At 44.1% G+C, this 144179-nt stretch overlaps 3 protein-coding genes, 1 long non-coding RNA gene, 2 other non-coding genes and 1 pseudogene across 10 annotated transcripts; 3 read left to right on the top strand and 4 right to left on the bottom strand.

Annotated features, from left to right (window-relative positions):
- Positions 1-14477: 14477 nt before the first annotated feature.
- Positions 14478-19582, bottom strand: LOC133908413 (uncharacterized). Of its 4 annotated transcripts, none has more exons than XR_009908206.1 (4): positions 19330-19582; positions 16731-16824; positions 15818-16110; positions 14478-14919 (listed from the first exon to the last, which is right to left on the bottom strand). It is a non-coding gene; the product is annotated as an uncharacterized LOC133908413 (long non-coding RNA). The 4 variants fall into 4 exon arrangements; XR_009908205.1 differs by having other exon boundaries at positions 14483-14919; positions 15818-15897; XR_009908203.1 differs by lacking the exon at positions 14478-14919 and having other exon boundaries at positions 15518-16110.
- Positions 19583-57059: 37477 nt separating this feature from the next.
- Positions 57060-57198, top strand: LOC133910364 (small nucleolar RNA Z247). The gene has a single exon (XR_009908532.1). It is a non-coding gene; the product is annotated as a small nucleolar RNA Z247 (small nucleolar RNA).
- Positions 57199-62531: 5333 nt separating this feature from the next.
- LOC133910018 (GATA transcription factor 15-like) lies at positions 62532-64218 on the bottom strand. The gene is made up of 2 exons (XM_062352541.1): positions 63479-64218; positions 62532-63077 (listed from the first exon to the last, which is right to left on the bottom strand). The coding sequence occupies exons 1-2, from the start codon at positions 63875-63877 to the stop codon at positions 62766-62768; spliced, it is 711 nt and encodes a 236-aa protein (XP_062208525.1). The 5' UTR covers positions 63878-64218; the 3' UTR covers positions 62532-62765.
- Positions 64219-68284: 4066 nt separating this feature from the next.
- Positions 68285-104255, top strand: LOC133905496 (1,4-dihydroxy-2-naphthoyl-CoA synthase, peroxisomal-like; annotated as a pseudogene).
- On the bottom strand, positions 78096-78234 carry LOC133910346 (small nucleolar RNA Z247). Its single transcript, XR_009908516.1, has one exon. It is a non-coding gene; the product is annotated as a small nucleolar RNA Z247 (small nucleolar RNA).
- A 2059-nt stretch (positions 104256-106314) lies between the features above and the next one.
- LOC133908412 (iron-sulfur cluster assembly protein 1-like) lies at positions 106315-109496 on the top strand. The gene is made up of 3 exons (XM_062350429.1): positions 106315-106737; positions 108183-108237; positions 109045-109496. Exons 1-3 carry the CDS (start codon positions 106407-106409, stop codon positions 109199-109201), a joined length of 543 nt encoding a protein of 180 aa, XP_062206413.1. The 5' UTR covers positions 106315-106406; the 3' UTR covers positions 109202-109496.
- Positions 109497-113004: 3508 nt separating this feature from the next.
- Positions 113005-115772, bottom strand: LOC133908411 (large ribosomal subunit protein bL12c-like). Of its 2 annotated transcripts, none has more exons than XM_062350427.1 (2): positions 115125-115772; positions 113005-113270 (listed from the first exon to the last, which is right to left on the bottom strand). In XM_062350427.1, exon 1 carries the CDS (start codon positions 115674-115676, stop codon positions 115131-115133), a length of 546 nt encoding a protein of 181 aa, XP_062206411.1. In that variant the 5' UTR covers positions 115677-115772; the 3' UTR covers positions 113005-113270; positions 115125-115130. The 2 variants fall into 2 exon arrangements, with proteins under 2 accessions (XP_062206411.1, XP_062206412.1); XM_062350428.1 differs by lacking the exon at positions 113005-113270 and adding an exon at positions 114673-114929.
- Positions 115773-144179: the final 28407 nt, after the last annotated feature.

Here is a 144179-nt window from a genome sequence, read left to right as displayed (position 1 = left end):
GGATAACAGAAGTTATAAGTGATAGTAATTTTGTTACCCGTCTCTTATGTTACATGTTACTTATACGAAATATAAGTGATTGGTAAAAAAGTTACACGTCACTTATGTGTATTTTACTCTGTATGATTGTATTGCTTTCTGGCTACATTCTAGAGTATAGTCAGGATTTGTCAGTTCTCTTTTCCCTATAAACAACAATAACACATCCAAATTCATATTGACAAACACACTTATATAAGAACTCACTTCATCACAGAATCATAAAGGTTACAAAGATTTCATCAACACATTACTGAATCACAAATGTTACAAAGTTCCAATCAACTCATATTTGATGTGTAACCAATGTCACATTATCAGGGAATTAAACTAATTACTAAAATTAGTATTGAATAATCTTATATTGAACTTATATCGGGGGATTTCATATCCTTTGATTAGAGCGTGAAGAGCGTGTTCCACGCAACATAGAATCCACAGGCGTTACCCAGTGGTTGTTGGTGGCACTGCGAAAAAGAATTTTTATGTTTAGATTGAAAGAAAAAAAGCTCGAAGGTACATCTGTTTGATAGCACTTACTGCGAACCCGGTCTTATGTGTCAGTCTGCGGCCGTCTGTTGTGTTGGAGTCAGGATCAGCTCGAAGTTACTTGTCAAAAGCCCTGCATAAAGAGGGATCGATTAGGGAACATTTGAATGTTAAAAAAGTTAAATATGTAAATTAAGCCAGACATAACTTACGTGTCGAGGATTCCTTTTATAGCAATATAATCACACTCTGTAGGTTTTTTTTTGATCCTACTAGTCTTGATGAGTCAAAGTACCACGCCAAGTTCCACTTGAGACAAATGATTAGTAAGATCTAATGACTACCAGTGTTGTGGGCGTCCAACAGATAGTCTATTTTGGAATAATGTTGCATTACCTTAGCCACATAGTCCACAGTGTAGTCAAGATGAAGTTGGATAACCGAGATTGTAATGGTCTCAGGGTCAAGAGATCCGAGGGGCTCCTTGTTCTTCCTTGTTTCTTTGATCAAGTGCCTATAAATAAGAATATAGTTAGATTCTAGAATTAAATGTACTAATTAATGAATGTACAGTTTCAAGGGACTTAAAATGTAAAGATCCGTAATAATGACACGTCAATGGTACCAAGGTTGAAGATGTCGTATAAGTCGTTGAAACCCACAAAGAAGTAGTCATCATTTTTTAAGAAGTGTCGTTGTTTGTACTGTACGATTATGGCTTGAGCATTAGTGTCTCTAGAAGTATGCATGTAGTCATTATGCAGGTCGACACATGCTTGTCCCGCTTTTGTTAGATCATCTATCGTTAGCAAGGGCTTCCCATATTTGAATTTCGTTTGGGCACTAGTCCATGCTGCTCCAATGTCCATGGACTTCTTCATCGGTACGATGATCTTAGACCTCTTCGGCATGTGCTTCTTAGAGCCTTTCTTCTCGGTCTCATTTTCCTTTTTCTTTGGGCTCTTTGGGGGAGACAACATTAGAGCTGGAAGCGAGGTTGCGAGATGTGCAGGAGAAGATAGTAAAGTCAGCCTCTTTGGAGGAGGAGAAGGTAGTAAAGCTATCTTCTCCGGAAGTGAGGCGCACGACGGCAGTGCACTTGAAGCTCGTCCATACTAGGATGCACTGGAGACCATGATATCGTCCCTCTTCCACTCGATCATTTACCGAAGAGCTTCACCCAGAGTTGTGACTTTATCATTGGGAGGGGGGAGCTCCAACACGTGATTGGTGACATTGCTATGTACCATGTCCATCGTAACCATGACATAGCCAGCACGTATCAGGACCGTATGTAAGACACAGACGTCTGGAAGCACCTAACCCTTTGCAACCTCGATGAGATACATGTCAGGCCTGATTACAAGGTTGCAGAGTGTGGGCCCTTCTAGCAGGTCAATAATATCCGGTTCAGTCACTATAGCAGCTACTTATTGATCAACCTCCTTGGAGGCGTAACTACTCTTTCCTACAGTTCTAGGGCTTGCTTTCGCTGGGATGGTAATCTCTATTATTCTCTGTGCTGCAAGTGTTTGCATGATCTTTGCGTAAACTTTCTAGGTGATGTCATGTGTCAATGCATCCATATCCACTACATCCGAGCTCTTTCTCTTCTTATAAATTCCGAGGTCTTCAAGAAAGCCGTATTTCTAACCCTGGGAACTTGATACACCTCACACTCGACCTGGGTGTTCCTGGTTTCCCAATGTCATTGAGAGAACATCATATTCCCTGACCCCGGTGAAAGAACCTTGGCTAGCTTCGGCAGACTTTTCTTTTACTTTTTCTGTGACTGACTAGTTACTATTTATAAATGTGATTTTTCCGCTTTCAGATAGTTCACCCCCTACACACCGTCATTGAAATTACAACCAAGGATTCTCGCTGCCTTCTTTGGCTAACTTTTCATCCTCTGCCTATTGTTTTGCCCTTTTACCCATGTAACCAATTGCGCCGGTCCTGTGGTTGTGCTTGTTCCTAGCCCGAAGCTGCTACTTCTCCTCAATCTCCTTTTTGAACTACTCTGAGTTCTTCATCTGCATAAAAGCATCACAATCTTCCTCTTTCAAGTGCTTGTAACTCTCGAAGGGTGCCACCCCTTTAGCCAAGAACCGATTAACAAGCTTGCTCTTAAAGCTTCGGTCAAGTTTTATGATCACTTTCGTTGCTGTATTGACTGTAGCGATCATTTGACACTCACTCATGTTTCCAGGGTACTCAGATACTCTTTAACGATATTATCGAACAAGTCCCTCTTAGTTTCATCACTGAGGTCATCAAATTTAGTCATTATTGGCACCCTCTCCCAAGCAATGAGCCCTGCAACCCATCATAATCTATTCAAGGCCTTTTCATCCATAGGCAGCCCATCAACATTGATTCCCGTGACGATAACCTTGTCTGTCGGCCACTGTGTTTGTGATCTTAGCTTTCAAGCTTGTGCACCACTACCAGTTGTCTGTCTTGAAGAGTGCGCTTCCTCTATCTAGAGAGAAAACAAGGGGAGTTGACATAAACAAAAAATATTTCTGCATTTAAGAAGTATAAAATACATTGACTCATATCAATACCTCTTCGGTGGGATTGTATTCTACACTACTTGTCCGACATCGGCTCTCCCGCTCGCACTGAACAGGGTTCATATTGTGATACTGGCTTTCACTGCTGTTGGAGGAGGACGATGGGTGCGGGCTTGGGCTCCTATCCGCTCCATCTTGTGCCGAGGTGGCCTCTAGTGTTAGCATCCTCTATGCTTGTGGTTTTTGAGGGATGATAGTCCTCTTCTACCCTATGAAAATTAAGTGTAGTATATGATGTTCTTAATAGAGGAAAGAAAAGGAATCAAGGTTAAGAACAGGGTAGCATCAGTCCAACTACAAGAGGTGTAGAACCATGTCCCATGCGAAACTAAGTGTGGTTTCCACCTCATGACATGGCTACGTGGGTGCTGGAAGGTAGCCCTTGTAATGCTAATTAAATAGACTTAAACTATGCTCATAATTTCATTAACTTCAATATAAAAAATGCATATAAAAAATCACACAGTAGCTATATATATATTACCTATATGAACAATAGCTATATGAAAAAACAAAATTAAAAAACATAGATATGAACTAGATCATCTAATATAAACATTCAATTGGATCTAAAATTTGGTCTACACATTTTACATGAATGTATAAAGAGTAGATTGCAATCTTTTTCTTAAATTAGAGTTTAAAATTGGACATCTAGCTCTAGAAATATGCAGCTCCATAAATATTAAAACTTTCAAAATCTAGAGTATATTAACAAGTGAAACAAACAATCAAATCGATAGTAGAACAAATTACTAGACTTGGACCACCTAAGGGAAATGGATGGACAAGATCACTCCTAAATTTGAAGCCCCAAGCACGAAATGGCCTGCCTAATATTTCCATGTTGCCACTAACTGACACACACGATTCATTGCAGCCTCTATATTAAGACAGTTGTGATTACCACAAAAATATTTTCAAGTTTGCACATTTTAGTAGAGCAGGAAGCTTGATTACTTTCCATGTTTGATAAGAACTACATTAGTACATGACATTTTCAGCTTAGACATTAGCACTTTGGTTTTGAGCTAAAAGAAGTGTTTTATGAGAGATGAGGAGACATTTACCAAACAGGCGGTTTTGTTCCCCGAGAAATATTATTACAAAACAACGCAATTTTGTTTTCTCTCTCCTTCTGTTGGTTATATATGTTGTCTACTGTTATGCTTGGCTCTAGATAGGTTTTCAAGTAAAAAGAATGCAGAATCCCTAGACAGGACTGGAGAGTGGCTCGCATCAGCCCAAGTTAGACACCGAAATTGCAAACACAACAAAATGATGTCACTAGAGCAAAGCTAATATCTGGATGCAGTTTACAAGTAATAATTAGATTGCCTGCCACTGCACTTGTCTGTGAAATTTGTCCTAATCATGGAGGGTAGGCAATGGCAGGAAGACAAACTAAAACATAGTAGCAATAGAGTAGCTTTTTTTTTTTTGTGTGTGTCTCTAGACTATTTTGATGATGGCTAATACTAAATAGGTTAGGTAATACTCCTATAGTACTAAGCAAGAAGGCGTAGAAAGAATCAATAATGTATTGTGTTGTATTGTACTAAGCAAGAAGGCGTAGGGACGAGGAGGCCGGGGCGATGCGTCGGGGAAGAGCAGGCCGGGTGGCGTGTGAGGAGGCCGGGCGGCATCGGGGACGAGGATGCTGGGCCACGTCGGGGACAGGGAGGTCGGGCAACGTGTGGGGAGGCCAAGCGGCGCGTCGAGGACGAGGAGGCCAAGCGGCGTGTGGGGAGGCCGGGAGGCGCGTTGGAGACGAGCGTCGGTGAACCCTAGTGTGCAGTGAAATACGGGAAATGACTTAGGCAAGATGAGACAGAGGGCACGCGGGGACTTCCTATATATACATATAAGTAAAAGGTGACGGGTTAAGAATTTCACCTTATAACTCGTCACCTATAACTTATAATAGATGACGGATGAATATTATAGGTGACGAGTGAAATTCTTAACTCGTCACCTTTTACTTATGTCCTATCACTTTGACAGATATCTTCCAAGTTCAAATTCATAAATTATTTTGTGGAAGCAAACACTTTAATATATATATATATAAATTCAAATTTGACATTAATATTACAAATTAAAATAACTTGAAACCTAAAATTCATATTTGACATAATAATATTACATATTTGATATTAATATTACAAATTTAATATATATAAATTCAAATTTGACATTAATATGACAAATTTGACACTAAAATTTAAATTCGTCATTTTTGTGTTTTCTTGACATGGATCCCTTTGTTATGGTCGGAGCGCAGGTATGGAGTTTTCTCGGTCGGCGAAAGTTGTAGCACAATTGCAGTAGCAAAAGGAGGGATTTCATCGAATTGATTGAACTCCTTCTCATCAACGACGTTTTCAACTCCGACGATGTATCTTTTCCCAGCGAGAACCACATGGCATTTATTCTTTATTGTGCCAGTCACATAAAAGACTTGGTGAACATCTTTAGCGAGTACGAAGGGTTCAGACTTGTAGCCGACATATTTGAGATCAACTCTAATGAATCTATACTTGTCATTAGCGATGCCCTTTGCCCCATGTACCCAACAACACCGAAACAGGGCTACCTTGAATCCTAAATAGTTTAGCTCCTAGATTTCCTCTATTTTACCATAGTATGTTCCCCTCTGCATGTCGTTGTCATAAGAATCTATACGGATACCATTGTTTTGGTATATGTTCTTCTCATCTTGGGCAACCATGTAAAATGTGTATCCATTTATATCGTACCATTGATATATCATAATTGTGTATATATGGCCCAATACCAGTTTTTTATCAGAGCACTTGTAGGAGTACTTGATTGTCTGATTCGATCTCAGAACCAAATCGTGAACCTTTGCACATATTGCCTCGCAACCCAAGCTTTGATTTACCCTGGATTCTCTTCAAGTAGCATCTGCTTGTGCTCATCGATATATGGGCACACTTTGCTCATTTGTTGCAGCACGAGGAATTGAGCTTGGTCATATGCCTTCAGATCAGGAGTTATTTTCCTCTTTCCCAAAACCCCTACACCTGCGAGCCTTCCCTCATGGCGAGACTTAGGCACACCAATTGAGTTATTTGGGTCAATATAATTAACAGACCACTCCAATGCCTTCTCCGTCGCGTAACCCTGCACGATGCAATCCTCAGGAAAGGCTCAATTCCTTATGTATGACTGGAGAACGCTCATATACCTCTCTTATGAAAACATGTGATGCAGGAACATGGGGCCAAGGTAGTGTATTTCCTTCACAAGGTGAGCAGTGAGATGTACCATGATATCAAAAAAGGATGGTGGAAAATACACCTTAAGAATACGGAGAGTCTCAAAGTGTCATTTTTCTGGCTCCTTTAGCATGTTTGGATCAAGCTTCTTTTGTTCAATTGCATTAAAAAAAGCACAGGCTCAGGATAGTCTCACGAATCTTAATTGGGAGGATGTTCTTAATAGCTACCGCAAGCAGTGATGTCATCATCATATGACAATCATGGGACTTCATCATGTCGAAATTCATTTTTAGCTCTTTCACTGAAACAAGTCTTGCGATGTTGGACGAGTAACCGGAAGGAACTTTCACACTATGCAAGAACTTGTAGAATTCGTTTTTCTTCTTCTTGGAGAGAGTGATAGCTATTGGAGGTAGGTGTTTTCCTTTGTTCGTATCATGTGCATGGAGCTCTGGCCTTAAGCCCATTTCTTCAATGTCAGCTTGTGCATTCTCATGATCCTTTTCTTTTCCCTTCGTTTGGAGCAATGTACCGATTAGACTCTCATAGATATTCTTCTTTACATGCATGTTGTCGATAGAGTGGCGAACATCTATTTTTTCATAATACTCTAGATCGAATAGTATTGATTTCTTGTTCCATATTCCCTTCTGTTCATCGTCCTTGGAGGATCGTTTTTGCTTGCTAAGAATAACATCGATATTCTTAACCTAACTGTGGACATCTTTCCCGCTGAAATGCCTCGAAGGTAACCCTTTTTCCCTTGTGCCATTGAACTGCTTGTCCATGTTTTGGTACAAGTGCTTCCTGGGAAGGAAACGTCGATGCCGCATGTACACTATTTTTTTTTATTTGTTCAACCTCAAACAGCATGTGTTATCTAAGCAATAGAGGCAAGCTTCACCTTTTCTTTTGCTCTGACCTAACAAGTTACGAAGTATTGACATATCATTGATAGTGACGAACAACATGGCGTGCATGGTAAAGTATTTTTGCTTGTACTGATCCCAAAGCTCGACGTCTTCCGACCAGAGTTTCTGAAGATCATTGACTAAATGATCGAGGTACACATTAATATCGTTGCCAGGTTGTTTTGTTCCTGATATCAAAATCGACAATATAATGTATTTTCGCTTGTTACAAAGCTAGGGTGGAAGGTTGTAGATCGATAATACAACATGTCAGGTGCTATGTGAGGTACTCATGTTACCGAATGGATTCATGTCATCTGTGCTGATAGCAAACCTAATACTTCTTAATTTTTCAGCAAACCAACTAAATATAGAATCAACGATTCACCACTAAGCAGAATCCATCGAGTGTCATATCATTGCGTAGTTCTTACGGTTCTCCTTATGCCAACACATAAATTGGGCCTCCTTTTTGTTGAGAAACAAACGCTTCAGATGAGAAATTACAGAAAAATACTACACCACATTCCTAGGAGGCCATTTACTTTTCTTGCCTCTACCCCCATCACTAACATCATTTCTACGCTTATATGGATGGGTTCCACACACAGGGTATTGATCCAGCTCTACATACTCTCCACAAAATAAGATAAAATCCTGCTTACAAGCATGCATTTTTTCTATTTCCAGTCCTAAAGGAAAAATTATCTTCTTCGCGTCATAGACGCCCTCGGGTACCAAGTTTCCCTCCGGTAACATGTCCCTTAACAGATCTAACAATGCTTCCCCCAACTATAGGTTGCCTTCAGCTGTAGAAGCTTTAGGTTCCCAAATATCCGTATGTACTTCTTCTTATAGTTGGGATAAAGTGGCGTCTTGGAATCCTGCATAAATTCCTAGAATTTAGCAAACTCATCATTATTATACTCGTCGTGCCGCTCGACATCCCGCACCATCTGGTCCACATTCTCCACAAAATCCTCAAAATCATTATCATTGAAACCTAATATGTCCTCGTCCCTGAGATCATGATCCATATCACAGGGTGTAAGTCCTTGAGCCACATTATTAGCATTTAGGGCTCGATCCATCTCTCCCTCGTTAAGGTCTTCCTCGCTATATTTGTTTCAACATGTATAATTATCTTTAAATCCACATATGACCAAATGTGCATGGATATTGTCTGGTTTTAGGAACTTCTTATCATTCCTGCAATCGCGACATAGACAACACAATGTCATTTTACCATGATCTTTCATATCTTCCAAAGCAGCACTCATGAAATACACCCCGCTCAGGTACTCCGACAAGTCTGGGTCTCAAAGTACATCCAACTTCTGTCAATCATCTACAATGTAAAAATATTCATCCTTCATTAACAATTACCTTACTTGGGTGATTAAGCATGTGATTAAAAATTCTATACAATTACACTAGATCTGTGGCATAAAGCGGTAGACCAGGCAAACCTAGTATCAAATCTAACATAAATACAACTCACTTGTACTAAGATTTTGGATAAAGATGCAAAATGATCGATTATAACTCAAAGCAAAAAATCAAGATTAAATAGGGGTTGGAGGAGGAGAAAAGGGGGAGATGAAAACCTTCAAAAACCTAGCAACAATTCAAACTTTAAATTAACAAGATATTGGAGAGTCTCTGGTGAAACCAAACAAAATCGCCAGATTTACTATGTGCGCAATATTATTGAGTCTGTTCTGCGCGTACAGTAGCTGGTCAGCTCTTATAACAAAGCTAAGTCATCAGTGACGAGTCGGAATATAATACGTCACCTATACCAGTCATAAGTAACGGGTCGCAACATGACCCGTCACCGATGACTCCTGCATGCATGACCCGTCACTTATGACTAGTGCATGGAGATTCATCACTTATGACCAGATCATAAGAGACGGGTCATAACATGACCCATCACTTATGACTAGTGCAGGGAGACTCATCACTTATGACCAGGTCATAAGTGACGAGTGTAGTTATGACCTGTCACTAATGTAATAAGTGACGGGTAATATTATGATCCATCATTGATGACCTGTTATCAATAACGGGTCAAGGTCTGATCTCAACCTAAAGCTACATAAGTGATGGACCCATCACTAAATTGTGTCTCCTTTGTCTGTTTTCACGTAATGAATGATGACTAGAGGAAGTGAATATATGTCTCATCAATTTCTTTCGAAATAGATGATTTTTTTCTATTTTCTCACCTAACGCATCTCAAAACAGCAAGCAGAAGCAAAAACCAAAGAGGAACAAGTTGCCATCAAAATCAAAAAAGAAGCATAACTCTCATGGATGTAAGTGAACCCTAGGTTCCATTGAAACTTATTCCAGGAGTTATTGCCATAAAAAATTAGCAACTTGAAGAAAGAAACCTTGGGACCAAAGAAAAAAGCTCGGGTGAAGAACCTCTCCAACTTGATGATCTAGAGGCAATGAGAATTCAAGACCAACTCTGTATGTGAATTTTATACCTTTAGCAACAAGAACAACTTCACAAGGTGAAATAATTTTAGCTCAACATTCAGAACGAAAATCTCAATAAAAACTGAAAAACTCACAAGCAAAACAAGAGAGCCAATAGAGAAAAACTAGAAGGAGATGAACACAAATATAGGAGAAACATAACTTCATTTCTTGCAAATATTAGCCCTATTTTTGGTAGATTACAAAAAAATTTGCTTACAAAAAGCTCTCAGCTAATACATAGGCTCAGCTATCATCTCTCTCTAATCTAAAAACCTAGTACTAAAAGTCAAATGGTTGGATCAACACTCTCATACAATTCTACCCTCTATTTATAGGCCTACAGATGTTGCTTACTCCTTAAACTTTTTGTTCTAAAAATACCTCTCTCTTCCAATGCATTTCTACCTAACAACGGGTTATTTTGGTCAATCCTTTGTTCCATCCATCGAACGGTCACGACGCTTTTATGACTTATATTCATCTCGACGCAAGCTTCGCGATGATACCACATGTCCTTCATCCATCTACAGTTTTGAGGACAAACCGTGAAACCGACTTACACGCTTCTGAAAGTGTGACTCACCGTCACTTGCTTACACCTTAAGCAAGCACTCTGATGTCGACACATGTACTTCATCTTATGATCTTGACCGTCGGTAATTTTCTCTTGCTCTCGATCCCTCAAGTTGCCTTGTCACTTGCACCGACATCCCCATCGCTTGACTTTTTCAACATATCGTCTCCATCTACCCTTCTATGTTTTGCTTGCTCTCCATGTGAACAGCTAGAACCACCTTTGACTCTGTTTGGCTTCCTTGATCATCCGGCACCAAGCATCCCGCTTAGCCCCGATCATCCCACTGTCCACCACCAAGTTGTATCCATCACCTGTACATGATAAGATAAGCAAACATGCATCTCCAACATCATTATAAATTAGTCAAAATCAAAATTCTCTGATGAAGAAATCATCTCAGACTGATCATGAATGTCGGATGTTCTGGCATTGCCAACTCTTCATCGTTGGACCATCCGGCGTGTTTATCCTCACCAATGACCTGCAGTTTTCCAACCTTTCTAGAAAAATTAGTCCAGCGTGCATAATGCCTCATCGTCGGACCATCCGGCAAGTACAACTCCACCAGAAATCATTTTGCAACCTCTCTGGAATAAATGCTCTGGTAAAGCCTTCGGTGTACACACCGGACCATCCGACTTGTACAAAAGCTCTTCTCTGAAACAAATGTTTGGCGTTCACTGCAGATCATCATCGGACCATCCAGCGCATAGAATCACATCAGACACACCTTGCAACATTCTATGAAAAAAATAGTTCAGCGTGCACTGCTGACCATCGTCAGACCATCTGGCATTGCACTGAATTTTCTCTTCTAAGTCAAAATCCTCCGACATGAAATATTCTAAACACTGGACTATCCGGTGTACACTTCATTTTTTACTTTTTCATTGAAATGCTCTGACGTGTACTAAGGCCCATCGCCGACCATCTGGTATATACATTTTTCTTGGACTCATGGATAGAAACACCAACTTTATTTTTATCTATAACTTACATTAGTTAGGATCATAATTACAATACATAAATATACTTATACAATTCTAACTCATCAAACCAAATCAATAAATTTATCGATCACTCCTCGCGTATAAATCAACTCCCATTTATACTTAGTTTCTCACCGTGTCACTCGTCCCAAAGGTTTGGCCTGTTGCTGTACCGGTCTAACAGGGGCTCGTCTTAGCCATTCCATTCTACGATACAGTATTGTTCAAGTAGCAAGTAGCTCGCTCGAGAAGGTCAAGATCACCAAATTCCATGTTTGCTGGAACTACGTACGTTACCTCAACATAGTACCGGAAATGTAACTCAATATGGACTTGTGACGGATGGCTCATCTCAGTCATCAACAAGTCTATATAGTATAATTCTATTGGTTGATTCTCTTTTATCTATTTTATATTTTTTTATTTACCTTCTTAGTATAAATTTTAATATAAATGAATAGTACTAATAAACCCCACGTACAAAGGCTAATGGAAATTTCGCTTCGGACAGGTACAGCCGAAGCTCCTTCGATGTCCCGGGAACACAGGCCGGCATACACGTAACGAGTTGTGACGGAGGACTGCTCTCTTCTAGGTTGGGAGAAGAGCAAGTGTGCCGCCAAAGCTAGAAATATTTTGTGCGCATTTGAGGTGATACGCCTGAAATAATGCGAAGCTAACGATCGATTCCTTCTGCTGCAGAATCAGGTATCTAGCCTGCAGCCTCTAGGGGTCCTGCGTTCTTGATGCGATTCAAAAGCGATCCGCAGTAGCTCCTCCCCGGCCGGCGTGGCACCTTTCAGGCATATAGAGCCAGCATCCAAGGTGACCAGGACTGCGGATGCTCCTGCCTCGTGGAGATGCAGCAGCGACTGCGTGCAATGCAGCTGACGAGGCACAAGACTAGCCTTGATCTCCCCAAGCTAATAAGTGACGTACGACACAAGATATCCACACGCCGTAATTCGCTTTTGTTGCCAGTGCCCGCCTTCATCACTCATCATCAAAGCGACTTTTGGTAGATTTACAGACGACGACACGGCTGCGATCCAAGGCCGGAATCTGGTAACTGCGGTCATGGAACAATGTTCTCCAAGCTTGTACAAATTACCAGTCAGTCCGGTGCCGATCGCCTTTCGGTATCAGTCGTTATTTAGTACCCAGGCCGTGTCGATCTATCAGATAAGGTCTACACCCTAGCTGCCTGCTTGGACGAGGTAGAAAGATCAGCCGAGGGAATCTGGACATCAGGATTGGGATGCCTTTTTTCTTTTTCTTTTTTCTCACGACGAGAGCGCAAATATTCTGAATCCTTGATGTAGAGACCACCTGGATTCCAATCGTCCTGCAGGCTGCAAGTTGGCGCCTGGAATCCAGGCGGCTCCTTTCGCAGATTTTGGGATCCCGTTGATACAGACCGTAAGCAACTAGTGGACTGAAAATCCAAGCAGTTACACAGCGTATTCGAACCGAAACACAGGTTAGTTAAGCTCGTGAGCCCAAAGGCATTATCGCGGTACGTGCTGATTTTCACGATCGATTTATTTTAGTCGGTTCGAAAAAGGACTGAAATAGGGTTATGAACCGACTGGGATTATGTTTTTTTTTTAAGTAGTGATGCATTCCTTTAGCACAAAAACAAAATGTTAGAGGCTTCAAAATATCACAGGGAATCGTTTATCTTTCTGAGCAAGCGCCGCGCTGTATGCAGATTATATTCCACACAGATCTACCTCTCCTCCAGAGGCTCGACCGGTCCATGCACGCTTGCGCCAAGATGCCAACGGGTCAATTTCTTTGGTCCAACTCTCAACCATCTCGTATGGACTCGAACACCTCCACGTTGGCCTCTCCAGTAAAGATCATGCAAACATCACGAGGAGATCGCGCGAGTTGCTTAGAAATCTTCTCGGCGTTGGAAAATCCTGCGTAATTCCATGGCCCCCGTGGCCAACCTAGGAGAAGGACCTGCCACAGGACCATGGATTGCTCATAAAGCAACACGTCATAGAAAAAAAGTTAAATTCCTTCTCCAAGGACTTTGGAGATGTAGAGATCCATACGTGATTTGGTCCCACGGGTGCTTACCCTGTTACCCACTTAGCTGTCATTCGGAATCAATGTTGTGTGCCGAAAAGATTTTCTTTACTTAGGGCATGTTTGGAAGAGAGGGATTTCCCATTTCTCTAGTGGTTTTTAGGGTTTAGTTCAAATTTATACCTAAATTATAAGAATTTGTATCCTGAGGACATTACCACTGCCCGAGAACCATAACTTTGATCACTGATATCTATCTCAATGTATTTACAAAACCAAATCAAATCATAGCGTAATGAAGATATCCCGACACCATTTCAAAGAGGAAAATTAAACCTAAATATTTGTAAACAGTTGGCCAATAGTAATGCAATGTTTGAATATATGTATCATAGAACAACTCTTATGTTATAATTGACAGACTAATTTCTTATGTCAACCAAATTTGGCTGGCTGACTCAAGTGATAAAGAATTAGCTCCACATTCTTTGGCCAAATTTAAGGGAGACAACATACATTGAGCATTTTGGTGTACCACTCCATCCACTCCTGATTTTGTTTTGGTTGCCAAAGCAAGTCTATCGTCTGGAACCCCACGTTTTTTTTAGAAACACCAATATAACTTGTAGGCGCGTGCACACACTCACACCATCATATACACACTCACACAACGTCTACTAAAAACCGAAGATGTAGAGGAGCAAATCTAATGTTTGATCCATAATAGGTAGAAGATACAACCACCTTCACTAGCCATCGAAATCGAAGCTTGGTTCTTATCTAGTATCGCATGTTGTGGGGCTTTCTTAACACTGGTGCTGATTGTCCTGCAAGTGATAATGTGCAGGTCGGGCAATCCATGGGCACTCTTATTTGATAGTACCTTCGGACACAAAACTTATTTGATCTGCTTTCTGGATTTTTTTTTTTAGAAAAATGCACCGAATTATGCATGGTCCCGTCATGCTAGATGCTTTTAGGTATTTTCACTCTTTAAAGGGCATTCCCTTTGGGAGATTTCAAAATTCAGTAAGTTTGCACAGCAGTGTAAGACCTAAAATTCAGAGGTTCCCACCATCGAGGGTCAGAACTCGGAACTCCTTGTGCAGTCAAACTATTTTACTTCTGACCAACGGTATCTCCATGAATATTTCGATCATCTAATGGAAAATGATAAGATTTCAAAAAAAAAAGGTATAATAATACTCTAGTTTTATTATATGCTGCAAATATATTAAAATAGAAAGTGGTGGCTAAAATTGTGTTTACACCGTGTCAGTGTCCAAGGCACACTCATCATATGTGGCTAAAGGGGACATGCTTCAAAATAAACATTGAACCACCTACAAAATGTAAAGTAATAACTAACAAGAGGGTCGACCTATAGAACAAACATTGATTGGCCTACATAATTTCTGGAGATTCAAAGACCAAAGGTTGAGGACCAGAGAACAAATGCAGTTCTCTCTTCCAAGGTCCTTGCTGCCGACAGGAAAGATACCTATTCTATGGTCCGGCTTCAGCCCATACTTTGGCACATATTCCCCCAAATCTCATGTGCTGCAGTACAATCATCAAGAAATCATGAGTACAAAAAGATTTGCTAAATTTTGGGTTCTGGTTCTTGAATCAGAATTATTCTATGCCTTCATGTAGGGTGCTTTCAATATTAAGCTTCATTTGACTCAGTTCATAAATGTTATAATCAAGAATCACAGTGCCTGTACAATTTATAGTCAGGTTCTGTATCCAAAGAGTTTATTTTAACAATCAAGTAACTACGCCAAACCAAACGGCCAGCAACATCATACCGTGCCCGTATGCACAGGGGAACAAGCCTTCGACGAATGCACATAAGTACATATGACTAGTAGCAGTGTAGCACACATTGATGCAGGTCCACGGAATATATCCCCTTCCTTTACAAGCGATGCAAGCAACGCCTCCATGGCCACCATAGGCATCACATCTTTCTCCCCAGTGGAGCAAAGCCATTTGGCTTTACCATTCCATCGCTAGATCTTTTGCAACACTTCAGGGCTATCAGGCAGATGCCATTGCCTTGGCCTCTATATACTAGTGTTACTTGGACACCTGTGTTCAAATTTATTTGCCAAATCGGTCACCCCGAATCCGAGTCGGATTCCAACACCCGTGTCGGATTCCAACACCCGTGTCGGATTCCGAGTTGTATTTCGCGTATCCAAATTTTCTTTGCCGAATCGGACACCCGAGTCCGAGTCGGATTCCGACACCCGTGTCCGTGTCCAGGTAACACTGATATACCAGGGGCCCTCAGTCTATAGAACTGCACAGGCTAAGCTATATATATTTGGAAATTAAGCGCGTGCGTCAAGCTATCACCCACTCATGCGAACCCAAGATAATGACCACCGCCATATGTACCATGTGATCTGAAGAGTAAAAGGTTTCTGGATTGTGATGGTAGATCTGGTACCTTACTCTGATGATGCTTTCAGTTTTGTCAATCTGCCTTTGTGGTCTCAATGTTTCTCCTCTTTCTGAAAATAATGGAAGCTGGAAATTTGATTAAAAAATCAAGATCGGTCTTTTTTCCCATTATCTTTCAAGATAAGAGTGTGGAAGTGCCAAAACAAAAGATGTTTCAGCTGTCATGTATAAGTTATGTGCAGCCTTTTCTTGTATGTACAGAAAGCTAGTTACTCCAACTTACAACGTAAAACAAGGGACGAAGGAAGCCACTTCTATGTGCCGCAAGGAGGGGGCATTCTGTCCGTAGATGTATACAATGGGTAAACCTTTATGGTATAATGCTTGTACAACGCACCCTTAAACTTTAAAGAATTGAACAAAATCACATGTTGTACATTTTAGACATGTTCTACTTGTAAATCCACCAAAAACTGTAATCAACATTTTTATAGACTGTGAGAAGGAAAATAATATTATCATTTAGCTTGATAATTCAAGTGCATTCCCATCTGAAATTATTTCTTTTACTTCCTATCTATAAAGATATAGATAATGGAATTTAATTATATTAGAGAGTACGTCAAACTTTTATATTTGATTCAAATATTCGACTTTGTTACAACACTTTGCACCGTTTTACATGGGAAAGGCACTTCATAGTTTGGGCTAGATACTTACCCTACACATATCAGCTAGTTCTAACTTGATCCAATCCTAGCTTTCCTCCGTCTGAAGAGAAAAATCTCTCTTCTTAAATGCATTTGGTTAAATATGCACCAGAGTCATGCGTGCAGTTCAAATATAAAACTATAGCAAACTAAAGATCAAATCTAACTATTGAGCATTGAAATGCAATGCAACGCTAGCATGCTTGGAGGTTTAAGGAGGCATGAAAGCAAAAGGGGGCATTCATTTACCTATAGACGCAGCACCATGCACTGTGATGTTAACATCGTTTGACTTAGCAGTGTATGATCCATTTTTCAGCCAGACCCATCACAGCTTGCGAACCTGCATTTGAAAAGGATGCATTTTTGTCATAGAACAGGAAGATATATGGATCCCCCTTTCCCTCACACGCACTTTTCTTCTAGTGGGTCATGAGTTCAAAACATGAGAATCTCATTCACCTTTCAAGCTTCAAGCCTATTGCAAGCATGATGGCATATGAGCTACAGTTCACACGTACACACAGAGACATGAAGATGATGGCACACCAAGTGCCTATAAATAGAGGCCACCCCAGCAGCGAAGAGATCAAACCATCAGAGCTTCTGAAGGGCAGACACTTCAGTCCAGCTATTTAACCAGAGGCTACACATAAAACATCAGCACTAGCTCAGTTTCTAACAAAGATCAAATCCAAATATGTCTTCTGGGTCAAGGAGCTCTTCCCACAACGTTAACGCAGCCTCAGCGTGGAGCACCAAAGAGAACAAGCTGTTCGAGCAGGCCCTTGCCTACTACGGCGAGGGCACACCCGACCGCTGGCACAAGGTGTCCCGCTTCATGGGCAGCAGCAAGACAGCTGACGAGGTGCGCCACCAGTACGAGATCCTCGTCGAGGACGTCAAGCTCATCGAGTCCGGCAGCGTTCCGTTCCCGAAGTACAACACACAGGGAGCTTGGAACTGAGGTAATAAAAACCAACCTCTCTTCACGGTAATAACCAATGAGTAATTTTTCTTAGCTAGTGATCACTTTTCCTAATAAGGTTAATCTTGACACTAAGCAAGCGTAATCTGCAGCCTCAGATCTTGTTGGGCTGCTAGCTATTGTCTCAAGCACATATGCACGGATGAAACATCAGCCATACAAACCATGCCCATGCCCTAGATGGCTGGACAGTGGACACTAATAGCTAGGGGATGTCACTGAACACTGATCATTTCCTTTACTGTTCTACTAAATGCAACATCAGAGTGCTTGCACTGTTACAGAAACTAAGGAATTTGTCCATACCAACAGCAAATATTTGAGTTTCTGTCAGGCGTCATGCATGCACGACTTGCATGCAGTAAGATGCAGTGCGTGACCAGTTGGTCTGCATACAGCCACAAGAACTGGATCTGTAGCTCGTACTAACTGTTTGCCCCTTAGTGTCACTTAATCACGTGGGATTCCAACTCTAGAAGAAAAATCTCCTTACCGAAAGAAAAGGTTAAGATCTTGCACTCTAACCCCTCTAGCTTCAGTTTCAGGCTTGTAGCCTGACATGCACTTTAGTATCTCCTTTTCATGTAGTTCTTATTGCAAAAAAGCTCTTGCTTCCCTTTTTAAGAGGTGCATGTGCTCTTGAAATGGGGCAAAACCATTCGTACCCTTTGTGGAGATAGCTGTGAAAATCCCATGATTTGCAAATTATAGATAGGAGGCAACTGACAGAGCCCATTTTAACAAACTAGCATACATACATATTAAGCTATTACAAAATAAAAAAGGAGAGCATAGTTTGATCAATATTCCGAGTTTGATGCTATTCAAATGCAACATGGAATGTTTACCCCATTAACAGATCCAAGTTTGACCACAGTTCAGATAAACTTACATGGTACATCTTCGACTCTAATTTTTCAGAAGTGAAGTATGTGAAGAACCACCAGACAGGAACTGCTACTGCATAAACTAGATATTCTAGCTGGGCTAAGATATTGAAGGAAACCTACAGATATATTGTTGTTGTATTACTGTGTTTATGGATGCTTGGTTAGAAATAAAAGAAGCTAGAAAGCACATGTGTCTGTGTTTTGTGTATATAGTTATAGGTCTTGTAAGCAAGTCAACCGTTGTCCTGCAGAACTTAGGGTACAATTGGCCATAGTGTCTAGTTATGGTCCCTTGCGAGCACTTGTGCAGTAAACAGTGATGTAAAACGCTTGTAGCAGTTTGCAAATTATAAAGTTGTGTGCTTGGTAGAAATTAATCCTGCCTCCTCCATGTACTGTCATAAGGTGCAAGATGTCCCCAATGGCACTTTACATGCATCCTTTCCTTTATACGAATAGGCATGTAATGTAGATCTCTGCCGTAAACTCAAGCAGTTCAGCAGCAGTGCAAAACTGCAATTCACAAGCTGTGCTAATGCCTGAACCATCTACAGTTCTACGCCCCAAAGATCCCCAAAAGCACATTCAAGATTCGAGCAGAACCAGGAACTGTACCCCGAATGAAATCAGATACTGAATTCTGACCGGAGATTCCAAGAGTTCCCCCGAAGTGAAGCAAATAGTCCAATGCCAATTCCACCCACATCCCTGAGACCCCACGAATTACTCGATATGCAAAGACCTTTCATGCCCGACAGAATAAAAAAAGATGGATATAAAGGATATGTAACAGTACTAGTAATTCAACAGGCACAAGGTTCATTACTCTAGGCATTTCGTAGAACACTATCCAAGCAGCAATTTCTACAGCTCCACCTATCAATATGCAAGAGCTTAGAACAGCAGATAGAAACAAGCATCGCAAGTATGATTGGGCTGCTTACGCTATATACAAGCCGCGAGCACTGACCTAGATAACTTGGCCGCGTTGGTAATTCGGCGCTGCGCTTGATCGCTGTCCCCATGAGGCAAAGGCGCCACGCGCCGACCAGTTGGCTCGGGCCGGGTAGCCTCCCGCCAGAGTTCCCGCCGGTAGTCCTCCGCCTCACGGCTCTGGATGGCGGGCGACTCCCGCGCGTACGGCAACGGCCAAGTCGCCGGCGTTCGGCGTGGCGCGGCGCCCCTTCGCCTTCACTTACTGAACTCGGAATTTTTTTATTTTTATTTTTCAGTATTTATAAAAATACATGATTATTTTAAAATATTACAGTCTACACTCACCCATCCTACGGGCCCGTCACAATCCGTGTGGCCTTCGGCCTCGGGAGGCTTCTGGCAGAGGCGCAAGGCGACCAAAAAGATCAGAGCAGCGCGGCCCAGCAGTCCAACGACCAAAATAGACCAATTTGGTCCACGGAGCAGAAGAGCTTAGCCCATCACCGTTCAACATTTTTTTTAAAGGGCTAGAAGCCCTAGAATATATTATATTATGATGAAACAGTATACATGCCCTGCGAACTTACAGAAAAGACCTTGGCGATCAGAAAAAATACAACAAAGGACAACCAGGTCTCCAAACTCGATCCATCCACTGGCTTGTCGGACGGCTGTGCTAGCATTCAGCGACGGACAGCGCATGGACTGGACCGAAGACATTCACCGAGGCTTCTGAAGGACCCAAAGCATTAGAAACACCGCAAGAGATAGCTCCCCGAACCAACCGTAGGGACGCATGAAAAGCTTTTGAATGAATATTGGCAAATCCCGTTGTGAACCTCGCTGGCTCCGAATTCGGCGCTGTCGTTGAACTGAACCGAAGCGGAACCCCGAAAGAAACGATCTAGCATCGCCGATTTGAGGATCCGCAACCCAGAGAAGCAAAATCCCAATATAGGGGACTGCAAACCTGACGCTCGAACACTGTGGAACATCCATCAACAGGCCCGGTCCTGAGATTTTTTGGCCCGGTGCGAAATTAAATATAGGGCCCTAAATACATTTAAGTTGTTACCGATAAAAACTTAAATTACATCAAAAACAATATTTATATGAAATACTTCAAACATATTACTTAAAATTTTCTTCGGATATTTTTAAATGCAAAGTCATTGATGATTGTATCAATATCAATCTCATCCAATAATTTCTTCTTAATGCATAAAGTTGCCAGACCGTTTAATCTTTCCTGTGACATTGTAGACCTCAAATGGTTCTTCAATAATTTCAACTTTGAAAAGCTTCTTTCGGCAGATGCCACAGTCACTGATACAGTAAATAAGATCCGATAAGCAACAGAAATATTAGGATAACAATCTGCATTTCTGACAAACTCAAAAATCTCCATAGCAGACATTGGTCTATCTGGTAAAGTCAACTGCATAACACTTAACTCAGAAATTAGATCATTTAACTCAACATCAGATGAACCCTTTAGAGAGAAAGTTTCTGCAAATTTAGTGCAACGGTCTTTTAGTTCAATACCATCCAATGACTTCAAGATTGTTGAACTTATTAAAAACCCAAATATACTTTTGAATTTTTGGAGTTCTTCAAATCTAGTTTTCAATGAAGTGATTGCCATATCAACCATAACAAAAAAATAATCAACTTCAAAAGCCCTCTCAGCTTGCAAATTTGCTTCATTATAATCAGTTTCATCAAACTGTTTCTTCCTAATAGAACGACGCTTTACTGAAAATTATGCCTCTACACTCATTTCAGATGCAATATCTTTGGCTATGATCAAACTAGAAGCAAATCCTTCATTTCTATAGCTGTGAAAGTAATTCATTATGCCTTCAATTTGCTATAAGGTAGACTCAATGCACATGGATGATGATTGCAACTTCTTACTCATAGTGTTAACAGCAAATAAAATGTCATGCCAAATTCTAAAGGAAATACAATATTTTCTTCTCTTATAGGCCCCTTCTCCACTAATATGTCCCTAGCTTTGTTATCAAGATTATCCCAATTTCTTGGATCATAAATATCTGTAGTAAAAACCAGCTGCTCATCAACACTAGCAGATTCTGTAGCAGATGAATTAAATATGTTATCATGACCACTTACATTGTTATCATCCTCGTTGATGTCAACATTGTCTTCCGTAGGGGTAGAGCCCTGGTCGTCATCGTTCACATTAGTTTGTTCCTCCACAGCAACTATCGCCCACTCATCTGGGTTTCGTGAACTGCCCGTATTACTCCTTAAGAATTTGTCCATTGCCCCCTTCTGTGATTCTATTAACTCATCCACCTGTTTTCTCTTTTTCCTTTTTTCGCTACCCGATGCATACTTTCTCAATGACATGATACCTAGGACGAACTGATAATTGAAAAGATTAACATGTTAGTGGTTGAACTCATATAAAGTACAAAGTTACAAAACTAAAAAAAAAAAGAATAGTTGAAATTAACCTTAAAACTGATTTCTGAAATCTGTTGCCTGTTGGCTGCTGCTCTGTTTCTTAATCAACTGCCGTCGGCCCGTCGCCTACGGCCTACTCAGTACTCAGTACTCGCCTAGTCTGTGGGCTGTGGCACCGGGGCCTGGGCGGACGGCGGACGCGGACGGCGGACCAGCCGACCAGGGGCCAGGGCGGACGACGGGCACCGGCCACCAGGCGGACGGCGGACCAGGGCGGGCTGCGGCCTGCGGGCACCGGCCACCGGGCGGATGGCGGACGGGGCCCGGGCGGATGGCGGACCAGGGCGGGCACCGGGCCACCGACCGACGGCGGACCGGCCAGGCGCGCCGATGCCGCGATTCCGTGACGGCAGTCGGCAGACGGCAGGTTCGATTCGATTCTTTGGCGGCGCTATGCAATCCTGATTCCTGCAGACGTCAGTTCGGTTCGAGTGTTTGGCGCAGGCCTGCTTTGGCGGCGCGGGGTGGGCCCTCGGCGGCTCGGCGGCGTCTCGCGGCCTACGGCCTACCCACTGCGAGCCTGCGAGTTGGGGGCCCAGAGCGGCCGCACTGCTCGCCCCCCCCCCCCAAGGGCCGGCCCTGTCCATCAACCTCGAACATCTTCTCAAGTCCTCGCAACTCTCCCCATGAACATAAGTGGAGAAGGCATCGTCCACCGAATAAAGCGTGCCGTAAAAAAAGCCCACATGGTGACGTCGCCAAACGCACCACCGGGAAAACTACCTAATCTCCTATATCTACACCTAAACTAACTACCACCTACCCTAAAAACTACTCCTGGCGTCAATCCCTGCCAGAATCCCACAGCTCTGAAGCCGGAGAGGCAGCCGGAGATAAGGGTTCGGCGAGATCGAAGCCAGACTTGTGAGTCGCCTGGGAGAGAGTAATGTTTGGTGGAAGAGACAAAATGATGATGGCCCTATGGTGGTAATATATTACCGTTCAACATTTCAAAAGATTTGGTTCAACATTTTGGGAAATACCATTCAACATTTTGCCAAAAAAAAACCATTCAACATATTTTTTACCCAAAATGTTGAACTAGCATACACAAAATATTGGGTTTTAAAATATAAAAAATATTCATATTAAATCTCATTTTATCGCATTAATTGCAAATAATATGGTGGTTTAAACGGATTAAAAAATGGTAGCTCACGAGAAATTTGTGTTTTAAGATGAAAAATCCGTTCACGTCTCTTGCCACACCCACCTGTCCCAATCAGAGCGTGCCGCCTTTCTAGTGGGCTAGATGGGCTTCGTCGAACAAAGCCCGAACAAGTTTGAACTGATGATAAGGTGCCGTGGAGAGGCTAGACCGGTGAGAAGCCTAGATCTTTTCGGGCTGGGAACCGTTTTGCTCCGGCCTGGCCTGGTCTTTTCTTATTGTTATGCTGGCCTGGTATTATTGGCTCCTAAGAATTTCTTGTTCCCTCTAAAAAAGATTGGCTGCACCAAACAAGCTGTAGCGAAAATAGTCCTATTAGGCTATGATTGTAATTTTAGTGATTAATGACAACATGGTCATTGGGACTAATATTTTTGTCAAGAATATATGATTAGTAGATCTCATAGATTCAATACATGAAGAAGCTACCAAAACCGGGATAAAATTTGATTGAATTGAAGAAATCTCAGGGAAACTGACTACATCGGATAGTCCGATGATACCACAAGTGTACACAATATAGTATTTTTTAGAAGGACATAAAACTAAGCTAAAGTGATATTATACTCACCGAAAGATCCGGTGATCAGAATTAGTGTACACCAGAGTATTTAACAAAAGCTCTACAACTGCCGAAGACTGAAGATCAATATACTGGAAGGTCTGGTGATGAAAATACAGTGCACACCTGAGTATTTTGCAAAACTTAGAGAAGATGAAACTATAAACACCGGAATGTCCGATGATCAGAAGATCAATACACCGACAGTTGAACAGTGAAGAAGTTGTCTCCATCAGGCTCAAGAATACAAGTATACACCAGACAATCTGGTGTTCATAAGTGGTTCTGAGTGGATTCTAACGGCTAGTTTCTGAGGTTGTACACATCGGATGGTCCAGTGCTTGTACTACTGTTGTCACCGGATCATCCGGTGTTCACAGTAAAGTTGAGCCATTGGAGCAACGGCTAGATGACAAGTTTGAGGCTATAAATACTCACCCACTCGGCCATGTAAAGGTGCTGGAGTCCAGAGAAGTTCATATACACTTGAGAAGACATTCAAGTCATCAAAGTACTTTAAGTGTTTATCCAAGGTAATTAAGCACATTATTAGAGAGTGATTAGTGCTTATAGGCCTAGAGAGAAGTGTTGCTAGGTGCTGCAACCTAGAGAGTAGATCAAGGAGTGATCCAGCTATGTATCGAGAGGTACGTCGACACCTTAGAATCTTGGTCACTTGCTGGTAACATGTTAAACCTCTGACTTGGTGTGGAGCGATGGCAAGAAGATTGTGCGGGGATGCAGAGCCCCTTGTTTTTGTGACTAAAGCTCCAAAGTGAAGATGACGCATAAGTGATCGGAAGAGATATTAGTGGTGAGACCTTATCTTGGTGGCTTAATGGCTCATCGTGCTTAAGGCCTTGTCTTGGTGACTTGGTATCTCAAGAGCCGTGACTAAAAGAGACTTGGCGACAAGGAGCTTATTCTTTTTAGAGCTTCAACGTGAACTAGGGGTGACTTATGTGTCACCGATATCACGGGATAAAAATCGCTTGTACCAATTTTGTCTCTCTACCTTACGTTTTCGCATTTACATACTTTCAATTTACCTTACTAGAGTAGGTTACTCTTAAGCGGTAGAATAGATACACAAGATAAACCTAGAGTACATTGATAGAAATTTAGATAGATTTATCTTGTGAAGTTTTTGGAGCCATTAGTTTTTAAATGTCCTAATTCACCCCCTCTTAGGACGTCACCATTCCTCATAATTGGTATTAGAGCCTTGTGCTATTGATAGGTTTAACCGCCTAGAGTTGTGATGTCCGGGGTTTGGATGGATACCTATAGCGCTCCATATTTCAACGGTATTAATTTTCCCTGATGGAAAATTCTAATAACTTGTTATTTGCAAGCTAAAGGTTTAGATATTTGGAGAGTCACCGCGGAAGGGATGAGACAACGCCTCACAAATAAAGAAGACAATTAGGTGCATTAGAAAACAGTATCATTTTATCATCTTTAAATATTGATGTATTTAATCATGTTTATTCTCTCACCAACGCACATATTATTTGAAATAGTCTCACTGAAATACATGAAGGGACAAAGAATGTGCGCAATGAGAAATATCATGTGCTTGTTACTAAGCTCAATGGCATCAAACAACTACTCCGTGAAAGTGCTAATAACATGTACTCATATTTGAATATTCTTGTCAATGAGATCAATGTGTTAGGTTTGACGCAAATCAAAGATGCTCAAGTGGTGAGAAGAATACTTCAAGCTCTTCTTTCAAAGTACAAAATAATTGTCTCCATCATCTACGACAGACACGACATGAGCAAGATGACTCCAAGCTAAGTTCTCAGCAAGATCACCGCCCATAAGATGACCAGAAACATAGGGGTTGAAGCTTCTACCTCATCCGATGCCAAGAACCTTACCCTCACAAACAAAGAAGTACCGTATTCATACATGAAGGCAAAGATGGGGAGGTAGGAGCAAGAGTCAAGCTCAAGTGAAGATGATGGTGATCAAGACGAAGAGAGTTATGAAGAGAATGATCAAAGCACATTAAGCGATGAATAAATTGATCTCAAAATGGTCAAGGTCATGTCACAGGTGGAAAAGAACATCAAGAGAATCGATGCAAGATTGATCATCCAATCTACTTAAAATACTTGATCAAAATAATTGATCATATTAAGAAAGAGAAGAAAATCAAGAACAAGAGTGAGACAAGAGGAAGATTCAAGCTCAACTGATGAGAGCCTCACCATCCACTCCTCTAAGAGAAGCTCTTCCTCAAAGTCATCATCACACTTGGCAATGAGCAACAAAGAGCTTTAAAGAAATAATCTAAAAAACTAAAGAAATTCAATGCCCTTAATGACATTCATGCTACCTTTGCTTCTAATTATGAATAATTATTGAGCAAATTTAATTTGCTAAATAAGGAGCATGAATAGATTAAGACTAAATTTGAGTGTATTGAATCTCAAACTAATATCTCTTTGAAACAATCTACCTCTCTCTTTAATTTCAAGCCTAAGGCGGATATTTCCACTTCTTGTGATGATTTAATTTATTTTTCTCTTATCCCTTTGCAATGAGACTTGTGTTGAGAATGTTGTTGTAGAATAATTTAATAAAATCATTACACAAAAGAATGATGAGCTCAAGCAAGAAGTGGAGAAGCTCAAGAAGGACTTGACAAGATTAAAGGGTAAAAACCATGTCCAACCTCCTCAAAATAACTGTGATAGCATGGTGAAGAAGCTTGCAGAGAGGTCCACCGTGCATGTTTCAATTGCCATTAAGAAGGCCACAAGTCCTTTCAATGCAAGAAAGTTAAGAAGTAGACCAAAGAGAAGAAGAAAATGACGAACCTCTCCAACAAGACCTCCAACCTCTACACCAAGCCCAACTACAAAGTCAAGACCAAAAGTAACCACTACAAGCTCAAGAAGAAAGAAAATAGTAATGTGATTATGTATATGGTTGGGAGAAAGGACCAGGGGTAGAACCAACTTATTTAGGTGCCAAAGGAAATCATCACCTACATGAAAGGGCCCTAATAGATTTGGATTCCAAAGAAGACTTGAAGCCTAAGTCAGCCACGGGGATTTGGAGACTTAGCTCATAAGATGAAGTGAAAATTCAAACAAAGAAGCTAAATGTACAAGATTGGACGTATTGTTGAAAATCATGATCATCCTATACCCAAATTTCCGCCTAAAGGTAAACAAGGCAAAGGTACTAGATGCTAAATCCTCTAAATTGATAAATTCACTTGCCTTATCTAGGATTACGTACTCTTAATTCAATTGATTGCAATGACTAGTGTAGATTTTTCATATGGTAGGTTACTTGTGTTTCTCTCTTTCTTATGAGCAACTTAAATGGTTTATTAGTTGTAGATTTATTATATGGCACTAGTTCTACAAGTGGTATCATTTATATGCCATGAATCAATCTATAAGGTATCCTTCCCATTGTTATCAATAACAAGTGCGTATTTCTCACAAGTATTCAACACTTGTATACACATATTTAGAGAGAGTATATCATATGAGTTGTGATTTTGAGACTAACATGTGTTTCAAGTAATATCTTTTGTAGTCTCATAGAGTGATCAACAAGTCCCTAGAGGTATGCAATGTTTAAATATTTTGATTGGTATTATTGTCAATTCATTTGTTCATTTAAGTTACATCCATGCATAATATGGCTTAAGCTACCACATTGATATATTGTCTAGTTATGCATATGTCTCTCTCTCATCATATCTATATACATATATAAGGGGAGTTTAAATCATATTATGTGAGTTTAATGACTTGTGATCCTTGTGATCATGATATATGAAGCTCTCTCACATATACTCTAACGCCCTTCTTCGAGTTCAACATGTGTTTGTAGCTTTTTTTTAGATTCTTGACAAAAGGGGAGAAGTTTGATGACCAAAGCAAGAGGCATACCTGGTGGAGAACTAGTAAGATGCCAAGGTTGACAAAGGGGGACTTATCTATATTTGATATCAAAAGCATGCAATGAAGAAGCTCTTGCATGGGTTGATTAAGGGAGATAGTGGTAATGGAGAAAGGAGAAGGCACAACAAAAGAGAAACTAAGTGGTAAGAACATGCATCCAAACAATGTGGTAAGGCTTTGTGCTCTTTACATTTGGTATCGTTTATTATTTGACACTTCTTTTATTTGTGTTGTCATCAACCACCAAAAATAGGGAGATTGTAGCAAAAATGACCCTATCAGACCATGATTGTAATTTTAGTGATTAATGACAATATAGTCATTGGCACTAACATGTTTGTCAAGAATATATGATTAGTAGGTCTCATAGATGTAATACATGAAGAAGCTACTGAAGTCGGGATAAAATTTGATTGAATTGAAGAAATCCCAGGGAAAATGACTACACTGGATAGTCCGGTGATACCAAAAGTGTACACACTGGAGCATTTTTACATAAGGTTGGAAAAGTGAGCTGAAATGAGATTATACTCACCGGAAGGTCCGGTGATCAGAATCAGTATACACCGAAGAATTTAACAGAAGCACTGCAACTATCGAAGACTAAACATCAATACACTAAAAGGTCCACTAATGAAAAGACAGTGCACACCAGAGTATTTTTAATAACTCAGAGAAGATGAAACTATACACATCGGAATGTTCGGTGATTAGAAGATCAATACACCGGACACTTGAACAGTGAACAAGTTAGCTCGGTTAGGCTTAAGTATGCACATTGGATAGTCTGGTGATGAAGATAAAGTATACACCGGATAATACGGTGTTGAGAAGTGGTTCTGAGTGAGTTCTAACGGCTAGTTTCTGAGGTTGTACACACCGGATGGTCCGGTGCTTATACTACTGTTGTCACTAGATCATCCGGTATTCACAGTAAAGTTGAGCCATTGGAGCAACGGCTAGTTGGCGAGTTTGAAGCTATAAATATCCACTCACTCGGTTATTTAAAGGTGCTGGAGTCTAAAGAAGCCTATATACACTTGAGAAGATATCCAAGCCATCAAAGTGTTTAAAGTGTTCATCTAAGGCAAAGCACACCATTACAGAGTGACTGGTGTTTATAGGCCTAAAGAGAAGTGTTGCTAGTTACTACAACATAGAGAGTGGATGAAAGAGTGATCCAACCGTGTACTGATATGTATGTCGGTACCTTAGAGTCTTGGTGACTTGCCGGTAACTTGTTGACCCTCCGATTTGGTGTGGAGCGGCGACAAGAATATTGTGCAGGGACGTGGAGACCCTTATCTTTGTGATAAAGCTTTGAAGTGAAGACGATGCACAAGTGATTAGAAGAGAGGTTAGTGATGAGATCTCGCATTATTGGCTCGGTGGCTAATAATGTTTGAGGTTTTATCTCGGTGACTTGGTATCTCAATAGCTGTGACTGGAAGAGACTTGATGATCAGGAGTATATTCTTTGTGGAGTTCCAACGTAAACTAGGGGTGGCTTATGTGACACCGATAGTATGGGATAAAAATTCTTCTTATCGAATTTGTCTGTCTATCTTATTTACGTTTATGTATTTACGTACTGTCAATTTGTCTTGCTATAATAAGTTGTAATCCTCTTAAACGGTACAATAGACACATTAGAGAAAACTAAAGAATATTTAAATAGAAATTAAGATACATTTATCTTATATATAAAATATTTAAATACATTAATTTCTAAATATCCTACTTCATCTCTTATTAAAATATCACCATTATTCACACATGCAACAAACGGATCAGGGCGAGGTATCGCATAGTGAAGTGCTTGTTCCAATCCTATCTATCCGGATCCTAATACTAACTGTTAATTCCAGAAATGGAAAGGAACAAGCCCAACGTACGGTTTACTAGTTCGAGTACAAGATGGCATCGCAGTTCGATTCCTCTCACTGATAGATCTTCTAGATCTGTATGCATCGAAAGAACTACCACGGATCCCATGGACGACTCACCCGCAGTCGGATCAGTGCCCTCCCCGATGATCTGCTGCACGTCATCCTTGCCTTCCTGCGCAAAGCGCCGGACGTCACGCGCACGGCCGCGCTCTCGCGGCGATGGCGGCGCGCGTGGATTCATGCCCAGGACCTCTCGCTGTTCGACACCCATGTGAAAAAGGGAGGCACCGTGCCAACCCACTTGGCTGGTTTCGTGGATTGGGTGCTCGCTCAACGTGGCGATTCCGACATGGAATCTCTCCAAATCAACCTGTACCGAGCGGGGTGCACCTCGTCTGAGCAGATTTCAACGAGTGGGTCCGCTACGCCACGCAGCGCGTGGTCAAATGTTTCAGTCTTCGCATCCCGCTTGGAACAACGTAACGCACGACGAGATTAATTTGCCGGCCGTCGAGTTCCCCAGCCATGGGAGATCAACGTCCATCTGGCTTTTTTATATCTATCGTACAGTGGGTTCCAACTTCCGACTGCTGCGACGGCGAAGTCAGAGACGTTAAGTGTTAGGGTTTTTTTTTTCCCGGATAATATATCTATAAGGATAACAGAATTGTCTACGTAATTTAAGAATGGAATGGGTGACGATGCACATATGATATATATAAGTTTGAGCTTCTCATTAGAGTAATACCTTACGTTCTATGTGACCGATGATGTATTTATATTCACTCGAGTACAAATAAGGTGTCTAGATCTATTCCAAGTAGTAGATGAGATTTAAATTAGACTAATGAGAAAGTCGTCAAGTATCTCCTATGACCTCTAGTGCTTGCGTCGAGTTGTAGATGAGTTGTCCTTCTTTGAAAAAGAAAGTCTCCCTCGAGGGTCTGTGTCCCCGTAATATATATAGGGGTATTGTACCACCTCCTATTTCGCCGTAGTCAATAAGAAAAATTAGATAAATCCTGTTGGAATACTACTTGTTCTTGAGTTAGATAACCAATCGAGACCTTTCTAGTATACGCTGACTAGATCTCTAGAAGTCTCAGGTACTGCAGATCCGGTTCTGTAATATCTGGAATTGTTAAGCATACACACTGCATACCTTATTCGTATATGGTATACTCTTTATGCGTATATATCCCGTAGTTACATATTCGACAGTAGCCTCTAACCTTGCTCAGGAGGAAGCGTTTCTACAATTTCCCATTCGAGTACCGTCAAGTCTAAGCTTGGTCGAGTAAGGCTTGCAGTCGAGAGAATAGAGTAAGAATGTATGCTATTTCGAGGATCAAGTGGAAACACAATTGGATCGAGCGCCATACTGTTGACCGCACTTGAAGCTCAAGAAAGGACTAAAAGCTCAATTAGTCAACACCCGATTTTGAGTAGAGTTAAAAAACCTTTCAAAATTTGAACTGATAGGTATATGAGCATTTAATGTCTTACAGAAGTTGGACGATCATGTAGAGATTTGCACAATATCACCGCTCTGCATTTCTCACTGATTAAGGGTGGCAATTTCCCCCGTCGGGTCGGGTCCCCGTGGGTTTCAGACCCAACGGGGGCGGGTTCGGGTGCAAAAAAACCCTGCAAAGCTATCGGGTCGAGTCGGATCGGGGCCTTAACTCGGGTCGGGTTTGGGTTCGAGTCTATTTTTTCACCGTGGGTGTCACCCAAAACCTAAAACCCCGCCCACCCAGCGCCCGCCCCGCCCCGCCCGCCAGCCCCACCCCGCTCTGCCCCACCCCGCTTGCCCACTCCGCCGCGCCTGCCCCGCTCGCCCGCCCCGCCCCGACCCGCCGCCGTCACACTGCCGGATTTCGGGTTGCCCCATCGGGTTTCGGGTCCTCGTCGGGGCTGGGGGCGGGGGTGGTTTTGCGCCCGATATTGATTTCGGGTTTGGGTCGGGTTTGGCGAGTTGGGTTTCGGGTTCGGGTCCGTTCCAGCAAAACCCGGCGGGGGCAGACCCGTTGCCATCTCTATCACCGATCGAGGCGTCGTAGAGACGTAGTGGTTGCTGAAATGGAATCGTTTTTTGGATTTTAACTAGAGATAACTCTCGTGGAGAAATCAACTCCATCGCCTCATCTTTTCTGCTTTCGCCAAACTCTCGCTCTTGGATTCTTCTCCAAAGCTTTTCAGCATTGTCTACTTTTGCTCGAAAAACTTTTGTGCCTCCCCCTTTTGGAGGGGAATCCTGATTAGGTGGCTCTATCATTGGGAGTGATGGACCTCATTTCCTATAAACTACCGCACCCAGAACATTTCGCCTTTTTCCGTTGCGTCTGCTCCACCTAGCGTGAAGTGCGCAAGGTGGCCGAGTTCGCACCATGGATCCTGAAAGGGTCATTCGTGCACAACGATGGCTCGGTGAAGGTGCATCGTCTAGGAAGCGAAGCAGTCTTCGACCTTCATTTTTGAGGTTTAGTTGGCGACAACTGGGAGATGATCGGGGCCTTGAGCGGGCTCTTGATCGTCATCGAACGAGGGGATCAGATCAAAGGTAGGGTATTGAATCCGGTGACTGGATGGTTTTCCGATCTTCCGCCGCTCTCCTATGATGCATTCTGGGTGAACCTAGAGGGATGCGTGGTACGAAGGAACGGAAGGCTATTCATAATCGTTGTTCCAAAAATGTCGTTCTTCCATCTCCAGATGACAAAGGGCATGCACATATATCTTATCAACGGGCCGCTGTAGTGGTTTCAGATCTCCAGTAGTAAATTCTGGTAGCACATTGTAGATTTTCTGGATGGAATCACCTCAGGAAATCCATCTGGAGCCATAGCAACACTAGAGCAGTCGATGCCTGAGTTCAAGCTCTGGCAACCTTGTATTGGGGTACCCGGCTCATCCTGGACAAGACCCGCGCCTTTTTCTTGAGATCTTGCGGTGACCAAATTGACGACCCCGTTGAGCACAATGGCTCGGCGCAAATTTCCATCTATATCTTTGGCGATGACATCTAGGAGCTGCTAGATTCGAAAATTGTTCCCTGGATGAAGGAAAGAACAACCATATTGGGCTTGACTTCTGAGGTTCTTCCACTAGTACCCGGGATTACCCATCCTAGCCAAATGTTAGGCTTTCGCCGAACAAGCTTGTCATACGACCGAGATGAGTACTCGGTGCTTGAGATTTCTTACCACGATGCAGTTTCCAGGACGCTCAAGTCCGTTGAAGGGAATTTTAAGTGGCGTTCTTGTAGGTGGCTGTCACTCAAGCTTTCTCCTTAGATATGTAATAGGTCTCCTGGTTTGCTTTTGTCTAGCGATTGTAAGAACATATTACTGATATTTTGCTTAATCCAATATGATATTTCTACTATTTCCTTATAGATGAAATAGAGTTAGCATGAATAGATGCAAGAATTGACTATCACATGCTATCGTCTCCTTCGAGATTATTCTACTATACATCAGTTAATACCTAAAAACTCGATTAAACAAGTCATTAGATGCACGACCCTTGACTAATTACTCGAGGCAGCCAAAAAAGGATAAGGAAAAGACTAGTATAAAACTAGAAACAGAACACATGATGGACTTTTGCAAACTTTTACTAATTTGCGCATTTTATCAATCATACAAATAAGAACTCATCAGAGAGCACACGGGATCGACTAGGACTTTTAGAAATTTTGTTGGTCGTTAGGCGTGAGATATCTAACAATCTCGGTGCCATTATGCCTTATGAGGTGTAATTGTTCATCATCGACCCAACACATGCCTCCATTGGTTCTATCGAACGCGATCAACGTAATGCCAGATAAACTTTTGCAAAAATACTTACAAAAGAATATGATATTATTATGTAGCCCTCGACTCTCTGGTCGAGGAGAAAAATTCTCGAGTAGAGAGTTAGAAAGAACATACATGTACCATTGAAGGAATATAGTGTAGCCCTCGGCTTTTTCCTCAATGACTGAATAGAATGAAGAGTAAAGACTTAGCATCAAAAGTATGCAATGTAGCCCCCCACTCTCTGTTTGATGTGATAATCAAAACAAAGAGTAGAGCACATGCACCATACTTGACTTGGCCCCTGTCTCTTACTTAATGACTAGATTCGAGTAGATAGTAAAGCATAAGCGCTAATATTATACGATTTAACTCCTAGCCTTCTGAATGGCGTGATAACTACAGAAAAAAAGTGAAGCAAAAGCATCAAAAAAGTATGTTGTGGTCACCAAGTATACTTGAGTGGACGGGTAGGCGAGCATTAAAAATCCACTCTCATTCATGCTCGTTTTCACCACAACCTTGAATTTGACGTGTCATAATGACAATCCATCCCATTTTAAAGAGATTAGACGGATCATAACACTCCCACGAGGCCTCGACTTCCGCTGGGCGCGTAGCGTGACCGAGGCATTCTTGAACATGCTATCGTTTCGGACCTTGACAGCTCCATTTACATAGTACGACCCATTTCCATAGATATAAATAGATAGAACCTAAGGTTGTTTATCTTCACTCTATCTCCTCCCTTTCTTCCATTGCCTTGCTAGGTAGAACTTGTAGAGCTTGAAGCCATGGCCTCTACTCCATCGTCGTCTCCTGAGTCGAGCTCAGAAACTATAGGAGAGGGAATTCTCTCACCGAAGCCTCTCACCATGGTTCCACCCGGCGTCATCATCATTTCTTCTGACGAGGAGGAATCGAGTGAGGGGCCCAAATGAAGAGAGCACAAAGACGGATGCAGCACTTCATTGCCACTTATGCCGCATGGCGAGTGATGTGAATGACACGGGAGAGGGATGAAGCCGATGGTGATCCTGATGTGATCATCGACCAAGATGCTAATGAAGTTTTCAGTGATGAAGCTCCCAAGCCCCCAGTGGCAGAGAAAGTGCGGCCGTCTCTTCCATTGACAATCGGCAAATCACCTCCGTAGCCCATGGAGGGTCCGTTGGGCTCGCTAGCGCCAGTCAGCAACTCTAGCAGGGTCTTCACATCGGCCATTTTTCCTAGCCCTTATGTTAGCTGACGTTTGATTCCTAGAGTTATCAGCTACCACCCTAAGGAAGAATACATAAGGTTTCTCGATTCGTCCAAGGGCAAATAGGGGTCCACATGCTTCTGAACTCATCGAGGTGGTGGATCTTCACTATTTGCCACATAGGTCGAGAGGAGAAGTATATAATAGGCTAGTTAATCTGATCAAATGTAATTGACTTACCTGTAACTTACCTTATCAATGAATGGAACTGTCGGAGTTTATCGATGCGCCATGAGTTCTCGAGTATCTCACCATTTGGAGTAGATAACTGTACTGATCTTGGTCGAGTAACTTCAACTACTATATAGGGTTCTTCCCACTTAGGTGATAACTTATGGCATTGGGTCTGCTTCTTCACCTTTCCTAGGACAAGGTCTCTAGTAGCGAGTCTCCTGGGCTGGACTTTCTGACTATGATATCTATGCAATGCTTGCTGATACTTAGCCGCTCGAATGAATGCTCGATCACAGAACTACTCGAATAAATTAATGTCATCTGCTCGAAACTGCTCCTGCCGCTCCACGGAGTAGTTTTCCACTCGAGGTGATCCAAACTACAATTCAGTTGGGAGCATTGCTTCTGCTCCGTATACTAAAAAGAATGGAGTTTCACCGATGGCCCTCTTAGTTGAGGTATGAACAACCAATTGTACCAAGGGAAGCTCTTTCACCCATCGTTTTGAGGAGGCCTTCAGCTTGTCAAAACCCATGTTTTGAGGCCCTGCAAGACTATACTATTGACGCGCTCAACCTAACCATTGCTCTGGGGGTGAGCTACAAAGGCCAAACTTTTAATGCCGAATTCTTCACAGAACACAATAAAGGTTTCACTTTTGAACTGGCTATTGTTATCTATAATTATCCGATGCGGAATCTGAATCAGGTAATTATGATCCACATGAATTTCTTAGCCATTTCTGCGGTTATCTTCCCAACAGGTTCGACCTCAATTCACTTAGTAAATGTGTTGATAGCCACAAATAGGAACTTGTAATCGCCTTGTGCCCTTGGGAACAGTCCTAGAATATCCAAGCCCCAGACGGACAAAGGCCAAGAAAGAGGAATTGTTTACAGAGCTTGGGCCAATCGAGTGGTCTGCCTTCTAAAAAATCGGCAACTCTCGCACTTTTTGACTAGCTCGGAAGCATCCTGGAGGGCAGTCGATCAATAGAATCCCTAGCAGAAAGCTTTTCCGACCAAGGTGCGATAAGACACATGATTACCATACATGCCTCCATGGATATCGACTAATAATTTATTGCCCTCTTCCTGAGTGATGCACTTCATCAAGATTCTGTTACTCCCCTTTCGGTAGAGCTTTTCGTCTACCAAAGTATATAGCTTGGACTTATGAGCAATTTTTTCTATAGACGCATCATCGTCAGGGATGTCTTGAACTTCGAGATAGGCTTGGTATGGAGTCATCCAAGTCGACTCGTGTTCGAGTAGTGCAGCTATCATGTCTGCTATTTCTGCCTTGCTGACCTGGCCAGACTGCTGGTCGGGTTGGGCAGCATCCGTTCGTCGAATTATCAGGATAGATGGTCTGAGGAGTTTCTCAACGAAGACTCCTATGAGCTTTGGTGCTCGAGAAGAAGCGAGTCTAGAAAGTTCATCGCACTAGAGTTATCACTCCTTCTAATGTGCATTACTTCTAGGCCTTTGAACTTTTTTCTCAAGCTTGCGCACCTCATACAAGTTTGAGGAACCATCCAAATAGTATTTTAGTTAATCATTAAGTCAATCAATTATATAATCATGACTATAATGATTAATCAGAATATTGTCCCAGTAGTCCCGGCATGTGTTTTATGCTCAGAATTAGAACACATGCCTTTTCAACATATAACAACACAACAAAGTTTAAGAAAGAGTGAGTAATTAATATTATATTATAGATTCTTAAGCATTCAATCTTTTACAATAATTTACATCAAAAGAGATAAACTACGTAGCAGAAAAATTAAAACCTAACAATAACAAAAAGACTGGTGGAGCCATATGCCCTTAGGCTCCACCCAAAACCTCACCACAAGAGTAGATGACACTACTCTTACCCGCCACCGGCATCGGCGGACATGAAGTAGCCTGTCGGTGTATCGGGAACCAGGGGTCCCTGGGTCCCGAGACCAGGCCGGCCGCCCACCACGTGTCGCCATCCCACGAGGTCCCCCCCTGCAGGATGAGGAAAATCTAAGTTCCGGGAGAAGGTGCTCGGGGCCACAGCCTCTGGTTCCCGAGCACCCCAGTTCCCTGATGACCCACAGAGTCCAAGTACCGGGAAGAAAGTGCTCGGAAGGGTTCCCCCTCGCCCCCAAGTACCATAGTCCCCCGATGGGCCGAACAACCAAGTGCTCGGGAGAGAGTGCTCGGGGCTGCACGTGGCAGTCCCCGAGGACTCGGTTCCCCGAAGGGTCTAAAGGAGTGCTCGGGAGAGAGTGCTCGGGGCTGCACGTGGCAGCCCCCGAGGACTCGGTTCCCCGAGAGGTCCTACAGAAGTGCTCGGGAGAGAGTGCTCGGGGCTGCACGTGGCAGCCCCCGAGGACTCGTTTCCCCAAAGGTCCTACAGAAGTGCTCGGGAGAGAGTGCTCGGGGCTGCACGTGGCAGCCCCCGAGCACTCGGTTCCCCGAAGGATCCTACAGGAGTGCTCGGGAGAGAGTGCTCGGAGTTGCACGTGGCAGCCCCCGAGCACTCAGTTCCCCGAAGGTTCGCGCAAGATCGCCTGACGCCCCGACGACCCGAAGGAACCCATCGGCGGGGTGTCAGCCAGTCAAAGGTCCAATGCCGCATTTAATGGGCACGCGCGGCCTGACATCCTGACATTCTCAGCTGCCCATGCCATGGTGTCAGTCCCTGCCATGCTTTGGCAGGGGGGAGTGGGTCCATTAATTGCACGGGTCCCGTCTCGTATCATCCGGGGTACCTCGGGATAACGTTGTCAGGATCAAAGCGTTCCGCCTGCCACCCTGCCCTGACAGAAGAACAAGACAGGGTGGGCGCATCGGGCGCCTCTGTGGCCGCCCGGTGGGCCCTCTCAACGGCGCCGGAGGACGTCCACAGTGGCGGGTGGTCGGATGCGCGCCGCATTTTTCCACCGCCCCTGTCACTTCGCCAAGACGGAATGATGACGCCTTTCTCCGTGGCGCCTTGGCACTCGCGCCCCCTCTTTCCCATTTAGGGTAAGCCGAGGTCAGCGTGTGTATAAAAGGAAAGGATGGAGAACACATGAAGGCAGCGAAGCCAAGAAACAATTAAGCCAGACAAAACGAGATCAAGAGAAGAGACCACAAGAGACAAAGAACATCACAAGCAAGCTCGAGCAGAGCTAGAGCATGGGAGCCTCAAGCTCTCTGTAGACAATACACCCTTGTAACCAGACACATCCTTGAAGAATTCCCTTCAAAAAAAGATATTGCACTCACATAGGAGTAGGGTATTACGCCCCCGTGCGGCCCGAACCTGTCTAAACCCCGGTGCATTTATCTCTTTTTTGCACTAGGTCGATCATCCCCCACCACCGACCGTTGCATTTCTTTCCGTTTCTATTTATTTCCCCGACGAACTCGTTCAGGATCATCCCCCCGGCCGAATCTTTAAAAAGGGGTCTCTCGGGATCCCTGCGACAGGAGTTCATCCTCCGACATAGCCAGAAGCTAACCTTTCCTCGCCCGCAACCTAAAATAGCAGCATGAGTACGAAGGTACTCGCAAGACTTAATCCATATAGGGTACATATAATAATCCGACTCTAAGAATTATGCATTTGGGTATTTAGCAAGAATAGGACACAAGGTTAAGTAATTTCATATGCGGTAGCAATTTTAAGACCTATGTGTCAACATCAATACTTAACCAAACAACCACTTTCTTTTTTGATAAACACCAACTAAAACATAAATGTAACTAGAAACATATATATATGAAAATAGAACCATCTCAACTGCAACCCAACATACCAAACCATCACACCTCATTTGTGACTCTACAACTGATGCGGATGGATGGAAGCATACTCATAACTGAGAGCATGACAATTCGAAATGATTTTACACCTTGCAGGGGAGTACTTCTGGACCCACATGAAATGAAACCACCGCCCACACAACCCGTTAATTGTGAGTGATGATTCACGTATTAATCGTTCACACACCCACCCTGAACCTTTGTTCCCATGTCGAGTAATGTGGAGGTCACCTAGATCTTGTACGTAACACAACTTACTGGCACAATCTCAGGCACCCCTAACAGCACTCCCGCTCACATCTCGACGCATAAGCCAAATGAACGCAGCGACTTACAGTACTTGTCTTACCCGTCCCATATCCAGGTATGTGGTAATTACAGAAAAGTGCTAAAACCAACGGCACTGATGGTCGGTGCTTAACCGATGCAAGTGGTCTACGGTATCTGGCCTCCTCTCCCGAACTACCACTAGCACCGTCAACATCTCGTCTTGTCCTCGCATCTCATACATCTCAATATTAGCATTGTATTTGTGAACAATAAGTAATTCCTAAGTTCGCGAACAATGGTTGGACCATTGCTCGACTTTTACCCATGACCTATGCATTGCTAAGCATATCGAAGAGACTTGTAATTAGACATCAACAATATTATCAAGGCTACAAGTATATGGATAAACGATAACTCAAGGTAGAGTGATGCAATCAACATAGGTTCTACCCATATAACCTCGACATCGACTCACTAAAGATGCAACTATACAGAAGCAACAATTTATCAATTTAGACTTCATTTGGTTTGAAAAAAGGGTGCAATATTCTTAGATGCTTGCCTTGCTATTTTTCTTCAATTCGAGATCAAACGTCAAACTCCTTCACGAAAACCTGTTACACTCCGATTCGACGATCACTAAAGAAAAGAATGCATCGCAATAAGCATATGATGAAATGCCATAAAATATGCTTTATAATGCATGAAAAAATCATAAGAAGATTAGAAAAATTAGTTTCACCAATTTTGGACTTGTAAATGATGCGGACATCCCAACCAGTCATGTAAACCAAGATGCTTCACCCCTAGTCCAAGGGCCGATTACACTAAGCCGTGCCAAAAAGATACAACAAGAGGTGAACTCGCTTCTTACTGAGTTAAACTTGTATATTTTTTTTCTCAGGTTTACACCTAAAGCGAAGGACATTACTATGGATACAAAGGCCTACGAGCAGCACCACGTAATCCTCGACCAGTTCCGAGTAGCACCGCATGATCCTCAACCAATTCTGAGCAGTGCAGCAAGATACTCGACCACGAAGAAAAAATAGCTACCAAGAAGAGGAAGTGGTTGATCTCGTCGACCGCCTTGTCGACCACAAATAGGGGGCCTCGACCGCTTCCACAACCTTCAACACTCTCAGTCTTATGACAACTGCTTCAACTTCCACAAGTCATGCGAGCAAGCCTGTGATGATTCAGTATGCATAATACACATGGTTGCAAAGATAATCAAGTCTACTTTTACACCCAATAAACGGTTCATCATTTCAACTTCCCAATAAGGAGTAATAGCCAATTTACTAAAGACTGCCAGAAGCTGAACACACCACACGAGACTCTTCGACTTTAGACCTTTCAGCTAGCTTATCTTTAAGGAAACTCCACCAACCTTTCACACCTAGCTAGGAGGGTTGTTTCTAGTATAAATACCCCCTTGTATCACTATTGTAGCCAGACTTTTGATAATCTAAATACAAACTCCTATGTTCAGCTGTGTGCTAACAAATTCAGAGAGTGATCTCTACCCCTTTGCTCTTGTGGTTTCCTCGCGGGATTACGAAAGCGGTCGCTTCATCGGCTCCCAATTGGTGCTCTTGGTCCATGGATTTCAGGTTGTGTTGGTTGGTTCTTTGAGAGTGTAGTTGGGTGAATCCTCGATTCAGATTACCGGTTAAAGACGGTGGTTGGCTTCGAGTTTTATCTGCCAGGTTGCACTGTTATCTGACTTCTTTGAAGCTAGTTATCTTGTTCGTGACCCTACATCATGAAGATTGGGACACAATCTGTATCATCTGGTATTAGAGCCTCCGTTGCCATGATAGGATTGTTTATCCCTATCTATATATATTTTGTGTTCGTCCTATCCACTAAAAAGCTAAAAAAATAATAATAACCTTTTGTTTTTGCATCTGTTATTTTGGTGAGTTTAGTTAAGTTTATATCCATTAGAGTCTTTATTTTAGTTGCTGATCATCCATCCTTCATGTGTCTTTTGTGCTGTTCTATTTTTTTTTGCGTTGTTTCATATCTATAAGTAAAAAGTTAGAGACCAAGTTCATCCTTTGCGAGAACTTTGATCCCATCAAGTCCTAGCTGCTGGTTGTGTTGGGTTTTATCTCCTAATTTGTGCTAGTCATATATCTGGTCTTGTGGTACTAAAGTGTCAAAAAAAGAAAGTTGCTAAAAAAAGGAAAATTAGCAAAAGAAGTGAGAAAGTTCAGTTCGTAAAAGTGCATAAAAACATCGAATTGAGTTGTGCAAACAGTTGTAATCTTTTTTTTCAAAGGTGCAAAGTGAAAACAGTCCCTCAAGTGCTCGACCAGTTTGCTATCTTTTCTTTGATGCAAAATTTTGCTTGGGTTTGATTGCAACACTTGCATCCCGAGCATACTCCTTGTTTGCATCAAATCTGAATTTTCTTTGTGCGTGAGTTGATCCATATATTTTATTCATATCTTGTGATCAGCACTAGGCATTGAATCTCTAGTTTAGATTGTTACTTAGCTTTATAATAACTAGAATTCAGATTGCTCCTTGTGCATCAACTCCCAACCTAGCTCCACAAACAAGCCACCGTAAATGGAAATCTGGTCATGTATTCACTTAAACATCACTTGTACCACCACACATTTACTTCTGTAATCTGTAGGGAAAACATAAGAGTTTGGGTTGGTAAGAGACGGTAAGGTTGTGCGATTCCACATATTGTCCTATTCCACACATTTTTCTACTCGAGTATCACTAACCGTGCAGGAAAGATGGCGATTAATCCGAAGGAATGTGTGTCTCTTGCTCAATTCAATGAGTTGAAGCAAAGCTTGGAGGAGAAACTAGAGAGGAGCTCACAAGACATTCAAGCCCTTATAAATCTTGTTCGTGGTCATCAACGGGCCTTTGATGGTGAGAGTAATCAATCCGAGGAAGTTGATGAAACCGATGCAGAAGCTGCTGCCTGGCGTGCAAGACAACAACAAGAACGTGATGCTTTCCATGGTCATCGACCACGACGTCCAGAACATGGAAACAATGATGTGCATGGAAAAGGAAGAGGTCATGGTCGAGTGAATAATGATCATGAAGAAGAAAAATAAGAGGTCGAGTATGTACCATTACAAAATAATGGTCGTCGACGTCAAGGCAATCGAGCACGTAATCAACCCCAAGAAGAGAGGTTTGGTAAGCTAAAATTTACCATGCCTAAATTTGATGGAGGATCTAATCCTGAAGCTTATCTCACATGGGAGCTGAAAGTTGATAAGATATTTCGCATGCATAACTATTCGAAAGAAAAGAAGTTGGTAATGGCTTCTCTCGAGTTTGATGATTATGCTCTAATCTAGTGGGAGCAAGTTATCCGTGATCGAGAGGATGTGGGGCAGCCTGCTATTGTCTCATGGACTGAAATGAAAAGAGAAATGAGAGGTAGATTTGTGCTTGTAGCTTGCTACAGATCGGATGTAGGTGTAGGGGAAAGGGTCGAAACTCGAGATGACGTCTGCAAGGGTGTTTGCTGGCTTGAGGAGGAAGAAGAGGTGGCCAAGGTGCTTGAGCTCGACAGGGAGGACAACCTTCGGCAGGTTACGGTAGGGGACCTCGCTGGGGACCTCCTTCATGGCCTCCTGCTTCTCCTTCTTCTCTTGGCTCTGTTGGGGAGGGAAAGAGCAAGTGGGAGAGGGAGAGAGTGAGAATGAGAGAGAGAGGGAGTGTGTGGGTGAGTGAGGGAGAGAGAGCACGGGTGGGGGAGGGGGCTCCTGCTCTGGAGAGAGGGAGGTGAGGTAGTGGGGCCGGCCAGCTAGGTGGGCCCCACATGCTAGAGAAAGAAGGTGCAAATTCAATTTTTTTATCTCCTAAATTTTCTTTCTCTTGTTCGATTGACTCAAAATGAGGTGTTCTAGTACTCTAAAATAAAATTGCTCAAAAATTAGACATGATGCTTATGATACATGATTATGCTTAAATACGTGATTGCGGTTTTTGGGCCGTGTCAAACCTCCCTCCCCCCCCCCCCCCCCTAAAAGAATCTTATCCTGAGATTAGGTACAAGTCAGGGAAGAGTATGATGAATACAATACTTACAGGTTGGAGAAGAACTCAGGGTAATCGGCACAAAACCGATCTCCACGTTCCCACGTCGCTTCACCTTTGGAGTGATTACTCTATTTAACCTTGAAGGACTTGATTCATTTGTGTCATGTCTTCCATTCCATTTCAACAAGGATGTAGACTGGAAGCTCATGATAGGAAAGATGCAGCTGTAATTCTTGGTTTGCAACCTCAATGACCTCGGTTGGGACTCAAAGGCACTTCTTCAATTGCGAGACATGGAAGACGTTGTGCACGATGGAGAGGGATGGAGGTAGCTCCAACTAATAAGCCACCTCACCACGCCAGGCAATGACTCATAAAGGGCCCACATAACGAGGTGTCAACTTTCCCTTTATCTGAAAATGTTGCATTCCTTTGAGGGGAGAAACCTTAAGATAGACAATGTCCCCAATGTCAAACACAAGTTCTCATCGGTGGTGATCCGCATAGCTCTCCTATCGGGACTGAGTTGTGCGGAGGTACTTTTGAATAGTCATAACATGCTCTTCTGCCTCTTTGACCAAATCTGGGCCTAGAAAAACCCTTTTGCCGGATTCGGACCAATTCAACAACGTCTGGCATCTTCGGCCATACAGAGATTCAAACGATGACATTTTAAACCTTGATTGATAGCTGTTGTTGTAGGAGAATTCCACAAATGGCAAGCATACCTCCCACTTCTTCCCATATGTGAGAACACATGCTCGAACCATGTCTTCCAGAATTTGATTCACCCTCTCAGTTTGACCATCAGTTTGAGTATGATATGCGGTGCTATAGAAGAGCTTGGTTAACATGGCTTCATGAAGGCTCTTCCAGAAATGAGAGGTGAACTAAGTGCCTCGATAGGAGATGATTCTCTTCAGAATCCCATGGAGACTAATAATTCGAGTGAGATATAACTCTGCATAATCCTTGGCAATGTATCAAGTTTTCATAGGGAGGAAATGTGCGAACTTTGTGAGACGATCCACGATGACCCAAATTGGATCATACCCATGTGAAGTCTTTGGCAAACTGGTAATGAAATCCATACTGATCTCCTCCCACTTTCAGAAGGGAATAGGTAAGGGTTGGAGCATACCGGTTGGCTTGAGGTGTTCGACCTTCACCCTCCGGCAAAAATTGCACTCGGTAACATATCGAGCGACTTTGCGCTTCATGCTGGTTCACCAAAATCTGAGCTTGAGGTCCTAGTACATCTTGGTACTCCTTGGATGAATGGACAATAACAAATCATGAGCTTCATCAAGAATCTTCTTTCTCGGCGACCACTAGTCTCTTCCGAAAGCACAATACCCATTTGTTATCCAGGGTAAAGCATTTGGCTTGCCCTTCCTTGAGCTTTCCACGGTTCCTCTCCATGCCTCTGTCTTTCTTCTGAGCCTCTTTGATTTGGTTAGGGAGGGTTGACCTTATCTCCAAGTTGGAGAGATAACCCTCCGAGACCATCGAGTCTAAGCCTCTGGAAATCATCACAAATGGTGGAGCTCTCAGGCAAGACCATAACACAATTGCACTGAGCTTTCCAGCTCAAGGCATCGGCAACACCTTTCCTAGATGGCAATGGACCTCCAACTCATAGTGTTTGATTAGCTCAATCCATCTCATTTGCCTTATGTTGAGGTCGGCTTTGGTGAAAATATATTTGAGGCTCTTATGGTCGGTGTAAATATTGCACATATTTCCGAGGAGATAGTGACACCAAATCTTTAGGGCGTGTACTACCGCTGCAAGCTCCAAATTATGAGTGGGGTAATTTTCTTCATGTGGCTTCAACTGGCATGAAGAATAGGCAACCACGTGACCCTCTTGCTTGAGAACACAACCGAGCCTGATGCGAGAGGCATCACAAGTAAGCCGTGACAACAAGTAAGCCATCATGTTGTCATCCGAGCACTGGTACTCCTTTTGCACTTGGTTTACGACTAGTTGTGTGTCTCCTTTCATGAGAAGTCATCTGATTCCAAGTGACACAGCTATGTGGAGGCCATTTACGAGTCCCTCGTATTCTGCAACATTGTTGGAAGATTTAAAATATAATTCAACAACATACCTAAGTTCATCGCCCGTTGGAGATTTGAGTACGATGCCAGCCCCCAAGCCTTGAAGTGTGAGTGATCCAACAAAGAATAGTGTCCAGTGGTCCTCGACCACATTTGGCTTAGTTTCATCAGCGCTTATTCATTCGGCAATTAATTTCGCCACTACTCCCAACCTCACGCTTGTGTGTGGTGCATAGTGTACGTCGAACTCATTAAGTTTAAGCGCCCATTGGGTGATTCATCAAGTAGCCTCCCTATTGCGTATGACGTCCTTCAGTGGATACGTCGTCATAATAGTGACCTTATGCACTTGAAAATAGTTTCATAGCTTCTGAGAAGACATCAAGATTGCATAAAGCAATCTCTGCACTTGCGAATATCATATTTTCACATCGTGTAGGACTTCGCTCACATAGTAAACAGGTTTCTGAACCTTGGCCTTTTTCTTGGGGCATTCCCGTTCAACCACCAGAACCGTGCTTACAACTTGTAGGGTACTTGCAATGTAAAAAAAAAGACCTCGGTTTCATTAGGCGGGGTAAGAATTAATGAAGACTATAAATACCTTTTTAAGTCCTTGAAGATGTTCTCCGCTTCTTCCGTCCACTCGAACTGGTTGTGTTTCTTCAGTAGCTTAAAGAATGACATCGCTCATTTGCCCATCCTAAAAATGAATCGATTAAGGGCTGTTATGCATCCTGTGAGTTTCTGAACCTCCTTTAGCGTTTGAGGTGACCGCATTTGGTCGAGAGCCTCAATTTTGCAAGGATTAGCCTCAATACCTCGACTTGACACCAAGAAGTCGAGAAGCTTGCCAGACGGCACGCCGAACGTGCACTTTTCAGGGTTGAGCATCATGCGATACTTCCTAAGGTTATCAAATGTTTCCTTGAGGTCAATAATCAATTCATCTTTGGTCCTAGACTTGACTACAATATCATCGACATAAGCTTCTACATTGCGCCCAATCTAGGGTTATAGACAATTCTGAATATATCTTTGATACGTAGTGTCAGCATTCTTCAAACCAAAAGGCGTCTTTGGAGTAGTAAAAGCAGCTTTCTCATCATCCTCAACTCCCATGCTAATTTGGTGGTACCTCGAATAGGCATCTAGAAAATAAAGCAACGCATAATCTTCCATGGAGTCGACTATTTGGTCGATGCACAGGACAAGAAAAGGATCCTTGGGGTAGGCTTTGTTAAGGTCGGTGAAGTCGACACGCATTCTTCACCTGCTATTAGCCTTCTTGACGAGGATAGGATTTGAGAGCCACATAGGATGACGAACTTCTCAAATAAAGCCCGCCTTTAGGAGTTTGTCAACCTCCTCTTGGATAGCTAGCTTCCTATCCTCACCATATCTTCGCTGGTTCTACACCACAGGTTTGACGTCAGATTTAACAACTAGTTGATGCTCGATTACTTCCCTAGGGACCCTAGACATATCACACAATTTTCATGCAAACACATCTTGGTTCACTCAGAGGAAAGCAACGAGCTAGAGTTCCTATTTGGGGTCGAGACCAGCCCCAACCTTGACCATCTTGGCTGGTTCAGATGGGTTGAGGGGCACTACCTTGACACCACCATCAGTTCTTTTGTCCTTGGCACCATCGTTGGTCTCTTCCTTTACAACATCATCAGACTGGGATGTGCCAGCATTGCTTACGAGCTTCGAGTCACTAGCGGCTTGATGCTTCTAGCGCTTGGATTCCGCACCTTTTAAAGTAACTGACAATCAACTAAAGTGTTCGACCATATCCAGGCTTTATTTGTCTCACTTGACTGGCCCTCGTTGATCTCCTTTGACAGTTATGATCCCTTTAGGGCCTGGGATCTTGAGTGTTTGGTACGTATAGTGCACGATAGCCATGAACTTACCTAGTATTGGGCAGCCTAGGATCACATTGTACACTGTCCTAAAATCCATGACATTGAAGGTAAAAGTCTCTATACGAAAGTTGTCGGGTGTGCCAAATGTGATTGGCAACTCGATTTTGCCAAGGGGCATTGTCAATGAATTGGGAGTTATGCCATGGAAAGGCTCGACTTTCTTCTTGAGCTTCGACCTCTCAATTCCTATCTTATCTAAAGTCTTGGCGAAGATGAGGTTAAGCAAACTACCCCCATCAACTAGTGTTCAAGAAACTTTGATGTTTAGGATAGTCGGTTGTACCACAACTAGATTTGGACCAAGATGTGGGACAGCGGGAGGATTGTCGACTTGGTTGAAGGTAGTTGGAACTTCCGACCACCTGAGGTACCAAGTAGGCTCAGTGAGAGCCAGGTTGATCTCTCGTTCGACCGCCTTGTATTGTCCTTTTGACTTGTACGCGGTGGATCCTTCGAAGATGTGTGCCAAACATTGGTCAGGCTCATGGAATTTGGGCCCATCATCTTTAGCATCTGGCTTAGTCTCTTTACTGTGGTGCTTGATAGTGGCGGCATTGAGTTTTTCTTCTACCTTCTTTTTGAGGATGTAGCATTTATCAAAGTCATGTTGATTGGTCCGATTAATGGGGCACCACTTCTTGCCACATCGACTTAGGCCTTTATTGTCCCCGATGTTGCACAACTTGCTCCTATCAACCACGGCTATGGTCGTGTCTGGACCTTGCGCTTGTTACCATGCTTGCCCTTCTTCCCCTCATTCTTTGAGGACTCGTGATTGTTCTTGCCAGGCTGAGGGTTTTTGGCATGTGTGTGAGCTTCGGTTTTCTTTGCAAATTTGTCGGCCAACTCAAAGAGCTCCTTGACCGACTAGATCTTCTGGGTAGCAAGCTTCTCGACTAGATATGTGTTCTTGATGCCCCTCTTGAAGGTGATGATGACTGATTCATCGAAAATATCCGAGATGGTGTTCCTCCTGTCACTAAATCGTTAGATGAATTCTTGGAGGGACTCGTCCTTTCCTTGGTTCAATTGATGGAGATTGTTCTGTGTTCCTGGGTGCTCAAAAGTACCCTAGAAGTTGGCTATGAACTGAGCCTTCAACTCGACCCATGATCAGATTGAGTTGGGACAACCAAGGCTTCGTCGGTCCATCAAGTGCGGTTAGCAAGTATTTGGCCATTACCTAGTTATTTCCACCCACTACTCAGATAATTGTGGTATAGATCTATAACCACTCATTAGGGTTGATCTTCCCATTGTACTTCTGGATCAGGCCCGTCTTGAACTTCTCGAGCCACCGTATCGAGTGGAGCTCTGGGACGAAGGCTTCACAACCTCTGTTGAATTCCTGAGGACGTCATGGAGAAGGACTGTCATGCATGTCACTTTAAATAGTGGAATCACGTCGACAGTTCTGTCCAGGAGATTTGCGATCGTAGTCGATCATCCTCGGTGCTCCTCATGGTTGTTGTTGATAACATCCTACAAGTCACGTCTGTTCTGAGGGATGAGGTACCTTAGGTCTCCCTGATTCCTGTGCTCGTGGAGGGGCTAGTTGCAGTTTGACCTGCAGGGCTGTACTCGAGGTCGACCTTACGAGATACCTACTTGCGATCCTTCTACTCGAGAGCGTCCACGTCCGTGGCTCCTCGAACCAGCACCTTGCTAGCTGGGGTGGCCTAGAGGCGCTAGGATTGTTTGCTCGAGCAACTTGGATCTGAGCCGCATCAAGTAGGGTCCTGACCAGATTAACCATAGGGGTCCAATGATTCGTTAGATCCAACTTCGGAAGGGATCTAAGGATGAGATGAGCTCCCTGGATATTAGCATATAGAGTTCTAAAAATGCCACTACCGAGGCTCGGGTGCGGTCGAGCAGGTGAAGCCTCATGATAACTGCCCTAAGGGAGTTCGTCCCTCGACCTCGGGACCGGTGCTAGTAGAGGTGTGCCCACTGGAAGCCGTCATTGAAGACCAAGAGGTGTCGGTCCTCATGTGATTTGTTGAACGATCGATGGTATTAGGAGTGTATAAAGCTCCGACTGTAGATGTCCTCGGTGGTATATCTCCAGCATTGCTGGCGTTGGTGGCCGCTGTCGCTGGATCCTCGAGGATTTTCATGCCGTTATTCACCATGGCATTTGGATCTACCACCATCGGATTGGCAGGTGGGACCACAGTTCCTCCAGCCATAAACACGAATCGATTTGTTTGGCTGCTCTGGCTATCGACAGAGCTGTCATCACCACTCGCGTCGCTATCAGTGTCCATGAACTGTAGAATATTAGGCTCCTTGGGATCCCATTCAAGGTGTCCCACCTTGCGGTACACGTCGAATGGGCTAGACTCGAGAATACCAGTGTGGATCAGTCCACCCTAATCGTCCCAGAGAAAAACCATAGTTCTGAACGTGATCTTCGATCCGGCCAGGGGCGATTTGTATGCTATCGCTGGCGACTCGAAGCAGTCGTAGAAGCTGGCGTCGGAGAATCCAGTGCGAATGTGCACTCAAGACATCGTTGATCCTGAAAAGCAGAAGACCCCTACCTGGTGCACCAACTGTCGAGGGTTTTTCCCTGATAATATGTTTGTAAGAATAATGCGGTTATCTTTGTGATTCAGGAATCGGACAGGAGATGAGGCACACACGATGTATACAGGTTTGGACCGCTAATTGAAGTAATACCCTACATCCTATGTGATCAATGATGTATTTGTATTCACTTGAGTACAAGTAAGATGTCTAGATCTATTATAAGGAGTAGATGGGATCTAAACTAGACTAATGAGGAAGTCATCGAGTATCTACTGTGGCCCTAGTGCTTGCGTTCGAGTTGCAGATGAGTTGTCCTCCTTTGGGAAAAGAGAGTCTCCCTCGGGGGTCTGGGTCCCCATATTATATATAAGGGTCTTGTACCACCTCTTATCTCGTCGTAGTCGATAAGGAATCCTCCATCTTGTCCACCAAGAAAGATTAGATAAATCCAGTTGGGATACTAGTTGTTCTCGAGTTAGGTAACCAATCGAGACCTTCTTAGTATACGTCTACTAGATCTTCGAAAGTATCAGGTACTGCAGATCCGATTTCATAATATCCGGAGCTGTTAAGTATCCACACGTCATACCTTATCCATATATGGTATACTCTTTATGCATATAGACCCCATAGTTAGATATTTTACACTAAGAGTGCTCACCCTATTTAGTGCTTGTTAGTATGGGTTTTGTCTATTATATTTGTGTAATTCTAAATAAATCTTAAAAGTCCAATCATATGGAGATGAGAGTGTATCTTTTAGTCCTATCTTACTAGTGGAGATGGAGGGGGACCAACTTAAAAGTGATTATCTCCTTCCTCTACTTAGCATTTGTGGATGAGAGGACTAGGAGAACACGCGAGCGCTCACTCACCTTGCTCAGCCATGGCTGGGGCAGGGTGAAGGCGCGCGGCACCTACATGAATGGTCCGCTAAAATCAAGTCCAGTTGTTTGCGCATGTGCGACTTCCTTTTGTAGTTTTACTCTTTTTGATGCGTGGGCAAGTAGATAAGTATATGGAAATGATGTGAGTTAAGAGTTCGATTATGGCGCATAAAAGAGTCTGATCGTTGTGTGCCTCAAACACGCAGTCCTCCCACTATATATATATCTGACAGTCGCCACTATAATGAATATACGCAATTAGGGTTTTTCCAATTTCTCTCTATTGTGCCACCATACGTAGTCTACTCCATCCCGCTATGCCGATGTGCACCGACAAATGGGAAAGTAGGTCTCTGGAACCCGTCTCTCTTAGGATCCTACACCGGGAGAGGGTAAATAAGGTTTATGGGAAGCGCTTATCACGACTGCTCACGACCTACTTCTTCTACATCATCACGATCTACTTTGACTACATCATCTTCGTCATCTTCTACTACTTCAACATCACAGGGACCTCTACATCTCACATCGCCATCGGGTACATACATTGCAATATGTATTAGATACCTAGTCAAAGTCCTTCTCGAGTATTAGTCAAGCCTCTATGGGGCTAGTTGAAATACTACTCGACTATCTAGTCGAGGCTCCTCGGAGCTAGTTGAGCCCTACTCGAGTGATAGTCGAATCTAGTCGAGGCTCGTCGGAGCTAGTCGAAACCTAGTCGATATTGATTATCTGCATCTATTATATTGTCCATGTTATATCAGGAATTAAATTAAATTAAATCTAAACGTTATATTTTTTTCTAACAATCTAAAAACCTTATTATAGACACTTTGATTTAACGATGACTGATTTTACCAATGCACCGAGGCCGGACACGTTTATTGGTGTGCACTTTAAGAGATGGCAAGTAAAATCTACTCTATAGCTTATGGCTATAAACTGCTACTGGGTTGCGCCTGGCAAGCCTGAAAGAACTCTTTCCTGTGATGAGGAAAAGAAGTTCGAGGAAGCCAACACACTTTTTTGTAGGATGTGTTCTTAGTGTTTTTATCGATCATCTATGTGAGGTGTATATGCACTAAATGCAAAATTTGGTTGTCAGATGCAAGCAGTAAACTGTATGTCATGAAGAAGTATCATAACTACAAGATTGTTTATAATAAATCGGTACTTGAGCAGGCTTATGAGATACAGTGCATTGTAAAAGAACTTGAACTCCTAAAGTATGTCTTACCCGATAAGTTTGTAGCTGGTGGCATCATTGCCAAATTGCCTCCCTCGTGAAGGAATTTATCCACTACTCTAAAACACAAGAGATAAGATATCTCTGTTGAGAGTCTGATTGCATCTCTTGATGTTGAGGAGAAAGCGCAGGCTAAATATGTACATAACAAGGAGGCGATAGACAGTCTAGCGCAAATGTTGTGCAACAATCCTCTAACGGAAAGTTCAAAGGGAAAAATAATAAGGCCAAACAAACCAACAACTTCAAGAAGAAGATGAAGAATAAAGATGATAAATTTTGTTTCGTGTGCGGCGAGGTTGGCCATTGGGCTAAAGATTGCCAACAATGCAAAGGGAAGAAGGTTAATCAAGGAAAGAACGACAAGTCTATCAATATGACCATTGGCAACACTGGAAATGAAGCTAGTGGGCATAGTAATTTACCTATTGTTCTTTCAGTGAATCAATCTACTAGTTGGTGGATTGATACTGGGGCTAATGTACATATTTGTGCTGATATTTTAATGTTCTCTTCTTATGAGTTCGCTCGGGATTCTTCTGTCTTGATGGGGAATGGGTCTTATGCTTCCGTTCATAGTGTTGGCATGGTAGATCTTAAGTTTATTTTGGGAAGAAGCTGAGGAATATGCAAGATATCTCTTCAATAAACAAGAATCTAGTTAGCGATTTCCTTCTCTGTAGAGAAGGATATAAGGTGGTATAAGAGTCCAATAAAGTAGTTTGTGACGAAGCATGGATTTTTTTATTAGTAAAGGCTATTTGTGCAGAGGCTTGTTCCGGTTTTCCCTTTTTTATTTTTGCAATAAATCAGTGAATCATATTTATGGCAATATTAGAGGAGATGAGGCCAGTGTTTGGCACTCCCGGTTATGCCGCATAAATTTTGGTTGTATGACTCGGCTTTTTAGCTTGAACTTAATTCCAAATTTTTTATTATCAAATATTCTAAGTGTCAAAGTTGTGTGTAATCTAAGCAACCTTATAAGCCTCACAAGGCAGACAAGGCGAGAAACTTGGCACCATTATAACTCATACATTCAGACCTATATGAAATGAATAGTATGTTGATAAAGGGTGAAAAAAATATTTCATGATTTTAACTGATGATGCATCTAGATTTTTTTATGTGTATTTGTTGAAATCTAAAGATGAGGCTCTAGACTATTTTAAAATCTATAACGCAGAAGTTGAAAATTAATTGGAAAGAAAAATAAAAAGACTTAGGCCAAATCATGGTGGAGAGTATTTCTCTAGTGATTTTGACTTATTTTGTAAGGAATTTGGAATTGTTTATGAGAAAATGCCTCCCTATTCGCCCCAATCAAACGGGATAGCCAAGAGGAAGAACCGCACCCTGACTGACTTGGTTAATGTCATGTTAGACACTGTAGGTTTATCTAAGGCATGGTGGGAGGAGACCTTGTTAACTCCGTGTCATGTTCTAAATAGATTTTCTGTTGAGAATAAGGAGAAACCCCTATATAAAGAATGAGAAGAGAGAAAACCATCACTTTCTTATTTGCGCACTTATGGATGCTTGGCAAAAGTCAATGTACCAATAACTAAAAAGCGCAAGCTGGGATCTAAAACAGTAGATTGTGTCTTTCTGAGATATGCTCATCGCAACATTGCCTATAGGTTTTTAGTAGTTAAATCTGAGGTACCCGACATGCTTGTCGATACAATTATAGAGTCTAGAGATGCTACTTTCTTTGAGAATATTTTTTCTATGAAGGATATATATAACACTTCTAGTTAAACTTCTGAGATAATTCATGAACCTATTATACTACTTGAGTATTCTGAACAACCACATGAACTACTTTCTCAGGAGGATGACAGTGAAGCTCCACAAAGGAGTAAGAGACAAAGGGCAATAAAATCCTTTGATGATGATTCCATTGTGTACTTTGTGGATGATACTTCTAAGTCTATTTCAGAAGCATATGCATCTCCAGATATAGAGTACCGGAAGGAGGCAATTTGTAGCGAGATGGATTCTATTCTCGCCAACGGGACTTGGAAAGTCACAAATAGACCTTATGATTGTAAACATGTGGGTTGTAAGTGGGTGTTCAAAAAGAAGTTTAGGCCTGATGGTACTATCGAAAAGTATAAGGCTCGGCTTGTGGTCAAGGGTTATACTAAAAAGAAAGTGAAGATTTCTTTGATACTTATTCACCTGTCACTAGGCTGACCACAATAAGAGTATTACTTTCCTTTACTTTCTCATATAGTCTTCTCATTCATCAGATGGATGTTAAGACAGATTTCCTTAATAGAGAGTTGGATGAGGAAATTAATCTATATGGATCAACCTGATGAGTTTGTATTAGAAGGTCAGGAGGACAAGGTTTGTAAGTTGTTGAAATCTTTTTATGGTCTCAAACAAGCTCCTAAGCAATTGCATGAGAAGTTTGATAGAACTTTAACATATGCGGGCCTTGTAGGTAATGAAGCTGATAGATGTGTATATTATCTCCATGGTGGGGGTGAGGGGATTATTCTGTGTTTGTATGTTGATGACATATTGATTTTTGGGATAAATCTTGATGTGATTAATGAGGTTAAGTCATTTTTGTCTCGAAATTTTGATATGAAAGGTCTAGGAGAGGCTGATGTGATTTTAAACATCAAGTTGATCAAAGGTGAGATGAGATTACACTTCCGCAATCCCATTATGTGAAAAAGATCCTGAGCCGCTTTGGTTTTATGGACAACAAGATTGTTCTAACACCTTATGATCCTAGCTTAATACTTTACAAGAATAAAATGATTGCTAGGGATCAACTGAGATACTCTTAGATAATCGGATCACTCATATACCTAGCTAGTGCTATAATGCCTGATATCTTATTTGTTGTGAGCAAATTGAGCCAGTTTACTTCTAACCTGGGTGATGATCATTGGCATACGCTTGAGCAAGTCATACACTACTTACTAGGTACTATGAATTATGAACTTCACTATACTGGATATCCATCAGCATTATAGGGTTATAGTGATTCAAATTAGATATCTAATATTAATGAGATCAAGGCCACAAGTGGATATGTATTCACTCTTGGTGGTGCTATTGTTTCATGGAGGTTTTGCAAATAGATCATATTGATGAGGTCAACAATGAAAGTAGAACTTACAGCGTTAGACATAGCTACTATTGAAGTAGAATGGTTGTGTGAACTCTTGATGGACTTGCCAGTGGTTGAAAAACCGATACCGACTATCCTTATGAATTGTGATAATAAAACGGTTATTGTCAAAGTGAACAGTTCTAAGGACAACATGAAATCCTCAAGACATGCAAAGAGAAGATTGAAATCTGTTAGAAAACTGCAAAACTCTAGAGTAATAGCGTTGGATTGTATCCAAATGGCTAAGAATCTAGCAGATCAATTTACAAACAGACTATAAGAAAATGTGATATATAATGCATCGAAAGATATGAGTATGAGACATATATGAGTTATACCATATTGGTAACCTAACCTATATGACCGGAGATCCCGTGAATTAGGACCTAGGAAGAACAAGATATTGATTAACTGAAGGAGAGTACCACACAACCCACTCGAGTGAAGATGCAACACTCTCGAAATCTGTAAGGCGGTTTGGCTATTGCCTTAATATGTTCTATTGGCTTTAATTAGCGATGATGTTATCCGACGGGCCATTTTTGAAACAACACAACTATATAAGCCAGACTGTTAGTCGCAATCTATGAGACTTGGGTGATATCTAATAAACTTATGAAGAGACTATGTAGTACAACTTATATGCTTCACCCGAGGGTAGTCTACTGGCAGCTAAGTATCAGTTATGACTTTAAATGAAACTTGTTTGCACAAAACTTGCAATTCAAGGCTTAGCCCATTGTCCAAGTTGTGAATGAGTGTAACTTAATATTCTAGGTGAATGCTCAACCCTAACAGGTCTTCATCGAAACGATGTTATATTAAATAGTATTGAGGAAAGGTCTGGTAGAGAATTGTTAGAATATATGGGTTTGACCCGTTATATTAGTATAATTCCAAATAAATCTCAAAGACCTAACCATGTGAATGTGGGAATATATCTTTTAGTCTCATCATGCTAGTGGAGGTGGATGGACACCAACTTAAAAGTGATTCTCTCCTTCCCTCACTTAGCATGCGTGAATGAGAGAACTAGGAAAACATGCACGCGTGCTCGCTCGCCTCCCTGGGCCGTGGTCAGGGCAGGGGCGGAGGGCGCGGGCGTGCATCACCTGCATGAATGGTCCGCCAAAATCAAGTCCAGTTGCGTGCACAGGAGCGGCTTCCTTTTGTAGTTTCATTTTTTTGTTACATGGGCAAATAGATAAGTATATGAAAATTGTGTTGGTTAAAAGTCTGATCGTGTGCGTAATAGAGTCCGATCGTGGCGCGCCTCAACTGTGCAATCCTCCCTCTATATATATCTGCTACCCGTCGCCACAATGAATATGCATAATTAGGGTTTTACCAATTTCTCTCTATTGTGTTATTACACCAAGTCGAAACTAGGTAAAATACTGCTCGAGGAGCTAGTCGAGGCTCATCCGAAGCACTACTCAAGTGATAATCGAATCTAGTCGAAACCTAATCGATATTAATTATCTGTATCTTTTCTTGTCCATGTTATGTTAGAAATTGAATTACGTTAAATTTGAAATTGCTATTTTTTCCAACACTGCTTTGTTCCGTGATCACGTGAGCACCCTCGGCGACTTCGTGTCGATCGTCCGGCTGCCCTCGCCTGAGCAGGCTTACCATTGAGCACCCGTGTGGGCTGGTCCAGCTGGTGCTCCACGTCGACGTGCTCGAAGAGCTTCGCGTTTCCTACGCACAACTGCACAAGATCTGCGGGTGCTAGATGTGACGGCGCCCAGCTTGCGCGTCCTCAAGTTCCCTGAGTGCTTTAGCGACCGGCAGGTGTATTAGAAGTAACTTATCTTGTACTGCACGTTCACCGTGCGTGATTGTAATGTGCTGGCGATAACCTTCCATGCGCTATTTTAGGAGAGTCCTGCTATGATTAGAAGATAGGATAAGAATAGTTGATGTAATCCCTAGAAATCAGGACTCTCCTCATGGCGCACCATGGTTCTCACATCTCTGTAACCTCTCGCGTCAATTGATGCTTATATAACATGGAACCGTCGTGGCCAAGGGCTTAAGCGACGTTAACACCACGTGAGTTGCCCTCTGATCATCTATATGGTATCTAGAGCCTGAGAGATGTATCCGCCGCCATGTCTACCTCGTCTGCTCTCCCACCCTCCTCCCTCGTCGCCGGCGCGATCACGGAGAAATTGACACGCACGAACCACGCCATATGGAAGGCGCAGGTTCAGTCGGCGGTCCGCGGCGCCCAGCTATACGGTCATCTGACGGGCGCCGCCATCAAGCCGGCGGAGCAGATCGATGACAAGGACGGCCACAAGGTCCCGAACCCGGCGTTCGTGGCGTGGGATGCAACGGATCATCAGATCCTGAGCTTCCTCTTCGCCTCGGTGTCCAGGGAAATCATGGTTCACATCGCCAAGTCGAAGACGGCGGCAGAAGCCTGGCGCTGCATAGAGGCCTTGTTCACCTCCCAAACGCGCGCCCGCGCAGTCAATCTGCGCATTGCCCTCTCCACAACCAAGAAAGGTAATCTATCTGTTGCTGACTATTTCACTAAGATGAAAAGTTACAGCGACAACATGGCGGAGGCGGGCCGGTCCATCACAGATGATGAGCTGGTTGAGTACATTCTCACTGGCCTTGGACCGGAGTTCGAGTCACTGGTGTCCGCCCTCATTGCCAGGGTGGAACAGGTCTCCCTCGACGAGCTGTACTCGCAGATGCTCACCTTTGAGACCAGACAAGATCTGGTCCATGGAGGTGACCAAAGCTCGGCCAACATGGCTGGCCGTGGTGGTGGCCACGGTTCACACCGTGGTCGTGGTCGCGGTCCCCCTAACAACAAGGGTTGCGGTCGCGGCTCCTTCGGCTCCAACAACAACCCGCGTCATGAGGGGCAGAGTACTGGCCGTGGCAAGGACACTCGTCCCATTTGCCAGGTGTGCCTTGTGAAGGGCCACACGGCCGACAGGTGCTGGTACCGCTTCGATGAAGAGTACATGCCAGAAGAAAAGCAGGCGTCCTACGCCAATCATTCCTACAACGTCGACACCAACTGGTACACTAACAGTGGTGCGACTGATCATGTTACAAGCGAGCTTGAAAAGCTTGCCATTCGAGAGAAGTACAATGGCTGTGATCAAATCCACACCGCTAGTGGATCAGGTATGGCGATTAGTCATGTTGGTCATTCTACTATTGCTACCCCTAGCCGTAATCTTAAGCTCAACAATATTCTGCATGTTCCTAAAGCAGCAAAGAATTTAGTATCTGTTCATCGCTTTACTTCCGATAATTCTGTTTTCATAGAATTTCACCCCAATTATTTTTTGGTCAAGGATCAGGAAACCAGGAGAACTCTACTTAAAGGTCGCTGTCATCGAGGCCTCTACCCTCTCCCTACACCATCGAAACAAGTTCTAACCGTCACCAAGCTGTCTGTGTCTTGGTGGCATGCTCGCCTCGGGCACCCTGCATCTCAAATAGTTAGTCGTGTCATTCGCAATAATAGTTTGTCCTATATTCCTGAATCCAATAATGTGCAAGTTTGCAACGCTTGCCAACAGGCAAAGGCGCACCAGTTGCCCTACCCACAATCTGTAAGCGAGCCACATGCTCCTCTTGATCTTGTGTTCTCCGATGTTTGGGGTCCAGCTATCGAGTCTGTTGGGCGTAAACAATATTATGTTAGCTTCATTGATGATTACAGCAAGTTCACATGGATTTACCTTATTAAATTTAAATCTGAAGTCTTTCAGAAATTCCATGATTTCCAGCATCTCGTCGAAAGGATGTTTGATCGGAAGATTAAAGCGGTTCAAACAGATTGGGGTGGTGAGTACCAAAAGCTTAATGCCTTTTTTGTGAAAATTGGCATCTCACACTTAGTTTCCTGCCCGCATGCACACCAACAAAATGGTGCTACTGAACGTAAGCATAGACACATTGTCGAGGTTGGCCTAGCGCTCCTATCTCACGCTCATATGCCCCTCAAATTTTGGGATGAGGCATTTTTAACAGCCACATATCTTATCAATCGCCTTCCCAGCAAAGTCATCAATTTTTTCACGCCTTTAGAACGGCTCTTCAAACAACAACCAGATTATAACTGGCTTCACATTTTTGGTTGTTCCTGTTGGCCAAATCTTCGCCCGTATAATTCCCACAAACTTCAGTTCCGTTCTAAACGGTGTGCCTTTCTTGGCTATAGCAACCTTCATAAGGGTTACAAGTGTCTTGATATTTCTTCCGGGCGTGTTTACATCTCTAGAGATGTCATTTTTGATGAATCTGTTTTTCCTTTCTCGGAGTTGCATCCGAATGCTGGGGCGCGTTTGAGAGCTGAGATTCTTTTGTTACCTTCTAATTCCACGGCTCAATCAGGGGACAATAGTATGAATAATCAACAGGCTAATTTGCCTGCCAATTTTTCTCACCAATTTTGCCGCAGCAATTTGGAAGAACAGGCACCCTCAGCATGCGACCACGGGAGCCACATGAACCTGTCGCCAGCAGCAGCTTCGGTCCCACCGCCTGGGACTGCATCGCGCGGAGATTGTGGCGACCAATTAGCGCCGGGCGTTTCATCATCAGCTCATGCGAGTGCGTCGCCTGCATGTGGTCCAGCTGCCGCCACAACGCCAGGAGGGGGCGACAGCACTTCGCCACTGCCTACCGCGGGGGACACGGCACCAGGGAGCGGTGATCTGCTGTCTCCCGGGTCGCCTGGCTCGCCTCAGATCCCCGGGGGGATTCAGCCCTCTGGATCAACTGCGCCCGCCGATTCTACTGGTGATCCTGCTGCTCCTGCTGTTCGACCCGTCACACAGCTCAACGCGTTATCAGCAAGACAAAAATCTACAAGGACGGTACAATCAGGTATGGCATGTTAATGTCTACTGGTGAACCACATGATTTAGATGAAGCGCTGCATGATAAACACTGGAAAGCTGCTATGGACTTTGAATATGAAGCTCTTATGAAAAATAAGACTTGGCATCTCGTTCCGCCACAAAAAGGAAGGAATGTCATTGGATGCAAATGGGTGTACAAAATAAAACGAAAGTCTGATGGCAGTCTTGATAGATATAAAGCCCGATTAGTTGCAAAAGGATTTAAGCAACGTTATGGCATTGATTATGAAGATACTTTTAGCCCAGTTGTTAAAGCTGCAACCATTCGTATTGTTCTATCACTTGCTGTTTCTTGTGGTTGGTCTCTTCGGCAACTTGATGTGCAGAATGCCTTTTTACATGGATTGCTAGAAGAGGAAGTATACATGCAGCAACCTCCTGGTTTTGAAGATCCCAACAAGCCAAGATATGTGTGCAAGCTGGATAAGGCGCTTTATGGACTTAAACAAGCTCTACGAGCTTGGTATTCAAGACTTAGTGAAAAACTGGTGCAACTTGGGTTTAAGGCGTCGAAGGCCGACACTTCTCTATTTTATTTTAGCAAGGGAGGCATTACCATGTTTGTCTTGGTGTATGTAGATGATATAATTGTGGCAAGTTCAACACCACAAGCAACATCAGCTTTGCTCGGTGATCTCAAGGAAGACTTTGCGCTCAAAGATCTAGGTGATCTTCACTACTTCCTTGGAATAGAGGTGAATAAGGTAAAAGATGGAATTTTACTTACTCAAGACAAGTATGCCTCAGATTTACTTAAGAGAGTCGGGATGGCAGATTGTAAACCAGTTAGTACGCCTCTATCCACAAGTGAAAAATTATCATTGCATGAAGGAACTTTACTAGGTGAAAATGATACAACTAAATACAGGAGTATTGTGGGTGCACTGCAGTACTTAACCTTGACCCAGCCAGACATCTCCTTCGCTGTCAACAAGGTGTGTCAGTTTCTTCACGCACCTACGACAGTTCACTGGGAAGCTGTAAAAAGAATTTTGAGATATGTGAAGCAGTGTACAGGACTTGGACTTAAGATTCACAGGTCAGTATCCACACTTATTAGTGCTTTTTCCGATGCTGATTGGGCTGGCTGTATTGATGACAGAAAATCAACCGGAGGGTTTGCAGTATTTCTAGGGAGTAATCTAGTATCCTGGAGTGCGAGAAAACAGCCCACTGTGTCTAGATCTAGCACAGAGGCAGAGTACAAAGCAATAGCAAATGCTACAGCTGAAATTATGTGGATACAAACTTTACTTTATGAAATTGGTGTGAAGACTCCAAGAGCTGCAAAATTATGGTGTGATAATCTGGGCGCCACATATCTATCCAGCAATCCAGTGTTTCATGCAAGGACAAAACATATTGAGGTAGACTATCACTTCGTCAGAGAACGAGTTAAACACAAGCTACTAGAGATCGACTTTGTTTCATCAAAGGATCAAGTGGCAGACGGGTTCACTAAAGCTCTACCAGTGAGGCTAATAGAAAACTTCAAGGTCAATCTCAACCTATCGAAGCTGTGATTGAGGGAGGCTATTAGAAGTAAGTTATCTTGTACTGCACGTTCACCGTGCGTGATTGTAATGTGCTGGCGATAACCTTCCATGCGCTATTTTAGGAGAGTCCTGCTATGATTAGAAGATAGGATAAGAATAGTTGATGTAATCCCTAGAAATCAGGACTCTCCTCATGGCGCACCATGGTTCTCGCATCTCTGTAACCTCTCGCGTCAATTGATGCTTATATAACATGGAACCGTCGTGGCCAAGGGCTTAAGCGACGTTAACACCACGTGAGTTGCCCTCTGATCATCTATAAGGTGAGCTTCGGCAACGACGAGAACGTCGTCAACAAGGTGGCCAGGATCTCGTCGGCACCGAGGCTGCAGGAGATTGGGATGTGGGCCGTTTCCTACAGCCGCCCGGACCTGGATATACATGGCCTGACAAGCGTTCACCGTCTCAGCGACCTCCGCCTAGACATGCACGGGCACTGCTACCGCAACATTGACGTCGGTTTATGGCTCTTGGAGTTGCACTGGCGTCGAGAACGTCGAGGTCTCGCTTAACCATTGCTGTAATCGCAATCTCGCTGCGGATGGGCTGCGTCACTTGTGGCAAGTATATCGTCGTTGCTCCTGATGTGTCCTCGCTTGAGATCGCTGTGCATCAGTATCGTTAATACAGTGCAGGTAAAGATCATTGGTACGGTTGTCTTCCCTAGGAAAATAAAATGATGATGTTCCCAAAATACATTGTAATCTAAGACAACACACAAACTGTGTTTCGTGTTTAATTTCCTTTTTTTACCTTCAGGGGCACTGTAATCTAAGACAACTCACAAAAGTGGAATTATCATGGAAAGGTGCTCCTGGAATTCCTGGAAGAGGTGAAGATATATGGCTTCACGGGAGCAGACGAGGAGATGGACCTTGTGAGTTTCTTACTTGAGTCCTCAAAACCAGTCAAGAGCGAAACTCTACGTGCTGCCGCAGACATGCCGGATGGTCTTTCTTTGAAACGGATGATGGCAGAGGAAGATGACGATTACCATCAGGAGTCAATCGATCGCAAACTGATGAACATCCCATGTAGTGATCGAGGGCGTTGGCATTTTGGGGAAAATGTATGCAGACTTGGGGATGCGACACAACAGATGCACAAGTGGTGCAAGCTATAGACAACACAGTCAGTTCAACGTAGAACTAGGCATCTACATATCCTGCAAAACCTAATAGTTGTTTCCACTTGTTGATTTGCATGAACTAGTTAGATCATTCAAAGGACCGGGCTCTGATGGATTTGTAAAAAAAAAGAGTAATATGTGTTCTATTTACATCGCTGCGACCAATGATTGAAATATAGACCTTTCATGCGGAGCAGCAGAGAAGCGAGGAGTAAAAGGAGGGTCCGTACGTCTGTGGGTCCCGAAATATATGCATCTACCGATGATTGATCGTAGGCCCAGCAAAAGGTGCAAATCTAGCCAGCTCTGCACGGCGTCTCCAATGAATCCGATGATGATTAGCAAAGCAGGACCTATTACTGCACATTTGAAACATGAAAACTCTCTCCATACTGAACTGTACTGCGTGAAACTCTTGAGAAATTTGTAAGTTCCAAACGGAGCCTAAGCTAAAACTTAATCATCCTGCAACATGGCTCAAACAACAAGACATAACTACTGTAAAATGGGCTCGAACGAGAAAAAGAATCGTCATGCAGCAAAGAGAAGAAATTGGATTGGTCCATATCGGCTTCCGCTTTTGATGCAGCTGCGGTCGTTGGTCAAGTACAGCATCTCGTGCCGTCAAAAAGAAGTGCAGCATCTTGTAGTACTAAAAGGGGTGAAAGAAAAAAGAGACTTCGGACTTGTAGCCTACCATTCTAGCTAGTAGTACCGGAACAGGCTCGGCATCTCCCGGACGGTCCCGAACGCCGGCGACGACGGTATGACGCCGAGACCCCACGGCAGGCACGGCCCGTCCACCTCGGCGCCCGCGTCGCCGAACATCCCGAAAGATGCCGCCTTTGACACGGCCGCGGGCCCGTAGCAACCCCACTGCTGCTGCTGCTGCTGCCGCGCGTACCCGTACGCGTACTCCATTCCTTTGTCTGACGCCGGAGCCGACGGTGCCACCGCCGCGGCCGCCGCGCGCCGCTCCTCTTTCTTGTACCGGATCCCGCACGCATTGCACAGCGACTGCAAGCAGCAGATCAAACAGTATTAGGACACGAGTATTTAACAACTATAACGAAATATATTAGGGTATGTGTAGTGGTACAGATGGTTACTATCTGCATTACGATTATATATTATAGACAAGCTATTATATAAGTTAGTTATAACTAATCTAAATAATATCCGATTCTTAAATGACATATGGAAAATTAAGACCATAAATAACATACGGCATCCATATAACGGAGGGAATACTGATTGTCTAATATTTTAAATCATCTGTTAATTAATAGACGACACATTTCTCTATCTTATTTTTCTTTTTTTCACGTTAGATAAAATTTTAAGTGATTTATTTTCTAAACAGCTAACTTTGTACACACTCTTACCCGGCTATTTGCATGGCATTGCGGTTTACGTACCTTGGGTCCGCGAGGCCCGTTCCTCCATAGAGGCGTGGAGGTCGTGTCGCAGTTGGCGCACCGGCGAGCCGACGCGGCACCCGAAGCGTTAGCCTCAGCGCGCGCCGCACCGCTCTCCTGCGGCCTGCCGTTGCAGATGGGCATGGCCGCTTCCCAATGCAGCCCGCCAGCCGCCGGCGCACGCGCCCCCGCCTCGGCGCGGCGCGTGGACGGCGTGCCGAGCGACAGCGTGCAGTCCACCGAGACTCCGTACGGCCCGCTGAAGGCCTCCCCGTCGCCGCCGCATTGCTTGTAGTAGTGGTGGTGCTCCCCCGCCGCTGCGGTGAACAGTAGCGAGCAGCTGCCACCGCAGCTACCGTAGAGCAGCCCGCACGTGCACGGCGCCGCCTCGTGCAGCATTTTGGTCGCAGGAATAGCTCAACTGATCGAACAGAGGGATTGCAATGCCAATAGCTTAGCCCACTACTCCAGCGGTCGAGGGTGTCGGGGCAACGAGAACGTACGAGAGGAGATCGAGGGGATGTCTCTCCTCGGCACTGGCCACACTCGCACTACGGTTCGATCGCGTAGGTTAGCTCGTGCTATGGGCGGCTGCTGTGTGGTGGCGAGGCGAGAGCGAGACGCTGTGGCGTGTGGATGTGGGCGGCAGGGCATGGGGGGGCTCGGGTTCTTATAGCGGCGACGTGGGTAAGCTAAGCTGGCGTGGCGTGGCGTGGCCCGGCCTGTCTCGGCTGCTAGATTTGGGGTTCCGGCCGGGGCGCGACACGCGATGCAACGCTCGCACCGCAGGGAGGGAAGGGACGCGAGGCGGATGTCTTCCTGCCTGCCTGTGTGGCGCTGTGGGCCGGGGGCGGGAGGGGGACGGTCAAAGAGCGTATGGCGCTCGGTCAAAAGCGCGGCCACGTGAAACGGGGAACAGTCTCCCATGCACATATGGGGACAGAGACTGGAGCGGCCGCGAGCTCTAAGCCAACAGGAGGTCAGAGTTGTGTGCGGGCTTGTACCGACGGTGACCGGTTCTTGTACGACTAGTGTACTACGGCTGCATGAGTTGGAGTTTGCCGATCACGAGGGCCACAGTTTTCTAAGAGCATATGTCTGACGTAAACATGCACTTATACACGCACATTGTATTCACGTTCGTCTATCACGAATATATCTTAACACATGTCTAAATAAAATTAGACATAACATTAAAAACATAAGTACATGTTTTAACTACTGACACACTCATATATTAATTCTCTCATAATTTAATCCAAAAACATCTAACACTCGGTGGAAATGTTCACCACGAGTACCCAAACCAGCTCAGTTCGCTGAGGGGCACAGTTCGATCTGTCCCTCTACCGCAGCTTTGTGGGATCCATCCCAGGTCAGCTAAGCTGGCAACAGCGAGATGCATGTCAGTTTGGCATGCATGCTTCCATCCATTAGGGGATGATTGGTTTGTCTGTATCAGGGATCTCAGCTTCGTACATACGAATAATCTTATAAAAAAATATATTTAATTATCTACATGTATTGTTTTAGTTTGACTCGATGGATGTAAACATATGTTCGTAGCCTGGCTGGACAAATATAGGTTATTGCATCTGTTAATACAAACAGATTCACTTGTCAGTGTCACAAAATCATCTTCATATATACTTATATTCATTTATGTGACCTCAAATTCAATCAATCAAACAAATACTCGGCTTAGCCTAAGCAGACTCTTCTCTTCACTCTTACAACCACTCAACTTAATTCCCTTCATTCTACGTATATAGGTGGAGATAGTTGCACCGCTGCGAGCTTGCTTAGTGCACTCGACGAGCCCGGCCTTCTTTTCTCACGGGGGACGTCATCCTGTAACGACGCGATCGGTCGAAATTGCTGTCGTCGGCACTCGGCAGTGATCCTGCCCTGCCAAGCACTCGCAACGCGCGCAAAACGCCACGACCCTATCTAGTTTGACTGCGCCAATACATGCAGGCGTCTGAACAGTCATGTTATGAACAGTGCGATCGATGATACTCTGTACAACCGCTGATCTAGAATCAGTCTAACTAAAGCTAGCTGTCGAACTCCTCAAATTAACAGAACGTTTGGTCACATGATTGGATCAAGCAGCGCTACGAGCTTCCAAACGCTAAGAGAAAAGAGCCAAGGAGCCATATCGAAAGAAAGAAGCCATGGGAAGCGAGTGGCGAAAACAAAAGAGAAGAGGAGGAGCAACGAAGCAAGCAAATCAAAAGAAGCAAAAGAGCAAAGCAGGAGAAGTATGAGGAGGGAACACAGGAAAAGGCGGGCGATATAATTGGGGGCGCGCCATGGCCACGCCATCATGGTTCCCCCGAGTTCCATCAAAAGCGCCCCGTCGAATCGAATCAGATTATCGGTCCAATGAACAGTGGTGGTGAGCATAGAAGATCCCGCCTTTGGCACCAACCTCCACGCACGCAAGCCCAGGATCGCCCGCTGGCCCTGCCGCTACGTGGATCCGATAGGGATCCCAGGACTGTAGCCTGATCATTTGCTCCATCTTCCTCGCCTGCTCCGGGGCTGCGCTGCGACAGTTCAGGCTCAGGCTCAGCTACTAGGGCTCTTCTTTTCTTTTCCTTTGTTTTGTTTTCCTTTTCCCTTTATCGATGATACAACCGCTGCATAAGCTGCTGCGTAATTCCCCCTGCCAAGTCAAAGGAGGCAGCGATTCGATGCCAGAGAAAGCGAAAGCCTGTGGATCACCCTGTCATTCCGTATGCTGCACCCCAACGGCCAAAGCGCCGGCACGACCGTGGCAAACCATGCATGCAACCGTGTTTGGTCCGTGGCAAACAAGAGCTCAACTTGAACAGGCCTACACGCAGATGGTCGCTGCAGGATGAACGCACGCAGAGTATCTAACTACTCCTTCAACTGTTGTTACTCGAGCAGTATTTAGCAGCCTAATGCTCGTTTCTGACAGGGTTTGTACGCCTCGTGCTCCGTGTGCGATCTGTTTGTTGCGTGGCGTGGCGAGAGAGTAAAATAAGACGGGAGAACAAACAAGCGGAGGAGCACGAGCACCGAACAGTACACGCATAAGCAAAGCAAAAACCGGTACTGCGACGTCGGCAGAGTGAATTTTTGTGTTTGGTGCGATGAATGGGGTAGGCAATCCGCCCGAGGAGATCGCCGTTCAAAAAGTTGTCCCGACACGGCCAGAGTTAAGCCCAGAGATTGGTATCCTTTGGTTGCGATGTCTGAGGCCTACCCATCCTACTGCTAGCAACACCTCCCTTTGCCTTTTGATTAGTGAGAGTGGCCCGGCATCTTTTGGATAGCGATACTGCGATAGTCCCCTGAGCTCGTTTCTCTAGGTTTGAACCGTCCGTCACTTTAGCTCAGCTGCCAGAGTTGTTGCTCCTCATGCATGTGCACTGCTCGAAGGATATCCTCAGATCCGTGGTAAAGATCACTGCTAGTATTAGATGTACTCCTCTGTAGAAGAGGGAGCTGAGTTGGAATGCTGATGAATCGTAATAATTTGGTCACTCAACCATGCTCACATTTCTGCATGTTGATCATGTTGCGCAGTGGACTGGCATGTCAAGTGGTGCCCTCGGCAATACCGACTGAGGGCTTTCGCTAGCCGCGAAGTGGACCGTGATCAGCAGCCAATTGCCATGGACGCACCCACGCAAAGTTTCGCCCAAGCTCTTCACGTTAGTAGGCCATCGCTGATCCGCCATTGTATGGAGCTTTATACCGCTGTCGTCATCGAGTCGGCCGCGGGCCCGCCGCGTGACATGACCCAACGGCGGCCCCCCTGCTCCGCTACCTGAAGCAACCCCGGCCGCTGTCGGCACCGAGACTATTGGCTGGCCGCCTAGCTTCTCGGGACCTGCGGAATCAAAACGACCACCCGATTTGATGAGAAACCACTCAGCCTTCCATACGGGTCTTGCGGACTACTCCTAATGAGATCCTGCTGGAGTTTGTAGTTCTTACGTGCTGGAGTGGAATAAGAGTTGCTGCGGGTCGATACGAGCACCTTCCAATAAGGATGGCAACGGGTACAGCCGGACTCGGGTGAAACAATAATACACTCATTTCGAAACTTGAATTTTCAAATCCAATTAGGCTCCAAAATCAATATCGAGCGTAAAACCACCTTTATCCCTGCTCCGAAAGGGACCTGAAATCCGACCACGTCAGAGAGCAACGTGGGCACGAGGTGGGGTTCACTAGGGAGGGTTGCGCGGGCGACGAGGAGCGCGGCGCAAGCCCCAGGGAGGCTGGTTGGGTGGGCGGGTTATAGGTGACTGGTTGGGTTCGAGTTTCGGATGGCACCCGTTGGTGAAAAAATAGATCCAGACCTGATTCAGGTCGGGTCCCCAATCTGATTGCCTCGTGGGGCTGTTTTTCCACCCGAACCCATCTCATTAGATTAGAAACTCACGGGAGATCTGACCTGACTGGAAAAACTACAATCTTTACATTTCAACGGTCGACAAAAGTGTAGAATTACAAATTTTGAAAATGGATATATATTTACAATTTTTGGATTTAAAAAAAATAAAAATAAAAAATTCTTCAGAGAGAGATGGGAGGCCCTAACATGGTCAATGGTTATCAAGTGGCCCAAGTTTAAAATCCATGCGAACCATCGGCCACATTTGGCAGGCTTCTAGGCAGGCCCATCATCAAACAAAAGTCTCATCCGGAATCATCAGGCGGGGCCCCCGTTTGCCATCACCCGAACAAAACCTCATCCAGAAAACCCACCAAGCCCCCAATTCCAAACCAAACGAACCACACCCCGCGCGCCACGCGAATACCATGGACGCGGCGGAGAGGAGGCTCGCCCGCGTTGCGGCCCACCTCCCGCCCTCCTCGCCTCCGCTCCCACTCACCTCCGCGCATCCCTGTAACACCCTTAGCCGCTGGCTTCGATCACCAATGGCATGAGCATGTGGATCACTCTCAGAGACGAAACGGAACCGAAGAACGAGAAGGATTCAGAGGAGTGGGATGAGAGCAGAGGAGCTAGTTTTGAATATTGTCTTTCTTCTTGTCTCAATTCGAATTACAATCTGGGTTATATACCCCACCGCAACCTCACTGCCCACCGGGCCCACACGCCAGCTCACCATACGCACGACGCCAGCTAAGCTCCTTCGAATCGACTCAACCTCGCGCCTACCCCTATGGATTCAAGCCTGCCGTCGTGCTGACAGTGCCGCCCGCTTCAGACGTTGCTTGTCCCCAAGCAACAGCGTGAGGAAACTGCTTCCGCACCACATAGTAATCTTCCCAGGTAGCACAATCCGCTGGTAAAGAACTCCATTTAATCAAGACCTGAGGCATAGCTGAATTCCCCTTTTTAACCAGACGTCTATCCAGAACAGCTTCCGGCTCAACCATCCTTGCATCCAAGTCCACCACCTGAGGCAACGAGCTGTAAATTGGAACAGAATTGGGAATGAACGGCTTTAATTGGGAGACGTGAAACACCGGATGAATGGAGACCTCGGCAGGAAGCTCCAACTTATAAGCCGCTGCCCCAATCTTCTAAGTGGCCGCATAAGGACCGAAGAACTTGTATGCCAGCTTGGGAAAAGGCCGATTCGCCAAAGATGTCTGAGCATACGGCTGTAATTTGAGCAAAACCTGGTCACCCACATGGAATTGGCGGTCAGAACGATTGCGATCAGCCTGGACTTTCATCCGATTTTGAGCAGCTGCCGAATGCTCCTTTAAAGCCAATTGCTGCTTCTCTCTTTCCTTCAGAAGCTCCTCAACTGGCAATTGGGATGTGGTCGGGAAATCAGGCATGGCACCCAGTCTAGGATCATGACCATAGATAGCCTTGAATGGAGAACAACCCAAAGAGGAATGGAAAGAAGTATTATACCACAGCTCTGCCAAAGGCAACCAAGCTTTCCACTGCTTTGGAGAATCATGAACTGCACATCTCAAGTACATTTCTAAACACTGATTTACTCGCTCCGTTTGTCCATCTGTTTGAGGATGGTAAGCTGTGCTAGTCAACAATTTAGTGCCCAACAATCTGAATAGTTCTCGCCAAAATGAACTAATGAACACTTTATCTCTGTCAGACACAATTGTCTTGGGTAAGCCATGCAATTTCACCACATGATCTAGAACCAGCTTGGCAATCTGAGGAGCTGTAAAGGGATGTTTAACTGGAATAAAATGGGCATATTTGGAAAATCGATCCACAATGACCAATATAACATCATATCCTTCAGATTTAGGCAAACCTTCCACAAAATCCATAGCAATGTCTTGCCAAGCACCCTCTGGTATGGGGAGAGGTTGTAACAAACCAGCAGGATGCATATGCTCATGTTTGGCTTGCTGACACACTTGGCACTGTTTAATAAAATTCACCATATCCTACTTCATCAATTTCCAAAAGAACAACTTGCAGAGTCGATTATAAGTAGCAGTAGCCCCTGAATGACCACCAACAGCACTACAATGCATGGCAGCTATCAATTTGGTTCTAAGTGCTGAATTGTCCCCAATCAGGATTTGTTGGTGATGTCTGATAATACCTTGCTGCAAGGAATAGCCTTGAGCATCAGGACTAGACACGGCCAACTGAGCCAACAAGGCTTGAGCTTGAGGGTCAGTCACATATGAATTGATCACCTCTTGCAGCCATACAGGAACTGCCTCAGAAACAGCTTGCAAAGTCAAAAGATGACCAACTCTAGATAAAGCATCAGCTGCAGTGTTTTCAGCCCCTTTTTTATAGACAATTTTGAATTGCAGCCCCATAAGTCGGGTCATGGCCTTCCTTTGCAACTCTGACTGCAATTTCTGGTCATTCAGATAACAAAGACTGCTGTGATCAGTTTTGATGATGAACTCCTTGCGCTGCAAATATGACCTCCAACGTTCCACAGCCATAATAAGAGCAAGAAATTCCTTTTCATAGATAGATAGATGCCTGTGTATTGGCCCTAATGCCTTGCTCAGAAATGCTACTGGTTTACCATTTTTGCATAAGAACAGCCCCAATTCCGGAGTCACAAGAATCAGTCTCAACTACAAATGTAGCACTGAAATCAGGGAGAGCAAGAACAGGTGTACTGACCATAGCATTTTTGAGAAAAACAAAGGCTTGCTGGGCGTCCTGAGTCCACTGAAATTGCTTTTTTTTTTGTAAAAGAGTGGTCAGTGGTTTAGCAATAATGCCATAATGCCTGACAAATTTCCGATAATATCCGGTGAGGCCTAAGAACCCCCTTAATTCAGTGACATTTGTCGGTTGAGGCCAGTTGAGCATGGCTTCAATTTTAGTCGGATCTGTGGCCACTCCATCAGCAAAGATAATGTGACCCAAATACACCAGTTTATCTTTGGCAAAAGAACATTTAGATCTCTTAAGATAAAACTTGTGTTCTCTCAGTTTCTCCAACACAAGTTTCAGATGGGTCAAATGCTCTTCCAAAGTAGAACTGTATATCAAAATATCATCGATGAATACCAATGCAAACTTGCGCAAAAAGGGAGCCAAAACCTCATTCATAACACACTGGAAAGTGGCTGGGGCATTGGTGAGCCCAAATGTCATGACCCTAAATTGATAATGGCCATGGTGAGTTTTAAAAGCAGTCTTGTATTCCTCATCTTCCTTCATTCGCACTTGATGATACCCAGCTGTCATATCCATACTTGTGAACCATTTAGCTCCAACCAATTCATCCAAAATTTCATCGATGAGTGGCATAGGAAATCTATTCTTGATGGTCAAAGAATTCAGCTTCCGATAATCCACACAAAAGCGCCAAGACCCATCCTTTTTTTGCACAAGTAAAACTGGGGAAGCATATGGACTGGAGCTAGGAATGATAAGACCGGCCTCTAATAATTGTTTGACTTGCTTTTCTATCTCATATTTATGGAAAGGAGGATATCTATAGGGGCAAGAATTAATTGGAACAACATCATGTAATAAAGGAATAGAGTGATCATAGGCTCTATGTGGTGGTAGAGTGGTAGGGGAACCAAATACATCTTGGTACTGGGACAGCAAAGGCTGTAGTATCACCGGTATACCTGGGTCAGAGACTGGAGTGGTGTGCTGAAGAACAGCTAATGCCCAGACTTCATTACCATGACACCATTTGATAACCTGGGCAGCATGAATTTCCTTGACAACAGGTGTAGGAACCCCAACACCATTGAGCCGAATAGTGGTACCTTTATGATCAAACTGAAGATATTGCTCCTCCCAATGGCAAATCATGGGACTATGCTGCTTCAACTAGTCATATCCCAAAATTGCATCATAGGCCCCTAATTCCAATACTCGCATATCAGTCTGAAAAGTATGCCCTTGAGTCCACCATGCCAACTGCTTAACAACTTGATCACTGAGCAAGATATCGCCATTGGCCACCTTGACTTGAGCAGGCAAAACAGGAACAGCCTGAACACCAATTCTGGAAAGCAAAGTAGCATTGACAAAACTGGTAGAACTCCCACTATCAATAAGAATCAGCATGACTTGATTTTTAACAAGGGCTCTAATCCGCATCTGATCCTTAGACATAGTACAAGAGATAGCATGAAGAGACAAATGACAAGCATCTGTGCCTCTGAAATCCTCCAGTTCCAACTGATGCAGCACAGTATCAGATAATTCCATTTGAAGATCCTCTAAAGCGAGAGCATTAACTTGAGCTTGGGGTTTCTTAGGACACTGCTGGGCATGCGTGGGATCGAACTTATCGCCACAGTAGTAACAAAGACCATTAGCTCGTTGATATTCTCTCAATTGACGTTCCTTCCATAAATTGCTCCCAGAGGACCCCAACTTGTTATCCTCCTTGCCAGCCCCACGAGAAACAAACCCCTGAAAAGGATGTTTGAACTTGCCTTGCGCCAAAACCCTCTGCTGCACTCTAGCCAATAAAGCAGCTCGATCAACCGTCTCAGGTATTTGAGATTGAACCGCACCCCGCAACTACGCCTTTAACCCTTTTACAAATTGGGAGACAAAGAACAGCTCATCCAGGCCCATGTTAAACATCAACACCTGATAGCGAATTTCCTCGAATGCAGTAATATAATCCTCAACCAATCCTGTCTGCTTGAGGTCCAATAATGCCCCAATTGCCCTCCTGTAATCGTCCACACCAAATTTGGCCTCAACAACACCAATAAAGAGGTCCCAAGCTCCCAGCCCATGGGTCAACCAATACACCCGCAACCACTTCGCAGCATGGCCTTCCATATGCAAGGAAGCGACTGTGGACCACATTGATGCATCAACATTATACAGATGGAAATAATCGAGACATTTCTCTTTCCAAATACGCGGACAGTCCCCATCAAACTTAGGAAACGACAACTTGGGCAAAGAAGGACGATGCATATTGGATACTTCAGTTGTGCCACGAGGGGGAACTACGATCGAACAGGTAATCTGTGGCTCACCTGCAGGAACAGACCCTGCTGGAGGTGGATGACGAAGAACCGGGCATGGAAGTAACGGATCGCCATAAGTATTGCCCAAGTGCGGCGGACTGCAACCCTGATGCTCAGACGACCCTGGGAGACTAAACTTCGTGACCAATTGAGTTGTAGCTGCCACCTGTTGCGCCAAATGTTGCTGATCTCGATTGGACTGATCAACCGACTTCGCTATGACTTCCAACTGGGCACGAAGTTGCTGCTGAACAGCATCAATCGAGCCCACCTTTGCAAACAGCATATCCAGACTCTCCAATACGCGATCCCAATGATCATCCGACTTTTTCTCCGCCGCCTCCATCGCCGCCAACACAAACACCGTCTGTGGAGAGGGCTTCGGTGGCGCCGTGATAACTGAGAAGCAGAGAGGATCGGTTCAGAAAACTTCCTCCCCAAGTCATCCCCTCCGCCGATTCTACCGCCGCCGTGGTTGGGAGCCAATTGAGGGATTTTGCGCTCGGACAGGCCAAGCAACCCAAACCGACATCCAACCACCCACCGTCACCACCGCGAGCTCCGAATCGAATCTGCTCCAGGAATTTTACGCTCGAACAGCCGTCGAGCAACCCTCGCAGAGAACGATTCCGTCGCTAATTTCGCCAAGGACCGATGAATCTGATACCACTTGTAACACCCTTAGCTGCTGGCTTCGATCACCAATGGCGTGAGCATGTGGATCACTCTCAGAGACGAAATGGAACCGAAGAACGAGAAGGATTCAGAGGAGTGGGATGAGAGCAGAGGAGCTAGTTTTGAATATTGACTTTCTTCTTGTCTCAATTCGAATTACAATCTGGGTTATATACCCCACCGCAACCTCACTGCCCACTGGGCCCACACGCCAGCTCACCATACGCACGACGCCAGCTAAGCTCCTTCGAATCGACTCAACCTCGCGCCTACCCCTGTGGATTCAAGCCTGCCGTCGTGCTGACAATCCCCTCGCGCCTTCTCCCACGGCAGCGTCGTCGCGCCCGCCGGGGACAGCTACCGGCGCGTGCACGACGACTTGCTGTCAGAGTGGCGCACAGCGACGGACGAGTCGGGGAAGGATTTTGTCGACATCGTCTACGAGAAGGCCATTGGCGACGGCATCGCCAAGGTGAAGCTTCTCTCTTTCGTTGCAGCTATTCTTGCATTTCGTGGTTGCTTCATTGCAATTCCTGTGGCAGATCACCATAAACCGGCTTGATAGAAGGAACGCGTTCCGTCCGCTTACCGTGAAGGAGCTTATGCGCGCGTTCAACGATGCCAGATATGATAGTTCCATTGGAGTCATCATACTAAAAGGAAAGGTAATCGATACGCGCTTTCCATGATGCCAGGGATATCTGCTTTGATGTTTTGGTTGAGCAGGGAACCAAAGCCATCTGTAGCGGCGGTCTTCAGGCGTTAAGAGATTGTGATGGATATGTTGACTTCGATAGCTTTGGCCACCTCAACGTTCTAGACCTCCAGGTCAAATTCAAACGCATTTCTTTGACATTTTTTGTATGAGTAAACTTAATTACTTGTAGTGAGAAAAAAAAACATTTCCCTAAAAGGACCGCTGTTGTGCTTGAAAAAGCACACAGAGATATGAGATTTGCCGCACCTCTCAGATGCCGGCCTCCATATATTTATACACGGGAACATTTTGCCGGATTGTATACAGGATTTGGTAAATGTAGAGGATACAACCTAGACTCAATCACAACTGATTTGATACGGTTCTATCTATTCTATCTATACGCCAACTACCATATCTTTCATACAAACAACTCAGACTCTTTCTATCTTTTCTATCTTTCAATACTCCCCCTCGATCACAACCTGAAAGGTTGAGATTGTGCCGTAACAGTTTGAGTTGTTGAGATCCAACAGGCTTTGTGAATCCATCAGCTAGTTGATCTTGCGATGAAATAAATCGAATCTCTAGCGCCTTCTGTGTTACTCTTTCATGAACAAAATAAAATTCGACTTCAATGTGCTTTGTCCTCGCATGAAACACAAGGTTTGCTGATAAATATGTAGCACCAAGGTTATCACACCACAGACATGGCGCCCTTCCCTGAAAAACTCCAAGTTCTCCCAGCAAGAGACTGAATCTAGATTATTCTGATATAGCATTCGCAAGACCTTTATATTCCAACTCTGTACTTGACCTTGAGACAGTGGTTTGTTTTCGTGAACTCCACAAAATTAGATTTGATCCAAAGAACACCACAAAGCCACTTTTTGATCTCCTGTCATCCAATGACCCAGCCCAGTCAGCGTCTGAAAATGCACTTATCAGAGGAAGGGTGACCTGTGTATTCTCAGTCCACATTTAGATGTGTGCTTGAGATATCGTATGATTCGCTTTACTGCAGTCAAGTGCTGATTCAAAGGTGTTTGCATAAATTGGCACACCTTGTTTACTGCAAACGAGATATCTGGATGGGTCAAAGTTAGATATTGTAATGCTCCAACCAAACTCCGGTATTTAGTAGCTTCAGCTGTTCCTAGCAAATTCTTCCTGCAGGTCTTGAACCATCTTACTGATTGCTTGGCTTGAACAACTTGTTACAATAATATCATCAATATAGACTAGCATATATACGATTGTTCTGCCATGGTTGTATACAAACAAAGAAGTATCAGCTCTTGAAGGGACAAAACCCAAATCTTGCAGCTTAGCACTTAACCGAGCATACCAAGCTCTTTATGATTGCTTCAACCCATATAACGCTTTATCCAGTTTGCACACATAGTTAGGGAAACATGGATCTTCATACCCAGGGGTTGTTTTATGAACACATTCTCTTCTGGAATGCCATGGAGGAACGCATTCTGCACATTCAATTGCTTTAACTCCCATCCTTGAGAGACGACTAGAGACAATATCAGTCGAATGGTAGATGCCTTGACCATTGGACTAAATGTGTCCTCATAATTTATCCCATATCGCTGCTTGAACCCATTTGCAACAAGTCAGGCTTTATACCTATCAATGGTTCCATCTGACTTTCTCTTCAATTTATATACCCACTTGCAGTCTATAAGATTAAGACTGCGTTGTGGAGGTACCAAGTGCCAAGTTTTATTCTTCATCAGTGCCATATACTCTTGATCCATAGGTCCTTTCTAGTTCTTGTCTTGCATTGCATCAACATGACTACTTGGCTCAGTTATCCCCATCAGAGCATGCCGGCGCTGATCATACCAAACTGTGCCATCAGTATACACTTTAGGCTGGATGATATTGTTACGCAATCTTGTTTGCATATGATGTCAATGCTGATCATGAGTGTCAGCCTCTTGGTCTGAATCAGCCTTATGACCACTTGTTTCACTCGAGTCCAAAGTCTGAAATTTACCCGACAACACCGGAGTTTGCACATCTGAAGGTGCCAAGTTCTGCATTTCACCGAGTTCCTGTGAATCATGGCTAGACAACACATTAGTGCATTCAGAAGAAACATTATGATGCCCAGACCCATTGTGATCTCCCCTAGATTCCACACTATCCGTGTGAACAGAGAAGTGAGGCACTGTCAAGGGTGGAAGCAGAATTTGATCAATGAGAGGCTGATCAGAGCTTGGCGTATGAGTTTCAGTAAACGGGAAGACATGCTCATCAAACACTACATCGCGAGAGATGTAAACCTGACCTGTGGGCGGATATAGACACTTGTAATCTTTATGAAGGCTACTATAGCCAAGGAAAACACATCGTTTCGAATAGAATTGAAGTTTGCAATTGTTGTATGGACAAAGATTAGGCCAGCATGCGCAACCAAAGGTTTTAAGAAATGAGTAGTCTGGCTTAGTGTGAAACAATCGTTCTAGAGGAGTAGTGAAGTTGATGACTTTGCTTGGAAGACGATTTATCAGAAAGCATGTTGTTTGGAATGCTTCATCCCAAAAGGAGAGAGGAATGGATGCTTGAGCAAGCAAGGAGAGTCCAATTTTGACTATATGTTGATGTTTGCGTTCGGCTGCACCATTTTGTTGGTGCGTGTGAGGGCAAGACACACGATGGGATATTCCTACTTGATCAAAGAAGGAATGTAATTTTTGGTATTCCTCTCCCTAGTCGGATTGAAATCAAATAATGTTTTTTTGTTTAGCAGACGTTCAACATGGGCTTGAAATTGAATAAAGACTTTGTAGACATCAGCCTTACTCTTAAGAAAATAAACCCAGGTGAACTTGCTAAAATTATCGATAAAACTGACGTAATATTTGTTTCCACCGACTGAGGTACGCGTAGGCCCCCAGACATCGGAGAACAAAAGTTCTAGAGGGGAACTGGACACATTTTCAAAGCTGGAATAGGGCAGTTGATGGCTTTTCCCTTGTTGACACGCATCAAATATGATGACTTTATTGAACTCACTAACATATGGAAGCTTATTGCCTTGTAGGAATTCATCTACTATCGAGAAGGAGGAATGCCCAAGCCGATGATGCCAAAGCTCTCTGCTCGGTTTGGCTGCTAACAACACACTTCTTGGACCTATTGATGATCTGGATGGAAGAGGGTAGAGACCACCCACACTAGGTACCTTGAGAAGAACCTTCTTCGTGGTGAGGTCCTTGATAAGAAAATGATTGCGATGATATTCAAGGAAAACATTGTTGTCAGAGGTTAACCGATGAACAGATAAGAGGCTTTTATGTGTTTTGGGAACATGAAGAACATTGTTTAGGAATAAAGATTTGCACGGTGTATGTAATCTGGATCAACCAACATGAGTAATGGGCATACCTACTCTGTTTGATGCATGCACTTGTTCCTTGCCGGTGTACTTCTCCTTGACAGAGAGTTTGTCGAGTTCTCCGGTTATGTGGTCGGTGGCGCCTGTGTCTGTATACCATGACAAATCAATGGAGTCATTTGATGACGCAGCAAATGCACAGCTCTTCTCACTTTGATAAGTATGATCAAAGCGATAATAACAATCCAATGTCGAGTGATTGAATCTCCCACACACCTGATAGGCCACTTTGTTCTCTGAGTTGCTACGTTGGGGATACTGCTATTGCTTGTCGCCGCGGCCACGACCATGTTCACCACAGCCACTACGGACACCCCGATTTCCTCAGCCACCACGTGATGCCAGATTTACAGAGGAGCTATTCACCTTGTATGCAGAATTGTTCAGCTCTTGTCTCAACTCAAAACTCAACATGTGTGCATACAAATTCGTGAGTCCGATCGGCTCGGTCCTCATTGTGAGAGAGGTAACAAGAGGATCATAGTCGGACTCCAGGCCTGTGAGCATATAGATGACCAGCTCCTCATCCTTCAGTGGCTGGCCAACGGCAACAAGTGCATCTGCTAGTGATTTCACCTTGTGAAAATAGTCTACCATTGATTGATCCTTTTTCTGAATCGTGGCAAGTTGTTTTCGGAGTTGCATGACCCTAGCACGCGACTGGGATGCATACATGTTTTCTAGCGCCGCCCAGACCTCTGCAGACGAGCTCATGAACAAGACTTGGGAGAGCACTTCCGGAGAGAGGGACGCCAACAGAGTACTGAGGACCATCTGATCCTTTTGGAGCCAGATGTTGTACTCTGGATTTGGAGCTTGCGTAGCACCTTCTTCAGTGGTCATAGTCACCGTTTTGCTAGGTGCCACATCAGTTCCTTCGACTAGACCGAGCAATTGCTGGTCGCGAAGGATTGGCAAGATTTGTGCCTTCCACAATAGGTGATTATCACGCGTCAACTTCACGTTGATCAGATGATTGTAAGACGGCGTCGGCAGAAGCCCTCCGGTTGATGCCGTCAGTCCTGTGGACACCGCCGCAGTTGTGCTTGACGCCGGCATCGAAGATGAGTTAGAGGAGGTAGATGGATGTGGATGAGGAAGAGATGGCTCTGGTACCATGAAAAAGCACACAGAGATATGAGATTTGCCGCACCTCTTAGGATGCCGACCTCCATATATTTATACACGGCAACATTGTGCCGGATTGTATACAAGATTTGGTAAGCACGGAGGATACAATCTCGACTCAATCACAACTGATTTGATACGGTTCTATCAATTCTATCTATACGCCAACTACCATATCTTTCATACAAATAACTCAACTCTTTCTATCTTTTCTATCTTTCAATAGTGCTGACCAATATAATTTCTGGGGGTACAGCACACAAGTCTTCCGTCGATGATTCCACTTTTCATAGTAAATGTTCTGTCCAATATTTAGCCATTTCTTTAATTACTAATGAGGTTTTGAATGGAGTTATTAGTACATGATTCAGCTTGCATGCTTAATGAATATACGTTGATGCTAGTGCTCAGTAAATTTCCATAAGCAGATATCATTCCTGTGTTACACAGTATGAAATGATTTTAAACTTTAGTGCGTTCGACAGTATAAATGATTGTTAATCTTGAGAATATGAGCTGAATCATTTCTTCAGGTGCAAATACGCCGTCTTCCAAAGCCTGTAATAACTATGGTATGATTATCACTATCATTCTCCTTTTCCTATTTTCTTTTGTCGTTCTGTAGACTGATTTTGTGTCATTTACTATCAGGTTGCTGGTTATGCTGTTGGTGGTGGACATGTTTTGCCTATGGTGTGTGTCCTAACAATTGCAGCTGACAATGCGATATTTGGGCAGACAGGGCCCAAGGTGATTTTCTGGTCTAGTGCAAACTTCAATATAATCAATTGGTTGTAGAATTTCATTTCATCTGTTCCATTAAGTACTCTTTTCCCTTCTTCTTTTTTCCTTTCTGAAATCGTAGACATGCAGTGTATTTTAACATCTCCTTTTGTAATTCCTATCAAAGGTTGGAAGCTTTGATACTGGCTATGGATCTTCAATAATGTCCCGGTTGGTGAGTTGTCATATTGATCTATTGGTTTGTTGCTTAGATGCTTGTCATCATGTCATGGCGTCCTAGAACACATATTATTCTAGCGAGCTAGGTATATAATATCTATTTAAGATTCAAAACAGCCTCAATACTCTGAAGAGTTTGTTCTGAATAGCTAGTTACCTCATCCAGTATGAAAGTTGACTTGTAAACTAGTAGTCTATTTTCATATTGTCAACATAACCATAATAGAATAAGTAGCGTGCTATTCTTGCTTCAAATCTTTCTCTTATGGCCAGGTTGGACCGAAGAGAGCCCGTGAGATGTGGTTTCTCTCACGGTTCTGTACAGCTGATGAAGCTGACAGAATGGACTTGTGAACACTGTAGTGCCTGTGAGTGCTGGAAAGCTGATTACTGAAGATAACCTACTATGATCTTGATTATGCACTGACAAGCACACGCCTTGCATATGTAGCTCTCTGAATTGGAGCGAGAAACTGCAAAATGGCGCCGGCATATCTTAAGAAACAACGCCACGGCCATTCGAGTTCTGAAATCGGCAAACGCAGCCGACGATGGCCACGCAGGCCTTCTATAATTTGCGAAACCTGGCCCTTTCTCTTCTGGCTTCTGCCTTGTATCCACTGGAGTTCAAAACCCAAATGCAACTCTGAAGTTTCCTGAATATATTCAGTTGGATGTTCTATCTCTGTGTTGCAATTGTTAAAATATATGGGCTTATATTTATATAATTTCAAATAAATCTTAAAATCCTAATTATGTGAGAGATGTGTATTTCTTTAGTCCCAACTCAAAAGTGTTTTTCTCCTCCACCAATTTACCATGTATGGACGAGAGGACTAGAAAAATACACGTGCGCATGCTCGCTCGTCTCGCCGGGGCCGGGGCAGAGGGCGCGGGTGCACAGTATCTGTGTGAATGGTTTGTCAAAATCAAGTACAATTGCTTGAGCAGGTCCGACTTTTTTTTGCAGTTTTATTCCTTTTTGCCACGTGGGCAAATGAATAAATATATACAAATCATGTCGGTCAAGACTCCTATCATGTCGACGTAACCGACTCCGATCGTGGTGCATCTCAACCGTGCTACTCTTCCTCTATATATATCTACCAGCTGCCGCACAAACGTGAGAAGTGAGTTGCATATTCGCAATTAGGATTTTGTCAATTTCTCTATGCCGCGTCATCCCGTTGCGCTGGCATGCACCGACGAACGGGAGAGCAGGTCTCTGAAACCTGTCGCTCTTGGGATCCTGCACCGGGAGAAGGAGAATAAGGTTTTTGGGAAGTGTTCTGCTTACGATCTAATTCCTCTAAATCATCGTGTGCTACTTCATCTACATTGCCACCGTCATTACCGTCTGCTACATCGAGATCAACTTCGACTACTTCATCATCGTCATCGCTTATTGCATCGATATCACAGGAGCATCTGCATCTCACGTTGCCATCGGGTTCGTACACTGCAATCCTACTCAAGTGTTTAATCGAGTGAACTAGTCGATATACTACTCGAGTGTTTGAGTTGATACATTTCTCAAGTGAGCTGGTCAAGATCATTCTCGAGTATCTAGTCGAGGATGACTGGGGTTGGTTGAACTCTAGTCAATTCTACTCGAATTTTGTTGGGACTCGTCTAAGCTAGTCGATAATTGATTATCTGTATCTATTCATGTTCATGTTATATCAAGAAATGAATTAAATTAAATCTGAATGTGCTATTATTTCCAACAATCCAAAAAACTTATTGTAGGAACATTGATTTAACGATGGCTGATTTTGCTGATGCACTGAAGCCAGACAAGTTTACCGGTGTGCACTTTAAGAGATGGCAGGTCAAAGTCACTCTGTGGCTCACGGCTATGAACTGCTACTGGGTTGCGTCTGGTAGGCCTGAACGAACTCTTTCCTCTGATTAGAAAAAGAAGTTTGAGAAAGACAATACACTCTTTGTAGGATATGTTCTTAGCCCTCTTGTTGATAGTCTCTGTGACATATACATGCACATAAAAGATGCAAAGAAGTTGTGGGACGCACTGAAAGCAAAATTTGGTGTGTCATATGTAGGCAGTGAGCTGTATATCATGGAGCAATATCATGACTACAAGATGGTCGATAATCGATCGGTAGTTGAGCAGCCACATGAGATTCAGTGCACTGTAAAAAAACTTAAGCTCCTAAAGTGTACCTTACCTGACAAGTTTATGGTTAGGGGCATCATTGCCAAATTGCCACCCTCGTGGAGGAATTTTGTCACTGAACTGCTCTAAAACACAAGAGATAAGAGATTTCTGTCAAGAGTATGATCGTGTCTCCTGATGCTGGGGAGAAAGCTCGAGCTAAGGATGTTCATAACAAATGAGGCAATGGACAGTCTAGAGCAAATGTGGTGCAACAGTCCTCTAACGGTAAGTACAAAGGGAAAAATAACAAGGCTGAACAAACCACCAACTTCAAGAAGAAGATGATGAACAAAGATGATAAACCTTGTTTCATGTGCGACGAGGTTGGCCATTAGGCCAAAGATTGCAAAGACCGCAAAGGAAGACAGGTTAATCAAGGGAAGAACACCAAGTCTGTCAACGTGACCATTGACAACACTGGAAATGGAACTAGTGGGTATGATAATCTACCTATTATTCTTTTAGTTAATCAATCTACCAGTTGGTGGATTGATACTGGGGCTAATGCACACGTGTGTGCAGGCAGTTCAATGTTTTCTTCTTATCAGATCGCTAGAGATTCTTCCGTCTTAATGGAAAATGGGTATTATACTCCTGTTCATGGTGTTAGCATGGTAGATCTAAAGTTTACTTCCGGAAAGATCATATAGCTAAGGAATGTGCAGCATGTCCCTTCAATAAACAAGAATCTAGTTAGTGGTTTCCTTCTTTGTAGAGATAGGTTTAAGGTGGTACTCAAGTCCAATAAAGTAGTTTTGTTGTAATATAGACTTTTTATTAGTAAAGGCTATGAGTGCACAGGCTTGTCCCGTTTTCCCCTTTTGATTTCTGTAATAAATCTGTGAACCATATCTGTGACAATATTAATAGAGATGAGGCTAGTGTTTGGCATTCACGGTTATGTCACATAAACTTTGGTTGTATGACTCAGCTTTCCAACTTGAATTTAATTTTGAATTTTTTTCATTGTCAAAAGTTCTAAGTGTCAAAGTTGTGTGCAATCTAAGCAACTTCGTAAGCCTCACAAGGCAGTCGATGAGAAAATTTTGGCAATGTTAGAACTCATACATTCAGATCTTTGCGAGATAAATGGTGTGTTGATGAAGGGTGAAAAAGATATTTCATGACTTTAATCGATAATGCATCTAGATTTTGTTATGTGTATTTGTTGAAATTGAAAGATGAGGCTCTAGACTACTTTAAGATCTATAAGGCATAATTTGAAAATCAATTGGAAAGGAAAATCAAAAGACTTAGGTCGAATCATGGTGGAGAGTACTTCTCTAAGGATTTCGACTTATTCTATAAGGAACATGGAATTATTCATGAGAGAATACCTTCCTATTCACCCAATCAAACGAGGTAGCTGAGAGGAAAAAATGCACCCTGACTGACCTAGTTAATACCATATTAAACACTACGGATTTATCTAAGATATGGTAGGAGTGGCCTTGTTGACTTCGTGTCATATTCTAAATAGAGTTCCTACTAAGAATAAGAAGAAAACTCCATATGAAGAATGGGAATAGAGAAAATCATCACTTTCTCAATTGCACACTTGGGGATGCTTAGCGGAAGTCAATGTACCAATAACTAAAAAGCGCAAGTTGAGATATAAGACAGTGGATTATGTCTTTCTAGGATATGCTCATCGGAGCATTGCCTATGCATTTTTAGTAGTTAAATATGAGATATCTGACATGCTAGTCACACAATTATGGAGTCCAGAGATGCCACTTTCTTTGAGAGCATATTTTCTGTGAAGGATATACATAACACTTGTAGTCAAACCTTTAAGATAATTTCTGAACCTATCACACCACTCGAACTAGTTCCTAAGGAGGATGACAGTGAAGCTCCAAGGAGTAAGAAACAAAGGATAATAAAATTATTTGGTGATGATTTCACTCTGTACCTTGTGGATGACACTCTCAAGTCGATTTCAGAAGCTTATACATCTCTAGATGCAGACTACTGGAAGGAGGCTATTTGTCGCCAGATGGATTCCATTCTCGCCAACGAGACTTAGGAAGCCACAGATCGACCTTATGGTTGTAAACCTGTAGGTTGTAAGCTAGTGTTTAAAAAGAAGCTTAGGTCTGATGGTACTATTGAAAATTATAAGGCTCAGCTTTTGGTCAAGGGTTATACCAAAAAGAAGGCGAATATTTCTTTGATACTTACTCTTCTGTCACTAGACTGACCATGATAAGAGTATTACTCTGCTTGGCTACTTCACATAGTCTTCTCGTTCATGAGATGGACGTTAAGACACCTTTCCTTGATGGAGAATTGGATGAGGAAATCTATATGTATCTGCCTGATGGGTTTGTAGTAGAAGGTCAGGAGGACACGGTATGTAAGTTGCTGAAACCTTTGTATTGCCTAAAAAAGCTCCTAATAAATGGTATGAGAAGTTCGATAGAACGTTAATATCTGTAGGCTTTGTTATTAATGAAGCTGATAGATATGTGTATTATCTTCATGGTGGTGGTGAGGGAGTTATTATGTGCATGTATGTTGATAACATTGTAGCGAAAATGACCATATTAGGTCATGATTGTGATTTTAGTGATTAATGATAATATAGTCATTGGGACTAACATGTTTATCAAGAATACATGATTAGTATGTCTCATGGATGCAACATCAAAGTTGGGATAAAATTTTATTAAATTAGAGAAATCCCAAGGAAAATGACTACACTAGATAGTTCGGTGATACCACAAGTATACACACTGGAGTATTTTCCAGTAGGATGGAAAACTAAGCTAAAATTATATTATACTCATCGGAAGGTCCGGTGATCAGAATCAGTATACACCGGAGCATTTAACAGAAGCTCTGCAATTATCGAAGACTGAAGATCAATAGACCGGAAGGTTCAGTGATGAAAAGATAGCGCACACCGAAGTATTTTCCCAGAACTCAGAGAAGATGAAAATATACATATCGGAAGGTCCGGTGATCAGAAGATCAATACACCAGACAATTGAACAATGAAGAAGTTGGCTCAGTCAGGCTCAAGTATACACATCGGATAGTCCGGTGATGAAGATGAAGTATACACCGGATAATCCAATGTTCAGAAGTGGTTCTGAGTGGGTTCTAGCAGCTAGTTTCTGTGGTTGTACACACAAAATGATCTGGTGCTTGTACCACTGTCTACACCTGATCATCCGGTGTTCACAGTAAAGTTGAGCCCTTAGAGCAATGGCTATTTAGCGAGTTTGAGGCTATAAATACTCACTCAATCGGACATTTGAAGGTGCTAGAGTTCAGAGAAGCCCATATATACTTGATAAGACATCCAAGCCATCAAAGTGTTCATCCAAGGAGATTAAGCACACCATTAGAGAGTGATTAATGTTTATAGGCCTAGAGAGATGTGTTGCTAGGTGTTGCCACCAGGAGAATGGATCAATGAGTGATCCAACCGTGTACATAGAGGTACGCCGATGCCTTGGAGTCTTTGTGACTCACCGGTAACTTATTGACCCTCCGACTTAGTGTGAAGCGGCTGCAAGAAAATTGTGCGGAGACGTGAAGGCCCTTGTCTTTATGACTAAAGCTCCAAAGTGAAGATGACGCACAAGTGACCAGAAGAGAGGCTAGTGGTAAGACCTCTCTTTGGTGGCTCATCGTGCTTGAGGCCATGACTGGAAGAGACTTGGCGACCGGGAGCATATCCTTTGTGGAGCTCCAACTTGGACTATGAGTGGCTTATGTGTCACCGATACTATAGGATAAAAATCTCTTGTGCAGAGTTTATCTCTCTACCTTATTTACGTTTCCATATTTACATACTTGCAATTTATCTTGCTAGAGTAGGTTGCAATCCTCTTCAGTGGTAGAGTAGACACACTAGATAAACCTAGAACATATTTAGATAGAAATTAAGATATGTTTATCTTATGAAGTTTTTGGAGTCATTAGTTTCTAAGTGTATTAATTCACCACCCCTCTTAGGACATCACCGTTCCTCACAATTGATATCAGAGTCTCGTGCTCTTGATAGGCTTAACATCCTAGAGTTGTAATGTCCGGGGTTGAGATGGATACCCATAGCGCTCCATATTTTAATAGCACTAATTTTCCTCAATGAAAAATTCTAATGACTTATTATTTGCAAGCTAAAGGTTTAGATATTTGAAAAGTCAGCGAAGAGGGAGACAAGACAAAGAAGTAAATCATTTGCAAGCATGAGAAGATGGGTGAGTGAAGATGAAGATTCAAGCTCAAGTGATGAGAACTTCGCCACTCACTACTTCAGGAGAAGCTCTTCCTCAAGGTCGTCATCACGCAAGCTATCATCACACAAGTATCTTATAGCAAAAGGTATGGAAAGCAATGTAAGTGATTATGAATCCAATGAGGATTCTTCCTCCTATGATGAACCCCTTCATTTGATCAATAAGAAACAAAGGGTCCTTAAGAAATAATCAAAAGAGCTTAAGAAATTCAATGCACTTAATGACATTCATGCTACCTTTGTTTCTAATTATAAACAATTACTAAGCAAATTTAATTTGCTAAATAAGGAGCATGAAGAGCTTAAGGCTAAATTTTGAGTGCGTTGAATATCAAATTAAGGTCCCTTTAAAGCAATCTACCTTTCTCTTTAATTTCAAATCTATAATAGATGCTTCCACTTCTCGTGATGATTTGATTGATTTGTCTAGCTCACCCTTATGCAATGATACATATATTGAGCATATTGTTGTAGAAGCATCTAATAAACTCATTGCACAAGAGAATGATGAGCTCAAGGAAGAAGTTGAGAAACTCAAGAATGACTTAGTTAGATTAAAAGACAAGAATCATATCCAACTTTCTTAAGATAACCATGCTACCATAGTGAAAAAACTTAGGGAGGGGTCCACCATGATATGCTTCAAGTGCCGTCAAGAAGGCCATAAATCTTTCCAATACAAGCAAGTTAAGATGGAGATAAAGGAGAAGAAGAAGATTATGAACCACTCCAATAATACCTTCAACATCTACACCAAACCCAACCACAAGATCAAGATCAAAAGCAACCACTACAAGCTCAAGAAGAAGAACAATAGCAAATTGGTTGCACAAATGGTTGGGAGAAAGGATCGGGGGTAGAACAATCTCATTGGGTGCCTAAGGAAGTCATCACCAACATGAAGGGGCTCCAATCGGTTTGGGTTCCAAAGAAGACTTGAAGTCCATAAGTCAGCTCGAGGATTTGGAAACTTGGCTCATAAGATGAAGTGAAGGTTCAAACAAAGAAGTTAAGTGTACAAGATTAGACACATTAATGAAGATCAGAATCATCATATACCCAAATTCTCATTTAAAGGTAAACAAGTCAAATTTACTAGATGCTAAATCCTCTAAATTGATAAATTTACTTGCCTTGCCTAGGATTGCATACTCTTAATTCAATTTATTGTAATTCCTAGTGTAGATTTTTCATATGATAGGTTATTTGTATTTCTCTCTTCTTATGAGCAACATACATAGTTTATCAGTTGTAAATTTCTTTCATAGCACTAGTCTTACATTTGATATCATTTATGTGCCATGAGTCCAATCTATAGCATAAATTTTTCATTGATATCAATGACAAGTGCATATCTCATAAGCATTCAACACTTGTATGCACGCATTTAGGGGGAGCATATCCTATAGGTTGTAATTTTGAGACTAACATGTATTTCAAGTAATATCTTTTATAGTCTCGTGGAGTGATCAACAAGTTCTCAGAGGTATGCAATACTTAAAAGCTTCAATTAGTGTCATTGTCAATCCATTTGTTCATTTAAGCTACCTCCATATATGATATAGCTTAAACTTTCTTCCTCTACTTATTATCTAGTTGTGCATATATTGCTACATTCTTACAAGTAGTATTCATAAGTAGGTCTCATTATATATATGCACATATATAGAGGAGTTTAGATTATATCATGTGAGTTTCATGAATTATGATCTCTTTTTTTCTTTTTCAGTTGATATCAATATCTCATATCCTTACAATTGGTATATTTATTAAATTGGTATAATTTCATATGGATCATGATTTATGAAGCTCTCTCCCATATGCTCTAACGCTCTTCCTCGAGTTCAACATGTGGTTGTAGCCTTTTTTTGAGATTGTTGATAAAGGAGGAGAAGTTTGATGACCAAAGCAAGAGGCATGCCTAGTGAAGAACAAGTAAGATGTCATGGTTGACAACGAGGGACTCATCTATATTTGGTATCAAAAGCATTAAATGGAGAAGCTCTAGCATAGGTCGATTAAGAAAGATAGTGGCAATGGAGGAAAAAGGGAGCCACAACAAAAGGGGACTAAGTGGTAAGAACATGCTTCCAAGCAATATGGTAAGATTTTATGCTCTTTATAATTGCTATCATTTATTATTTGCTACTCGCTTTGGTTGTGTTATCATCAATCACCAAAAAGGAGGAGATTATAGTGAAAATGACCATATTAGACTATAGTTGTGATATTAGTGATTAATGACAATATAGTCATTGGGACTAACATGTTTGTCAAGAATATATGATTAGTAGGTCCCATGGATATAACACCGAAATTGGGACAATGATTGAATTGGAGAGATCATAGGGAAAATGACTATACCGGATAGTCGTGATATCACAAGTATACACACCGGAGAATTTTCTAGAAAGATGAAAAACTGAGCTGAAATGAAATTGTACTCACCGAAAGGTCCTCTGATTAGAATCAGTATACACTAGAGCATTTAACAAAAGCTCTGTAACTGTCGAAGACTGAAGATCAATAGACCAAAAGGTCTGGTAATGAAAAGATTGTGCATACCGGAGTGTTTTCCCAGAACTTAGAGAAGATGAAAGTATACAGAATGGAAGGTCCGGTGATTAGAAGATCAATACACTGGAAAATTGAATAGTGAAGAAGTTGGCTAGGTCAAGCTCAAGTATATACACCAGATAGTTCGGTGATGGAGATGAAGTATACACCGGATAATCTGGTGTTCAGAAGTGGTTCTGAGTGAGTTCTAATTGCTAGTTTCTGAGGTTGTATACATCGGATGGTCTGGTACTTTTACCACTGTTTACACCGGATCATTCGATGTTCACATTAAAGTTGAGTCATTGGGGCAACGACTAGTTGGAAAGTTTGAGTCGTTGGGGTAACAATTAGTTGGCAAGTTTGAGGCTATAAATACTCACCCAGTCGATCATTTGAAGGTGCTGAAGTTCAAAGAAGGTCATATACAGTTGAGAAGATATCCAAGCCATCAAAGTGCTAAAAGTGTTCATCCAAGGCGATTAAGTACACCATTAGAGAGTAACTGGTGCTTATAGACCTAGAGAGAAGTGTTGCTAGGTGTTGCAACCTAGAGAGTAGATCAAGGAGTGATCCAACCATATACCTAGAGGTACGCCAACGACTTGGAGTCTTTATGACTCACCGGTAACTTGTTTACCGTCCAACTTGGTGTGAAGCGGTGGCAAAAAGATTGTGCAAGGAAGCAGAGATCCTTGTCTTTGTGACTAAAGCTCCAAAGTGAAGATGGCGCACAAGTGACCGTAAGAGAGGTTAGTGGTGAGACCTCACCTTGGTGGCTTGGTGGCCCATCGTGCTTGAGGCCTTATCTTGGTGACTTGGTAGCTCAAGAGCCGTGACTGGAAGAGACTTGGCGACCGAGAGCATATCATTTATGGAGCTCCAACGTGGACTAGAGGTGACTTGTGTGTCACTGATACCACGGGATAAAAATCCTTTGTGCCTAGTTTGTCTCTCTACCTTATTTATGTTTCCGTATTTACATATTTGCAATTTACCTTGCTAGAGTAGGTTGCAATACTCTTGAGTGGTAGAGTAGACACACCAGATAAACCTAGAGCACATTTAGAGAGAAATTGAGATATGTTTATCTTATGAAGTTTTTGGATCCATTAGTTTTTAAGTGTCCTAATTCACCCCCCTTAGGATGTCACCATTTCTCACAAACATCTTGATTTTTGGGACAAATCTTGATGTAATTAATGAGATCAAATCATATCTGTTTAGAAATCTCGATATAAAAGATCTGAGAGAGGCTGATGTGATCTTAAACATTAAGTTGATCAGATGTGAGAATGAAATTACACTTTCGCAATCCCATTATGTGGAAAAGATCTTAAACTGCTTTGGTTACATGGATAGCAAGATTGCTCCAACACCTTATGATCCTAGCTTAATACTTTGAAAGTAAACTAATTGTTATGAATCAACTGAGATACTCCCAGATAATTGGATCACTCATGTACCTAGCTAGTGATACAAGGCCTCACATCTCATTTGCTATGAGCAAATTGAGCCGGTTTACTTCTAACTCGGATGATGATCATTGGCATGCGCTTAATCGAGTCATGCACTACTTGCTAAGTATCATGAATTTTGGACTTCATTATACTAGATACCTATTAGTACTGGAGCGTTATAGTGATTCAAATTGTATATCCAATATTGATGAGATCATGACCATAAGTGGATATGTATTCACTTTTAGCGATGTTGCTGTCTTATAGAGGTCTTTCAAATAGACCATATTGACGAGGTCAACCATAGAAACAGAACTCACAGCGTTAGACAAAATCACTGTTGAGGCAAAATGACTGCGTGAACTCTTGATGGATTTGCCTGTAGTCGAAAAACCGACATTGATTATCCTTATGAACTATGATAATTAAACGATTATTATCAAAGTGAACAGTTCTAAGGATAACATGAAATCCTTAAGACATGTAAAGAGAATATTGAAATCTGTCAGAAAATTGAAAAACTCCGAAGTGATAGCGTTGGGTTATATCCAAATGGTTAAAAATCTGACAGATCAATTTACAAATGGACTATCACGAAATGCGATAAATAATGCATCGAAGGAGATGATATATGACCCATGTGAGTTATACAGTAGTGGCAACCCAATCTATGTGACTGGAGATCTTGTGAATTAGGAACTGAGAAGAATAAGCTATTGGTTAACTGAAAGAGAGTACCACACAATCCACTCGAGTAAAGATGCAAGACTCTCAAAATCTTTAAGGCAGCTTGGTTATTGCCTTAATGTGTTTTGTTGGATTTAATTAATGAAGATGCTAACCTACAAGGTATTTTTGAAAGAACACAATTATATAAAACTGACGGTTGATCGTAGTCTATAAGACTTGGGTGATTTCTAATAAACTCATGAAGAGACCATGAAGTACGACTTATATGCTCCACAAGCGGGGTAGCCTAATGGCAGCCAAATATTAGTTATAACAATAAGTGAAACTTGTTTGTATAAGACTTGCAATTCAAGGTTTAGTCCATTGCCCAAATTGTGAATGTGTAGCTTGATGTTTAGGTGAATGTTCAACTTAACAGTCTCTACTGAAACACTGGTATATCAAACAGTATTGAGAAAAAGGCAAATCTTCGTGGGACTTTGAGATCTGATGAGGGATTGCTAGAATATTTGGGCTTAGCTTATTGTATAATTCCAAATAAATTTCAAAGGCCCAAACATGCGAGGAATGTGTGTTTCTTTAGTCCCACCTTACTAGTGGAAGAACACACATGCGCGCTTGCTCGCTCGCCTCACCTGGCCAGGCCGAGCCAGGGCAGATGTGGAGGTGGAGGGCATGGGCGCAAGACACCTGAGTGAATGGTCCGCTGAAATCGGGTCTAGTTGCTTGCGTATGTCCAACTTCCTTTTGTGATTTTATTTATTTTTGTTGTGTGGGAAAACGAATAAATATATGGAAATCGTGTCGGTCAATACTTCGATCGTGGCGGTGTAACCGACTCCGATCATGGTGCGTCTCAACCATGCGACTCTTCCTCTATATATATCTGCCAGCCACCGTACAAAGGTGAGATCCTACACCGGGAGAGCACGAATAAGATTTTTGGGAAGCGCTCATCGTGACTGCTCACGATCTACTTCCTCTACATCATCATGTGCTACTTCGTCTATATTACCACCATCGTCGCCGTCTGCTATATCGAGATCAACTTCGACTACTTTATCTTCGTTATCGCCTACTACATCGACATCACATGGGTTTCTACATCTCACGTTGCTATCGAGTACGTACACTACAATCCTACTTGAGTGTTTAATCAAGTGTAACTTGTCGATATACTACTCGAGTGCTTTAGTCGATACATTTCTCGAGTGAGCTAATCAAGATACTACTCGAGTATCTAGTCGATGTTGATTGGGGTTGGTTGAATTCTAGTCGATTCTACTCGAATCTTATTAGGCACTATAATAGAAATGGTCATCAGTGCCGGCTCAAAAGCGCCATCAATGGCGGTTTTTGAACCGGCACTGATTACTCGGCACTGATAGTCATGGGCTATCAATGCCAGTTTTTGAGCCGGCACTGATAATGATTATCAGTGCCGGTTTTCTATGTTGAGCTGGCACTGATAGACCATCCCTCCCCCCCCCCCCTAAAATGTAGCCATTGCAAATATCACATAAAGCACATGCACATATAATAATCTCAACACATAATGTATCACACACATACATAATTCATTCTCTTCTCATTTCATTCATGCATACGTAACCATATTATTTCACATGTCATTGACTACAGATTATAACTAATAATAGTTTGCAACAATAGTTCATAATTAATATAAGTATACATGAAAAGGGTAAGAAACAATGTCATTCAATTGTCCTTGTTGACCGAGGACCCTGAACTACGTTTTTTGCCTTTTGAAGAATCAGGTAACGAACTCCACTGGTCTTTTGAAGGGCCGGATCCGTCAATACACCATTTGGGAACATGGTACCACCCAAACTCTGGAATGATTTGGTCACTGATGAACCCGCAGAGTTGTTCCTGAATTGCGTTGATTCCCCGCGGCGTGAAGATACCTGTTTCCAGCTGGAGGTCCTGCAAGTACCAGAATTGAAGAAATCAATCTATTTGAACACTAGTAGGAACTGAAAATTAAACATCAATATCTATACCACTTACCTCAGCTTTTTCTATTTGACTATAATTGCTTTCGATCCATCCATATATGAAATCACATACATAGTAGCCACATAAATTGTTGCCCTGGATCTAAAGCCTACAAGGAAAGTCTGTTACGATTCTCAATTCCTTTCAGAATGGAAAGTGACGTCCTTTCCTCTTGACGTAGCGTGTGTACACCCTGTACGAGTGTGATTATTGACCGTAACTAGACTTAGATTCAATCAATTCCAAGTTTACTAGAGCGTTAATGAAATAATTAATTTACCATTGTAGCAAGTCTATGACGGGTTGGTATTCGGTGGCTGGATTTCTTTTCCCGTCGAGGACAACGATACAGCTGTAGTCAGTTCTGATGACAAAGAGGGCCCAGTGAAATCTACACATATGTCACCGTAGTTAATTAGTCGTAAGTCCTAACGTCGTGATGGTCAAAAAGAGTAGTACAAACATGGAGGAAAATACATACCCAAAATTGTAAGGTAGAAGTATGTATCGCTTTAATTGGTGTGTTTGAATAGCTTCAAGTGCATAATCCTCGGTTACCTGTGGATTGGTGGCGACCGTCATCTGGTTTATCTTCATTGGGTTGAGGAATGTTACATGAGTGATTCCCTTTTGACCACATGTATGTATCTCCATTCTACATACACAAGAAGTTAAGACATTCAGTCTAATGGCACAACAATATATACTATGAGTTATACATGTAAGACACTTACAGAGTCCACAAACTCATGATTTGAACGCCGAGGGCGTCTTGGTGGTACAATTGATACATTTCATCGAAATGAATCCAGTATTCGCCGTCCCCATGGAGGAAATCACAATGTATGTATTTGTATGCGAACATACATCTACCGGCCTTCGACTGTTCCAAGTACCAGGCATGGAATCTCCACATTTGGGTTGTTAGCTCCGAGAGGTGCTCGACCATTGGTTTGCCAAGCTTAAATTTTCATACAATTTTTCCCGTTTCAGCCTTGGACTCATCATAAAGCGCTTCTTTTGTCAATCCAGACGACAGTAGGAAGTTTCTTTCTAATTCTTCCTGTTGTTTTTTTACCTTATCGATCAAGGTCTTCTTTAACTGTCTTTTACCCATGATGCGCGCGTAGTTAGATTTTTGCGGTGGAGGCCTAGGTCTTCTCATCAAAGAGTCAAGAAACTTGCCGACCACTGCTAGATCCAAAGGAATCTTCTCTGGATCCTTACGTTTGAAGTGTGCAGTGACTTTGCCGTGCACTATTCTTTTGGTTTCCTCCTTAGTTCTTTCATAAGGCAGAGAAGATGTCAGCTTCTTAGATTCTGATTGCTGCTTCTCGTTGCTGTGACGAAGTCGATTACTGAGATGACATCGACTTCTTAGGTTTTGCAGGTGCTACCAGCTTCTGCAGCGGGAAAGGCCGTGGCGACGAAGGGGTTGGAGATGTTCTTGGTGGCTATTGAGGCGAAGGCAGAGGAGTCGAAGGTCATCTGAGTGGTTGGGGAGGCGAAAGCGGTGGAGACGTAGATCCTCTGAGTGGCTGTGGAGGCGGGGCGGAGGCGTAGATCCTCTGAGTGGCTATGGAGGCGAAGGCGGAGGCGTAGTTCCTCTAGGTGCATCCGATGGCTCCGAACTAGACCCAGACTCATCTGTGTCTTTGCCAAACAGAATGTCGCGCTTGCGCCACAGGACGTAATGGACTACATTTTTCGAGAGCCTCGTTTCCCCCGCCTCTCCAGGGTAATCCAGCTTGCTTTTATGGTACTTCTGTATTACAGTGTCCACATGTACCTTGGCATATCCCTGTGGTATCGGACTACCGTTGAAGAGGGTCCATTCCACCCATTGCTTAGCCAGACCCCTAGCCACCGTGGTGGGAACACCCAAGACTAGCACGACAAGCTTGCATGGTGTGTTTTCTGTGATGTCGTCCACGGGGTGATGGATTGAGGCTTCTCCTGGAAGCCCCGTGAACGCGCAGCTGCTCCGAGGACCACCAGGGCTCGGCACCAAAGCGTTCTCTGTGACGGCTAACATCTCCTGCCTTATTTGATGCCTGGCTTGCTGAATAGCTACTTCTATTTTTGCGTCTGTCATCTGTCTCTCCTCTGCAAGTTGTTCTTTTAGCATGGTCATCATTTCTAAAACATTTTGTTTTCTTCATTTCTTGTAAGTGTCGACATTTTCCTCGAATCCGACCTTCCAAGGCCTCAAACCCTTGCCGTGTGTGCGACCGGTGTGCTCCTTGTTTCCCAGTGCCAGTGTTAGCTCATCATTCTCCCTGTCTGCCCGGAAGGAGGCCTGGGAACAATGGGCGTGGGCATCTCTAATCTTCTACGCGACTTCCAGTTCTCCTTCGCTTTTGAAGCATAAGGATCCATCAAGCGCAAGAGTCACCCCTCTCCCATACAGGTAGTTCTTCGCTCGAGGAATCAACTTAGACGTGGCAGGTGTGACACCACTTTTAGTTACATCTTCTTCCATCTTCTCCCACCGGTCAAGTTTCCTAACGTACCCACGCGAGCCGGTTCTGTGGGGGTATATGTTCTTCTAGGAGTTAGTCTTGTTTGCTTCACTTATCTTTTTTGCTTCCTCCAAATCCCTGTACCCCACGAAATCATTCCAAAAATCTTTCACTGTCAGATAATCATCTCAATATGGCGTTCGACCCTTCAAGTGATAATCTCTGTACAATTTACCCTTAAAATTCTTGAAAATTCTTCCCATTATGACTAGGGCTTGATGCATCGCTATGGCCATGTTGCATCCTTCAGGGTACTCAAACTTCTGCGACAACTTGCCCCATATGAAATCCTTGATCGTATCAGGAACCACCCACTTGTCACCTCGTTTGCCTCTCCAAGTTCTGTAAGTGATTGTGGCGTGGTCCCTTACGAGACACCCGCACGCTGTCTTGAATGGCCCGAGTACTTGTAGAGGCTTTATGGGCTCTCCGGCTGAATCGACCTCCGTGATGACAAACCAGCCTTCAGACATCTTGATGGGACCTCGGCCACGCCTCGGTCCTTCGGACGATTGACCATCCGGCGCAGAATCATTGGTCCAATCCTCCGGAGCATCAGTGGTCGGACCATCCTCACCAGCATCACTGATCGCAACCTCCGGAGCATCATCGTCACATTGATTCAGATTGAGGTATGCACTTGGGCTTCCCTCCTGAGCATCAGTCACGACTAGATCCTGGTCAGAGGAGGGACCTTGTATCGGGGGGCACATCCGTGGGCGACAACTTGATTTTTTACGAGCCATTCCTACATAAAAATTTCATCTATTCAGATTTCTTGCAACATCGACAAGTCATATCAAGTCATAAAATAGTTTAACATGGTACTAGCAGCTCAGTAGTCAACAAACCAAGTATCCATGTCCATTCAGTACTAGCAGCTCAATAGCACTTAATATAACAAGTTTTGACGACAAGCAATCCGATACAACATACTTTACAAATAGTTTGGGAACCACCAGTACTAGAAGTAATATACACACACACATTCAAATTACTAATCAGATTCACTCGACAACCACCAGTACTCATCGCTATCGTCACATGGCGTCACACTCTCAGAACTAGTGTAATCATAGGGAACAAAGTCATTCGGGTCAACGCTAGTATGTGCATCCTCGCCCTCAAGGTGGCCAACATTTTGACAGTCCAGGAGCTCGGCCGATTGAATTGCCAATTTCTGAAGGCTTCTCACTACCTCCTCAAGTTGGAGTACAAGCCGGTTCGCATCCATGGAGCACTTGCACAAACATGGATCGATGCTTTCATTAGCTATCTTTCCTAGGTCTACAGCTATATCATCGATCTTTTCGATGGTCCGCGCCCATCCATCAGTCATTGTGATAGAAAGAAAAGATATTCGGCAGAATATCTTTTAAATTACCTATCCTATCAGCCTTCCAAACGAAACCACAGAAACTGTGAAAAAGAAATAGGTACGATGATTAGTGAAATGTATGCCTGAATTCACAAGTATAGCTTTCTTTTAGGTCCAAACCATTCTTCCTGAAAATGTTAGAGAAGAGTTGTTATATCTCGATTGTGGTGTTGAGGGCGTCAACCCTCAGTCCTTTAAGGTGTGATAACTTGTTCCCATGTTGAAATATTACACTTTTAAATTCACTCATTTTGTGGAAATGGGATGATGATACAAATGCATAGCCTCGTCTCGCATTGGCTCACCTTTGAGCTAATTTTCAGCCACATGGTGCTACTAAAATCTAAAGTTAGGCTTACATATCAGTGAGACATCGAAAGACAGTGAATGAAGTGACGAATCATGAGTCCAGGTATCGATTCAATATTTAGATGTCACACTGTAGAATGCATAGTCATTGTTAGGTCGTTTATACAACGATCAAAATCTGGTCCAACCTGTAATTGTCATGTTCTTGCTTTCGTTTCTCATATGTATCAAACTTTGTGCAAAGATTGCTGCTTTTCTCTTAGACAGCAACTCATCCATAGAACAAAGCTGATAGCTAGTCTGGTACAAATAGTAAGACAAGGTCAGATCAATATCTACCGGTCGCACTCGAGCTTTAAACGATGTTGCCATCTATTGCTATATATCACGTGCAAGTTATCCTCAAAGTAACACCAGCTAGTGGTAATCATATAGTACTATCACGCACATAGGAAATGACTTTGTATTTCACTTTTTGCCATGGAAAATGACTCTGGCGTTGAATAATTTTACCAAGAATCTTTAGGGGATGTGTCGTAGACGTCAACATGATTCCAAGTAAAAAGTGGCTTGTCATCTTTTAATAATTGGAAAAACTGTTTCAGCTTTTTTGCATCTTGCCATGCATGCAGTCCTATCCCTTATTACAACACATCAGCTCAAGGCTGAAGTCTCAGCCATACAGTGTTTGACATCTCAAACAACACAGTCTATTGCTAAATTCTTACCCATGCTTGACTAAGAGTTCTATAGCAACCAACTCCAAAGTTTGGCATGACTCACTTTCTTCTTCATTTTGTTGTAGCCCCCAATGTCTTAGCCAATAAACTCCCTTGCATGAAAGTTGTATATTTATGTTTGTCAAAAGTAATGTCATATATAGCCCAGCATAAAGCGGCCACCGCCCCCAACCAAGAGATACTACAGTAGATGTCCAGGAGCACATGTACATGTCCATCACGATCCAGCATATTGTATTTCCATTTGTTAATTGTTAATTATATCTCTTGTGAGAAAATTCACTGGACACAATATATTCAATCTGCTTGACACATCGTAATGAACTGGCACTAGCATAACAACGAGGACAAATGGAAATTAAAACACAGCAGTGCTCAAATGTACAACACTACAGCAGTGCTCAAATTACTAAAAGACATGCAGAGGCTCACCTACAGGGCTCGGGCGGTCGACAGAGAGGGGGGCTGGGGCGGCCGGCAGTGAGGAAGAAGACGGAGGAGGTCACCGGGGAGGAGTTCGCGAGGAGGAGGTCACCGGGGAGGAGTTCGCACGGAGGAGGTCGCCGGGGTCGGGGTCGTGTCGGGAGGAGGCCACCGGGGAGGAGTTCGTGCGGCGGGCGTCGGGGTGGCGACTGGAGGAGGAGGCGGCTGACTACGGGCCGGCGCGTCGGGGCTCAGTCGACTACGGGGTGACGCGTCAGGGCTCGCCGCGGTGGCGCGTTTGGAGGAGGCCGTCGGCGTCGGGGTGGCGACAGGTGGAGGCGGCGGCCGACTATGGGGCGGCGCATCGGGGACGAAGCGGTGGGGCGGCGCGTCAAGACGATGGGCGGTGCATCGGGGCTCGACGGGGCGACGCGTTAGCACCGCGCAGAGGAGCGGCGGCAGGCTGAACTGGTGAATGGTGCGAATGAGGATAGCGCACGGCTAAGTGTTCGGCGTATATATGGTGGAGGAGTATCAGTGCCGGTTATATACCACAGCTGGCACTGATATCCCCAAATCAGTGCCGGTTTCTTGTTCCAGCCGGCACTAAAACTTGGAGTATCAGTACCGCTTGTAAACCTAAGCCAGCACTGATAGTAGAAGATCAGTGCCGGTTCCTTCATTCAACCGGCACTAATAATTATTTTTTCCCTTGCAGTCCAATAAATAGTTCTAATGTTATAAAATAAATGTTGTAATCTGGAAAATAGTTTTAGAAAATGCAATTTAATTCTGAAAATTATTTTAATTCTAGAAAATGCAAATGAATTTTATAAAACCGTTTTAACTTGTTTTATGTTAAAAAAATTAGCTTTCTAATTAGCTTTCTGATAATTATTTTAACAGTCAAAGCATACACTTTTTGTATTTAATTAGCTGTCTAACTATGTTTGAGGCGGTCGTTGACTGTAGATCGATTTCAAGTGAAATAACACAAAACATCAACTTGTTACAAAATATCGGCCTCACTTTTTTACATCCCCTGATACAAATTACAGCAAATCCTAAATTAATTATTACATCAAAGCTGCTTTCATTTAACGATTATAGCTTCGTTATGATCACGGCGTATGTATGTAGGTTCCTTAGTGTCATCAATGAGAGGCAGGCCGACATTCTCTCCGAAAGGAGGCAGGTCATCAAATTGATTGTAGTCTTCCTCGTCGACGACATCCTCAACACCGACAATCTTTCTTTTTGTTTGTAAAACCACATGGCGTTCCTCCTCGTTAACTGGGTATGTGTCCTTTACATAGAAGACTTGAGTAACATCATTGGTAAGCACGAATGGCTGTTCGCTGTATCTGACGAGTTTGAGGTTGATGGTAGTCATACTGTACTTGTCGGTATTCACTCCACCTGGGAGACTGACCCATTGGCACCGGAACAGGGGGACCTTCAACTGTTCTCCATATTGAAGCTCCCAAATCTCCACTATGAATCCATAGTAGGTCTCCCTGTTGCCACCGCGGTCGTACGCATCAATACGAACACCGCTATTTTGGTTAGTGCTCTTGTTGTCTTGTGCTCTCGTATAAAATGTATAGCCGTTAATGTCGTATGCTTTGCATGTATGAATCGTAGTTGACAGCCTATTAGCCAGCATTTCCAACAGTACATCATCTGTATCTTTATCCATCATGTGTCTACGTAACCAACTGCCGAAATTATCTCTGTGTGCTCTTGCAATCCAATCGTCTGACCTTGTTGGATTTGTGGACCGTAACATTTGCACGTGCGCTAGAACATACGGGTCCACTACATTTGCTTGTTGCAAAACTGTGAAATGTGCTTGGGTGAATGAAACATAATCGTCGGAACGGACTGAATTGTGACCTAGCGTCCCTTTCCCCTTAAGCCTTTCCTCATGGCGAGATACAGGCTTACCAATTGCTTTTAGATCCATGTAGTTGACAGCGAACTCAACGACCTCCTTCTCTCCCTAGCCTTGGGCCATGCAACCTTCCGGTCGACCTCGGTTACGAACATATTTCTTCAGAACTGACATAAACCTTTCAAAAGGATACATCTGATGCAGAAACATGAGGCCAAGGTACTTTATCTCATGCACGATGTGAACAATGAGATGGGGCATTATGTCAAAAAACGATGGAGGGAAAATACTCTCAAGCTGGCATATAGTATGGACCACGTCTTTCTGCAGCTTTGTTAGTTTGGTCAGATCGATGACCTGTGAAATTGCGTTGAAAAATGAACACAACTTTATGATTAGGTCTCGGACCTTATCTGGCAGAATACCTCTAATTGCAACAGCAAGCAACTGTATTATTATCATGTGACAATCATGGGACTTAATGCCAACTAACTTCAAAGTTTTCATGTTCACTAATCTCTTACGTTGGAGGAGTAACCGGTCGGAACTTTGATTCCATGCAAGCAACTGCACAAGCTCATCTTCTCTTCCTTGATTAGGGTGTAGCAAGCCATGGGAAGTTCGTTTGCCGCGTTGCCTAGGATTTTAGGATGCAGAATTTTTCTTAGCTTCATATTTTCCACGTCCAACCATGCATTGAGTGTATCTTTTATTTTGCTAGGTATGTCTAGTAAGGTACCAATCAAGCTGTCAAACATATTCTTCTCTACATGCATGACGTCGATCGCATGTCGGACTATCAAGTGCTTCCAATAAGGTAGGTTCCAAAAAATTGATCTCTTCTTAAACATAGGAGCGAGTTTTCCAGCTGGAAATTTTGTACTGCCTTTTCCCTTTCCAAGGACAACTCTAAGATTCTTTACCATCTTATATACATGCTGCCCAGTGTGAAGCTTCAGAGTGCGACGAGTCTCCACTGTCCCGTCAAAAGCTCTTTTATTCTTGCGGTACGGGTGATCCGGGCGCAGAAACCTACGGTGACCCATATATACCATTTTCTTACAATTGTTTAGCCACATCCCCTTTGTTTCATCCAAGCACTAGACATCCATTGTAGCCTTTTAAAGTCTTTCTCGATAGGTTTGCAAGAGCAGGCCAATCCTGAATCGTTACAAACAACATTGCGCGTAGGTTGAAATGCACACGTTTGTATTCATCCCACACCCATACGCCATCTGTCTATAGTACAAGGAGATCATCAAGCAATGGTTGGAGATACACATCGATATCATTACCAGGTTGATTCGGGCCACTGATCAGCAAAGGCATCATAAGGAACGTCCGCTTCATACATAGCCAAGATGGAAGGTTATAGATACAGAGAGTCACGGGGCAAGTGCTATGACTATTGCTCATGTTGCCGAAAGGATTCATCCCATCCATACTCAACCCGAACCTTATATTCCTCACTTCAGCTTTAAATTCCTTGTATTCTGTATCGAAGTTCCTCCATTGCAGGGTGTTTAAGCATTCCGTCTTTCTTGCGCCCTTCGACGTGCCATCGCATCAACTCGGCATTCGCTTTGTTGGCAAACAATCGCTTCAGACGGGAGATTATAGGGAAATACCAAACCATCTTAGCGGTGGGGGGGGGGTCTTTTATCCTTCATCTTCTCCCCTACATCATCGCTATCAATATCGTCAACGTTGTGCTTGTACCTTGATACACCGCAAATGCGACACGCTTCCAAGTCTGCATCCCCGTTGCGAAACAACATGCAGTCGTTTCGACAAGCATGTATTTTCTCTACATCCAACCCCAACGGACAGATAATCTGCTTGGCGTGGTACATGTTTTTAGGCAATTCATTGCCCTCTGGAAGCAAGTCCCTCATGAATCGTAACAACTCGTTGAAGCCCTTATCAGACCAACCATTGCTAGACTTCATTTGTAGCAATGTCAACACAACATGCAACTTGTTGTGCTCTTCCTTACAGCCCGGGAACACCGGTGTTTTAATGTCCTCCTTCATGCGCCCAAACTTTTCGTGTTACTTATCACTGGTGAAGTCTCCCTCCGCATTGCGTAACATTTCGTGTAGGTCGTCATCATCGTTGCCGACAAAAGTATCTTCGAACGCTGACATATCGATGTCTTCGTCAGCCGTCCTATCGTTGCCTCTGTCCTCCTTGACTGTGGGCTGCTCTTCATGCACAACCTCCTCATGTTCACTGTGCGCGGTCCAACGGATATAGTCAGGCTTGAAACCCCTGCGAAGCAAGTGTGCACGGATCTGCTCTATGCCTGAGAACTTCTTCTCATTCTTACAATCAACGCAGGGACAACATATATAGTGATCATCACTCTTCTTTTTTGGCTTTCTGTACACCGCGGCAACCCTCAAAAAAGCATCCACGCCATGAAAGAACTCTTGGCCGCGACGGTCAGAGTTGTACATCCATGTCCGATCCATCTGCAAATTTATGATTATCATTAGTTTTACCAATCAATAAAAAACCAAAGAAATAATAACCATGCAATATTTTAATATGCAAATCTAATTTATTGAATTACCTCGCATCTTGATTGCTCCATGTCAGATGACCCATCACCTTCCAGCACTTGGTCTCGGTCAGAGGACCCACCTTCTAAATACTGCCGCGTCCGCTTGCAACTAGCGGGTGGATTTGCCATCCCTACAGCACAATATTCGTATTCAATATGTTAATCTTTTTTTACTAATTCACTACTAGAAAATTTGAGCTAGGTTTTAATTTATTTAGAGGTGATTTAAATATTCTTTTTCTTAAATCACTACTAGAAAATTGGAGCTAGTTTTTAATCTATCTAGAGAAGTTTTAAGAACAATGTTTTTCCATTTTATGTGTTTTTAAATTAATGAAATGTAAATGGTTAGTAAAACATTAACCAAGAATTAATCAACTGTTTCATGACTTGATGGTGTTTTTCTGTACAGAGGATGATAAAAGAAGCTTAACAAAGTTGGTATCATCATTTTTGAATTTCTCTTTAATTAGTTATGGAATTAATAATTTACAGCACAATTAATGGAATAAAGGAATTTCAGTACACTTTTCAAGTGTGCTTGTATTTTTAAAATGTATATTACATCAATGTGAACACAACAAAATTAGTTTCACCCTTTTTCGAGCTCTAATTATTTTTCTACGTATTTTATAATCTTAACAAATTTAGTTTCACTCTTTTCCAAACACAACAAAATTAGTTCCACTCATTTTATTACAATCTAGGTGAACCGACGAGGAATAGAGAGAAGTGAGGAGAGCATGAGCTACTTAAGAAGAAGGAGGATGTCACCATACTTTCAGTCTGGTCGGAGAGTGGCCGGAGGTGGCTGTAGTCGACGTGGAGGCAGAGGAGAGCTCGAGAGGTGCCCGGCCGGCCGGAGAAGAAGGATGAAGAGGGCACGGCCGAGCTCCTTATCAGCCTTCCTCCTAAGGGAGGGGTCCAGGGCAACGTGAGCCGCAGCTCCTCGTCTGGCTGACCCCAAGCGCAAGGTGAAGCTCCAATAAATGGCGGGAGAGCTTTCTGTTGGCGGGAGAAGAAGGCGCGAGCCTTTAATAAACGTATAATTATTAGTGCCGGCTTGTAAAACGAACCGGCACGGATACTAAGTATCAGTGCCGGTTCAACCGGGCTCGACCATCGATCGAGTGCGGGAAGTTACGAGCCGGCACTGATGCTTCATCAGTGCCGGTTTGTGCCTAACTGGTACTGATGGGGCGACATAGATGACCATTTCTGTTGTAGTGAGGGCTCATCCGAGCTAGTCGATAATTGGTTTTTTGTATCTATTCGTATTCATGTTATATAAAAAATAAATTAAATTAAATCTAAAAATACTATTACTACCAACAGCAATTGCTGATAACACTTGTGCTGCAGGAGCTTGGCGGCAATGCGACGCTGATATTCTACGGCACTGAAGAGGCAAAGGAAGGGAAGAACGCGTACATGGAGCGACGCCTCCCTGATTTCTCGAAGTTCCCTCGGAAACATTAAGCTTCACAAGGCGCTGTTAATGTGGTCAAAGGAAAGAAAAAAGGACTCGTTTTTTTTAATGAAAAATAAGAATTTACCCAATCTTGTATGCTTCCAACTTTGCCGTAAGCAGGATAGAATCTCAAATAACTGTCTACCTTGGTGCATACTTTTAGATCATTGTCAGAGAGTGATTCTTTTTTTTTTCCTCCTAGAGTAATTGTCAGAAACATTATTGGCATACGACGGAATATGCAATGTATGTGAATATGCAACATGGTTCGAAATAGAGCTGGGTGCATTTGATCCAGGTTTCATTTGCTTTGCTGGTATCACCATTTTTTTAAGAGGAAAGCTGGTCTTTTACTTGAGTTTTGCTTTGCTGATTTAAGAATTTGAGATTTCTCTCTTTCTTGTCCCATGGGAGAAGGGAAGAGCCCATCGAAAACATCCGGATCCCTTGACTCACGGGGTTTGAAGTCATGGTCGAACAGTAAAGTGCGTGGCAATAAACAACAACCTCAAATACTGTAGCAATGCATTGTAAGTACTTTCGAGCTTTTATTGTTTTGATTTTACCGTTTATATTGTACTATAGTATTAATCTAGTCTTATTGATCTACGATCTAAGGGTCTGCAGAGCTTTAAAATCAAAACAATAAACTCGTGGGTGAAATTAGAGGATGTTATTTTAATAACCAGGATGCATTCCATAAAAGCATATACAAAATTACATAGCTATCCTTACAAAGATACCCCTAAGGATCAATAAAATTATATATGGGTTCTTGCAAAGATCCCTCGGTCTCCTTCGCCGTTGGCAATCGAAGGAGCCACCCGACAGACTACCGCTCTAGGTCGGAGACCACGTCGAGCATATAACTTGAAGCCGATGTCCTCCTCGATGAAAAAACTTCGTAGATTTTTTATGCCCCCACGAGTAGCACACTGAACAAGTCAGACATGCTCTTGACACGATGAACACGTAGGCCCTGCATGACGACTAGAGGCTACATCAACGCCGAAAAATAAATCAGACGCCAACCAGACACCACCTACCGTCGGCAAACCGAAATTTGAGACCCACAATAGAAGACCGGTGATACCGATGAACCCATCGACAACCCAGGAAGAGGAACCTCAAGACTAGAAGACCAAAATCCTCTCAACATGCTTGCAATCAGATGAAGAAAGCTGGGATCAAAAGCATCCTCCCAAAATAAAACCACCTAACATACAAACAACATCATCCAGTTATTTGAGACCCCAACCAGACACCACCTACCGTCGGCAAACCGAAATTTGAGACCCGCAATAGAAGACCGGTGATACCGATGAACCCATCGACAACCCAGGAAGAGGAACCTCAAGACTAGAAGACCAAAATCCTCTCAACATGCTTGCAATCAGATGAAGGAAGCTGGGACCAAAAGCATCCTCCCAAAATAAAACCACCTAACATACAAATAATATCATCCAGTTATTACCATGTAGCTCATCATGAAAACCCTAACACAAGAGAATAAGGAGCTGAAGGCTAAAGATGAACTCCACTCGATGAGCTCCAGACACAGCAAAGAGAGCCAAACTAAGCAGACGTTATTGGGGAGGAACCACCTATCAGAAAAGAGTCTGACGAAAAAAAAAACCATAACAAAAGTAAACAGTAAAAAGCTGACAAAACGAGCATTATAAGGGAAAGGTTCCTCACCTTACACGACGGAGGGAAGAGGCCCGACGAGAGGCTTCACCAGATCCCTTTTCTGTAGCGCGAGGCTATCCGCTCATCAGAAGCTCAATAATTAAATGATGTGGGTTCCATCTAAAATGGTAGCAATGGGCCGTGACGTCAAACTGCGGGGCGACCCTTCGCCGTTCCGCGCACCGCGTAGCCAATCTCCTCAGCGGCGCGGACCCCGTGAAACTCCTAGCGCACCAAACACCGTTTCTCTCCACGAGAACCGCTCCACGTTCCCAAGCCACGCCCACCCTGCGCTACCGTGCCGCACGGGATCCCCGCCGCCTCCACCGCTCCACGGTCCCACGCCGCACTACAGATAGAAACCACGGCCACAAATCTGCGCGAGGGCGAATAGGAAAAAACTACTGGTAATCGGTAGCTCGGAAAAGATCAGAAGAATCCGGAGGCGCTCCAGGTTTGTGGGCGAAGCGATGCTGCGAGCGGGAGGTGCGCGGCTCCTCGCCCCGGGGCTCCGGCGGCTCGGACTGGGCGGCGGCGCCGCCGGCGAGGCGGGCCTGCCGGCGGCTGCGGCGGCCGGGGTGAGGGCGTACCACGAGCGGGTGGTGGACCACTACAACAATCCGCGGAACGTGGGGTCATTCGACAAGGACGACCCCAACGTCGGCACCGGGCTGGTCGGCGCGCCGGCCTGCGGCGACGTCATGAAGCTGCAGATCCGCGTCGACGAGGGCTCCGGCAAGATCGTCGACGCTTGCTTCAAGACCTTCGGCTGCGGTTCCGCCATCGCGTCCTCATCCGTCGGTGAGGGCCCCATCCGGACCGCCCCCTTCCGAGCTTTTCACTTCCGCTCGGTGATTCCGATTATTCCGATGCTTTTGTCCTGAATAAGGAGGTCATTTGCGGAGGATGAGGGATTTTAGCTAGTTGCGAGTATTGGGTTTGACTTCTTTGCAAACGGATTGAGTACCATGATGATTTATGCCGAGTTTTTAGATGACAGGTCATTTTTGGGGGACAATATGAGCGTCAAAATGTATGGCTACGTGAGATGTTCAAATTGCTTTGATTGGTATAGAAATAACAGCTGCAGTGCTAATTTCCGTATCTAGTGATGCAGAGTCTTTAAGGCTCCTTCCAATTTTCCTGTTTTTGGCGCTGCTCTAACCTAGTTGGATTGTGTTGAACTTCGGATATGTGTGATGCGACCGTGTCTTTAATTTGGTGAGCTGATAAGCTGTAGGACAGGAAGTTTGTGTAGGGAGTTAATCTTTTACTTAGCCCACGATTGAATTTATTATGTTATTTTTTGCTGGTTTAGGGTTAAAACGCTTATGCTGAGTATTTTGTTATGATGCTCTGTTCTCCCCTTTTTGGTTTTGGATTGTATTGGCCAGCATGAGCTCGTTATGTCTTAATATAATGGTGAGTTCATAGTTTAAAAAAAATCCATTGGTAGCATTATCGTTACAGATTCAGATGTTTGTAGTTTCTATAATTTTTAGTTACTGAACCAAATTGGTTCAGAAGTTGTGCCTTAGTGTTGATTGACTTAATAAAGGAAGTACTTATGAGTGATGATAGTATGGAACAGTTGAAACTGTTCTGATAAAATCGTAGCATGTACCCAGGTGTTTAACAAAAAAATGGAAAGGTCTTTATGGAGAGTCCTGCAGATAATCAATTGTCAACTGATGGATTGGGTGGCTATCGAGGGTCCTAGTTCTGATGCATGTTCACTGTATCTAATCTGCATTGTTGTTATGCATAAAAATGCTACAAATTGCGAATGCATACATTCAGTTGTGCTGTGTACCTTATGAGCCAAGAACCATGGGAGCCAAGTTGCTAATTGAAATTATAATCTAATCTTAAATGCAGGGTGCGAAGTTCCCTATCGAAAATTGTTTTATGTGTAGATTTTGTATCATTATATTAAACAAGAGCCCAATGTCATATTCTTGCATACAAAAGTGTATTGCCCCCAATTGTTGCTTGTATCTTGGAAGTTGTTACCATTCCTGATACTTGAAAGCTCCTTGCCCAAATTAGTTACTTAATAAAATCCATTTCCTAATGTTCTGTTATTTTGAGTGCTTGATTGCTTGTTCACGATTTTCTGAAATTTTGGGATCTCTCTTAACACCATCTTATGTTTTCTAGTGGTTCTATTTCCTTACAAAAATCTGTCTCTTATATCTATATTAATGTATAAAGTTGATTCTATTTATTATTTTTTGTCCTTGCAGCTACTGAATGGGTGAAGGGAAAACAAATGGAGGAAGTTTTGACCATAAAGAACACGTAAGTTGTTCCTCATTTTCTTTATCTTTTTTCCGATTCCAATATTTTCAGCATGCTTATATTGTCCCCTTTTTCAATCATCCTACCATGTATATGTTACCCTTTCTATTCATCGTTGTTGAACTTTTAGCAAAATCGTGCTCTTGTTACCTGTGGGTTCCTTTGTGAGCATCATTCTTTTCGCAGTAATGTGAATTCCAGTGTGGGGATTTGTTTCTTAGAAGACTTCATTCCCTACTGATTGTCCTGGCTCTGAGGGATGGCCGTTCAATACTCAGTTTTTTTTTTTTTTTGTCATAAGCACTTTTCTTTTAAAAAATTGTGCTCACAGCTAGAGCTAGGCATTTAGCTTGCATGATGAATGTATTCTTAATGATGTCACATTCCATTGTGCATGGGGTCTGTAAGCTACTATGGATACGGTCTTTCCTCAGTCACTAGGAATAATCATTTCAGTTTTTCCCTGTTTCCTTGGAGTGGCAGAGTATCCGATGTGTCAGCTTCTATTGATTCATGAGCTTGTTCGAGTCAGTGTATTAAAATCTGCCCTTTTATTTAGAGACTGATTTCCTCCTATGGTGATTAACTGTCTGTATTTGGAACTGGATACATTTGCTGACTAAATTAGAGGAAAGATGTGACACAGTCTTAGTCTCTGCTTTCTTTTTGCAGAAGATACATCTACATTTTTGTTTATTTTCTCCCGCTGATGTTGCGATGCCGTTGTTGAGGTCTTTCTGGGCACTGTTGAATCCTTGGTAGCAAGTTCCACAGTACTCTAACTGGCTTTGATGCTCTGTTTTTCAGTGAGATTGCAAAGCACTTGTCGCTTCCACCAGTAAAGCTCCATTGTAGCATGCTTGCCGAGGATGCGATTAAAGCTGCAGTGAAAGACTACGAAGCAAAGAAGGCGAAGACGGGGCTGGGTGAAGAAAGCCCTGCGGAGAAGGCTGCAGAAGCATGAATGTGGAGTTTCTGCCATGAAGAATATGGAGCTGATATATCTTGACTCTCCGCCATGTGTCTCCAAAGATGGATGCTTCTGTTCTTGAGGCGGGAAATAGTGTGTAACGTTCACAAACTCCTGTAATGCAGCATGTATCATAAGGATGGAGACGAACAATTTCAAATAAATTTGCTGTCATCTTAGAAAATGTATGTGCATGTATTAGACCTGTTTCTGGAAATGTTGGCTGATGTGCTACGATACTTACGGAATTCCGGTCACCCTGTGCACAAAGGTCCTTTTTATTATTTTATTCAATTTTGTTTAGGTGGGAAATGCTAATTGTGTGCTGTTTTCTTGCTTCTGGTTGGGATTTTCGGGAGTATTCCTGAGTTCCGAACTAGAGGATAAACAAGCATTGCTTTGGTCGGCCTTATCCACGAGCAGAACCTAGAACTGAAGGACCCGATAGGACCCGATATGATGGACGATGTTGAGTCTGTCTTGTAATTCTTTTGGTAGGGAAATTAAATTTTACAGGATCTGTTCTTATATGTAGATTTTTTCTGCGCCTGATGTAGGAAGAGGCCAGCGTAGGACAAGTGTCCACATAGTAGAGGGTCTCACGGAGGTTTTTTTTCTATGGGTCCTATAAAATTAATTTGTTTCGTGGTAGGGTGCAGGTGAAGGTTTTCCTTCTGCTCCCGGAAGCCAGCTCAATGGTTTTAGGCAAACTACCTGGTTCATCCATCATGAGCAAGGCAATATTTTTGTGAACAGCAGCATAGAACAGTTGACGACAATGCGAGAATGTTCGCGACCTGCTGGAAGAAGATTTCCGTTCTGGGAAACGAAGGCCGATAGGAACTTAAAAAGCACTCGAGCACGCGCGCCTAACTTGCTAGGCTCTTGTATAATACGCGTATTAGGCAGCCTCCCTCGTATGGTATGATCCGTTACCGTGGCAGAGACGTCACAGATGAGGTAGAAGAAGGTAAATGCAAGCATCACATTCACATGATTGCGTGGCCGTACCCTTTCAATCCTCGCAGTGGCAGATGCAGGAGAGAGGACACTGCAGCAAAATAAGTTTTCGATCGAGGTTGAGGTTCGCTAAATAGCTCGTCGACGTACGCAGGTAAAATCTGTCTGAACAAAACTTGGCTATACAAACACCGAATTTCACCGTGCATTTTTATACTTGAAGCACCACGAGCCACAAAATCGACCTTGCAAATGGCATGCATGTGCGCGGAGAAAAAGGAACAAGAACAGAGTTACCTACACAGATCAAGAAATTGGTGGATGGGTGTCCCCGTATGGCAGCGCTAGTCTGCTTGCATCTCTTGTGGCAATCCATGTGTGGGACTACTTTGCCGAGCTAGGGATGATTATGGTATCTGGTTTTTGACGGCTTCTTCATTCAATCAACTCTGAACTTCTGAAGGCTTGGATATGATAGCGCAGCGTGAAAACGAGGATGAGAAAGAAGACTCTTTTGCATTCTTTATAATTTTATCTTTTCTCAGAGGCTTGTTTGCAAAGTGGGAATGTACTATTCATATGTCAATATATATAATATAGGGTTCCAGCCCTTCAAAAAAAATTGGTGGATGCAGGAGGACACGCCAAGAACGCACGCACGTTTTGATCCCCGCGGCATCGTAGCAGCTAGTCGCACGACTCCGACCCCATCATCGAATCGATCACATGCCTGATTGCTAGATGTGCAATTTCTGCGCGCCGCGGCGGGTGCAATGCCGTTTCAGGAAATTCCGGAGGCTTCCGAGGTTCGGCGCGCCATGCCGCGGCGGGGAGGCCCCGAGCTCACGTCACCGGGGCCGCACCTATAAAACCGGGATATTCAGGAACTTCTGGCGGACCAAGATACTCAGGAAATGGAAGCCGTGCGGCGACACCGGCGCCGTCGCATCCGGCAGTGGCGCCGAACTGGTCACCAGCGGTTCCCAGGCCAGCACCAACACGAGCTCCGAAAGCAGCAGCACGCTGCTGCATGGTGGTTTAGTTAGCAGCATTCACGTGGCTGCGGAGCAGAGCCTGCTATGCTGGGATAATCGCCAGAGCTTCGCCGCCGCCAATGGAGGAGGTGCAGGTTCTGGTGCCATGACCGCGCTTCCTGAGCTCGTGGCCGCGGAGTCGAGCGACAATTTCAGCTGGGCCTTCGAGGACGTCTGGGCGGTGCCGTTGCATTCGTTCAACTTTAGCTTGTGAGTTGTGATGCCTGGAGACATTGATATTTGCAGCAAAACTGTATGCGGTGTGTGCGTTGGAAGTGCTCCGCGTAAAAGCGATTTGCCGTTCTCGATTCTTGTCCAAGTGCGTAGCTGTATTTAGTCCAGAAGAGTAACAGAATCAGCTTGTCTCCAAGTAATTACTCTTCTTAATCTACTGCCTACTTTTATTATAGGAATTTTATGGTGCTCCATACTGCCTGTAGACAGAAGTTAATAAAAATTTAATCCTACTGTCAACATGATTAAGTATTTTAGTAATTATCATAGTATTATTAATATTTACCATCGTACCATTGAAGGACACTAATTTTTTAAACTAAATCAATAAAATACTTGATTCCTTCAACCACTCGAGAGCTACGGTAATCAAACAGCCTCGAGCCTCCGTAGCCATGAGTTGAGCCGCCGAATTGACCAACCTTATTTAACCCTAGGCCACGGTGACAAAATATGCGAATGTATGAGCTGAACCCTAGTCATGGTGACTAAGATCACGGATGGGTTGAAAGGGTATATTTATTCGAATCTCACTTTGCACATTATTACTTTAATACTATTTTTTATAAAAATGCTCTTATACTTCCTATACTACTCCCATATACTCCATACACTACCTTTAGATAACAAGGAATATTCTAATCTATTTGGATCATCCGATAAAAAGATAGATGACCTAAATTACTCTGAGACCATCGTAAAATCATTCTTTTTAAAAACCTCAACACTGGGTACAAGCTGTACTATCTGAACACACGTTCAAACCTATACTATACCCTATACACGCATACCCACATACTCTAAATCGCACTCTAGACCTACAACCTATACACATACGTCTATTGAAAAGATTTACGAAACCTCGAGCTCCATAAGCTACAAACACGTTGTCCTCTTATTATAGTCCACAAATATTTAAGGCTATCCGAAAAAATAATTAGTGCAAGGTCAGAGATCAAACTCCCGACAGATCACTTGCTCACCAGCAAGCAGACCATCACGCTAAGAGCGCGTTCGCTACTGCCCTACTTGTTTAGCAGTGATCAATCCACGTTTTTGTTTGACAAGACGCGGTTCCATCACTTGGACCTTGAGCCGGGGCACCCTTTAGCTTGCATGTTAAACTTGTTCCGTGTACCAGCTCATGTGCCGAAGCACCATCAAGCAGGGAACACATTACTGATCGCTTTCCGTCGCCCCGGTTAAGTCCATCTCCAGCATTGGCAAAGTACAGGCAATGCTGCACCTTAGCCGCTCACGCGGTCACACCAAGCCGCACGGCTCACCAAAAGGCACCGGTGCCTAACTCATCGAGTCGTTGATCCTTTGTACTACTGCTAGCGGTCGCCCAGAAAAGGAAAGAACGGCGGTTCTGGACAAGATACAGTTTCGCATGCCTTGCTCGTTGCAGCTTCGGCCTTTGGGAGCAAATGGCGCAATTTCGCAGTAAAGGCTGTGAATTTCGAGTGGGCTTGGGCCGGCCACTGGTAAGCTCGCGCATGCAGCAAAAGTGCAATCCGCCTGATAAGGAATCATGCCAGAGTTTTTGGCTATAGCCGTAGCTGCAAGTTCCGGTGAACCACAGTTTTGATGTAAATACAACTTGAAGAACAGAGATTCAAGAGAATACAATGATGTAACGTAACTTGTAACCATCAACGGCTTCGAAAAATGCAATTCTTGAAATACTCTAAAAAAATACAACACGTAATTTTCACAACCAACTCTTGGGTTCAGCTCCTAAGTAGATATCTGCATCTTGATGCTGCACTGTTCTTCAACTGCTGGAACATACACGCCATGTCAAAGGCCGAAAAGGTTTGACTCACATTACTCTGCAAAAAAAGGGAGCAATGTGATCAAACTGAGAACCAGAACGTTTAGTTTTGAAAATTCAGTTATCATGATGGACATAACCAAAACAATTGCTAAAAATCCTCAGCGAAGTATTTTATTGTGGTAAACTGCTCATGTTTCATCACATGTACACATTTCCTGAAACTTTTCCTACTTCGTTCATTTTGGAGATTACAAGGTTTACTTTGCAGAAGCACTTTCAACTTGTATGACATGTTGACGCAATGCAATACCGAACGGGCATGCAGAGGACCCAAATACATAAGCCAGATTAGTAACGTTTTTTAACATCATGGAATATGCATAGAAGGCCAGAAGTACTGGCAGTACTGCCAGAATGATTACATTGCAACAGACAAAACAAGGGTTCCCGATAAAGCAGATTGCAGACATACACAGAGCATAATGCGAAACAAGGAAATGTGGCAGCTGAGAAAGCATCAGGAGTTCAGGATAGTTGGGAAAATGAACTGAGCTAATTCAAGAAATGTAGACGATGGCATTGTGCCATAGGTCATGAGAACGGCACACCATTGAGGAGTATGGAGGAATACTATTTGCCAAAGAGAAAAACAAAATGAAATAAGCAGACTTAAATCCTCAAACTTCTTGAAACTCCCCAAAAGAACCCCTTAGCATCATGTAAACAAGAAAATATGTTACTAGAATTCTGAGAACAGCTAGCTGACAAAAGCAAATTTATGATATCAACTCATCCATTGAACGAACAGGCTCTGGATGTTGCATAATCACAAAATTATTGAGATGTAGCAATGTCACACTGTCACAAGAATCATCATCATCTTAGTCTATTTAAGTTAGCTAAACAGATTTAATCATAACTGCTTATCTCAGGTATTGGTGATATGAAAATAAGTACGACGATTAAGATACCCTAAAGAAACAACTATAGTTACTTACCCATTCTGAACTGACAGCAAAGATACAGATTACATTATAAATTGCTTGCAAGATTTATCATTGTGAATATCAGATACCACAAATTTCTCAGAGGAAGTAACAATAATTAGTTCCGTTGCGAAAATAAAGGACAAAAAATCTTGAATTTGAAAAGACGATAATCTAGAACTGAAGCCAGGTGGTATTCAGGACAATACCAACTAAGTGTAATTGATCTGACAATATTTTTTTCATTGTGGTCAGTGGTACCAGTGTAACATTAACATCCAGCCCCAATTCATTTTGCTAACGTATTCTTAACTAGACAGATTGTCTCAAGCTGAAGTTAGAAGTTTGAATCTGATCGGAATCAATTATCTCATACAAATGCAAGTAAGCTGAACATAATTCCACATTTGACATAATGTGGTCTTCTGCAACAAGACCATGGAGCAATTATGTGATGTAACATTGTTGAACTGTGTAACAGAATTACAAAGCACCACTTTTATTATAGTTTGAACTCACCATCAGTAAATACATAAATTTATGCTGCGAACCACCTCCGATTGCTAATAACAAGCCTAATCTCCAATAGATCACATATCTCCAACGCAAACCAGGTCAAGGTCAATTACCGAATGGCAGTGAAAATTAAGAATATTCATCAACTATGCAAACTCTGACCAGTAGCAAAGCACCATTTCCACCACCATGATAGTGCCCACATCACAAATCTACATTACCCGTTTAGAGCATGCAGCATTCAGTGTCAATTTAAGGTAGAATACAACTTGTAAATATGAACTAGAGAATCCACGCATACACAAATCTCATATCGAACGGGCCATTCCTTGCAAGTAACAAGAGAGATACAAAAGATTGGGATGCAAAGGAAGATAATTGGAAAAAAAAAATGGGTCCTAGTGTACCTAGTGTCACACGATGGACACCTTGGCGCCGACCTCCTCGAGCTGCTTCTTGGCATCCTCGGCCTCGTCCTTGCTCACGGCCTCCTTGAGCTTCTTGGGGAGGCCCTCGATGAGGTCCTTGGCCTCCTTGAGCGCAAGGCTGGTGAGCGCGCGCACCACCTTGATGGTGGCGATACGCGCGCTGCTGGGCACCTCGTCGATGACGACGTCGAACTCCGTCTTCTCAGCGGGGGCCGCCTCCTCAGCGCCTGCCCCCGCGCCGGCCGCGCCCGGCGCCGCGACGACGGCGGCGGGCGCGAAGGCCGCCGCGGTGACGCCGAGGCGCTCCTGGAGGTGGTCGACGAGGCTTCGGGCCTCCTCGAGCGTCAGCCCGGCGATGGCGTCACCGAGCTCCACGACCTTGGGGGACTCGGTGGCCGTGGACGCGACGGCGACCGCGCGGCGGCGGTGCGGCACGGCGAGGGTGGGCCTCGGAAGTGAGGCGGAGGGAGACGGGGAGGAGGAGGGGCGGGAGAGGAGGGAGAAGGCGGAGGAGAGGGTGGTGGACGCCATGGGGACTTCTCGGGGCTTCCGCTTCGGGAGTGAGCAGCAGCGGCGGGAGGAAGCGGGGAGAAGAGGGATACGATGAGGCGATGGGGTGCCATTTGGGATAGGATAGGGAGTTATATACGGACGGTGCGAGCGGCGAATAGCTGCACTGCTACTTGCTATTGCATCTTTGGGTGTGTAAAAAGCACCAAAGCCCGTGAGATAATTGTGAATTATTTTCTTTGGTGTAAGAGATTAAGAGTGTGTTTGGTAGGATTATACATTCTCGTGCAAATATTTTGGTTATCTTCAGTGTTTAGGGTTACGGATCGACCGTAGATTCTGTTCAATAAGTGAAACAGATTAGTCGTTCGCTCTCCGGTTAGACAGTAACTCTTAAGAAACGTTTCTCTTGTCAATTAAAATCGTCGAAGAAAACTGTTTGGTTAACTGTCTGGATTCAGATAGTAGTAATGTAATTGAACATTTACCCTTTACTGATATGTTATTTTTTATATTTATTTCACTTTTCTTTAATACAAATAATATTTTTTTTCACCTTTTCTTTTAACAATAATAATTTCTCTCCTTATCTCCCTCCCTGTCTTTCTGCCTTATCCATTCATGTCACTTCTATGCGAGCGGTGGGCAGGCGGCCGAGCGCAGCCGGTCGGGCAAGAGGGTAAGGTAGGCAAGAATCAGGTGAAACGTCTCTCAACCCGTTTTGAGGATTCACTCTGATTCTCCAAAACATTTTGGCTGAAAACGTTTCACATTGTCCCGTTTGGCAATTGATTCTCTTGTATTGGGAGAGAATTAGAACCCATTATATGTGCCAAATAGGTTCCGGACTAAGATGAGTAAAACTGAATCGTTCAAGTTTGAAAATATTAAAAAAGATGAAAAAAATACTGTCTTCAGTGTTCCAGGTAGTCTTGCAAAGATTACTAAACAGGGGCAACCTAATGATAAGTAGCCCATGGATCAGTGTTACAGGGAGCTAGCCTGTCCGATACATGATCCTCTCCTAAGTCCTAACTACAAACTACTAAAGCAACACGTCAATGAAAGTAGTACATGGTTGCAGGTCCATCGAACTGCTGCTCCGTGCTCTGTGTCTGCTCCGAGTCTGTCGGTGCTGCTGATGCAGATGTGCTCATCGTCTACTACATGCCCTGCGCTTCTGATGCGCTCGTCGTCGATATACCGTGTTCTTCTGATTCAGCCGTCCTCCATATGCCACGCGTTTCCCCCATCGTGCCAGTTGGCCACGCAGTGGTCGTCGTCGTCGCCGCCGCCGCCGCCGCGCTGAAACCATAGCAGCAGCAGCAGCACGACCGCCGCGACGACCAGGAACGCGGTGCCTTTGTCCCCGACTCCCCGCTCATTCCTAGAACCTCCATCTCTCTCGCCCCCTGCCGATAGCTGATGCGTTGTAGCTGGAGGAAGAAGGTTACTTGTCTAACATGACTAATCTTCCAAGATGGTTTGCTTGAGATGCATGAAGCCATGGACAGCGTAAAAAAATGCAGATCAGAGAACACGAAAAGTCAAGAAAAAAACTGTCATTTCGTATGAACTGAAACTTTCGATTCCAAGAAACAAAAGATCGATATGATCAGGAGGGGGGAAATAAATGTATGTATGTACCATCGAGACGGGACGAAGATTTACGTGGAGCTTGCAACGACTGTTATTTAACCACTGCGACGCGACAAATTAAGTTTTTTCTTTTCTCCTGATAATGGCGATAGTTTCACCGCTGTGTTCGTATGGGTTCGAATGCATATATGCGGCGGCGGCGTGAGCATTTCCAAATGCGAGGAATGGGTATGCAATCTCGCGCTGTAAATGTTGGACACAACTATAGAAGGAAGAGGAACGGGGCCGCAGATTTTCGGGTGTGAGACCGTGAGTACTAGCTCATACGGTGCGCCCTCGTTTATGATATCTACGTCGAGTAGTACTCACTGCAGCGTGTGATGTGGCAGTTTAGAAAGTTTCAAACGTTTCTGCTACAACTGATTTGGATGGTACCTACCAACACACATGTGCATAATGTTGTAATTACATTTTCATACGAGACGCTCATGCACCTTTTTTCATGTCTTTATGTTTTTACAGGTTGACGCGCAAGGCGCTCATAGCATGAGAGTGTTTGCATCTCGTGTGCACATGTGGGTTACCGAATGGGATCAAGCTATCGAGCACGTCATGGACGAGGATTGGCCACACTCTGAGAAGCTGTACGTGGAGTACCTCTCCTGGTTCGTGGCTTGAACGTGGATTCGGGATGACGTACACACCGATCGAAGTTCCGCGGCACATGCCAGATTTATGCGACATGTACCCAACACACAGGGATCAGACGCGTCCACTTGAGGTACGAATAACAGTACATGACTCATCATTTCCTACAATTGTTGGTACAAAAAATTTGTGTAATCAAATGAAACTTTTTTTTTGCAAAGAGACATACTGTACCAGGTTGAGGTCAAGGCACAGGCGACCAAGGTACGGATCGATAGTGGCCTCGAGGTCCCCAAGGGCGAGGTGAGCACGGCGTTAGGGCCGATTATCTAGCATGTGAACAAGGTTTTCTGGTCGCTCAACTACGGTTCATCCTCGAACATTACGACGGGATCACGAGCGTCGGCTCCTCTCATGCCACGCCACGCCCATCGTCCATGTTCATCGTGCCGCCTCACCCACCGATATGTCAGACCTTCGTCGTCGAGACGTCGATGTTGTATTCTACCCTGACTTCCTCTTCCACCCTTACTACGGCGAGGCAATCCTTCACCGAGGCTACTTACCCGCACTACAGTGGCACGTGACCTCGGCTTTCATTCTCCAGCGCCGGTGACTCCCGCTACGGTGTCACAACATCTAGTTCAGCCTTCACCGGTGCCGGTGACCACTTCTACGCTGGCACCGGGGCCACGCACCCTTCCTCTGCAGACCCAGGTCCTTCGAGTTCTCGCGTCCCCGGCTCAGGTACAACACTCACTTCATGCATAACCAATTGTTATGTATGTCACGCTTTATCATTGCTAACATATTTTATTTGTTTTGCCATGTGCAGAGATCGCCGATCTTCGGGATGTAGAGGTGCATGGTAGCTACATGGAGTTGCTCACCAGGTACGGTTGTCAGGTCCTTGAGTACTTGAAAGTGCATCTAGACCTTCTAAGTGAGTTTTGGCTTATTGATGACAAAACGATTAAGGAACTACTATGTTTATCGAAGCTATGAATAGGTTTTAGTCTCATTTGTGAAGACTCACAACGATTGACGCTCCTCGAAAAGAAAAGAGAAGCGGTGTGTAGTACTCAATAGGATTTAAATTGTTCTATCTTTGAAATTGAGTCTAGGATGGCCGTACTATTAAGAGGGTTGCTATTGTTAGCTTTTATGGTGTCTCAATGCTCAAAGTAACCTATTAGAACTAATAGTTAAAAGACACATTCACCCATGGACACCAAAAAAAATAGGCAGATTGTACTGAGCTCGGAGTCTCCGGTGTTCACCGGATACTCCGGTACTCAGTGTTTTAGGCCGGAGTCTCCGAGAAAGACTCCGCTAGAGAGTCTCGTTTCCGAATATTTTTAATTGTCCGGAGTCTTCGGTGTTCACCAGATACTCCGGTAGTTGGTAAATTTTTGGCCGGAGTCTCCAAGAAAGTCTCCGGCAGAGAGCCTCGGTTAAGCTTTTTTTTTTAATAGAAAAAGACCGGAGTCTCCAATGTTCACTGGATACTCCGGGTAGAAAAAGTTTTTGGCCGCAGTCTCTGAGAGAGACTCTGCCAGAGAGTCTCGGTTAGCATTTAAATTTAAATGACCGGAGTCTCCGGTGTTCACCGGATACTCCGGTACCTGGAGAGGCCGGAGATTCCGGCAAGTCTCCGGCCTGTTTCTTCGTGGTGGCTAAGTCTGGCCTGGAGACTCCGGTGTTCACCGGATACTTCGGGCAATTCAATAGAACCGTAATGGTTAGTTCTGACACCGTTCTGAGCCCATTTTGGATTTCAGGCTGGAGACTCCGGTGTTCACCGGAGTAAAGGTAAGTCAGAACAGTAACGACTAGTTTTTTAAGGTGAGCTCTATATACCCCTACACCCCTAGCATTTATTGTCTACTGAAGCTGCTGAGCTCCACCTTCATAAAGCTTCCCAAGAGCATTTGAGCCCTCCAAACATCTCTAGTGCTTAGCTTTGCGCCAAATTTGAGAGATTGTGTTTGGAAGTGAATTTGAGTCGTTGAGCATTGAGTTCATCATTGAGCATACATTTGTGATTGTTTCTCTTGGAGCCTCGTGCTCCTAGACGGCAAGGCATCGCCCGTAGAGCACCCAACCATTGTGGAGTGCCACGGAAAGTTTGTAATCGGCATCAACTTGAGTAAGAAAATCTAGCTTGATCTTTGTGGTCGCTAGAAGAGGATAGGGTTGGAAAAGACCCGGCTCTTTGTGAGCTCCTCAACAGAGACGTAGGCACTTTTTTGTGAGATGACCGAACTCCGGGATAATTTCTTGTCTCATCACTTGTGCAAGTTTTACTAGTTGTGTAGTTTTGGGATTTTTCCCATATATTAGTTCTTGTGATTATCTTGCTATTAACTCTTGTTGTTTAAGCATTGTACTGATAATAGAACTAGTGTTATCTTTTAGTCTCTAGTTATACTTGCTTAGCTTCAATTGTTCTCGAGATCCTATATAGACCGGATATTTCGGACTAGACCGGATACTCCGGACAGACCGGAGTATCCGACCTTCACCGGAGTATCCGGCATCTGTTTAATCCGTTGTTAAGTTTTAATTTTTACAAAACCTATTCATCTCCCCTCTAGGCAACTTTAAGTACATTCAGTACTCTTACATCTTTAGACATAGTGACGAGCTCGGTGCGTTGCAGCTACCTGGCACACCACTTACGGGGACACAGCCCTCCCAGGATGACTACGCCACTTCACCGCCCGCTGCATGACCTACACGGACGATCGTGCCACCGAACCTGCTGACGTACTTAGCTGACTAGGTGAGAGCGCAGAGGCGCAAGGTCCCGAGGGTGGATGTGATGAGGGGGGTCATCCCCAAGAGGGGACGTAACCTATAGGCTACTATGTTATTGTTAGTTTCATGGTGTTATGCTATTATCGGTGTTATGGTACTATGTTAATATCAGTGTAATGATACTTTCTTCATTCTACTATGTTATTGTTAATGTCACAATATCTTTCATGTACCGAGTTTTAGTATTGTGATTCTATTCGGACCATCGAAGTGTACCACAAGCATTCCATAACAATCATAATAAAAATGTTGACCAAACGTACAATGGCATATACAATACCCCTTGTGGTGTACCGGAGTTTCGCCTAACATGCCTTAGGGAATGTAAAAAGGGCGAAGATCGATGGGGCAATACACAAATTACAATGATATCCTGGCAATGGTTCTAATCGTAGTGACTTAAAGTGAACGGCGAGGAGGCATCTGAGCCCCAATAATCTCCAGCATCGTATTACGCAGACGGACGAGGAGGTGGAGGAGGAGCATCCCTATTTGGCATAGGGCAGGTGCACCACGGATCGATGCATACAAAAGTGTCCTCTAGTGTATTACAGGAGGACTTGGCATATTCTCAACCTTCCTCTGCAAGTCAAAAATTTGGTCTCGCACGTGGTGCACGTAATCTTAGATATGCTGCAGAATATGAGGATCAACCCATCTCGTGTACTGGCAGTTGTCGGGATCGTCATCGGAGGCATGCAGAAATGTGAAAGTCATAATGTATAATGTTTTGAAAAAAGGATACATACATTCATGGTGATATAGTTCTGACCCTACCAAGAAGACATCGGAAGAATTGGTGACCCCCCATGAATGCTCCTATCATACATCTGAATGACGCAGTCCTACCCATGTGAGTACTTGGGTCAGAGCTCATTCGGGTGCTCATAAATCCTTAGGTGACTTGAAGGACGAAAATCACTCCTATTTTGCAAAGGGAAGTTGTAGAGAGGCTCCTCGTACTCAGTTGGACTAAACGAACCCTCCTATCTCACCGCTGACCTCCCCACCCCCTTCTTCCTCGCCCCTACTCTCCATTGATCGTTGTAGTTTCAGTGTCTAGATACATAAGCCTTTTATAGATGTGTTATAGCAGTATACGTCCTTTTACCGCGGTATAATATTACCATCAAATTTGTGTTACCCGCACACATTTAACCATGATAATAAAACATGTACTCCATTTTTAGACCTAGCCTTTTCATAATGTGATAATAATTGTCTTTTCTTACCGCCTTGAAACAAGTCATCATGAATTCCTTGAGGAATCACTCTATGGGAGTGCCATAGTGGCACGAGCATCCATTGTGTACGTGTGGCGATCGAGCTTGAATGTTGACGTCCTTTGAGGTCCAGACTTTTGGTAGGAGGTTCTTTATGTGTCCAGAGCTTGACGACGATTTCATGATGCGTCTCTCTCTTTGCCTTCGTCCACACCTCCTAATTATACCTTGAGTATATCACCTCCAACTCTGGGTTTATTATTCCAATCCTTGTCATTTCAAGAAATGGATTGACCATGTCCGGTCACCATACTTTGGGGGATACATCAAAAAGGCTGAAACAAAATGTGAGTACGAGATTAGGATGGAGGAAGCTTGGCTACGGTAGGAGGCAAGGAACGAGTGCCAACAAGAATGTCAACGTAAGGAACAAGAACACAAGTGATAGGCTGAGAAACTTTAGAGGCATGAGGAGGAACATTGTCTCCGACAGGATATTCTAAGGAGGCAGGAGGTCGAGCTGGCAGGAAGAGATTGAGTGTGAAGCGGCACGTCAACGAAGGGGGAGACATCCCCGGTCGACCCAGTAGAAGCCTTTTCTTGTCCTCGTCAATGTAATATTACCATCAACTTTGTGTTACTCGCACACATCCAACCATGATAATAAAATTGATGGCATCTACTAGAACTGGTCATATTACTAAACATGTACTCCATTTTCAGACCTAGCCTTTTTAGAAGTAGCCTTCTTATCAGTTGTCTTTTCAAAGCAACCTTTTTCAGACCTAGACTTTTCAGCTGTAGCCTTTTCAGATCTAGCCTTTTCAGCCATAGTTTTTTCAGATGTAGGCTTTTTAGAAGTAGGCTTTTCAAAAGTAGCCTTTTCAGTTCATATGACCACACCATACTGCAAAATCAACTGCTTCCCAGGGTTGATTTTCGTGGACTTAGTCCATGCACCAGCATGATTCCACAGTTTAAATACATGATCTCCTGCCCACATGTACAACCAAACTACTAGCCTCAACATACACAACTCCGATGAAAATGACATCTGATCCTTTCCCCAAGAAATACATATTGGATAATCTGTCTGATGGGGTTGAAGTTCCCTAGAAATACACATACGGAAGGAGGTTCTTCATGTGCCACAACTATGAGTACGTTTCACCCAAGGGAAGCACCAATGTTTGCTCCTGCCGCCATGTAATAACTTATTGCCAAACTTCTACAAAACAACTAAGATTACCACTTAACATTTTGGTCTTTATTGCAGTCGCCTCCATCACTATGTCACTTCTTACAGTGACTAGATACTAAGAAGTCGGAAGTGGATATGTCCCTCCTTCACACTAAGCATCGCACCACTTAGAGACGCTTTCATGAGATGGAAGTCGACGAGAGGAGGGAGGCAACGTGCAAGCGCATTCAGGAGGAGCAACAAAAAAATAAGGGAGGAGCATAACCGAATGATGGCGGAGTCCCGTGAGGCGGAATGGGAGATAAAGCATGAGAGGATGTGTGATGCAAGACCCGAAGCGATGAGGAAGGTAAAGTACCCATGTTGCACTCAGTAGACCAAATATTATAATCATGTTGTTTACATTCACTAAGGCATGCTAGGTTTAGACGTGGTAGTTGTTTAGGTCATAATGATCATGTAACGTACATGCCAATGCTTGTGCATGTCGCAGTTCCCATTAAAATTACTGTTTTTAACTTTTTGTTTCTGTCAAATCCATGTATCCAAAATATCGAACAAATATCTAATTGCACTAGACGATTCGACACAAAAAAATTACGATGCAACTTAAATTATTTCGGCCAAAACAAGGTGTCACCCGTGCATAGGGTGACACCTTGCTGTCACCTAATCAACGGGCAAGACAAAGGTGTCACCCGGAGAACAGGTGACACGTCTCATTCACCGGTTTTTAATTCCCTACCGGCGGGGGCCCATAGGGTCTTGCCCGTTCAATGGGCGAGACATTGCTCTCGCCCAATGAATGGGTGATGGTAGCCAATTGCTGCTATTTTTTAAAACGGCCGTGTAATTTTGCAAATATAAATATATAATTCGAACTTGTGATATCATGCGCCTTATAGACGTGCAACATGATCAATTGCCCGCTCGGTGCTGCGTGGGCCGGAGGACGTACAACCTAACTTAGGAATAGCAATCCTACCTGTGGGTTCGGTACTCGCGGGTACCGTGCACGATGGGCACGTGCACAGGTCTGAAATTTGGCCCACGGGCACAGTGGGTTGGGTACCCGCGAATTCGCGGGTCAATTGCGGGTATGGTCGTCTGCCCATAGGTACCCATGGATATAGCTGCCGATCCCAAACCTCTCAAGCCCAGCCCAAAGCTAACCCTAGCACTCTTGCAATCTTGCCGCTCCCCCCCCCCCCCCAATCCCTATTCCCAGCGCAGCTGCCTCAGTGTCGCCCGATTCTAGTCGTCGCTCCCTACCACATGCGGTGATACTTCCCAGGGCGCCCATCCCGCTGCTCCCTGCCGTGCGTCGGTTGCCCGATCCTAGTCACTACTCCCTGCCACGTGAGGCACACCGTCCCCGGGAGCCTAACCCGCCGCTCCCTGCCATGCGCTGTGACACCGCTTCGGGCACCACCCCCAGCCGGCCAGGTATCGAACCTCATCCGACTTTGGGCGCCGCCTCCACCCGGCCATCATCTTCCCCACAACCGGCCCCCACCCGTTATCCTCACCTCCCTAGTCGCCGCCCCAGGCTCCAGCCTAAAGACATCCAAATGGGCCGTGCCTACTGGGTCGGTCCGAGGCACAACACTATAGGCACGGCCCAGGCACAGCACACCCTAGCCGAGACGGGCCGAGCCGGCACGACACGAGACCACGATCTGTACCTGTGTCGAGCGCGTAGCACGGCGTGCCAACACGACACGGCCCGACTGAGTTGGGTCGGCACGGGCATAGCCTAGCTAGGCATGATCCAGCCCGGCACGTATGGGCCCGGCTATTTTCTATTTTCTATATTTTTAATTTTGTATCTATTTTTATCTATTTTCTATATTTTTATCATATTTTTTTATCTATTTTCTATATATTTTTAAATTTTGTAGCTATTTTTTATTTTATCGGGCCGGCTGTGCCGACGGGTCACTCGTGTGTCGTTGGGCCACCCGTGCATGTTGTGCCCATCGGGTCGGCCGTGCCGCAATCGTCCCCAGGTCAGCCTGGCATAGCACGATGACCGACAGGTCGTGCCGTGGGCCGAGGAGGAGGCACACGGGCCGGCACGACACGGCCTGTTACAGTAGCCGTGCCGTAGCCGGGTCGTGTCGAGCCGGGCCCTGCAATGTTGTTGATGCCTAAAACCCATTAGCGACCCGTGGGTTTTGAGTACCTAGCAGGCACGGGCACGGGTATGATTTTTTGCCCGTCACTCTTCACGAGCATGGGTCGGGTAACCTGATTCGGGTCTCGGGCCAGGTACAGATCTGCTTCGTCACACCCGACCCGACCCATTGCCATCCTTAGCCCACCTTTTGAAATCGCACAGATCACGAGAAATTTACAGTGCTGAGGATGCCCATCGAGCGGGGAAATATATATATATATATATATATATATATATATATATATATATATATATATATATATATATATATGCACATGGCTGTTCCAAAAAATTGCAACAATACGACATAGTCGCCCGTTCATCGGGCGGGAGTAAGGTGTCACCCGATGAACAGGTGACACCTTGTGGGCCCTACCGGTCAGAAGATTAAAAAATGCGGTGAGGCCACGTGTTGCCCATTCACCAGGCGACACCTTCCTGTCGCCCCGGTGAATGGGCGAGATCTTCGTGTCGCCTAGTGAACGGGCATCAGCAAGGTGTGGCCCATTGAAAGGGTGACACATTGATATGGCCTTTTCTTTATTTGTGGCAGAACAAGCATGCGCTGCAATGTTTATGTTTTAGATTCGTCTAGTGCCATTAGAGGTTTGTGCGAGATTTTTTATACCCGTATTTTACGGAAACGACAAGGTGAAAATGGTGATTTTAATAGGAGCTACAACATACACGAACGATGGCATGTATGGTACACAATCATTCTAACCTAAACAAGTACTGCGTCTAAACCTAACATGCATTAGGGAATGTAAACGACATGATTACAACATGTGGTGTGCTGAGTGGTACATGGGTACTTTCCCTTCCTTTCCGCTTCTGGTCCTACCTCACGTGCCCTCTCGCACTTCCTCTCCCTCTCCGCCTCACAGGCCTCCTCCATCATGTGGTTACACTACTCCCTTATCTTCTGGTGCTCCTCCTAAATGCGCTAGCACGTAGCCTCCATCCTCTCATCAGCTTCCATCTCATAGAAGCGTCTCCAAGCAGTGTTGTACTGAGTGTGAAGGAGGAACACATCCTCTTGTGACTTCTTAGTATCCAGCTACTGTAAGAAGTCACATAGTGGTAGCAGAGACTGCAACGGAGATAAATATATTAAGTGGTAATTCTTAGTTGTATTTGGAGTAGTTTGGCCAGAATAATTACCTAGCGGCGGGAGACAACAATTGTGCTTCGCTACGGTGGATCGTACTCGTAGTTGTTGCACATGAAGAACCTCGTTCCGTAGGTGTCAGAGAACTCGGAGGACTTCATCACTCTACAAAGGTCTCCACACCAGCACATGGGCACTCAACCCCATCGGGCTTAGTATCTGGTAAGTATTTCTTGGGGAAAGGATCAGACACCATTTTCATCGGAGTTGTGGAGGTTGAGGCTATTGGTTTGGTTGTACATGTGGCCAAGAGGTCAACTATTTATACTGCAGATTTGTGCTGATGCATGGACTAAGTCTACGGAAATGGACCCTGGAAAGGAATTGATTCTGCAGTAAGGTATGGTCATATCAACTGAAAAGTCTATTCCTGAAAAGGCTACTCATGAAAAGGCTACTTCTGAAAAAATCTACTTTTGAAAAGGCTACTTCTGCAAAACCTACAGCTGAAAACAATACTTCTGAAAAGGCTACTGATGAGAAGATTAATTCTGAAAAGGCTAGGTATGAATAGGCTAGGTCTTAAAAAGGAGTATGTGTTTTATGATCATGATTGGATGTGTGCGGGTAACACAAATTTGACGGTAATATTACGCCGCGGTAAAATGACATATGCTGCTACAACACATCTATAAAAGGCTCATGTATCTAGAAACTAAAGCTACAACGATCAATGGAGGGTAAGGGAGGGAGGGGCGAGGAAGAAGGGGGGGTGGCAGTGAGATGGGGGGTTCGTTTGGTCCAACTGAGTACGATGAGTCTCTCTACAACTTTCCTTTGTAGGATAGGAGTGATTTTTGTCCTCCAAGTGGCCTAAGGATTTACGAGCACCCGAGTGAGTCATGGCCCAAGTGCTACCATAGCTATGATAGCGTCATTTAGATGTACGATGGGAGCTTTTATGGGGGGGGGGGTATCGATTCTTCCGATGTCCTCTTGGTAGGGTGAGAATTATTTCATCATCACCGTCTGTATCTGTCAGAGGGTTAGCTCCTGTCGCAGGGATCCTGAGGGACCCCTTTTTAGAGATTCGGTCGGGGGGATGATTCTGAATAAGTTTGCTGGAGAAATAAATGGGTGTGAATGCGATGGCTGGTGGGGAACGAAGTAAATGCACTGGGGGTTTAGACAGGTTCGGGCCGCACGGAGGCGTAACACCCTACTCCTGTGTGGATGCTATAAATGTCCTGATAATGTCTATCAGGAATGTACTAGTTACAAGAATGTCTCCCTATCCTAGAGCCTGGGGCTCCTTATTCTTTGGCTTCTATGCTCGTACGAAGATGTTCTTCGACCTGTGTGTGCCTGTTGGCTTTGGGTGCGCTTGGACTTCTCGACCTTCTCTACTTCCTTAACTTCTTCAACCTTTACCGAGCTTGCCGAGCTTTGTCTGTGCTACCAGCCGCTTTAAATACCCGCCGGCGGTAGCGTGCCTCGAATGGGAGGGCACGAGTTCCAAGGTGCCATAAATGGAAAAGGCGTCATCATGGCCTCTACACGAAGTGACGGGGGTTGAAAACGCACCCCGCGCCCGGTCATCAATCGTCATGATGGCGCTGGCAACGGTCGCCGTGGAGGGGGCCCACCGGGCAGCCGCAGAGCGGCCCGGCGTGCCCGCCTGATCTTGTTCGCCTGCCACAGCAGCGCAGCAGACGGAACACCTCGGGCCTTGCGACGCTATCTCGAGGTGCGCCGGATGGCACGGGATGGGACCCGTGAATTAAATGTCCCCACACCCTTCTGCCAGGATATGGCAAGAACTGACACCGAGCGTGGCGGGAGCAGTTGGAGGTGACAGGCCACGCGAGCTCTTAAATACGGCCTCGGGCCTTTCACCGGATGACACCTCATCGCTGGACCCCTGTGGGGGCCACTGACGGAGGGGCTTCCTGGGTCGTCGGGGAACCGAGTGCTCGGGGGTCACTGTTCACCTTCCCAAGCACTCTCTCCCGAAAAAGCCCTTTTCTTGGTCCTCGAGGAACCTAGTGCTCGGGGACCATTGTTCACGGCCCGAACACTCTCTCCCGGTCTTGACTGTACGGATCCTAGGGGAACCGAGTGCTCGGAGGCCGCTGCTCGCAGCTTCGAGCACTCTCTCCCGGAACTTCCTTCATTGAGTCCTCGGGGTACTCGGGTGCCCGGGGGGCCACTACTCGCGGCCCCGGGCACACCTCTCCCAGTACTTGGCTCTCCTGGTTGTTGGGGGACTTGGGTGCTCGGGGGTCGCTGTTCCCCTCCCCGAGCACTTTCTTCCCGGTCACTTAGTCTTCGCAGATAATCGGGGAACCCAGGTACTCGGGGACCACTGACTGTGGCCCTGAGCGCCCTCTCCCGGGACTTAGTCTTTTTTACCTCGCGGAGCTGATCTCTGCGGGAGGGCGCCACGTGGCGGATTGCTGGCCTGGCCTTGGGATTCGGGGACCCCTGGTTCCTGATTCAATGACAGTATCCTTATTTGAAAACATTATACATTGTGACCTTCACATTTTGTAGGCCTCCGACGATGACCCTAACAACTGCAAGTACAAGAGATGGGTTGATCCTCCTGTTTTGTAGTATATCCAAGATTACATCCACCACCTATGAGACCAAATATTTGACTTGCAGAGGGAGGTGGAGAATATACCAAGTCCTCCTATAATACACCTGTAGGACCCTTTTGTATGCATCGATTCATGGTGCACCTGCCCGTGCCACAATAGGGATGCTCCTCCTCCACCTCGTGCTCCTCATCCTTTAGCACAATACAGTGTTGGAGATTATTGGGCCTCAGGAGCGTCCTCACAATTCACTCTTAGTCAGTACGATTAGAACCACTGTCGGCATTGTAATTTGTGTATCGTCTCATCGATCTTCGCCATTTTAAATTCCCTAAGGCATGTTTAGTATGCTTGTTATGTCATTGTACGTTAGATCGACGTGTTTAGTATGATTGTTATGGAATGCTCGTGGTACGACTCGATGCTCCGAATAGAATCGCAAAAAAAAACATAGGACATGAAACATATTATGACACTAATAATAACATAGTAGCATAAAGAAAGTAGCATTACACTGATATTAACATAGTACAATGACACCGACAATAACATAACATAACATAGCCTATAGGTTACATCCCCTCTTAGGAACGACCACCCCTGGTCGCATCCGCCCTCAGGACTCTATGCCTCTGCGCTCTCACCTAGTGAGCTAAGTATGTTGCGGGTCCGGTGGAACGATCGTTCACCTAGGCCGTCCAGCGGGTGGTGGAGTGGCGTAGTCATCCTGGGAGGGCTATGTCCCCTAAAGTGGCGCGCTAGGTAGCTGGAACGCATCGAGCTTGTTACTCTGTCCAAAGATGTACGAGTACCCAGGGACCTAACTACCGTCCTTGGTGAGTAACTCCATGTTGCTACCCTGCGCCTCTATGTCCTCGAGATCGTTGATATCCACACATGGAACAACGGAGAAAATATGTTAGCACCGGTAAAGCGTGATATACGTAAAAATTGGTTAATCATGAAGTGAGTATCGTACCTGAGATGGGGACATGAAAACTTGAAGACCTAGGTCTGCAGTGGAAGGCGCGTGGACCCGCTGCCGGCGTAGAAGCGGTCACCAGCATCGGTGAAGGCTGGCCTGGATGCTGTGACGCCATAGTGGGGGTCACCAGCACCGGAGAAAGAATGCTTAGGCTAGGCGCCACTGTAGTGCGGGTCACTGGCCCCCAAGAAGGACTGCCTCACCGATAAAGACGACCTCGACGGCTAGGATGTGTAGTGGGATGTTGAAAGTGCATCTAGGCCCCCTAAGTGGGTTTTGGCTTATTGATGACAAAACGATTAAGGAACTAATATGTTTATCTAAGTTATGAACAAGTTTAAGTCTTAATTGAGAAGACATATGACGTTTGACGCCCGTCGAAACGAAAAGAGAAGCAACTAAGAGTACTCAATAGGATTTAAATTCTTTTATTTTTGAAATTGAGTCTAGGATAGCCACTCTATTAAGAGGGTTGCATTTGATTGCTCAAGATATCCTTTAGAACCAACAAGTTGAGAGACACACTCACCCACGGACACCGGGTTAGTTCTGCAAAAGTTCACTGAGTCTGGATACTCCGGTGTTGATCGGATACTCCGGTACTCAGTGTTTAGTCCGGAGTCTCCGAGGAAGACTCCGGCAGAGGGTGCTCGGTTCCGATTTATTTTGGTAGAAAAAGACCGGAGTCTCCGGTGTTCACCGGATACTCCGGTAGTTGGTGGGTTTTGAGGTCGGGGTCTCCGAGGGAGACTCCGCTAGAGAGTCTCGGATAAGTCTTTATTTTTATTGAAAAAGACCGGAGTCTCCGATGTTCACCGGATACTCCAGTAGGAGAAAAAGTTTTAACTGGAGTTTTCGAGGGAGACTCCGGCAGGGGTGTCTCAGTTAGCATTTAATCTTTTTCATAAAAAGACCGGAGTCTCCGGTCTTCACCGGATACTCCGGTACCTGGAGAGGCCGAAGGGTCCGGCAAATCTCCGGACTTAGTCTTTTTGAAAGCCCTGTCAGGATCAGAGACTTCGGTAACTTAACAGAATTGTAACGGCTAGTTCTGACACGTTGTGTGACCGTTCTGACGCCGTTTTTGGATTTGGGGCCGGATACTCCGGTCAGGTCTGACAGAACAGTAACGGCTAGTTTTTTAGAGAGGGCTATAAATACTCCCACACCCCATGGCATTTAAGGATTGCTGTTGCTGGTGAACTCTAGACTCTTTGAGCACTTTAAGAGCATTCAAAGTCCCTCCAACCACCTCTAGTGCAAAGTTTGCAAAATTTAGTGGTTTGGGTTTGGAGAGGGTTTAAGTCACTTGATCATTGAGTTCTTCCTCGAGCATTCGCTGTGATCATCACTCTTGAAGCTTCCTGCTTCTAGACGGCAAGGCGTCGCCCGTAGAGCACTCAAACTTTGTGGAGTGCCACGGGAAGTTTGTAATCAACTTCGAATTGAGTAAGGAAATTCTAGCTTGATCTTTGTGGTCGCTAGAAGAGGATATGGTTGGAAAAGACCCGGTTCTTTGTGAGCTCCTCAACGGAGACGTAGGCACTTCTTTGTGAGGTGGCCAAACTCCGGGATAATCTCTCGGGTTCTTATTTGTGCAATTTACTTAATCGTGTGAATTTGTGATTCTTCATATAAATTGCCTTAGTGATCATCTTACTAGTATTAATTGTTATTTTAGCTCTATGATAACTAGTAGACATAGCTTCAACTATAGATTCTAGCTACTTGCTTTAATTCGTAGTTCTTCTTGATTTCCTGTATAGACCGGAGACTCCGAACTAAACCGGATACTCCGGACCAGACCAGAGTATCCGACCTTCACCGGAGTATCCGGCAGATTTAATCCGCTGTTTTAGTTTTAATTTTCAGAAAAGCCTATTCACCCCCCCCCCCTCTAGGCACTTTCAGACGTACCGGTGTGTGCGGGGGATCGGTGAATGTGGCCGATGAGCGTGCCTGGGGAGTAGCCGACGCTCGTGGTCCCATCGCAACGTCCAAGGATGAGCTGTAGATAAACAATTTGAAGGCCTTGCACACTTGCCGGATAATCCGGCCTAACACTGCACTCACCTCCACCCTGGAGACCTTGAATACCTCTAAATCCTACATCTACTACCTCAGTTATGCATACACTATGTCTAAATTCTACATCTAATACCTAACATATGTCTAAATACTATATCTAATTGCTAAAATATGTGTATAAACAAGATCTAATTGATAAAATATATCTAACTCTAATTCTAAACATATATCTACATTCTAACCTACATCTAATGGCTATCCTACCAGGTTTGTAAAAAAAAAATCTAAATCTAACCTTTAACCTATGTCAAAATCTAGTACTAGTAACTATCCTACCGGCTTTGTAAAAAAAAAAAAGATGAAAACATACATTTTTCTCCAGCAAGACTTCGCCTCCAATTTCTCCTCTCCTCCCTCTCTCTCAGCTCAGCTGAGTGCAAATGAGAGTGCTGACGTCGATCGGGACGGCATATCGCATTTTATACCCAAAAGTTCTCGCCCAAGCAGTAAGTGATACCTTTTGGATGGCCCTCCGGCATCGCAGCAAGGAAGATCTCGCCCGCTCAACGGATTAGACCTCGGGGAAACACATTTAATGTTGGCTGACCGCCGAGGCCCACGAACACGCGATATCTTGCTCTCGCCCGATGAACAGCCGATAGTAACATATTGTTGTAATATTTTGAAACGGCTGTATAATTTTGCAAATCTTTAAAAATATATATAAAAAAATTCGTCGAACGGGTCTATCGGACGCTTCCGTCCTCACAGCCCGCGTCCATGGTCCCATGGCCTTTGTGGACCGCGAAACCCCTGTGGTCGTGCGGTGCGGCCCAGGTCCGGTGCCGACTCGTGGTCGCGAACGCCCGATATGGGACTGCAGTGTGTGATACATCGGCGCCGCGCGCACGTTCTCCCTGTTGCCCGCCGGAGTCCAAATGGTCGGCTCAAATCCATGGCCACCGCAGTGCAGCGTAGCCCAGAAACACAATACCCCATGGTAAGAACGGCACTAGCTGGTTTTATTACACGAACATTTTTTGACAACTTCGCTTGTTTTGCAGGCCAGACTAATCATTAAGCGAACGTAGGTAGGAGCAAGCACATACTATACCATACCCCAAACAACCAATGGCTTTATCCCCAGCCAAGAAGGAAAAAAAAGAGGCTTTGTCGGTTATTTTCTAGTGCCCGAAATGGCCTTCTCAATTACGAACAGCTAGGTCGATGCACTAGTGACAGCGACGTTCTTCAGGATGATTTGTTCGCTGTGATGTCGCTCTCATCTCAGGTATGTAAATTTTGTGCGCTTTTGTTCATGTATACAAGGATCCGTCCCTCGCGATTACAAAACTGGCCTCGCGACTAAACAGTACTCGCAGCAGACGACACGCTCCAGGTGGAGTCGGTGCACACCTACATGTTGTCTCCGCATCGTTTAGGTATAACAAATGTCATCACCTGATTCTCGATTAATCAAAGTTCAGTCCTTAATATTGGTTAGTTGTGGTTGCTGATCGGAAAGAGATGGGAGAGGGTGATAACCTTTGATTCTCTAAATGAATGTGTCGTTTGGTCCTATATGTTGGTACTACCTCTCTTCTTATATATTTAGATGTCGTATTAGCCTCTAGCATATAAGAAGACAAGTGGCAATCAATATGTATATCCATCTTTGACATGTCCATTCCTTTTGGTTACTCTCATTTCCAATTAATAGCACCCAAACCACCTAATCAACTATGCTCTCATTCAATTCGATTTCAACTTCCGATAGTTTTTAATACGGGTTACTTGGAAAACACTTCTAGAAAATCTAAAACAACATCAATTTAAAAACAAAACCAAAATTTTAAAACAATATATATTCGAGAATGAATGTAATAATGCATATCCCACTTCTAATCTGTGTCCAATGCTATCATTGAATAATCATTCGATTCCCTTTATCCGATTTTCGTATTTCTGTCATCCACGTATATATGTCTAGTAGTGCTGATCATTGGCAAAAAACCAAAAATAGACAACATATGAAGCATGTGTATTCGATACCTTAAATTTCAAAAATTCAATTTCGGTATCTGAGACATCGAAAAGGGTAGACCCAACAGTATTCAATACCTGAGGTACCGAATATGGCATTGTGCACCATATTCAGCACCTCATCTGCCAAAAACAGCGTGTATTCAGCACTTGAAGTGCCGAATATAGTGAACAGAGCTCACTAGAACCCGTTTTAATTGGTTTGATCCAAAAACCTTGAGCCAATATTTAATTAAAATTCTCCAGATAAGCCTACTTTTATAAATTCTAGCAATTTTTAATGCCTCAAATAAATTCCCAGAATTCTATAAAAAAAATCACTAATATTCTCCTCATGTGATATACTAATTTATAAAAATGTTTCCAACCCTAGGTTATTTGGTGAAAAAGTGAGTTCCTTTGTAATACTCTATTTATATATATTTTTATTATTTCATGTGATATTCTCTTTTTAATTCAATTTGAATAAAAAAATTAACATGAACAAAACCTTGGTTCTCATATTAATATTAAGCCTTTTTAATGCTCCATTTATATGCATTTTTATCATTTCATATGATATTATCTTTTTAATTCAATTAAATAAAAAATTTAAACATGCACAAAACCTTGGTTCTCATATTAATTCAAACATGCTCCATTTAATCAGTTGCCGGCACCAAGCTAAAAACGACGAGCAACCTCTCGTATTAATATTAAGCCTCTTCTTACTGTTCTATGTGCTTCATTTCTTACTTTTTCTCTTCCTCCTTTGAGAGATGGCATCCCCATCTGCATGCTCTTATCTGGTTGTTTAAATTTCGGATATATTATTTGTTATATTTAATTGATAAATATTAAAACTTGTCGTATCACTAATTGCTTTGAAAAGGTAAATGTAAATATATATTTGTAATTCCTAGGTTCTATACTTCTTAAGTGTCTGACTTTATCATCTTAGTAGTAGTAGTCAACCTATCATGCATCATATGAGAAGAATATTGGTGAATTTTTTATTTTTTGGGTTCTATGTATCAATATGAATGAATAATTATTTATTCAAATTGAATTAAAAAAAATATTACATGAAATGATAAAAATACATATAAATGGAGCGTTATAAAGGAACTCATTTTTTCACCAAATAACCTAGGGTTGGAAATATTTTTATAAATTAGTACATCACATGAGAAGAATATTAGTGAATTTTTCTAGATTTTTAGGAAATTATTTGAGTATTAAAAATTGCTAGAATTTATAAAAGTATGCTCATTTGGAGAATTTTAATTAAATATTGGTTCAGGATTTTTTTTATCAAACTAATTAAAACGGGTTACTAGTGAGCTCTAGTTTGATCATAAAAATATTTAGAATTTTGGACTATTTTTGTACTTCTAAATAAAATCATGAGTTAAATAAAAAAAACTTAAATGCACATGTACACACACAACTTGCTAGCTTTCTTCGCGATGGCACAACACTAGGTGATGGCAGTATACGGCACCTGAGGTATCCAATATGGTAATTGTCGGAGGGTTAACTCCTGTCGCAGGGATCCTGAGGGACTCCTTTTTATAGATTCGGCCGGGGGATGATTTTGAATATGTTTGCTGGAGAAATAAATGGATGTAAATGCAATGGCAGGTGGGGTGGAATGATCCAATGCAGAAAAGAGTAAATGCGCTGGGAGAATTTTTAGACAGGTTCAGGCCGCACTGCGCGTAACACCCTACTCCTGTGCGGATGCTATAAATGCCCTGAGAATGTCTCTCAAGAATGTGCTGGTTACAAGAATGTTTGTCTATCCTAGAGCCTCGGACTCCTTATTCTTCGGTGGTCACAACTTCTATACCTGTACGAAGGTGTTCTTCGATCTCTGAGCAAGAGTCTGAGAGTTCGAGCGCCTTCTGTTCGCTTGGATTCGTGTTTGATTGCCTCAACCTTGGGTTTGTTCAGCCTATCTTTGTCCGTGCCTGCCGGCCGCTTTAAATACCCGTCGGCGGTAGCGTACCCCGGAAGGGAGGTTACGAGTTCCAAGATGCCATAAATGCAAAGGGCGTCATCATGGTCTCTACGCGAAGTGACGGGGGTTGAAAACGCGCCCCGCGCCCGGTCTTCAGTTGTCATGATGGCGTTGGCAATGGGCGCCGTGGAGAGGGCCCACCGGGAAGCCGCAAAGCGGCCCGGCGTGCCTGTCCGGTTTTGTTCGCTTGCCACAGCAGCGCGGCAGACGGAACGCCTCGGGCCTCACGATGCTATCCCGAGGCGCGTCGGATGGCGCGGGATGGGACCCGTGCATTAAATGTCCCCACGCCCTTCTGCCAGAGTATGGCAGGGACTGACACCGAGCGTGATGGGAGCAGTTGGAGGTGACAGGCCACGCGGGCTCTTAAATACGGCATCGGGCCTTTCACTGGCTGACACCTCATCGCTGGACCCCTGTGGGGGCCACTGACGGTGGGCTTCCTGGGCCGTCGGGGAACCGAGTGCTCGGGGGTCACTGTTTACCTTCCCGAGCACTTTCTCCCGGGCTTGGCTGTACGGATCCTCGGAGAACCGAGTGCTCGGGGGCCGCTGCTCGTAACCCCGAGCACTCTCTCCCGGAACTACCTTCCTTGGGTCCTCGGGGTACTCGAGTGCCCGGGGGGCCACTGCTTGTAGCCCCAGGCACACCCCTCCCGGTACTTGGTTCTCCTGGTCGTCGGGGGGACTTGGGTGCTCGGGGGTCACTGTTCACCTTCCGAGCACTCTCTTCCCGATCACTTAGTCTTCGCAGATCATCGGGGAACCCAGGTGCTCGGGGACCACTGTTTGTGGCCCCGAGCGCCCTCTCACGGGACTTAGTCTTTTTTACCTTGCGGAGATGACCCCACGGGAGGGCGCTACGTGGCGGATTGCTGGCCTAGCCTCGAGATTCGGGGACCCCTGGTTTCTGATTCACTGACAGTAATGTTCATCGTATTCGGCACCTCAGGCCGTTTTTGACATCTGAGGTACCGAATATGATGCACAATGCCATATTCAGCACCTCAGCTGTCGAATACTGCTGGGCCCATTCAGTGCCTCAAATGCCGAACTCGAGTTTTTGGAATTTGAGTACTAAATACACATGCTAAATTTGTAAATTTTGTTAAGTACGATACAGTTTGTTGTCTATTTTTAGATTTTTTCCTGATCATTCGATTCTTTTTATCCACTTTATTTGTTTCCTTCCAACGATGCTGATTGGCCATCTAACTGAATAATGACCTATAAATTTAGTGTGAATTATAAACAACACTTGTACAATTTATATTCTTATACAAACTTTGTGAACCGAGTGATGGACTATATTTTATTCGTAAATGAATAATGAACTACACTAGGATAACCTACTTGTAATCCTAATCATTTATAAATACATGAGAAGTTTCTTTTTGCCTTCATTGCGTGTTTTGCAGGCCTACTTGAACACAAGCACTCAATGAGAGATTAGTTGCATGCGTATCCATACAAGATAACAAGACTAGCTAGTACTAGTATTTCAGGAGATTTTATTAACAGCAAAAATGTCATTAACAAATTTTAGCCAAAATGGGAAGATATCTAGTGCACAAGCAATACCATTTTTATAGTTTTTCTCTCAAAAAGATATTTATTTATGAAGCAGCTGCCTTTAGTGTTTCATCAATCAACTACCTCTGGACAACGACAGCGGTCAGTTTTCTATGTTTCTTGCAACTTTGTTCTTCAACTTTTAATGGAAAAACAATAAATAGATCGGAGCCTGCTGGATGCTTAGTCAGCTTCCAGCAAGGATTTCCAGAACTGGAATTCTTCTTCATCAGAAGGAAACTCTGCATAGCTGATAGCAATACAAATCTCTCTAGCACTAGCACAGAACACCCATCACTATCGGTTCCAAATTAGCATCACTGCTTGTTTTAAAACCAGCAGCGGGAAATCTAGCACTATCATTACCAATAGTGATTATGCTTCCAATGCGAAAAAAAGAAACCCACCTCACATGGAGGCGCCGCCGCCGCCACCGAATCCACCCTCCCATGAAGGCACCATCGCTAGATCCGCTCTCCACCGAGGTGTCACCGCCGGACCCGCCCTCTCATGCATGCATGGTGAGAAATGAGGAGCACGGGTGGCAGGTGATGGTTTGTGAGAGAGAAAGGAGATCAGGAGAAATGAGGAGCAGAGAGAGATAAGGACGGGTGGTGTGGGACTTAGAATATCTCAGGTCATCGGTCAGTTGGTTCATTATTGTTTTTTTAGAAAAATCGATAGTGATGGTATCATAAATAATTTTTTATTATGAATCGGTAGTGATAAATGCTATCATTATCGGTTTTTCACTAGTCGAATATTTGTGTTGTTTTTCATTGAGAACTGACAGTGATGAGGGAGGAAGGGTATTTCTGTAACAATGTAGCTTCCAGCATATAGTATAGTCCAGTGGCAGGCACATCTTAGGGCATTGGTGTACATATGTACACCCAAATTGTTTTGTAAAACGTTAACTTTATATTATATGTAATAGTTATAGATATCAATACTTGTTAATATTTCTTAATTATGTGTTGTATTCCGATTCAACAGACCATTCATACTTTTATCTGCATTTTTTCACTACCGTACTCCACCATCTTAAAGCCCAATTAGCTCCTGTTAGGGTGAAAATAGATCAGATTCAGACGAATAATGCTCTTACCATATATGCATCCATTTCTTTTTGTCAAATTCAGAGTTGGAGCGGATATTGCACGTATACAGATTGTTTTGGAGTTAGACAGAGTGGAGTTGGACCGGAAACGAACTAAAATAGTCTGATATTGCATGCAGATATGATCATGCAAGCAACAGATAGCGTGATAGCAATCATGCACGTTAGTGTTAGACTATGGATTTTGTCTCCATTCTGAAGCCATCCATCATCTTCACTGGGATAAGCTTTCGTGAGTATGCAGATTCATATGCATAGCTAAAATCTCACTCAATTACTATCACCAGTCACCATCGCCTTTTCATGAAGCGATGAAGGCCTAAAGGAGTCCAAGCAGATATAGACAAGTAAATATAAAACAAGATATACATGTCACAATGTTTGGTTGCAAGGAAAAGAAATTGAGGGATATTTCAATTACTTCCACGCAAGCAAGAAGCATGCATACTAGCACATAGAAATACTACATATTTCATCAAATAAACATAATATAGCATACAATAGCTAGTAGCATAATTCAAAATATTGCAGTGCAAAGACAGATTGAATCATACTCCATTCCATAGATAGTGGTTAGTATTGGTCTAGGTCAGAGACAATGGGCCTACTAAAATACGGATAATATGATTTAAAAATCAGATAATCTGTATCTACTAGATGTTTGCAATACCATATTCATATCCGTATGAAACTATTCATATCTGCATCTGTATCTACATGGATATTAAAAAAGCTTACCATACCCGCATACGTATCTGCACAGATCGGATCGGAAACTATATGTTCCACTTTCATCTATAGCTCTAGGTGGTCTAAATGTGTAACATACCTCGGTTATCGTATAATTTTTTTAGCTATGTACACTTATTATCAAAATATTAAATCCACCATTAATATAGTCAACAATTTAGGGGCTCTTCATCACATGGTGACTCCCAATGTAGTATCATATCTTTGCTCCTACTTGCTATCGTGTAGACAAACAGGAAAAAGAGAGAGAATAAATGACAGAAGGGCACATAGCTCAACTTGAAACACATCACAAGCCAGTGAAGGCACAAACACCTCATGCATAGGGGAGCGTCTATAGGCCGCATATGCGATGCTCATCGTACACCTGGTACCGTCCAGCCCAACTCATGCTACAACACATTTAGCCAGCCCATTCCAAGCCCTACCCCATCCCCACACTCCCCTGCCACCACTTACCACCCCCATTGTCGTTTCCACACAGCCCCGTTGCCTCCTGTGCTCACCGGTGTCGTTATGTGCATCAAAGAACAATCCTAAGAGCCTCCACCAAAATGTTCCAAGCATAAAAAGAAAGGTTCCACTTCACATTCTCCGTCGTTGTTCCTGCCGTCGGATTCGTCATCGGTGGCCATGGAGGTGGACGGTTCCTCTTCACTAACTCCGATGACACTGGTGGTGGCCGAGAGAGGTGTGTTCCTTGCTGTCTTTTGGCGATTGTGATGGAGTTTTTGTTCATCCCCTTGTTTGTGCGTTTTCATGCCAGCGAATCTTTCCCCCACTGTAAAATGGTTGTCTGGGCGGTGGTAGCGGGTGCTTGCTCGGCGTGCCGTCGTAGATGTGCTTCTGGCCCTTTCTTCCTGCTAGTTGGAGGTGGTGCAGATCCTTTTTCCTTGCAGTGTCCGACGACGAGGTGGCCGATGCTCGTTCAATGGTCTACTGTGTCCTATGGTGTTGGGACGTTGGATGAAAGGACTCCGGTGACAGCGGTCTCTTCAACGGCGGCATGAGGAGAAACAAAGTTTCTTGGAGATGACCCTTGAGGACTTCAATGTAATTTTCAGTTTGTCTAGGGTCTGTGTTACAAAATGGGGTGTACTATTTTCTCTTTTTAATATAAGTCCATTCCTTCGAAAAAAATAGCCAAAGCTGTGTGCAATGCACAGTCCCCCTGCACTGTAGTTTACAGTGCGGCCAGCCCGGCCGCATTTGACCAAGGTTTAAACAGCAACCGCGCCCATGAGCTACAGCTCTGCGTGGATGTTCCCACAATCTCACTGATCTGGCACTGCCATGCAACGTCGTCGGCACCTGGATCCGGATCTAGCCAACCTGCTCGCTAGCCCCTCCATTTCGCTGCCAAAAAAAAATGCAAACCTAGATCGATTAACTGCTGATGCTCATAGGTTCATGTCCCTAGGAGCGAAGCAGGTTCTCCGAATGGCAGTGAGATTAGGTGAGGTTCATTGGGAGTTGGAAGGAACGGAGAGAAACTGTCTCGTCCGTCCTCATCATTGGCTCATCGCTCTGCTCCCTCTTTCTGCATCAATCCAGGCCTAGCGCGCACGCGAGCGCACATGCTTAGATAGGGTGGCACATGTGCCCCACCCGATGGCCTCCCGGACGGTTTCTACTCGCTGGGTGCGAGGGCAGCGAGTGTGTTCAGTAGTTTCCGATCCCCGCCGGGGTCGCGATGGATTTGCATCCAATTTAATTTTTAAATCCAGGTCGATTTCATATTTTGGTTTTCGGCTCGGCTTGGTTCATTTCAGCCCTATGCGAGGTCAATGTCTGTGTGTTCAGTAGTTTCTGATCCCGCTGGGGCTGGGGTGGATTTGCATCTAATTTGATTTTTAAATTCAGGTTATATTTCATATTTTGGGTTTTAAGTTGTGTGTGTTCTTGTTTTACCCGATCTCGATTCGACTCATCGCCACCCTTATATGTAAAACGTATATGTGATGCGTAGGACAAGTGATTGCCATAAATAATCATTTTATGTGTTTTTTTTATGGACAAGTTCGTGGGCTATTTTATTACAACATCTATGCTACAAGCAATTTGAACATTGATAAAATTACTTAGTAGTGAGAACTTAGCCTCTCTAAAGCGGATACCGTGGGGGCCAAATCAAACTCTTTGCTTTCTCGGGCTATTTTCAGATTTTGGACGTCCATCTCCAGTATAATTCTTTCTATGTGCCCGTCAACTGCAAATTTTATGGCCTGAAAACAAGCATCTACTTTAGCATATAAAGCATCATGTATGGGTATGTTTGTTAGAGCTATCCTTATTCAACTTTTTTTTAAATGATATTTTAGGAAAAGTGAATTTTTAGGTAAATTTTATAGAGAAAATGATTTTGTGAGGGAAGTAAATTAGAAAAAACTGATTTTTTTTTTAGCTCTTAACATTTAGTTCATTTCAAAAAATATCTCCCATAAAATTACTCTGAGAACTAAAAACTATAAGCTACCATTTGGCAGAGCTCTATCAAACATACCTTATATTTGCCATGTGCCCTGTGCCCGCTCCACAACACTACCTTCGTGATCTTTGACGATAAAACCCCACCCATCTGATTACTGGTACGTGTTAGAACCGAGCCCTAGGATCGCTCTCTCTCTCTCGCCGGACGGAGGTTGAAGACGATGAACAGTAGACACTTGGTTATGGCGCAGAACGCCCTGGCCGCCGAACGGCCTGTATGTTGGCTTCTACTCAACTCAAAGAACTCGGACAAACTGACACACAAGGATTACATGGCCTCTTATAGCCTCTCGGCGACGCAGCGCCCACGCAACGCACTCCGTCGAGCCTCACGCGCACGTACGCGCTCTCCTGGCGACCCGGCCGTCTTCACGCTTCGAGCCACGAACTCCTCCATGAGACTCAGTCTCCAGAGCTAATCTCGATCCACGTCACGCTCCTCCGCTTCTGTCGCCAACGGCCTCCGACTCGGCCATCCCTGCTGCCGCCCAGCAAACTCGTCAGGCCATGGCACACACCGTGGTTTATTTTCCTAACATTCTCCCCCTAAACCACGACGTCGCCGCGCGGCCTGCCCTACAGGAGCGTCGGCTCATCGTCGGCGTCGGCGAGCAACGCCTCCTCCTTCCTTAGCTTGGGGCACTCCCTCGAGAAGTGGCCGCGGACACCACAGTTGAAGCACTTGCCCTTGCCGGAGCTGCGTCGGCGCCTGCTTGCGCCCGAACTGACGCTGCTCCCCCCATCATCGTCGTCGTCGTCTTCATGGCCGCCGTTATGGCTTCCCTTCCTGTCGCCATCGCCATGACGCGCGCCGCCGCTGCGCGCGCTCTCCTTCCCACGACGCTGACGCCAGCGCGCCTCCCACTGCTTCTCGGTGAGATACAGTTTGCCATCCGCCCGTGCCGGGGGCGGCTCGTCGTCCTCCGTGGCGCGGTCCTCCGCCGCGCGCAGCCGTCCGCCGACGTCCTCCAGCGTCAGCGTGCTGAGGTCGGCGGTGACTTCAATGGCGACGGCCACCTGGGAGAGGCGCTTGGGGACGACGCGCAGCAACTTCTCCACAACCTTCACGGGCTCGATCGTCTCCCCGACCGTGCCGAGCGCCGCGACCAGATTCGACAGGCGTAGCGTGAAGTCGTCGACAGCCTCGCCGTCGTTGAAGCGGATGGACTCGAACTCGCGTCGCAGTCGCTGTGCCTTGGTCTTGCGCACCGATTCACTGCCGATGCGCATCGACTTCACCGCCTCCCACGCCTCCTGCGCGGTGTCCTTCACCGCCAGAGACGACACCATCTCCGGCGGCACGGCGCTGGTGATCGCGTCCAGTGCCAGGCGGTCCACCTGTAGGCTGACGCCGCCAGGCTCGATGGCGTCCCACAGGTTTCGTGCTTGCATCTTGATCTTCATCAGCAAAGACCAGTCGGTGTAGTTTGTCTTGGTGAGGAGTGGCCAATTCGCCGGTCCGCCGATCTCCCGCACGACGCGCACGACCTCCTCCTTGCCGCTACCACCAGCACCATCGCCACCCTTGCTGTGGGCGCTCTTGCCGGGAGAACTGGGAGGGGTCTTATTGCCATCGTCGCCTGCCATGAGCGCAAATCGGATAGCACAATCTCGATTCCAGCGGCGGTACCGCGCCGCGATCGAGTCCAGTCCCTGCCGACGTGGCTCTGATACCAATTGTTAGAACCGAGCCCTAGGATCGCTCTCTCTCTCTCGCCGGACGGAGGTTGAAGACGATGAACAGTAGACACTTGGTTATGGCGCAGAACGCCCCGGCCGCCGAACGGCCTGTATGTTGGCTTCTACTCAACTCAAAGAACTCGGACAAACTGACACACAAGGATTACATGGCCTCTTATAGCCTCTCGGCGACGCAGCGCCCACGCAACGCACTCCGTCGAGCCTCACGCGCACGTACGCGCTCTCCTGGCGACCCGGCCGTCTTCACGCTTCGAGCCACGAACTCCTCCATGAGACTCGGTCTCCAGAGCTAATCTCGATCCACGTCACGCTCCTCCGCTTCTGTCGCCAACGGCCTCCGACTCGGCCATCCCTGCTGCCGCCCAGCAAACTCGTCAGGCCATGGCACACACCGTGGTTTATTTTCCTAACAGTACGGTAGGAATGTGCCATCGACATTGATTTTTAGGAAGC

This window comes from Phragmites australis, chromosome 2 (assembly GCF_958298935.1).
Source record: "Phragmites australis chromosome 2, lpPhrAust1.1, whole genome shotgun sequence".
Taxonomy (NCBI): Eukaryota; Viridiplantae; Streptophyta; class Magnoliopsida; order Poales; family Poaceae; genus Phragmites; species Phragmites australis.
This window is presented reverse-complemented; position numbering and strand designations above follow the sequence as displayed.

Excerpts from the sequence above, each read along its gene's own strand:
- LOC133910018 (XM_062352541.1), bottom strand. The coding sequence starts at position 63,877 with ATGCTGCACGAGGCGGCGCCGTGCACGTGCGGGCTGCTCTACGGTAGC. Across the intron at positions 63,078-63,478 it reads ACGGGCCTCGCGGACCCAAG|TCGCTGTGCAATGCGTGCGG; the intron begins GTACGTAAACCG and ends TGCTGCTTGCAG.
- LOC133908412 (XM_062350429.1), top strand. The coding sequence starts at position 106,407 with ATGCTGCGAGCGGGAGGTGCGCGGCTCCTCGCCCCGGGGCTCCGGCGG. Across the intron at positions 106,738-108,182 it reads CATCGCGTCCTCATCCGTCG|CTACTGAATGGGTGAAGGGA; the intron begins GTGAGGGCCCCA and ends TTGTCCTTGCAG. Across the intron at positions 108,238-109,044 it reads GTTTTGACCATAAAGAACAC|TGAGATTGCAAAGCACTTGT; the intron begins GTAAGTTGTTCC and ends TCTGTTTTTCAG.
- LOC133908411 (XM_062350427.1), bottom strand. The coding sequence starts at position 115,676 with ATGGCGTCCACCACCCTCTCCTCCGCCTTCTCCCTCCTCTCCCGCCCC.